The 144,179-nt window shown below is 44.1% G+C and overlaps 1 protein-coding gene and 1 long non-coding RNA gene across 2 annotated transcripts; one reads left to right on the top strand and one right to left on the bottom strand.

Annotated features, from left to right (window-relative positions):
* Positions 1–43,767: 43,767 nt before the first annotated feature.
* On the bottom strand, positions 43,768–44,960 carry LOC308327977. Its single transcript, XR_013965238.1, has 4 exons — positions 44,884–44,960; positions 44,190–44,367; positions 43,908–43,984; positions 43,768–43,812 (listed from the first exon to the last, which is right to left on the bottom strand). It is a non-coding gene; the product is annotated as an uncharacterized lncRNA (long non-coding RNA).
* Positions 44,961–67,507: 22,547 nt separating this feature from the next.
* On the top strand, positions 67,508–129,018 carry LOC308328063 (receptor-interacting serine/threonine-protein kinase 3-like). Its single transcript, XM_080781751.1, has 13 exons — positions 67,508–67,627; positions 78,730–78,899; positions 79,932–80,103; positions 82,748–82,903; positions 85,125–85,261; positions 88,906–88,934; positions 91,357–91,515; positions 96,221–96,303; positions 97,777–97,825; positions 98,666–98,944; positions 99,782–99,881; positions 122,397–122,562; positions 128,890–129,018. Exons 2-13 carry the CDS (start codon positions 78,736–78,738, stop codon positions 128,974–128,976), a joined length of 1,581 nt encoding a protein of 526 aa, XP_080637877.1. The 5' UTR covers positions 67,508–67,627; positions 78,730–78,735; the 3' UTR covers positions 128,977–129,018.
* Positions 129,019–144,179: the final 15,161 nt, after the last annotated feature.

The raw sequence follows: 144,179 nt of genomic DNA, 5'->3' as shown, positions 1-144,179 counted from the left end.
TGTGTGTGTGTGTGTGTGTGTGTGTGTGTGTAGCCGACTTATCCCATGCTTAAACTTTTATACGTTCTGTTATTTTTGGCAAGGCAAAACTGGCCAACCTTGTCTGTGTCCTGTATGGGTTCTGTATGGGCTAAGTGGGCCTGGGTTAGAACTGGTCACTCATGTCTGGGTCCTATATAGGTTATGTATGGGCTAAATGGGCATGGGTTAGAACTGGTCACTCATGTCTGGGTCCTATATAGGTTATGTATGGGCTAAGTGGGCATGGGTTAGAACTGGTCACTCATGTCTGGGTCCTATATAGGTTATGTATGGGCTAAGTGGGCATGGGTTAGAACTGGTCACTCATGTCTGGGTCCTATATAGGTTATGTATGGGCTAAGTGGGCATGGGTTAGAACTGGTCACTCATGTCTGGGTCCTATATAGGTTATGTATGGGCTAAATGGGCATGGGTTAGAACTGGTCACTCATGTCTGGGTCCTATATAGGTTATGTATGGGCTAAATGGGCATGGGTTAGAACTGGTCACTCATGTCTGGGTCCTATATAGGTTATGTATGGGCTAAGTGGGCATGGGTTAGAACTGGTCACTCATGTCTGGGTCCTATATAGGTTATGTATGGGCTAAGTGGGCCTGGGTTAGAACTGGTCACTCATGTCTGGGTCCTATATAGGTTATGTATGGGCTAAATGGGCATGGGTTAGAACTGGTCACTCATGTCTGGGTCCTATATAGGTTATGTATGGGCTAAATGGGCATGGGTTAGAACTGGTCACTCATGTCTGGGTCCTATATAGGTTATGTATGGGCTAAATGGGCATGGGTTAGAACTGGTCACTCATGTCTGGGTCCTATATAGGTTATGTATGGGCTAAGTGGGCATGGGTTAGAACTGGTCACTCATGTCTGGGTCCTATATAGGTTATGTATGGGCTAAATGGGCATGGGTTAGAACTGGTCACTCATGTCTGGGTCCTATATAGGTTATGTATGGGCTAATAATACATGGGTGACCAGTGCTAACCCATGCCCACTTAGCCCATTTAAACCCATAAGGGACCCAGGTTTCGTAAATGTTTCGTTATTTGTCTAACCTCTTTAACGCTTATAAGTCAAAAACCGTTCGATATTACGGGCCCATCTTTTAGTATGTTATATAGCTTGTCGGGACGAACAATCTGATATGTGGTTCGCCACACACGGTCGTGTGCTTTAGGAGCTTAGGGTTACACTTTGAAGCGCGATAGCTCCTCCCACAAAGGTCGTAAATAAAAGTTAGTTGCATCCACGCGTAGCTATCGATAAGACGAACGCCCTGATATGTGTCTCCTTGCTGGTACTCAATTTTAAATTTAGCATTTCAACCATAAACACACTCTTTGGTTCACTATGTCTATAAGGCTTCCAGACAGGTAACCCTAGGGTTACCTAGGGTTAGGGTTACGGGCTACGGGGGTCGCACGACAATGGCGGACATATCGGAGCGTAGATCTCGGAAAACTGAACACGCCCATGTCAATTACTTGGCTGACGGACGTATCGTTCTCGAGCTATCGCGCGTTGAAAACTAACCCTAGGGTCAGCCAATTAAGAGAACCGTAAGTCCCTGTGCTGGGAAACAGATATCAGCGTCTTCAGCTCGTCGTGCTGAGTCCGAAAATGGTCTCGGTTTTTTCCACAACATTTCGGGGGGCTGGGGACAGGAAGTTGGCGTTTACACCCACTTCCTGACGTCGTAGAGAGATAAGACCACCACCGTTGGAATCGGGGGGAAAAAGTAAGTGGGAATACATGCCCCTTCATTAGAAAAAATCACAGGAAATATGTTGTTTTTGGATGCAAAGGTGACATTTTTACAAACTTTGGCGCCCTTTTTCACCACTTTCCCCACAAGGGACCCAGGTGTGGATGCCCAGTTCTTACCCATGCACACTTAGCCCATACATAACCTATATAGGACCCAGACATGGGTGACCAGTTCTAACCCACGCACACTTAGCCCATATATATCCCACAAGACGCCCATATATGGATGACCAGTTCCAACCCACGCCCACTTAGCCCATATATATCCCACAAGGGACCCATACATGGGTGACCAGTTCTAACCCATGCCCACTAAGCCCATAAATAACATATATAGGACCCAGAAATGGGTGACCAGTTCTAACCCTTGCCCACTAAGCCCATAAATAACCTATATAGGACCCAGACATGGGTGACCAGTTCTAACCCACGCACACTTAGCCCATATATATCCCACAAGGGACCCAGGTGTGGATGTCCAGTTCTTACCAATGCACACTTAGCCCATACATAACCTATATAGGACCCAGACATGGGTGACCAGTTCTAACCCACGCACACTTAGCCCATATATATCCCACAAGGGATCCAGGTGTGGATGCCCAGTTCTTACCAATGCACACTTAGCCCATACATAACCTATGTAGGACCCAGAAATGGGTGACCAGTTCTAACCCTTGCCCACTAAGCCCATAAATAACCTATATAGGACCCATACATGGGTGACCAGTGCTAACCCATGCCCACTTAGCCCATATACACCCATAAGGGACCCAGGTGTTGGTGACCTGTTCTAACCCATGCCCACTTAGCCCATGAATAACCCACAAGGGACCCAGGTGTGGATGCCCAGTTCTTACCCATGCACACTTAGCCCATACATAACCTATATAGGACCCAGACATGGGTGACCAGTTCTAACCCATGCCCACTTAGCCCATACATAACCTATATAGGACCCAGACATGGGTGACCAGTTCTAACCCATGCCCACTTAGCCCATACATAACCTATATAGGACCCATACATGGGTGACCAGTGCTAACCCATGCCCACTTAGCCCATATAAACCCATAAGGGGCCCAGGTGTTGGTGACCTGTTCTAACCCATGCCCACTTAGCCCATGAATAACCCACAAGGGACCCAGGTGTGGATGCCCAGTTCTTACCCATGCACACTTAGCCCATACATAACCTATATAGGACCCAGACATGGGTGACCAGTTCTAACCCATGCCCACTTAGCCCATACATAACCTATATAGGACCCAGACATGGGTGACCAGTTCTAACCCATGCCCACTTAGCCCATACATAACCTATATAGGACCCATACATGGGTGACCAGTGCTAACCCATGCCCACTTAGCCCATATAAACCCATAAGGGGCCCAGGTGTTGGTGACCAGTTCTAACCCATGCCCACTTAGCCCATGAATAACCCACAAGGGACCCAGGTGTGGATGCCCAGTTCTTACCCATGCACACTTAGCCCATACATAACCTATATAGGACCCAGACATGGGTGACCAGTTCTAACCCATGCCCACTTAACCCATACGTAACCCATATGGGACACAGACATGCATGCCCAGTTCTAACCCATGCCCACTTAGCCCATATATATCCCACAAGGGACCCATACATGTTGACCAGTTCTAACCCATGCCCACTTGGCCCATTTGTAACCCATATCGAACCCACAATATTTGCCCAGTTCAAGCCCATGCCCACTTAGCCCACATAGAACCTACCTGGAACCCAGTATAATTGCCCAGTTCTAGCCCATGCCCACTTGGTACCCATAAACACACATACACCCCATATGGTGCCCACATGGACATGTTAGCTGGGATAGGTCTACACTGCAGTAGGCTATGGCAGACATAATCTAGTGTAACTATAGAACTATAGAACAAAACAATCACAATTTAAATTGTTATTTAGCACATCAAAATGCGCAAACAGTTAAAATTGCTTTTAGAGATTTACACTTCCCAAAGCAACTGCAGATGGGGGGGGGGGGGGGGGGGGCATTTACCAAAAAAAGAAAATAATAATAAAATGCAACGACATTGGATTTGATGCCTTGCAATCCTTGCTTTTAACTTTACTGCAGATGAGGCAGATTTTAATTTTATTTCTTGCAGTTCAACAACTTAAGGCTGCAGTCCTATACTATACTATACATACTGTACGATATTATAGTAGAATTGTTATTTCCTTACTCTCTGCTTCAGTGAGGGACCATTGTGAATGACTCCCCCGCTCTCGTAAGCAACGTTTTCAAAGGCAATGCTGCCCTTGAAGACTGTACCATGCTTAGCATGAGAGCCTCACACGTTGTATCAGTAAGACAGTAACACAAGTTGTCTGGGTCAGTCAACTTTAGTACACAGTAAAATCCAATATATCTCTGCAAGTGTACAGAGGGAAGCACCCTATGATCCGACGGACCATTGCTCCGAAGGAGCATTGGTCCGAGGTGCGCTGGGGGTCGGGAGAGGGTGGGTGGTTAGGTTTAGGTGTCTGCCCCGGGGGAGGTTAGGGTTAGGGTGAGGGTTTGAGGTAGGTTGTCGATCGGACCAATGGACCGTCGGCATATTGACGCGGACCCGTGTACAGATGGGACCCAAATGGGCCCATAGGGGTTCATTTGTACACTCGGTTATAATGATTTTACAATGTACACACACTTCCAAACAACATTAAGACTGGAGCTCTATAAAGCCAATATGTCAAATTCTCAGAGATTGTGATGCAACTTACTACCTGAGAGAATTTTGAGGGCCTGCGCTTTCAAAGAATGATTTAAATGTCAATGTCACATTGTTGCCGTATTTGCAGCAAAGGACAACACAAGTAGGATACTGTAAAACACATCCGACAACATACATACTTACATCATATTCCTAACACTGTACACAAACACTCATTAACATAACATTCAACAACACTGTCATACTTTTTGATATGGGTTCTGTGATTGCTAAAAACCGGTGTAGCCCAGTGGTTATTTCATGCCCTTAGCCTTATTCTTATATTCTAATACATAATACAAGTCATTCTAAAACAGTTGACTAAGTTAAAAATGTATGCCTTTAATCAAAAGTTGTCTGTTATAAATAGATCTCTAAATAAATAGGTTTTAGTACAGGACTTTTGTTGAAAAACGAAGCATGCCGTTCATAGCAGTTAATGGGTAAAATGCATAGGAGAGACTATGGAAAAAACCCAATAATGAGGTGCAACGTTAAACGTTGCACCTCGTTATTGGGTTATTGGGTATAGGTGTGTTCCAGGGTTAATGAGTTTACTGAGCCAAGAGTAAAGTCGACAGTTAACTAGGTACTGGAGTTCTTCATTCTGATTGGTGTGTGTTGGGTTATTGGGTATAGGTGTGTTCCAGGGTTAATGAGTTTACTGAGCCAAGAGTAAAGTAGACAGTTAACTAGGTACTGGAGTTCTTCATTCTGATTGGTGTGTGTGTGATCAGGTGATGTGTTCTGATTGGGGGTTTCTCAATTGGGTGAAGTGGGGAGGAGAGAGAATATGGATGGAGTGGAAAAGTACTACTCAAACAGTTTTGGAACAGAGAGTGGATGACCTGACAGAGGTTGACATGACACAGATTAAGTGAAGTGGAAGTTTTCTGATAGTTTGATGCACAGTGCATGATTCTTGCGTTTGTTTTGTTTGAGTGAATTATAAGAAGTTTTAAGTGAGTGGTAAAGTAACATGTGCTTGGACTGAGTGAAGAAAGCGTGTAGTTTCTCAACAAGGGGAGACTTTGGCTCATTCTAAAAGACTGTGTTTTGGAGTGTGTTCCTGACGAGGATTCGACGTTCCTGCAGTCTGCTCGGTTTCATCACATCTCACCATCTCACGAACTGTTCTACAGATCTGACAAAGAACTGTGAGTAGGACTTTTGCTGTTGCTCATCCGGAAGGACTGAGGAGTAACTCATCATCACCCCACCATCACCACGATCAGGCCTGCAACTTTAGGTTTGTGTGCGCGTGTGTATGAGTGTGGGCCCACTGTGTGTTTAGATTAGGGTTTTGTATTTTGTATCTGCTATTTAGGAATAGTAATCTGATTTTGGTTAAAGCCATGTATAAAAGGGAGTTTGTACAGATTTGTTTTACAGTCTTACAGGTTTTGAGAGTTGGTCAATTGTAACTTTTCAGTGTGAAGGTAATTTAAGGTAATTAAGGGACTCTACATCAGGTAGAGTTTATTTGTTTCAACTGGTTTAAAGGCTTGTGCCTATTTGGTTATATTACAAGGCCTATGTGTTGTATTGTCTACTGTATTGTATATTTCATGTTTTATTATTTTCTTTAACATTTAAAGGGTTCAACACATTTGTAAAAACAAATAACTTCATTAACCCTATCAGTAAATCTGATTTACATTTAAAGTGTGGTCTGGTATATTCTTTACAATAAGTATACTGAGCTTGTAGATCTGCTAGTTTGCAGTTAAAGTCAAGTTATTCAGCCTTGTGGTTTATTCTATAAATGCAGGGTTATACAGAGGTTAAGTTAACGAACTCAAACACACCCCGTTATTCCCTTTAAGACGGCACCGGGGTGCTACACAGTAAAATCCAATATATCTCTGCAAGTGTACAGATGGAACCCAAATGGGCCCATAAGGGTTCATTTGTACACTCGGTTATAATGATTTTACAATATACACACACTTCCAAACAACATTAAGACTGGAGCTCTTTAAAGCCAATATGTCAAATTCTCAGAGATTGTGATGCAACTTACTACCCGAGAGAATTTCGAGGGCCTGTGCTTTCAAAGAATGATTTAAATGTCAATGTGACATTGTTGCCGTATTTGCAGCAAAGGACAACACAAGTAGGATACTGTAAAACACATCCAACAACTCTGGCAACTACTCCATACATATTTATCATATTCATAACACTGTACACAAACACTCATTAACATAACATTCAACAACACTGTCATGCTTTTTGATATGGGTTCTGTGATTGCTAAAAACCAGTAAAGGAAAGCATAGGCTTACAAAGCACAATTTCATCAAACTTGTAGTTTTGCCACTGTAGAACAATGACAACGAAATTAATCTAGCTACCAGGCTGAGCTCCCGTAAACAATAAACATTTCTTTACAAATAAGTAGTAAATCAGCAGTCTAGTAGCTGTAAACCAACATGACATGGGCTTGTTTATTTCCACAAAATAATTAGAGATAAAACACAAAACCTAATCTCCAAATTTAGGCAAAGACTAGGATTGTCAACTGTATACTTTGCTGTTCTGAGTTGGTATATTTGTCATGGCAAAAAAAAAAAAAAAAAAATCAATTCTAGCCTTGGATCAAGAGGACTATCATAGATTTTGACTAGGGCTGCACGATTTTGCCTAAAAAAATAACCTCGATTATTTTCTCTGAAACCTCGATTTCGATTACAATTTCGATTTTTGGGTAAAATTGCAAAAAAGACAATAATTTATTTCAAATATGTTTTTATTTGATTTTTTTCCCCCCAACTAGGAATAAAGTGCTTCTTGAACAAAGAATGATTGCATTCCCAAATTTGGGATGAATAAAGTGCAAACTTAATTTCTTTCTTATTGAACAGTCAACTGTTTCTCAGATTGTAAACAATAGAACACAAAGTGCAAAACTTTCACCTTTTGAAAAATAAATATAGCAGGAAAACATTTACCAAAGAACACAAAATAATAACAGTTTTGCTAACAAAATGGAATTTGGAGGTAGGTGCTTAAATATAGCAGGAAAACATTTACCAAAGAACACAAAATAATAACAGTTTTGCAAACAAAATGGAATTTGGAGGTAGGTGCTTTGTCAGTCAGTCTCATTTTGTCAGTCAGTCACATCTTGTCAGTAAGATTCTTTCAACTGTCAAGTCAGTCAGTCAGTCAAATTAATTGTCAGTTTACTTGCAAGTTTTTTGAAAGGAACACAAGCTTGTCTACACTATCTGGCTTGAGGGATGCCCTGTGGCATGTAACAACGTTTCCTCCAGCACTAAAGAGCCTCTCTGACGGGGCACTCGTTGCAGGGATTGAGAGGTACTTTTCGGCTAGCTTGCCGAGCCTTGGAAAGCTGCATTCATGTTTCTCCCACCACTGAAGTGGATCAGCATCCTCCTTTAAATCAGGGGTCATCAGGTAGGTTGCCAGCTCAACTTCAATTTTTTCTCTCTCTGTCAGGGAGGAAGAGGCAGAGGCCGCATTCTTCTTCCGGAAGAAACTTGCCAAGCTCGTCCTCTTCTTCGGAGCCGGGTCAGGCTGAGCAGCAGCAGCAGCATGCTTCTGGTTCTTCCTCTTGAGGCTCCTGGCGTACCTGCACTGCTGGGCCAGGCTCTGGTGTGTCACTGAGCAGCTCATTGACAACTCTCTCTTTAATGTTCTCCAGATTGTCAGGGTCAATGTAGCTTGTGCGCCACCTGGGATCCAGAAGAGAGGCCATGTCTAAGAGTTCCTGTTGGACAGGGTCACTGTATTTGTCATCCATGTAACTCACAATTTTTGTTTTAATTCTTTTTGTGAGCTCAGTGTCCTCTTCTCCTGGCTTGAGGAGGTCGGTTCTGAACAGGTGGAGCGTAGGTTTGATGATAGAGACAGTCACATAACTCTCTCCGGACAGAGCGTCAGTGAATTCTTGCAGTGGTTTAATGGCTGCATTTATGGACTGTAAAACAGCAATGTCTTGCCATGTGGGCACAAGGTGTAAGCATTTCTTGTCTGCTGCTAGGACACGGGATATGGCTTTCTCTTGATCCAGGACACGTTCTATCATGGCTTGCCTCGATCCCCACCTGGTTTGGGACTCTGTGATGAGCTGGAGGTCGTCTAGGCCAAGATCTTTCTGAGCTACTGCCAGGTCTCTTCGTCTTTTCCAACTATATGAAAAAGAACTTACAATCTTCTTACAAAGGCCGATGGCACGATCAACCCCAGCCTGCCCAGGGTTCTCCTTCACACCATTCTCTGTATACAAAGAAATATAAAATAAATTAAACACTTGTGATGCAACATCACATGGACTTAATTCATATACAGACAAAGGCTAATTCAATGTTGATGCACTAACCCCTTTTGGTGTTAGCATTATGTTATGCTTTAGCATTATGTTATGCTTTAGCATTATGTTATGCTTTAGCTATTGAAAAATAGCAGATCTACAAGCTCATAGCGCGCCACCGAGTGGCGCGCTACGAGCTTGTAGGTCTGCTATTTTCAGGATATTTCAGGATGTAGAAGACATTTTTAGAATCTGATCGCAGGTCAAAATGGGTTAAGGACATGTGTGTGTGTGACACAGGCACATTTTCTTAAAGGACAAGGTGCTTTGTAGTTACAGTTAAAAAAGTGTGTTGTATATTTTGACTCATAATGGACATATAATTAAAATCACCTTTTCCATACTAAACCACGTTTAAGTAATTATGTTGATCATGTCCTCACAGTCACTGTAGTGCAGGGGTAACCAACCAGGGGTTCGCGTGCTACTGGTAGCTCGCGGGAAGCTTTCAGGTCGATCCCGAAGTGTCAGACCCATTGGAATGCAAATGCTTGCCTTTCAGGCTGCCTTTATATCCTACTCGTCTCTTTGAAAACGCTTCTGATTGTGATTGTGGGTGGGGGGGCGGACGGACGACGGGGACCAAACGGCGGTGAAAAGTTGACTTCACTGACTGATTTATAAACGGCTTCGAGTCAGTGTTACTTCCATGTTGCGTAGCACTGTCCAATCTTTGGTATCTTTGGCAGCAGCAGCTGTAGGCTATTTTGTCACGATCACGTTAATGAAACCAAACGCTACACGCGGTGCCGGTACAGGATTATTATTTCATGTGAATCATGTCAAAATGAAAAGATGATGATGTGGTTGGCACACAGCGCAGCAGCAGCGCAGCACAGCACAGCGGCCCGAGAACACAATAAGAAATATAACATTATTATTATTCTCCTCCTCCTCCTCCAACAACTCGATAACGTTCTCATTTTAGTTTGTTACTCATTTTCTGAGCCATGCAAATAAACAACAACCAGCACTGACCGGAGAGGTTCATGTGCCCTGCGCATAAAGCTTAGCCAGAAACAGGACAGTCACTGGGTCATCATGGCTGTAGCCTCGGAAACCCAGACGTTATATTTCCAGCACAGAGGTGAGGGGGATATCGTTTGGGGGTAACGTTTGCGGCTTCTATCTGTTACTTCTCTGACACAGCGCAGTTCAAACAGAATTCAGCCAGTCAATAGTGGGACGCCACGCGTTGAGAGCCACATACACAGCTGCATTTGGTTTTTAATTAAGGGCGCGTTCTGAATAGACCAGTCTGCAATGCAAACTAATAGGCGAGTGCACTCCGGTGCATATGCAAAGGGAAAGAATGACTTCTGTCCGTGACAATAATCAATGCTACAGTTTGAATTCTGTACACACGCACACATAGAGCAAAAAATATGATAAATATGAAAACTTGTTGAAGTACAACGCATGAGTCAAGTAGCTGCTTTTGTATCAAACCCTTTCCTCTTTACTAGCCTACTGTCATTGAACTGCTGTCCGATAAAATGCAGGATGTGTTTGCATTAACTTCAGATATTGAAATGGAGATTGGATTAGTAAGTGACTGTCACCTGCAGGTCAGAGCTAAAGAGAAGGAATTTTGGTCTCTTGTGAGCAGAGAAGTATCCGCTGATTGTGTCGTGTGCACTCAAACTGCATGCCTACTCTGGTTCCACGTACTTATGTGAAATGGCCTTTTCACAAATGAAAATAATAAAATCCAAGTTTAGAACTCGTATGACTGACTCACATCTTAGGTCGCATTCTCACCTAATACTTCGGTAGACTCGAATGCGTATGGGAGGAGAAATGGGATTCTTGCATATTTAATTGGCTACGGTTTGCCTTCACACTGTCATGATCCGCAGCAATTGGAAACGCAGCAGGGGGGACCTTTATCAATGTGTTACATTCATAAACTAGCCTACACAGTGAAATGATAAATCTATGGTGATAAAATTATACTCATAACGTGCATTATGTGTCGTGCCGACGGTCTGGGACTGCCCCCCCCTCTCTCGCTCTCTCACTATAAGCACGCAGCCACGCACTGTTCTTTTGGGCATGGAGGCACAGCGCTGAGCGCACTGATATATAACAGACAGCAGCGCAAAATGTTTACAAGTTTATCGAGATGAAAGTTCCTACTCCCCACTAGTCCCCACACAGTGACAGCACTCCATGTTTACGGCACGCACAGACAGACAGAATATTCTGTAGGCTATAATACTCTACACTGCACTGCAGTGTTTGTGTTTTCTTAAGCAATTGATTAATGTACTCGTCCTCATTTCGATCAGGGCTTCAGTCTCCACTCTCCTCATTCGACCACGTCTATCCACGGTAACGGGACATCTTTGCGCTGCGTAAAATATGCCTTCTCCGTCTCCAACTGTGTTCAGCTCCTCACCCGCCTGACGTATGTTTGCTTCATTTCCTGTATTTGCTGCGGATTGCATTCACACCTGCACCGAATCGTAGTCAAGCGCGATTGTAAGCGAAGCGAAACCCCCGTTTTTGCTCGGAGTAAAATGCGGTTCTTTGTTGCGCATTAGGATTCGAAAGAGCCTTCACACCTGCCAAACGAAGCGCACTTTCTGAAAATGCGCAGCAGGATTCGTTTTAATCGCAGCAAAGCTCTCTGGTGAGAATGCGACCTTAATGACACCCTCAGACTGGCAATCACTAAATATGAACCAGATTTCAAAACGCTTGCAGATAAAGTGCAGTCACAGCTCACAGCAGTCTCATTAAAGGTGGGCTGACCCTGAGAGTATGTCACCATATCTGTGCAAATATATATGGTCATGTTATGCCTATGTCATTTGAACATCTGCCAATGTGAATATTCATTGAAATGAGAAACAAAATATTTCTAATACTAATTATTTCTAATTTGTCTTAATATTATTTGACATTGATAATATAACTTACTATAAGTATTTATTCTAATTTAAGCTTTAGTCTTTGTGTGGATGTGTGCACATGCATTGCCTACTCTGATGATGATAAGAGAGAAATAGCAAAAAAACAAGTGTTTTTTCTAACACGTTTTAGTGGTAGATCTTGGCTTACAATTGAAGAATGGCCTCTGCGCTCATTCGGACGAGGGAGACCGAAGCCCACAAAACAAAGGGGTCAGGCCCGCAGGCAGACTGACTGGCAAGACGAGCAGAGAGAGAGGATGCTCGCTGACCGGCCGAATACAGGTCCCGAGAGACCTGACCTGTTGGAGGGGACAGGGTGGTGATCTTTTTTTTGTTAGGATCTCACCCCGCTCCTGCACACCAAAGAACTGAACAGAAAACAATTTTATACTTTGGCTATTCAAAAATAGCAGATATACAAGTTTATAGCGCGGCACTCGCTGCTGTGCTATGAGCTTGTAGATCTGCTTTTTTTTGAATAGCCAAATAAATCTAAAAATGACACAGATTATTTCCCGGTCTAAATGGGTTGCATGGCTTTTAAAAAGCAACATTTTTCTCAATAACATCTACTGGATTTAACACTAAAAACCCTGAGGTTATTTTTGCCGTTTTTGCATACTTAAAAATGCGCTGCGACAGTGCAGACTTGTTGTTGCTGTGGAAGGCCCTGTCGTTGCCGGGTAGGGGTGGAAGCCATGTAATGATGACTGGCTGTGGCTGCTGGGTTGAAGGGCAGCTAGAACTCGAGGCCAAGAGCATTCAGTGGCATCTAATGCGGCTGCAGAGGGAGATAAATGGGGGGGTCATAAAATGGTCATGTTTGTCAATGGAAGACAAAGGCTTCATTCAAGCTGAAGCTGTTATTAGCTGAGGGTATGTGTATCCACTGAGGTTGATACGGGATTAGTGAATAAATTGTAAACATGTTTTACTGTTATGATTACATGGATGGTGACATTTAAAACTGAACCTTTGATGAAACTATTGTTCAGACGGCATAGTGAAAACAAGACAACACACGGGGCAGTATGAATAGTGTTAAAATATGAATTGCATACCCCATAGCTGAGTGGTTACTGAGCCCGCCTGGGAAGCCAGAGCCCTTGGTTGACCCAGCTGTAGCGCCGTTACTGCTGTGAATATGCAGAGTTGTGCTGGATTGGAGCAGATATTCTTGGGGGAACCATGATGGACGTCGCTACTGCGTAGGATTCCAGGCCAGGCAATGTGTCGATGTGTGTTTCCTTGAGCAAGACTCTTAACCCCTAATTGCTCCTAGTTGTTCTAGGATGTGTAAAAAGAAGAGGATGAATTTCACCTTTGTGCATATATATATATATATATATATATATATATATGTAACAGTGTTAAGAAATACTTTCTTTATAGTTAAATTATGTTAAACTTGGGACACAGCCAGGCTAAATTATTTCGTTTTGTATGTAATACATTTTATCTTGAAGATGTTGTGTTGCATTGTGGGTACTCCTCAGTACAGAGGAACTCCATACTGAGGGTAAGATGGTCTCCTGTTTGCTCAGGCACAAACAAATTAATTACAAGCATCTATGCTTCATATAAGTGGCCAGATATGCACTCATGTTTACATAAAGTTATTCAGTAACACTCGTTTTTGTATTTCATGATATGACATTTCTTATTTCATTGTTTACAAAACGGTTAGCATGTTAGCTAGCTGTTAGCTGTGCTGTGTAACCTGTGTTACATGATAATTCACTGACATGGAGTATGTTGTGTCTGAACAGGAGATGACCAGATGTATTACTGTGTCTGAGCTATACCAGTATTCTATTCTATCTATGCGTGCAAGAGGGGAAACGTTGTTTTCGGGATGTTGAAGGAGAGTTGGCTCTTGTGTGTTCTTGGGCAGGCTCTCTGGACCAGGGGGTGACGTCATCGAGGTGCAGCCTGACCTGTGAAGTGTGTGGGTTTTGAAAAGGTGGAGCAAAACATTTGGAAAGTAGTTAACAAGGCTCTTTGATTCAGAATATGTACAGTATATATAAAACAGAACACTTTTCTTTTTTTTTTTACCACAACTTGTTCACGTTGGAAAACTGACAGTTGTAGTGTAAGTCATTTAATACTTACATGGGTGGAGGCCTTTGGTATAAATCTCTCTGGTATAAAGTTGGTTTTGAAAAGGTGGAGCGGGAGGGAGAGAAAAATAATTCTCAGTTTGCGGTGTTGTCTGTGTCCCACACTTATGTAGTCGGAAGTAAGTCTCTGAGTCTATGCTGTCATTGTTCAAATAGGGACACCCTTCCACTCCTTCAGCTTTGACCTCATCCAACCGCACACCTCGCTGTGCTTAGTTTTGCAAGCAGGTTTCTGTTGAACTTGGGGAAGGCTGTGAACTGTCTGCCTGGTTGGTTTTTGAACAGCTCGGCCTCTCTGAGAACCTCAACAAGTGCTAGAATGTCGTCAGTCTGGTCACGGGCATGATGGATGCCGCTGGACTTCGATACGTCCAGCTCAGTGTCTGTGATGTCCATCATGTCCTTCAGAACCCCAATGGACTTGCTGATCCTGTCTGCTGCTTTCTCAGTCTCATGTTTGGGCCTGTGCGCTTAAGGAACGATTTCAAGAAATTGTTAAGGTGTTCCAGATGCAAATCAAGAGAAATATTCTTGCCTTTCCCTCCGCTCCCATTCCAGAACCTGTTCCAGGTCAGACTGTGTGCTAGGCGAGGGGAGAGAGTGGCGTTGACCTGCACGGTCAGCAGGAGTGTACTGTAGGAGTATTGGGTATGACCATAGGCCTTGTAGAATAGCAATGCTACAGAGTACATCCTCAGTAACCTCTCTCCATCTCCCTCCTTCACTGCATCCTGCATGTTGGACAGCATGAAGCCAAAGCTGAGTCTTGCTTCTGTGTGCTGTCGTTTGTGGTCCACGGAACTAGGCATGACTGGATCTGGCACACTCATTGTAGGCACAGTTAAGCCGTGAATTTTATGCTCATGGTTCTCCCTGGCCTTGCTGTACTTGTAGGTTTTGGGACAACTTGGCATGCGGCATTGGAGCTCCTTCCCCAGTAGAGGACGATCACTGGCACATTGTCTGATACCGGTCACAGTGTCTGAGATGTCATTAAACATGACAAACCGGTCCACAATTTGGGTCACAGCTTTATGCAACCAGCTCCTTTTCACATCTGGTGACCCAGACCTGATGTCCTTGGGGATGAAGTCCTCTGGCACATCTGTTGAGAAATATTTAAGAACAAGAATGACTATAACGTAGTTGTGGAAGCAATATAAAAGTAAAAAGAGCCATGACATTTAAACTATAATTCAAAAAATAAATTGAGATGCCCAGGAAATTTGCATCAGCCAAGTGCTGGTGAAATGGGAAAGTTGACGATAGATTTCAAACACAAAAATTATAAAATCTTTTGTGAGTGTCTGGCGAATAGGAGTTTTATCGTATGACATGTGTCTGACAAAAGAATAGATATCCTTGTCAAACATTTTCACATTCATAATTGAAATGTTTTGAAATAATATATAACTAGAAACAAAATTTCAAGACATTTTACTGGGTGCCTGAAGCTCGCCAAGTCTGTGCAGCATTTGAGCCACGGACCACCATTTGATGACATTTAGCCTCTCAGAAGGATCCATTGTGTTACATGTGAGCCAGGTCTCTCCATTGACTTTCAATGGGGTAATTTGTCTAAGTTTATTGGGAATGTTAGCATTGCTAGCATTATAATGCTATCATGCTAATATGCTAACATGCTAATACTAACATGCTATCATGCTAATATGCTAATGCTAACATGCTAAGATGTCTGAGCTGTAAGGGTCCATTTGGTTTCGTTCAGGGGGGGCGTCCCGGTTTCGGCGAGCCGCCCCGCGTCTGAGACGGTTGAGAAATGACAAAGTTACGTGTTTCCCGGATATTCTCCATTGACTTTCAATGTGTGTGTGTGTGTTTGTGTGCACATGTGTGCATGTGCGTGCATGTGCGTTTGTGTGTGCGCGTGTGTGAGAGGTGGTCAACATGGAGCAAGTTTCAAGACTGTAGCATGTTGCAAACAAAAGTTATAGCTGTTTAAAGGCCAGCCAATAGGAATACAGAGGGGCGGGGCTTAAGCAATTAAGCCATTACAGCTTGTTCCTCTTGATGGTCTACGTCCATGTACCAAAGTTTGAGGCTGTAGCATGTTGTAAACAATAGTTAGAGCTGTGTAAAGGCCAGCCAATAGGACGACAGAGGGGCGGGGCTTAAGCAATTAAACATTTACAGCGTGCTCCTATTGGTGGTCCAAGTCCATGGAGCAAGTTTCAAGACTGTAGCATGTTGCAAACAAAAGTTATAGCTGTGCAAAGGCCAGCCAATAGGAATACAGAGGGGCGGGGCTTAAGCAATTAAGCCATTACAGCTTGTTCCTCTTGATGGTCTACGTCCATGTACCAAAGTTTGAGGCTGTAGCATGTTGTAAACAATAGTTAGAGCTGTGTAAAGGCCAGCCAATAGGAAGACAGAGGGGCGGGGCTTAAGCAATTAAACATTTACAGCGTGCTCCTATTGGTGGTCCAAGTCCATGGAGCAAGTTTCAAGACTGTAGCATGTTGCAAACAAAAGTTATAGCTGTGCAAAGGCCAGCCAATAGGAATACAGAGGGGCGGGGCTTAAGCAATTAAGCCATTACAGCTTGTTCCTCTTGATGGTCTACGTCCATGTACCAAAGTTTGAGGCTGTAGCATGTTGTAAACAATAGTTAGAGCTGTGTAAAGGCCAGCCAATAGGAAGACAGAGGGGCGGGGCTTAAGCAATTAAAAATTTACAGCGTGCTCCTATTGGTGGTCCAAATCCATGGAGCAAGTTTCAAGACTGTAGCATGTTGCAAACAAAAGTTATAGCTGTTTAAAGGCCAGCCAATAGGAATACAGAGGGGCGGGGCTTAAGCAATTAAGCCATTACAGCTTGTTACTCTTGATGGTCTACGTCCATGTACCAAAGTTTGAGGCTGTAGCATGTTGTAAACAATAGTTAGAGCTGTGTAAAGGCCAGCCAATAGGAAGACAGAGGGGCGGGGCTTAAGCAATTAAACATTTACAGCGTGCTCCTATTGGTGGTCCAAATCCATGGAGCAAGTTTCAAGACTGTAGCATGTTGCAAACAAAAGTTATAGCTGTTTAAAGGCCAGCCAATAGGAATACAGAGGGGCGGGGCTTAAGCAATTAAGCCATTACAGCTTGTTCCTCTTGATGGTCTACGTCCATGTACCAAAGTTTGAGGCTGTAGCATGTTGTAAACAATAGTTAGAGCTGTGTAAAGGCCAGCCAATAGGAAGACAGAGGGGCGGGGCTTAAGCAATTAAACATTTACAGCGTGCTCCTATTGGTGGTCCAAGTCCATGGAGCAAGTTTCAAGACTGTAGCATGTTGCAAACAAAAGTTATAGCTGTTTAAAGGCCAGCCAATAGGAATACAGAGGGGCGGGGCTTAAACAATTAAGCCATTACAGCGTGCTCCTATTGGTGGTCCAAGTCCATGGAGCAAGTTTCAAGACTGTAGCATGTTGCAAACAAAAGTTATAGCTGTGCAAAGGCCAGCCAATAGGAATACAGAGGGGCGGGGCTTAAGCCATTAAGCCATTACAGCTTGTTCCTCTTGATGGTCTACGTCCATGTACCAAAGTTTGAGGCTGTAGCATGTTGTAAACAATAGTTAGAGCTGTGCAAAGGCCAGCCAATAGGAAGACAGAGGGGCGGGGCTTAAGCAATTAAACATTTTCAGCGTGCTCCTATTGGTGGTCCAAGTCCATGGAGCAAGTTTCAAGACTGTAGCATGTTGCAAACAAAAGTTATAGCTGTGCAAAGGCCAGCCAATAGGAATACAGAGGGGCGGGGCTTAAGCAATTAAGCCATTACAGCTTGTTCCTCTTGATGGTCTACGTCCATGTACCAAAGTTTGAGGCTGTAGCATGTTGTAAACAATAGTTAGAGCTGTGTAAAGGCCAGCCAATAGGAAGACAGAGGGGCGGGGCTTAAGCAATTAAACATTTACAGCGTGCTCCTATTGGTGGTCCAAGTCCATTGAGCAAGTTTCAAGACTGTAGCATGTTGCAAACAAAAGTTATAGCTGTGTAAAGGCCAGCCAATAGGAATACAGAGGGGCGGGGCTTAAGCAATTAAGCCATTACAGCTTGTTCCTCTTGATGGTCTACGTCCATGTACCAAAGTTTGAGGCTGTAGCATGTTGTAAACAATAGTTAGAGCTGTGTAAAGGCCAGCCAATAGGAAGACAGAGGGGCGGGGCTTAAGCAATTAAACATTTACAGCGTGCTCCTATTGGTGGTCCAAGTCCATGGAGCAAGTTTCAAGACTGTAGCATGTTGCAAACAAAAGTTATAGCTGTTTAAAGGCCAGCCAATAGGAATACAGAGGGGCGGGGCTTAAGCAATTAAGCCATTACAGCTTGTTCCTCTTGATGGTATACGTCCATGTACCAAAGTTTGAGGCTGTAGCATGTTGTAAACAATAGTTAGAGCTGTGTAAAGGCCAGCCAATAGGAAGACAGAGGGGCGGGGCTTAAGCAATTAAACATTTACAGCGTGCTCCTATTGGTGGTCCAAGTCCATGGAGCAAGTTTCAAGACTGTAGCATGTTGCAAACAAAAGTTATAGCTGTGTAAAGGCCAGCCAATAGGAATACAGAGGGGCGGGGCTTAAGCAATTAAGCCATTACAGCTTGTTCCTCTTGATGGTCTACGTCCATGTACCAAAGTTTGAGGCTGTAGCATGTTGTAAACAATAATTAGAGCTGTGTAAAGGCCAGCCAATAGGAAGACAGAGGGGCGGGGCTTAAGCAATTAAACATTTACAGCGTGCTCCTATTGGTGGTCCAAGTCCATGGACCAAGTTTCAAGACTGTAGCATGCTGCAAGCAAAAGTTAAAGCTGTGTAAAGGCCAGCCAATAGGAAGAGAGGGTTTGTGTGTTGGTGTGTGTGTGTGTGTGTGTGTGTGTGTGTGTGTGTGTGTGTGTGTGTGTCCATTTGGTTTCGCTCAGGGGGGCGGCCCGGTTCCGGCGAGCCACCCCGCGTCTGAAACGGTTGAGAAATGACAGAGTTACGTGTTTCCCCGATTTTCTCTATTGACTTTCAATGTGTGTGTGAGTGCGTGCACATGTGTGCATGTGCGTGCATGTGCGTTCGTGTGTGCGCGTGTTTGAGTGGTGGTCAACTTGACCTTGAATCATTAACAAAGTATCAATTTCACCTGAGCTTGGGGCAGGGCTAGTCTATGCGAATGCAAACACTTGAAAGTCAGTACACTGACTCAATGAGAGAATTTGTTAAGACATACGGTCCGAACAAATTGCTCTAGCGCAAAAAGTAAAAGTCGAATGCGATTTTTGTTTTCGCCGTGAGTGACCCGAGACATTGAGGTACGCCGTGTGCGACCATGGTATTGGTACGATAAAAAACGTGGTTATAAGAGCGAGTTAAGAAATTGTGTTTGTGATGAAAAAATTGCTGACTCATTCAGGCAGTTAACATGGCGTTTCATGACACATTATGATGGTACACCTGTCGCTTTCAGGGCTGTAGTTCACATACCATATGAATCTGGGCTGTGGTTGTGACATTGGGTGAAAGAGGACGAGTGTGGCTACAGAATTACCGAAACCCATGCGTGTAAAGTTAATATTTTGGCCGTGAGAACGATTTTTTCGGAGAATTTCGCTACAGTTTTCACATTGGCCTCTCACTCTGACCCGCTCTCTCTCTGGGCGTGCGACACTCTAAGTCGAGATTTTTGCTCAGACCACACACACTTTGAACTGCGATAGCGGGCAAACCGTGCAACGTATTTCAATTCCGTCTGAACCACAACAAAGTTGACGGCCTCGTGTGCTGTTTGACGTTTAAATCGTGTGTCTACATAACAGTATGCCAGAGCAATGTGGCTCCAAAGTAACGTGTCGTTTTCTGTTTTTACCCGCGTTTCCCCATTGACTTTGAATGGGGATTTTTCGCGTTGTTTATTGCGAATTACGTCGGCATGGTAACGCGAATCGGAAAGAAAAGCACAAGCACACCATTCCCGGCCAAGCCGCACGTTTTGATGTATATATTGCGGGGCTTTGGTAAACTGTGCGGCCGGCCATAGCGGTCAAAGTTTTTGGAACATATACGATTATTAAGTATTGGTTTCGGATTTCAACCTGTGTTTCTGCCATTGCATGGCAGGCACCCAGAATAATAAAAAAGGCCTGAAAACCTTCCTGTTCCGGAAGGCCTTTTTATGCTGAACTGTTTTTTGCACTGTTCTTTGTTAAACCTGTTTTTAACCTTTTATGATATATGTTTTTAAACCTTGTAGCACTCTGAGATTCCTTGTGAATGAAAAGTGCATTATAAACTAGAAACAAAATTTCAAGAAATTTTACTGGGTGCCTGAAGCTTGCCAAGTCTGTGCAGCATTTGAGCCACGGACCACCATTTGATGACATTTAGCCTCAAGAAGGGTCCATTTGGTTACATGTGAGCCAGGTCTCCCCATTGACTTTCAATGGGGTATTTTGTCTTAGTTTATTGTGCATTACGTTGCCACCAACATTCTAATGCTAACATGCTATCATGCTAACATTTTAATGCTAACATGTTAATGCTAACATGTTAATGCTAATGCTAACATGCTAATGCTACATGCTAATCCTAACATGCTAATATGCTAACATGCTAATGCTAACATCTAATGCTAAGATGTCTGAGCTGTAAGGGTCCATTTGGTTTCGTTCAGAGGGGCGGACCGGTTCCGGCGAGCCGCCCTGCTTCTGAAACGGTCGAGAAATGACAGAGTTACGTGTTTCCCCGATTTTCTCCATTGACTTTCAATGAGTGTGTGTGTGTGTGCACATGTGTGCATGTGCGTGCATGTGCGTTCGTGTGTGCGCGGGTGTGAGAGGTGGTCAACTTGGTTTAAGTGCATGGAGCAAGTTTCAAGACTGTAGCATGTTGCAAACAAAAGTTATAGCTGTGTAAAGGCCAGCCAATAGGAATACAGAGGGGCGGGGCGTAAGCAATTAAGCCATTACAGCTTGTTCCTCTTGATGGTCTACGTCCATGTACCAAATTTAGAGGCTGTAGCATGTTGTAAACAATAGTTAGAGCTGTGTAAAGGCCAGCCAATAGGAAGACAGAGGGGCGGGGCTTAAGCAATTAAACATTTACAGCGTGCTCCTATTGGTGGTCCAAGTCCATTGAGCAAGTTTCAAGACTGTAGCATGTTGCAAACAAAAGTTATAGCTGTGTAAAGGCCAGCCAATAGGAATACAGAGGGGCGGGGCTTAAGCAATTAAGCCATTACAGCTTGTTCCTCTTGATGGTCTACGTCCATGTACCAAAGTTTGAGGCTGTAGCATGTTGTAAACAATAGTTAGAGCTGTGTAAAGGCCAGCCAATAGGAAGACAGAGGGGCGGGGCTTAAGCAATTAAACATTTACAGCGTGCTCCTATTGGTGGTCCAAGTCCATGGAGCAAGTTTCAAGACTGTAGCATGTTGCAAACAAAAGTTATAGCTGTTTAAAGGCCAGCCAATAGGAATACAGAGGGGCGGGGCTTAAGCAATTAAGCCATTACAGCTTGTTCCTCTTGATGGTATACGTCCATGTACCAAAGTTTGAGGCTGTAGCATGTTGTAAACAATAGTTAGAGCTGTGTAAAGGCCAGCCAATAGGAAGACAGAGGGGCGGGGCTTAAGCAATTAAACATTTACAGCGTGCTCCTATTGGTGGTCCAAGTCCATGGAGCAAGTTTCAAGACTGTAGCATGTTGCAAACAAAAGTTATAGCTGTGTAAAGGCCAGCCAATAGGAATACAGAGGGGCGGGGCTTAAGCAATTAAGCCATTACAGCTTGTTCCTCTTGATGGTCTACGTCCATGTACCAAAGTTTGAGGCTGTAGCATGTTGTAAACAATAATTAGAGCTGTGTAAAGGCCAGCCAATAGGAAGACAGAGGGGCGGGGCTTAAGCAATTAAACATTTACAGCGTGCTCCTATTGGTGGTCCAAGTCCATGGACCAAGTTTCAAGACTGTAGCATGCTGCAAGCAAAAGTTAAAGCTGTGTAAAGGCCAGCCAATAGGAAGAGAGGGTTTGTGTGTTGGTGTGTGTGTGTGTGTGTGTGTGTGTGTGTGTGTGTGTGTGTGTGTCCATTTGGTTTCGCTCAGGGGGGCGGCCCGGTTCCGGCGAGCCACCCCGCGTCTGAAACGGTTGAGAAATGACAGAGTTACGTGTTTCCCCGATTTTCTCTATTGACTTTCAATGTGTGTGTGAGTGCGTGCACATGTGTGCATGTGCGTGCATGTGCGTTCGTGTGTGCGCGTGTTTGAGTGGTGGTCAACTTGACCTTGAATCATTAACAAAGTATCAATTTCACCTGAGCTTGGGGCAGGGCTAGTCTATGCGAATGCAAACACTTGAAAGTCAGTACACTGACTCAATGAGAGAATTTGTTAAGACATACGGTCCGAACAAATTGCTCTAGCGCAAAAAGTAAAAGTCGAATGCGATTTTTGTTTTCGCCGTGAGTGACCCGAGACATTGAGGTACGCCGTGTGCGACCATGGTATTGGTACGATAAAAAACGTGGTTATAAGAGCGAGTTAAGAAATTGTGTTTGTGATGAAAAAATTGCTGACTCATTCAGGCAGTTAACATGGCGTTTCATGACACATTATGATGGTACACCTGTCGCTTTCAGGGCTGTAGTTCACATACCATATGAATCTGGGTTGTGGTTGTGACATTGGGTGAAAGAGGACGAGTGTGGCTACAGAATTACCGAAACCCATGCGTGTAAAGTTAATATTTTGGCCGTGAGAACGATTTTTTCGGAGAATTTCGCTACAGTTTTCACATTGGCCTCTCACTCTGACCCGCTCTCTCTCTGGGCGTGCGACACTCTAAGTCGAGATTTTTGCTCAGACCACACACACTTTGAACTGCGATAGCGGGCAAACCGTGCAACGTATTTCAATTCCGTCTGAACCACAACAAAGTCGACGGCCTCGTGTGCTGTTTGACGTTTAAATCGTGTGTCTACATAACAGTATGCCAGAGCAATGTGGCTCCAAAGTAACGTGTCGTTTTCTGTTTTTACCCGCGTTTCCCCATTGACTTTGAATGGGGATTTTTCGCGTTGTTTATTGCGAATTACGTCGGCATGGTAACGCGAATCGGAAAGAAAAGCACAAGCACACCATTCCCGGCCAAGCCGCACGTTTTGATGTATATATTGCGGGGCTTTGGTAAACTGTGCGGCCGGCCATAGCGGTCAAAGTTTTTGGAACATATACGATTATTAAGTATTGGTTTCGGATTTCAACCTGTGTTTCTGCCATTGCATGGCAGGCACCCAGAATAATAAAAAAGGCCTGAAAACCTTCCTGTTCCGGAAGGCCTTTTTATGCTGAACTGTTTTTTGCACTGTTCTTTGTTAAACCTGTTTTTAACCTTTTATGATATATGTTTTTAAACCTTGTAGCACTCTGAGATTCCTTGTGAATGAAAAGTGCATTATAAACTAGAAACAAAATTTCAAGAAATTTTACTGGGTGCCTGAAGCTTGCCAAGTCTGTGCAGCATTTGAGCCACGGACCACCATTTGATGACATTTAGCCTCAAGAAGGGTCCATTTGGTTACATGTGAGCCAGGTCTCCCCATTGACTTTCAATGGGGTATTTTGTCTTAGTTTATTGTGCATTACGTTGCCACCAACATTCTAATGCTAACATGCTATCATGCTAACATTTTAATGCTAACATGTTAATGCTAACATGTTAATGCTAATGCTAACATGCTAATGCTACATGCTAATCCTAACATGCTAATATGCTAACATGCTAATGCTAACATCTAATGCTAAGATGTCTGAGCTGTAAGGGTCCATTTGGTTTCGTTCAGAGGGGCGGACCGGTTCCGGCGAGCCGCCCTGCTTCTGAAACGGTCGAGAAATGACAGAGTTACGTGTTTCCCCGATTTTCTCCATTGACTTTCAATGAGTGTGTGTGTGTGTGCACATGTGTGCATGTGCGTGCATGTGCGTTCGTGTGTGCGCGGGTGTGAGAGGTGGTCAACTTGGTTTAAGTGCATGGAGCAAGTTTCAAGACTGTAGCATGTTGCAAACAAAAGTTATAGCTGTGTAAAGGCCAGCCAATAGGAATACAGAGGGGCGGGGCGTAAGCAATTAAGCCATTACAGCTTGTTCCTCTTGATGGTCTACGTCCATGTACCAAATTTAGAGGCTGTAGCATGTTGTAAACAATAGTTAGAGCTGTGTAAAGGCCAGCCAATAGGAAGACAGAGGGGCGGGGCTTAAGCAATTAAACATTTACAGCGTGCTCCTATTGGTGGTCCAAGTCCATGGAGCAAGTTTCAAGACTGTAGCATGTTGCAAACAAAAGTTATAGCTGTGTAAAGGCCAGCCAATAGGAATACAGAGGGGCGGGGCTTAAGCAATTAAGCCATTACAGCTTGTTCCTCTTGATGGTCTACGTCCATGTACCAAAGTTTGAGGCTGTAGCATGTTGTAAACAATAGTTAGAGCTGTGTAAAGGCCAGCCAATAGGAAGACAGAGGGGCGGGGCTTAAGCAATTAAACATTTACAGCGTGCTCCTATTGGTGGTCCAAGTCCATGGAGCAAGTTTCAAGACTGTAGCATGTTGCAAACAAAAGTTATAGCTGTTTAAAGGCCAGCCAATTGGAATACAGAGGGGCGGGGCTTAAGCAATTAAGCCATTACAGCTTGTTCCTCTTGATGGTATACGTCCATGTACCAAAGTTTGAGGCTGTAGCATGTTGTAAACAATAGTTAGAGCTGTGTAAAGGCCAGCCAATAGGAAGACAGAGGGGCGGGGCTTAAGCAATTAAACATTTACAGCGTGCTCCTATTGGTGGTCCAAGTCCATGGAGCAAGTTTCAAGACTGTAGCATGTTGCAAACAAAAGTTATAGCTGTGTAAAGGCCAGCCAATAGGAATACAGAGGGGCGGGGCTTAAGCAATTAAGCCATTACAGCTTGTTCCTCTTGATGGTCTACGTCCATGTACCAAAGTTTGAGGCTGTAGCATGTTGTAAACAATAATTAGAGCTGTGTAAAGGCCAGCCAATAGGAAGACAGAGGGGCGGGGCTTAAGCAATTAAACATTTACAGCGTGCTCCTATTGGTGGTCCAAGTCCATGGACCAAGTTTCAAGACTGTAGCATGCTGCAAGCAAAAGTTAAAGCTGTGTAAAGGCCAGCCAATAGGAAGAGAGGGTTTGTGTGTTGGTGTGTGTGTGTGTGTGTGTGTGTGTGTGTGTGTGTGTCCATTTGGTTTCGCTCAGGGGGGCGGCCCGGTTCCGGCGAGCCACCCCGCGTCTGAAACGGTTGAGAAATGACAGAGTTACGTGTTTCCCCGATTTTCTCTATTGACTTTCAATGTGTGTGTGAGTGCGTGCACATGTGTGCATGTGCGTGCATGTGCGTTCGTGTGTGCGCGTGTTTGAGTGGTGGTCAACTTGACCTTGAATCATTAACAAAGTATCAATTTCACCTGAGCTTGGGGCAGGGCTAGTCTATGCGAATGCAAACACTTGAAAGTCAGTACACTGACTCAATGAGAGAATTTGTTAAGACATACGGTCCGAACAAATTGCTCTAGCGCAAAAAGTAAAAGTCGAATGCGATTTTTGTTTTCGCCGTGAGTGACCCGAGACATTGAGGTACGCCGTGTGCGACCATGGTATTGGTACGATAAAAAACGTGGTTATAAGAGCGAGTTAAGAAATTGTGTTTGTGATGAAAAAATTGCTGACTCATTCAGGCAGTTAACATGGCGTTTCATGACACATTATGATGGTACACCTGTCGCTTTCAGGGCTGTAGTTCACATACCATATGAATCTGGGCTGTGGTTGTGACATTGGGTGAAAGAGGACGAGTGTGGCTACAGAATTACCGAAACCCATGCGTGTAAAGTTAATATTTTGGCCGTGAGAACGATTTTTTCGGAGAATTTCGCTACAGTTTTCACATTGGCCTCTCACTCTGACCCGCTCTCTCTCTGGGCGTGCGACACTCTAAGTCGAGATTTTTGCTCAGACCACACACACTTTGAACTGCGATAGCGGGCAAACCGTGCAACGTATTTCAATTCCGTCTGAACCACAACAAAGTCGACGGCCTCGTGTGCTGTTTGACGTTTAAATCGTGTGTCTACATAACAGTATGCCAGAGCAATGTGGCTCCAAAGTAACGTGTCGTTTTCTGTTTTTACCCGCGTTTCCCCATTGACTTTGAATGGGGATTTTTCGCGTTGTTTATTGCGAATTACGTCGGCATGGTAACGCGAATCGGAAAGAAAAGCACAAGCACACCATTCCCGGCCAAGCCGCACGTTTTGATGTATATATTGCGGGGCTTTGGTAAACTGTGCGGCCGGCCATAGCGGTCAAAGTTTTTGGAACATATACGATTATTAAGTATTGGTTTCGGATTTCAACCTGTGTTTCTGCCATTGCATGGCAGGCACCCAGAATAATAAAAAAGGCCTGAAAACCTTCCTGTTCCGGAAGGCCTTTTTATGCTGAACTGTTTTTTGCACTGTTCTTTGTTAAACCTGTTTTTAACCTTTTATGATATATGTTTTTAAACCTTGTAGCACTCTGAGATTCCTTGTGAATGAAAAGTGCATTATAAACTAGAAACAAAATTTCAAGAAATTTTACTGGGTGCCTGAAGCTTGCCAAGTCTGTGCAGCATTTGAGCCACGGACCACCATTTGATGACATTTAGCCTCAAGAAGGGTCCATTTGGTTACATGTGAGCCAGGTCTCCCCATTGACTTTCAATGGGGTATTTTGTCTTAGTTTATTGTGCATTACGTTGCCACCAACATTCTAATGCTAACATGCTATCATGCTAACATTTTAATGCTAACATGTTAATGCTAACATGTTAATGCTAATGCTAACATGCTAATGCTACATGCTAATCCTAACATGCTAATATGCTAACATGCTAATGCTAACATCTAATGCTAAGATGTCTGAGCTGTAAGGGTCCATTTGGTTTCGTTCAGAGGGGCGGACCGGTTCCGGCGAGCCGCCCTGCTTCTGAAACGGTCGAGAAATGACAGAGTTACGTGTTTCCCCGATTTTCTCCATTGACTTTCAATGAGTGTGTGTGTGTGTGCACATGTGTGCATGTGCGTGCATGTGCGTTCGTGTGTGCGCGGGTGTGAGAGGTGGTCAACTTGGTTTAAGTGCATGGAGCAAGTTTCAAGACTGTAGCATGTTGCAAACAAAAGTTATAGCTGTGTAAAGGCCAGCCAATAGGAATACAGAGGGGCGGGGCGTAAGCAATTAAGCCATTACAGCTTGTTCCTCTTGATGGTCTACGTCCATGTACCAAATTTAGAGGCTGTAGCATGTTGTAAACAATAGTTAGAGCTGTGTAAAGGCCAGCCAATAGGAAGACAGAGGGGCGGGGCTTAAGCAATTAAACATTTACAGCGTGCTCCTATTGGTGGTCCAAGTCCATGGAGCAAGTTTCAAGACTGTAGCATGTTGCAAACAAAAGTTATAGCTGTTTAAAGGCCAGCCAATAGGAATACAGAGGGGCGGGGCTTAAGCAAATAAGCCATTACAGCTTGTTCCTCTTGATGGTCTACGTCCATGTACCAAAGTTTGAGGCTGTAGCATGTTGTAAACAATAGTTAGAGCTGTGTAAAGGCCAGCCAATAGGAAGACAGAGGGGCGGGGCTTAAGCAATTAAACATTTACAGCGTGCTCCTATTGGTGGTCCAAGTCCATGGAGCAAGTTTCAAGACTGTAGCATGTTGCAAACAAAAGTTATAGCTGTTTAAAGGCCAGCCAATAGGAATACAGAGGGGCGGGGCTTAAGCAATTAAGCCATTACAGCTTGTTCCTCTTGATGGTCTACGTCCATGTACCAAAGTTTGAGGCTGTAGCATGTTGTAAACAATAGTTATAGCTGTGTAAAGGCCAGCCAATAGGAAGACAGAGGGGCGAGGCTTAAGCAATTAAACATTTACAGCGTGCTCCTATTGGTGGTCCAAGTCCATGGAGCAAGTTTCAAGACTGTAGCATGTTGCAAACAAAAGTTATAGCTGTTTAAAGGCCAGCCAATAGGAATACAGAGGGGCGGGGCTTAAGCAATTAAACATTTACAGCGTGCTCCTATTGGTGGTCCAAGTCCATGGAGCAAGTTTCAAGACTGTAGCATGTTGCAAACAAAAGTTATAGCTGTTTAAAGGCCAGCCAATAGGAATACAGAGGGGCGGGGCTTAAGCAATTAAGCCATTACAGCTTGTTCCTCTTGATGGTCTACGTCCATGTACCAAAGTTTGAGGCTGTAGCATGTTGTAAACAATAGTTAGAGCTGTGTAAAGGCCAGCCAATAGGAAGACAGAGGGGCGGGGCTTAAGCAATTAAACATTTACAGCGTGCTCCTATTGGTGGTCCAAGTCCATGGAGCAAGTTTCAAGACTGTAGCATGTTGCAAACAAAAGTTATAGCTGTTTAAAGGCCAGCCAATAGGAATACAGAGGGGCGGGGCTTAAGCAATTAAGCCATTACAGCTTGTTCCTCTTGATGGTCTACGTCCATGTACCAAAGTTTGAGGCTGTAGCATGTTGTAAACAATAGTTAGAGCTGTGTAAAGGCCAGCCAATAGGAAGACAGAGGGGCGGGGCTTAAGCAATTAAACATTTACAGCGTGCTCCTATTGGTGGTCCAAGTCCATGGAGCAAGTTTCAAGACTGTAGCATGTTGCAAACAAAAGTTATAGCTGTTTAAAGGCCAGCCAATAGGAATACAGAGGGGCGGGGCTTAAGCAATTAAGCCATTACAGCTTGTTCCTCTTGATGGTCTACGTCCATGTACCAAAGTTTGAGGCTGTAGCATGTTGTAAACAATAGTTAGAGCTGTGTAAAGGCCAGCCAATAGGAAGACAGAGGGGCGGGGCTTAAGCAATTAAACATTTACAGCGTGCTCCTATTGGTGGTCCAAGTCCATGGAGCAAGTTTCAAGACTGTAGCATGTTGCAAACAAAAGTTATAGCTGTTTAAAGGCCAGCCAATAGGAATACAGAGGGGCGGGGCTTAAGCAATTAAGCCATTACAGCTTGTTCCTCTTGATGGTCTACGTCCATGTACCAAAGTTTGAGGCTGTAGCATGTTGTAAACAATAGTTAGAGCTGTGTAAAGGCCAGCCAATAGGAAGACAGAGGGGCGGGGCTTAAGCAATTAAACATTTACAGCGTGCTCCTATTGGTGGTCCAAGTCCATGGAGCAAGTTTCAAGACTGTAGCATGTTGCAAACAAAAGTTATAGCTGTTTAAAGGCCAGCCAATAGGAATACAGAGGGGCGGGGCTTAAGCAATTAAGCCATTACAGCTTGTTCCTCTTGATGGTCTACGTCCATGTACCAAAGTTTGAGGCTGTAGCATGTTGTAAACAATAGTTAGAGCTGTGTAAAGGCCAGCCAATAGGAAGACAGAGGGGCGGGGCTTAAGCAATTAAACATTTACAGCGTGCTCCTATTGGTGGTCCAAGTCCATGGAGCAAGTTTCAAGACTGTAGCATGTTGCAAACAAAAGTTATAGCTGTTTAAAGGCCAGCCAATAGGAATACAGAGGGGCGGGGCTTAAGCAATTAAGCCATTACAGCTTGTTCCTCTTGATGGTCTACGTCCATGTACCAAAGTTTGAGGCTGTAGCATGTTGTAAACAATAGTTAGAGCTGTGTAAAGGCCAGCCAATAGGAAGACAGAGGGGCGGGGCTTAAGCAATTAAACATTTACAGCGTGCTCCTATTGGTGGTCCAAGTCCATGGAGCAAGTTTCAAGACTGTAGCATGTTGCAAACAAAAGTTATAGCTGTTTAAAGGCCAGCCAATAGGAATACAGAGGGGCGGGGCTTAAGCAATTAAGCCATTACAGCTTGTTCCTCTTGATGGTCTACGTCCATGTACCAAAGTTTGAGGCTGTAGCATGTTGTAAACAATAGTTAGAGCTGTGTAAAGGCCAGCCAATAGGAAGACAGAGGGGCGGGGCTTAAGCAATTAAACATTCACAGCGTGCTCCTATTGGTGGTCCAAGTCCATGGAGCAAGTTTCAAGACTGTAGCATGTTGCAAACAAAAGTTATAGCTGTTTAAAGGCCAGCCAATAGGAATACAGAGGGGCGGGGCTTAAGCAATTAAGCCATTACAGCTTGTTCCTCTTGATGGTCTACGTCCATGTACCAAAGTTTGAGGCTGTAGCATGTTGTAAACAATAGTTAGAGCTGTGTAAAGGCCAGCCAATAGGAAGACAGAGGGGCGGGGCTTAAGCAATTAAACATTTACAGCGTGCTCCTATTGGTGGTCCAAGTCCATGGAGCAAGTTTCAAGACTGTAGCATGTTGCAAACAAAAGTTATAGCTGTTTAAAGGCCAGCCAATAGGAATACAGAGGGGCGGGGCTTAAGCAATTAAGCCATTACAGCTTGTTCCTCTTGATGGTCTACGTCCATGTACCAAAGTTTGAGGCTGTAGCATGTTGTAAACAATAGTTAGAGCTGTGTAAAGGCCAGCCAATAGGAAGACAGAGGGGCGGGGCTTAAGCAATTAAACATTTACAGCGTGCTCCTATTGGTGGTCCAAGTCCATGGAGCAAGTTTCAAGACTGTAGCATGTTGCAAACAAAAGTTATAGCTGTTTAAAGGCCAGCCAATAGGAATACAGAGGGGCGGGGCTTAAGCAATTAAGCCATTACAGCTTGTTCCTCTTGATGGTCTACGTCCATGTACCAAAGTTTGAGGCTGTAGCATGTTGTAAACAATAGTTAGAGCTGTGTAAAGGCCAGCCAATAGGAAGACAGAGGGGCGGGGCTTAAGCAATTAAACATTCACAGCGTGCTCCTATTGGTGGTCCAAGTCCATGGAGCAAGTTTCAAGACTGTAGCATGTTGCAAACAAAAGTTATAGCTGTTTAAAGGCCAGCCAATAGGAATACAGAGGGGCGGGGCTTAAGCAATTAAGCCATTACAGCTTGTTCCTCTTGATGGTCTACGTCCATGTACCAAAGTTTGAGGCTGTAGCATGTTGTAAACAATAGTTAGAGCTGTGTAAAGGCCAGCCAATAGGAAGACAGAGGGGCGGGGCTTAAGCAATTAAACATTTACAGCGTGCTCCTATTGGTGGTCCAAGTCCATGGAGCAAGTTTCAAGACTGTAGCATGTTGCAAACAAAAGTTATAGCTGTTTAAAGGCCAGCCAATAGGAATACAGAGGGGCGGGGCTTAAGCAATTAAGCCATTACAGCTTGTTCCTCTTGATGGTCTACGTCCATGTACCAAAGTTTGAGGCTGTAGCATGTTGTAAACAATAGTTAGAGCTGTGTAAAGGCCAGCCAATAGGAAGACAGAGGGGCGGGGCTTAAGCAATTAAACATTTACAGCGTGCTCCTATTGGTGGTCCAAGTCCATGGAGCAAGTTTCAAGACTGTAGCATGTTGCAAACAAAAGTTATAGCTGTTTAAAGGCCAGCCAATAGGAATACAGAGGGGCGGGGCTTAAGCAATTAAGCCATTACAGCTTGTTCCTCTTGATGGTCTACGTCCATGTACCAAAGTTTGAGGCTGTAGCATGTTGTAAACAATAGTTAGAGCTGTGTAAAGGCCAGCCAATAGGAAGACAGAGGGGCGGGGCTTAAGCAATTAAACATTTACAGCGTGCTCCTATTGGTGGTCCAAGTCCATGGAGCAAGTTTCAAGACTGTAGCATGTTGCAAACAAAAGTTATAGCTGTTTAAAGGCCAGCCAATAGGAATACAGAGGGGCGGGGCTTAAGCAATTAAGCCATTACAGCTTGTTCCTCTTGATGGTCTACGTCCATGTACCAAAGTTTGAGGCTGTAGCATGTTGTAAACAATAGTTAGAGCTGTGTAAAGGCCAGCCAATAGGAAGACAGAGGGGCGGGGCTTAAGCAATTAAACATTTACAGCGTGCTCCTATTGGTGGTCCAAGTCCATGGAGCAAGTTTCAAGACTGTAGCATGTTGCAAACAAAAGTTATAGCTGTTTAAAGGCCAGCCAATAGGAATACAGAGGGGCGGGGCTTAAGCAATTAAGCCATTACAGCTTGTTCCTCTTGATGGTCTACGTCCATGTACCAAAGTTTGAGGCTGTAGCATGTTGTAAACAATAGTTAGAGCTGTGTAAAGGCCAGCCAATAGGAAGAGAGGGTTTGTGTGTTGGTGTGTGTGTGTGTGTGTGTGTGTGTGTGTGTGTGTGTGTGTGTGTGTGTGTGTGTGTGTGTGTGTGTGTGTGTGTGTGTGTGTGTGTGTGTGTGTGTCCCCATTTGGTTTCGCTCAGGGGGGCGGCCCGGTTCCGGCGAGCCACCCCGCATCTGAAACGGTTGAGAAATGACAGAGTTACGGGTTTCCCCGATTTTCTCTATTGACTTTCAATGTGTGTGTGTGTGCGTGCACATGTGTGCATGTGCGTGCATGTGCGTTCGTGTGTGCGCGTGTTTGAGGTGTGGTCAACTTGACCTTGAATCATTAACAAAGTATCAATTTCACCTGAGCTTGGGGCAGGGCTAGTCTATGCGAATGCAAACACTTGAAAGTCAGCACACTGACCAATGAGAGAATTTGTTAAGACATACGGTCCGAAAAAATTGCTCTAGCGCAAAAAGTAAAAGTCGAATGCGATTTTTGTTTTCGCCGTGAGTGACCCGAGACATTGAGGTACGCCGTGTGCGATCGTGGTATTGGTACGATAAAAAACGTGGTTATAAGAGCGAGTTAAGAAATTGTGTTTGTGATGAAAAAATTGCTGACTCATTCAGGCAGTCTTATGACACATTATGATGGTACACCTGTCGCTTTCAGGGCTGTAGTTCACGTACCGTATGAATCTGGGCTGTGGTTGTGACATTGGGTGAAAGAGGACGAGTGTGGCTACAGAATTACCGAAACCCATGCGTGTAAAGTTAATATTTTGGCCGTGAGGACGATTTGTTCGGAGAATTTCGCTACAGTTTTCACACTGGCCTCTCACTCTGACCCGCTCTCTCTCTGGGCGTGCGACACTCTAAGTCGAGATTTTTGCTCAGACCACACACACTTTGAACTGCGATAGCGGGCAAACCGTGCAACGTATTCGAATTCCGTCTGAACCACGACAAAGACGATTGCCTCGTGTGCTGTTTGACGTTTAAATCGTGTTTCTACGTAACAGTATGCCAGAGTAATGTGGCTCCAAAGTAACGTGTCATTTTCTGTTTTTACCCGCGTTTCCCCATTGACTTTGCATGGGGCATTTTTCGCGTCGTTTATTGCGAATTACGTCGGCACGGTAACTCGAAACGGAAAGAAAAGCACAAGCACACCATTCCCGGCCGAGCCGCACGTCTCGATGTATATATTGCGGGGCTTTGGTAAACCGTGCGGCCGGCCATAGCGGTCAAAGTTTCGTGTCTTGATGATTCTGGGTGCCTGCCATGCAATGGCAGAAACACAGGTTGAAATCCGCAACCAATACTTAACTAGAAACAAAATTTCAAGAAATTTTACTGGGTGCCTGAAGCTCGCCAAGTCTGTGCAGCATTTGAGCCACGGACCACCATTTGATGACATTTAGCCTCTCAGAAGGGTCCATTTGGTTACATGTGAGCCAGGTCTCCCCATTGACTTTCAATGGGGTATTTTGTCTAAGTTTATTGCGCATTATGTCGCCACCAACATTATAATGCTAACATGCTAATACTAACATGCTAACATGCTAGCATGCTAACATTTTAATGCTAACGCTAACCTGCTATCATGCTAACATGCTAATGCTAACATGCTAATGCTAACATGCTCATGCTATAATGCTAACATGCTAATGCTATCATGCTAACATGCTAACATGCTAATGCTAACATGCTAATGCTAAGATGTCTGAGCTGTAATGGTCCATTTGGTTTCGTTCAGGGGGGCGGCCCGGTTCCGGCGAGCCGCCCCACGTCGAAAACGGTTGAGAAATGACAAAGTTACGTGTTTTCCCGATATTCTCCATTGACTTTCAATGTGTGTATGTGTGCATGTGCGTGCATGTGCGTTCGTGTGTGTGTGTGTGAGAGGTGGTCAACTTGGTCTAAGTTCATGGAGCAAGTGTCAAGACTGTAGCATGTTGCAAACAAAAGTTATAGCTGTGTAAAGGCCAGCCAATAGGAAGACAGAGGGGCGGGGCTTAAGCAATTAAACATTTACAGCGTGCTCCTATTGGTGGTCCAAATCCATGGAGCAAGTTTCAAGACTGTAGCATGTTGCAAACAAAAGTTATAGCTGTGCAAGGGCCAGCCAATAGGAATACAGAGGGGCGGGGCTTAAGCAATTAAACATTTACAGCGTGCTCCTATTGGTGGTCCAAGTCCATGGAGCAAGTTTCAAGACTGTAGCATGTTGCAAACAAAAGTTATAGCTGTGTAAAGGCCAGCCAATAGGAATACAGAGGGGCGGGGCTTAAGCAATTAAGCCATTACAGCTTGTTCCTCTTGATGGTCTACGTCCATGTACCAAAGTTTGAGGCTGTAGCATGTTGTAAACAATAGTTAGAGCTGTGTAAAGGCCAGCCAATAGGAAGACAGAGGGGCGGGGCTTAAGCAATTAAACATTTACAGCGTGCTCCTATTGGTGGTCCAAGTCCATGGAGCAAGTTTCAAGACTGTAGCATGTTGCAAACAAAAGTTATAGCTGTGCAAAGGCCAGCCAATAGGAATACAGAGGGGCGGGGCTTAAGCAATTAAACATTTACAGCGTGCTCCTATTGGTGACCAAGTCCATGGAGCAACTTTCAAGACTGTAGCATGTTGCAAACAAAAGTTATAGCTGTGTAAAGGCCAGCCAATAGGAATACAGAGGGGCGGGGCTTAAGCAATTAAGCCATTACAGCTTGTTCCTCTTGATGGTCTACGTCCATGTACCAAAGTTTGAGGCTGTACCATGTTGTAAACAATAGTTAGAGCTGTGTAAAGGCCAGCCAATAGGAAGACAGAGGGGCGGGGATTAAGCAATTAAACATTTACAGCGTGCTCCTATTGGTGGTCCAAGTCCATGGAGCAAGTTTCAAGACTAGCATGTTGCAAACAAAAGTTATAGCTGTGTAAAGGCCAGCCAATAGGAATACAGAGGGGCGGGGCTTAAGCAATTAAGCCATTACAGCTTGTTCCTCTTGATGGTCTACGTCCATGTACCAAAGTTTGAGGCTGTAGCATGTTGTAAACAATAGTTAGAGCTGTGTAAAGGCCAGCCAATAGGGAGACAGAGGGGCGGGGCTTAAGCAATTAAACATTTCCAGCATGCTCCTATTGGTGGTCCAAGTCCATGGAGCAAGTTTCAAGACTGTAGCATGTTGCAAACAAAAGTTATAGCTGTGTAAAGGCCAGCCAATAGGAAGACAGAGGGGCGGGGCTTAAGCAATTAAGCCATTACAGCTTGTTCCTCTTGATGGCCTACGTCCATGTACCAAAGTTTGAGGCTGTAGCATGTTGTAAACAATAGTTAGAGCTGTGTAAAGGCCAGCCAATAGGAAGACAGAGGGGCGGGGCTTAAGCAATTAAACATTTACAGCGTGCTCCTATTGGTGGTCCAAGTCCATGGAGCAAGTTTCAAGACTGTAGCATTTTGCAAACAAAAGTTATAGCTGTGTTAAGGCCAGCCAATAGGAAGAGAGGGTTTGTGTGTGTGTGTGTGTGTGTGTGTGTGTGTGTGTGTGTGTGTGTGTGTGTGTGTGTGTGTGTGTGTGTGTGTGTGTGTGTGTGTGTGTGTGTGTGTGTGTGTCCATTTGGTTTCTCTCAGGGGGGCGGCCCGGTTCCGAAGAAATGACAGAGTTACGTGTTTCCCCAATTTTCTTCATTGACTTTCAATGTGTGTGTGTGTGCGTGCACATGTGTGCATGTGCGTCCGTGTGCGTTTGTGTGCGCGCGTGTGTGAAGGGTGAATCATTAACAATGTATCAATTTCAGCTGGGCTAGTCTATGCAAATGCCACCACTATTGAAAGTTAACCCATTCTGAACGGGAACTCCTTTTTTTTGTTATGCTGAATTTGTTCAGATATACGGTCCGAACAAATTGCTCTAGCGCAAAAAGTAAAAGTTGAATGCGATTTTTGTTTTCGCCGTGAGTGACCCGAGACATTGAGGTACGCCGTGTGCGATCGTGGTATTGGTACGATAAAAAACGTGGTTATAAGAGCGAGTTAAGAAATTGTGTTTGTGATGAAAAAAATGCTGACTCATTCAGGCAGTTAACATGGCGTTTCATGAAACATTATGATGGTACACCTGTCGCTTTCAGGGCTGTAGTTCGCGTACCATATGAATCTTGGGCTGTGGTTGTGACATTGGGTGAAAGAGGACGAGTGTGGCTACAAAATTACCGAAACCCATGCGTGTAAAGTTAATATTTTGGCCGTGAGAACGATTTGTTAGGAGAATTTCGCTACAGTTTTCACATTGGCCTCTCACTCTGACCCGCTCTCTCTCTGGGCGTGCGACACTCTAAGTCGAGATTTTTGCTCAGACCACACACACTTTGAACTGCGATAGCGGGCAAACCGTGCAACGTATTCGAATTCCGTCTCAACCAGGACAAAGTCGATGGCCTCCTGTGCTGTTTGACGTTTAAATCGTGTGTCTACGTAACAGTGTGCAAGAGCAATGTGGCTCCAAAGTAACGTGTCGTTTTCAGTTTTTACCCGCGTTTCCCCATTGACTTTGCATGGGGCATTTTTCGCGTCGTTTATTGCGAATTACGTCGGCACGGTAACTCGAATCGGAAAGAAAAGCACAAGCACACCATTCCCGGCCGAGCCGCACGTTTCGATGTATATATTGTGGGGCTTTGGTAAACCGTGCGGCCGGCCATAGACGTCAAAGTTTCGTGTCTTGAATACGACGATTATTAAGTATTGGTTGCGGATTTCAACCTGTGTTTCTGCCATTGCATGGCAGGCACCCAGAATAATCATCAAGACACGAAACTTTGACCGCTATGGCCGGCCGCACGGTTTACCAAAGCTCGGCCGGGAATGGTGTGCTTGTGCTTTTCTTTCCGATTCGAGTTACCGTGCCGACGTAATTCGCAATAAACGACGCGAAAAATGCCCCATGCAAAGTCAATGGGGAAACGCGGGTAAAAACAGAAAACGACACGTTACTTTGGAGCCACATTGCTCTTGCACACTGTTACGTAGACACACGATTTAAACGTCAAACAGCACAGGAGGCCATCGACTTTGTCCTGGTTGAGACGGAATTCGAATACGCTGCACGGTTTGCCCGCTATCGCAGTTCAAAGTGTGTGTGGTCTGAGCAAAAATCTCGACTTAGAGTGTCGCACGCCCAGAGAGAGACCGGGTCAGAGTGAGCAGCCAGTGTCAAAACTGTAGCGAAATTCTCCAAACAAATCGTCCTCACGGCCAAAATATTAACTTTACACACATGGGTTTCGGTAATTCTGTAGCCACACTCGTCCTCTTTCCCCCAATGTCACAACCACAGCCCAGATTCATACGGTACGTGAACTACAGCCCTGAAAGCGACATGTGTACCATCATAATGTGTGATAAGACGCCATGTTAACTGCCTGAATGAGTCAGCAATTTTTTCATCACAAACACAATTTCTTAACTCGCTCTTATAACCACGTTTTTTATCGTACCAATACCACGATCGCACACGGCGTACCTCAATGTCTCGGGTCACTCACGGCGAAAACAAAAATCGCATTCGACTTTTACTTTTTGCGCTAGAGCAATTTGTTCGGACCGTATATCTGAACAAATTCAGCATAACAAAAAAAAGGGGTTCCCGTTCAGAATGGGTTAACTTTCAATAGTGGTGGCATTTGCATAGACTAGCCCAGCTGAAATTGATACATTGTTAATGATTCACCCTTCACACACGCGCGCACACAAACGCACACGCACGCACATGCACACATGTGCACGCACACACACACACATTGAAAGTCAATGAAGAAAATTGGGGAAACACATAACTCTGTCATTTCTCAACCGTTTCAGATGCGGGGTGGCTCGCCGGAACCGGGCCGCCCCCCTGAGAGAAACCAAATGGACACACACACACACACACACACACACACACACACACACACACACACACACACACACACACACACACACACACACACACACACACACACACACACACACACACCAACACACAAACCCTCTCTTCCTATTGGCTGGCCTTAACACAGCTATAACTTTTGTTTGCAACATGCTACAGTCTTGAAACTTGCTCCATGGACTTGGACCACCAATAGGAGCACGCTGTAAATGTTTAATTGCTTAAGCCCCGCCCCTCTGTCTTCCTATTGGCTGGCCTTTACACAGCTCTAACTATTGTTTACAACATGCTACAGCCTCAAACTTTGGTACATGGACGTAGGCCATCAAGAGGAACAAGCTGTAATGGCTTAATTGCTTAAGCCCCGCCCCTCTGTATTCCTATTGGCTGGCCTTTGCACAGCTATAACTTTTGTTTGCAACATGCTACAGTCTTGAAACTTGCTCCATGGACTTGGACCACCAATAGGAGCACGCTGTAAATGTTTAATTGCTTAAGCCCCGCCCCTCTGTCTTCCTATTGGCTGGCCTTTACACAGCTCTAACTATTGTTTACAACATGCTACAGCCTCAAACTTTGGTACATGGACGTAGACCATCAAGAGGAACAAGCTGTAATGGCTTAATTGCTTAAGCCCCGCCCCTCTGTATTCCTATTGGCTGGCCTTTAAACAGCTATAACTTTTGTTTACAACATGCTACAGCCTCAAACTTTGGTACATGGACGTAGACCATCAAGAGGAACAAGCTGTAATGGCTTAATTGCTTAAGCCCCGCCCCTCTGTATTCCTATTGGCTGGCCTTTAAACAGCTATAACTTTTGTTTGCAACATGCTACAGTCTTGAAACTTGCTCCATGTTGACCACCTCTCACACACGCGCACACACAAACGCACATGCACGCACATGCACACATGTGCACACAAACACACACACACACACACATTGAAAGTCAATGGAGAATATCCGGGAAACACGTAACTTTGTCATTTCTCAACCGTCTCAGACGCGGGGCGGCTCGCCGAAACCGGGACGCCCCCCCCTGAACGAAACCAAATGGACCCTTACAGCTCAGACATCTTAGCATGTTAGCATTAGCATGTTAGCATATTAGCATGATAGCATGTTAGTATTAGCATGTTAGCATATTAGCATGATAGCATTAGCATGCTAGCAATGCTAACATTCCCAATAAACTTAGACAAATTACCCCATTGAAAGTCAATGGAGAGACCTGGCTCACATGTAACACAATGGATCCTTCTGAGAGGCTAAATGTCATCAAATGGTGTTCCGTGGCTCAAATGCTGCACAGACTTGGCGAGCTTCAGGCACCCAGTAAAATTTCTTGAAATTTTGTTTCTAGTTATTATTACGATTAAGTATTGGTTTCGGATTTCAACCTGTGTTTCTGCCATTGCATGGCAGGCACCCAGAATAAAATTCATTCTGGGTGCCTGCCATGCAATGGCAGAAACACAGGTTGAAATCCGAAACCAATACTTAATAATCGTATTCAAGACACGAAACTTTGACGTCTATGGCCGGCCGCACGGTTTACCAAAGCCCCACAATATATACATCGAAACGTGCGGCTCGGCCGGGAATGGTGTGCTTGTTGTTAGGAGATCTTTCCGATTCGAGTTACCGTGCCGACGTAATTCGCAATAAACAACGCGAAAAATGCCCCATGCAAAGTCAATGGGGAAACGCGGGTAAAAACAGAAAACGACACGTTACTTTGGAGCCACATTGCTCTTGCACACTGTTACGTAGACACACGATTTAAACGTCAAACAGCACAGGAGGCCATCGACTTTGTCCTGGTTGAGACGGAATTCGAATACGCTGCACGGTTTGCCCGCTATCGCAGTTCAAAGTGTGTGTGGTCTGAGCAAAAATCTCGACTTAGAGTGTCGCACGCCCAGAGAGAGACCGGGTCAGAGTGAGCAGCCAGTGTCAAAACTGTAGCGAAATTCTCCGAACAAATCGTCCTCACGGCCAAAATATTAACTTTACACACATGGGTTTCGGTAATTCTGTAGCCACACTCGTCCTCTTTCCCCCAATGTCACAACCACAGCCCAGATTCATACGGTACGTGAACTACAGCCCTGAAAGCGACAGGTGTACCATCATAATGTGTCATAAGACGCCATGTTAACTGCCTGAATGAGTCAGCAATTTTTTCATCACAAACACAATTTCTTAACTCGCTCTTATAACCACGTTTTTTATCGTACCAATACCACGATCGCACACGGCGTACCTCAATGTCTCGGGTCACTCACGGCGAAAACAAAAATCGCATTCGACTTTTACTTTTTGCGCTAGAGCAATTTGTTCGGACCGTATATCTGAACAAATTCTCTCATTGAGTCACTGTGCTGACTTTCAAGTGTTTGCGTTCGCATAGACTAGCCCTGCCCCAAGCTCAGGTGAAATTGATACTTTGTTAATGATTCAAGGTCAAGTTGACCACCCCTCAAACACGCGCACACACGAACGCAAATGCACGCACATGTGCACGCACACACACACACATTGAAAGTCAATCATCATCATACTAAAATTCAGCGAATGTCTGTCTGTCTGAATGTCCCTGACAGCGCTTTATCTCAACATTGGCTGGCCCAATCACTCCCACTTTTCACACAGGCATGGACCATAATTATATGGAGGTCTTAATGGAGCCCTTTTTCCAATTTGACACATTAATGATTTATAATGAATTTATTAGTGGATTAAAAAATGCAAAAATGGGTATTGTACTGTCAATATGACATGAATATGAATGCAAAGTAGCGGTCCATGTGTGGACAGGCTACCTGTCGCCGTTGTGCATGGTGAGATGTGTGCAAACCGTGTAGTTTATCAGGAGAAGAATACCAAAGGATGCAAGATTTATTAGTGAATTAAAAACGCTCCGGGCACAGTACCCCCCCACGGCCACAAGAGGGGGGCAAATATCTCACAACGGGTAAGGGCTAGTAGAGAAAATTGGGGAAACACGTAACTCTGTCATTTCTCAACCGTTTCAGACACGGGGTGGCTCGCCGGAACCGGGGCGCCCCCTGAGCGAAACCAAATGGACACACACACACACGTGCGCACACACACACACACACACACACACACACAAACCCTCTCTTCCTATTGGCTGGCCTTTACACAGCTCTAACTTTTGCTTGCAGCATGCTACAGTCTTGAAACTTGCTCCATGGATTTGGACCACCAATAGGAGCACGCTGTAAATGTTTAATTGCTTAAGCCCCGCCCCTCTGTCTTCCTATTGGCTGGCCTTTACAAAGCTCTAACTATTGTTTACAACATGCTACAGCCTCAAACTTTGGTACATGGACGTAGACCATCAAGAGGAACAAGCTGTAATGGCTTAATTGCTTAAGCCCCGCCCCTCTGTATTCCTATTGGCTGGCCTTTACACAGCTATAACTTTTGTTTGCAACATGCTACAGTCTTGAAACTTGCTCCATGGACTTGGACCACCAATAGGAGCACGCTGTAAATGTTTAATTGCTTAAGCCCCGCCCTCGACCATCAAGAGGAACAAGCTGTAATGGCTTAATTGCGTAAGCCCCGCCCCTCTGTATTCCTATTGGCTGGCCTTTACACAGCTATAACTTTTGTTTGCAACATGCTACAGTCTTGAAGCTTGCTCCATGGACTTGGACCACCAATAGGAGCACGCTGTAAATGTTGAATTGCTAAAGCCCCGCCCCTCTGTCGTCCTATTGGCTGGCCTTTACACAGCTCTAACTATTGTTTACAACATGCTACAGCCTCAAACTTTGGTACATGGACGTAGACCATCAAGAGGAACAAGCTGTAATGGCTTAATTGCTTAAGCCCCGCCCCTCTGTATTCCTATTGGCTGGCCTTTACACAGCTATAACTTTTGTTTGCAACATGCTACAGTCTTGAAGCTTGCTCCATGGATTTGGACCACCAATAGGAGCACGCTGTAAATGTTTAATTGCTTAAGCCCCGCCCCACTGTCTTCCTATTGGCTGGCCTTTACACAGCTCTAACTATTGTTTACAACATGCTACAGCCTCAAAATTTGGTACATGGAGGTAGACCATCAAGAGGAACAAGCTGTAATGGCTTAATTGCTTAAGCCCCGCCCCTCTGTATACTGGCCTTTAAACAGCTATAACATTTGTTTGTAACATGCTACAGTCTTGAAACTTGCTCCATGGACTTGGACCACCAATAGGAGCACGCTGTAAATGTTTAATTGCTTAAGCCCCGCCCCTCTGTCTTCCTATTGGCTGGCCTTTACACAGCTCTAACTATTGTTTACAACATGCTACAGCCTCAAACTTTGGTACATGGACGTAGACCATCAAGAGGAACAAGCTGTAATGGCTTAATTGCTTAAGCCCCGCCCCTCTGTATTCCTATTGGCTGGCCTTTAAACAGCTATAACTTTTGTTTGCAACGTGCTACAGTCTTGAAACTTGCTCCATGGACTTGGACCACCAATAGGAGCACGCTGTAAATGTTTAATTGCTTAAGCCCCGCCCCTCTGTCGTCCTATTGGCTGGCCTTTACACAGCTCTAACTATTGTTTACAACATGCTACAGCCTCAAACTTTGGTACATGGACGTAGACCATCAAGAGGAACAAGCTGTAATGGCTTAATTGCTTAAGCCCCGCCACTCTGTATTCCTAGTGGCTGGCCTTTAAACAGCTATAACTTTTGTTTGCAACATGCTACAGTCTTGAAACTTGCTTCATGCACTTAGACCAAGTTGTCCACCTCTCACACACGCGCACACACAAACGCACATGCACGCACATGCACACATGTGCACACAAACACACACACACATTGAAAGTCAATGGAGAATATCGGGGAAACACGTAACTTTGTCATTTCTCAACCGTTTCAGACGCGGGGCGGCTCGGCGAAACCGGGACGCCCCCCCCCCCCCCCCCCTGAACGAAACCAAATGGACCCTTACAGCTCAGACATCTTAGCATGTTAGCATTAGCATGTTAGCATGATAGCATGTTAGTATTAGCATGTTAGCATGTTAGCATGATAGCATGTTAGCATTAGCATGCTAGCAATGCTAACATTCCCAATAAACTTAGACAAAATACCCCACGGCTCACATGTAACAAAATGGACCCTTCTGAGAGGCTGAATGTCATCAAATGGTGGTCCGTGGCTCAAATGCTGCACAGACTTGGCGAGCTTCAGGCACCCAGTAAAATTTCTTGAAATTTTGTTTCTAGTTATTATTATTATTATTAACAAACAATGACAATATTAACAGAATTAACAACAATTAGTTAATTACTTGTATAGCGCTTTTCAATAATTCAAAGCCGCTACAAAGTACACTATAAGGAGACAATTTTAGTCAAACAAACAGTTGACAAAACATGAGACAGACAGACAGCAGTGGATGGGAAAGGAGTTAGACTTGGGGGTATAGAAAAGGCAAGTTTAGGTGGATCTGGGGGACTGGGAGGGTAAGATGGGTTAAAGGTTGTCAGTGAAGTCGGTATGGGGCTGTATAGTCGATTGAAAGGTTGAAATCACATGAACACAAACACACATAAATATATACAGATAATACAAACACAAACCGGGTCATCGCTCATGAAGTCAGAAATCATCAGTCGTCAGTCGTTAGTAGTCAGCCCCCCCTCCCCTCCCCTCAGCAGTACCAAGCCTGAATTCATGCTGGCTGGACTGGATTTCCCCAGGCGGTAAAGAGCACAGTAAGTCGTAATGATAAAGTACCAAGCCGTAATTCATGGTGGCTGGAGTTCATCACAAAGAACATCTCTGCAAAAGATTAGGAAAATAGTTAACAAGGCTCTTAGAATCAGAATATGTATATATAAAAACAGAACAGAACACTTTGAACATTTATTTTTTACCTCAACCTGTTCATATTTGAAAACAGTGTCCCATGATCTCTGGCTGAATCCTCCTTGTAAAAGACCAGATGATAGATCTAAAATCCAAATGATGTTGTAGTACAGTAAGCAAACAATTTCATTTAGGAGGAAATATTATTGTCATGATAATTAGCATGATAGCATAGATAAGTCAAGTTAGTCCAAACTTTTTTTTCAGGGGAAGTGGTACAGTAATTGGCTGCTAGTCCATACTGTTGTGAATAAACTGTTTGAGGTCAAACATTGAGTGAGTTCACCCACCTCAAACAGGTTCCGGATTGCATGCCAATCCTCAAACTTGAAGACAAGGCCTTCCAGTCTGTCTTCCCTGCTCTCTCCTTCGGCATAGGACAACTGGATGTTCCGACTGTTCCCCTCTGTCAGTCTGTCCCCACCTACAAAAACACTTTCCAGTCCATGTGGGGCCTTTGGCACATACCTACATGAAACATCAAGTAGACTTACTAGATTTATCAAAACCCTTCCCTTCAGATGCATATGTAAGTAAATTATATATTTTCCTTATTTCAAAACTTAATAAGGCATGTGGGGCACCTGCAGCATGTAATCAAGCCCCTGCACTCAACGATATTGGAATGGTAGAGATACATACAGGCTTTTTCCAATATATCATTATCAAATATCAAACATGTCCCACATTGTGCGATCTTTGATGACTATGGTCAGTAATGACATCAATGATGATGTTACAATGTCTGACATGTAAAGTTGGGCAATTGTGTGATGAGTGATGTAAATCCGGTAATGCCATGATGTGATTGAGATGATTAGTGGTAGAAAATCACTAATTTGGCAAGTTCAAGTGTCACTTTTTGATAAGCAATGGCCGCTGAAATGCACAAACACTGACTTTTTTTTTTACATGCCGTGGTATTGACAAACTGCACGAATACGAACATTGTGTTTCATAAATTCCAAGACAAGCCATACTTACTCATTCTGGATGTGCTGTAAAACGTCTACCAAGTCCCCAGTTTGGTTCTCATCTTTGAACAGAAGTCCAAGAGGATGCTATGAAGGAAGAATATATGGATTATAGTAGCATAACGTTTTTAGTTTAAATCCTATGCCAGTACACTAGTTGTTACTTGCTCAACTTAATGAAAAGTTAACTCAATGGTACAACTGACAGTTGTAGTGTAAGTCATTTAATACTTACGTGGGTGGAGGCCTTTGACATTGTGTTTGAATATTGGTGAGGGATGTGACTAGCCACTACAGCAGATAATGGCTTGAAAGCATCCAGGTACTGGGTCAGAATGCGGCTCCCTAGGACAACAAACTCTCGTCGCATATGGGCTTGGATCTCAGGACCAGGAAGGGAGTTCCCAATGTCATAGTCCATAATTGGCTGAGTTGGCTTGTCCCTGCTGAGATGGGTTATGGGCACTCTGTCTTCTACAGCCATGTGGTGAACCCAGTGGATGGATTTGTTTGCTTGGCTGGTAGACTGGTGGTGTGGGCGGATGAAGAAATCCAGATTGTCAAATATGATGGAATATGTGGGTGGTGGTGTTGGTTGTGATGGTCCTAGCGGCAAGACACTGCCGGCCAGATTTGTGCCATCGCCAGTCCCCTGATCAGTCTGTGAAGTGCCGCTGGGGAGAACAGCACCTCCCTGTGCAGCGATGGTGTTCTCCATGGTGCTTTGGGTGGTTTCATCTGTATAACACACACACACACACACACACACACACACAGAAAAAAAATGTGTTAACACATAAATGGACTCATAAGAATAAAGGATAAACACTTATGCAGCGACAAAATAAACAACGATCAACAAAAAGAATAGCCCTTCTAACCTGAGAAGACAGACAGATCAAAGCTGAGGATAGCTTCATCCAGGTCCCTTGCACTCGCTGTGTCACTCAGTGGGCTTGTTTCAGCAGACATAGCACCTCCGCCTTCAGCAGTGTCTGTGAAGCTGATTTGCTTCACTCTGTCTGCAGTGTCGGGGTTCCCGAAGATTTCACTTGCTACTTTCAGTAGGTGAAATTCCTGGCCGCAGGTCTTTGCCAATTCGGTGAGCTTTTTCACAGCGTTGGTGTGCGTTGTGGTTATACCCAGTTTGCTGAGCCTTTTAAAAACTGCCTTCTTTGCCCCTCCATACAGTAGAACACTGTCCACATAATATGCAAAGGCTGACAAGCGTGGTTCCCTTCCTCTCAGAGCTATTGCAGCAGCAGCACAGGTGACATGGGGAGACTGTTTGGTGATTTGATTAAATATAGAAAATATGAAAGGTGACGTAGACTGGATATCTGACAGCAACTGGGCGAATGAAAATGCCTTCAAATCATCTGCCGATGACCGCCACAACATACAACCCTGGGATGGACTACACAGTTTTTTGCTCTCATCCTCTATCAACTGTAGGAGATTGTTCTTAAGTTCTCCAAACAGTTCTTGGTGTCTGACAATCAGATTGGCTGCTGTTGTCCAATTCTCCAAGGTGAAGTGTTCGACAATCCCTGCCGTGTAGTTGTCACACACGGTTGTTCTACCCCTGATAGTAACCTGAAAGAAAAACCAAGGGGGTTATTATTAAATAATCATAACTGTGACTATGCATTTTTAAAGATAATGGGTGCCATTTTGAACGTCATATGATATGACATATAAGATTACAGTAATATGAGCTGGGGGCTTGAGGTATGTCATATTGCAATTTTAAGCATGTTAAGAAGCGCTTTCGACACCCCGTGGAGTGCGCAAAACGGCCTTGAATTAGTCATGGGAGTGTTTAAGGCGTGTTTGAGAGTTACCCAATCAACATGTCCGTACTATTTTCTTTACCAGTCAGCTGATGTGACATACGGAATGCGCACTTTGGGGATCGTTATATTACATTTCTTCAGGCTGGCACCATAGAAGACATGACATATGACTTTGTCACATTTGGGTTAATTATTCCTATTGCACTGCATGCTGTCACCTTTATGCCTCAAAATAAGTTGTTTCTATTGAGAAACACCAGTAAAATTATATTTAAATTAATTTAAATTATAATTATATTATATTTGAAATGAGTAATGAGTTGAATGCGTGGTGTATGCCCGTGATCGTATGGTCTTCGCTCGTAGCATTTTATTGAAGAAGACTTGGATTGAGTGTGATACAGCGTATGAAAGCACACTTCCCAAGGATTATGGCAATGTTTTTATTTATTTTTAAGGTTGAGAAATGAAATAATTATGGCCGTTTCTAATCTCAACATTTCAAAAATAAAAACCGTGGATGCGTCTTTTGCTGCGCTGTTGCCATGTCTCATAGAAACAAGTAAATAGGTCTATAAAAATAATCCCAAAATAAGCGCATATAACAGGGGTCTGTAACCTATTTTAAATTAAGTGCCATGTTTTTATTTTCTAGATAGTGAGTCTGCTATATCCAGATTAATTTTAATGACACCACATTAAAATAAAAAACATATTTTGATTGTCCACATATCACAAAGTTCTTCCATCTTTTTAAATATTTTCTTGTACATTGTTATAATGATCATTATATATCCGCCTGCAGTCAGAGTTCATAGTTTTAATGAATGAATGTGATTCATTGTGAGCTGGTAGATCTGCTATTTTCAAAAGTAAAATTTTAATTACATTTTTGTATTAGCCGTCCTTAGTTGGGCAAATGCATTCATCTGGGGATCCTTGACATGGGAATGTGCTGTGTGAGGATCACTGGTTTAAACAACATTAGGAGAAACCTTTAGAAACAAGAAAAGCAACCACAACTACCAATATTTACAAGCAACTTTACAGAAAAAGAAGCCGCTTATTCAGCAACGTCGTATTCCATATGTGTGTGCGTTCAACACGGGACGATAAGGCTTTCATAATACTATTGTGCGCAGAGCGAGGCCAATTTATGTATTACCACATGGTAAAACGCACCTTCAAAATCCAGCCCAATGGATCATGATCTGATTCATGATTATTGGCCTAATACGTGCTCACTTAAAAGGAATTATAATCATTTTTTTACTGTTACTCTCAATGCACTGAGACAGAAAACTGCTACAAACCATGACAACAAAGCTGAACAGAGGCCAACATAAATATTTGCTACTATGCACAGATATAGATATACAGTACAGTAACAGTATATAAAAATCCAGTATCAGTATATAAACTGTGCAAATAAGACAATATTGCAGCATGCAAAGATGCTGGAATAAATATGCAATTTATCCGTATTGGGGGGACAGCCCCCCCAGCCTGCTGTTATTTGAGACCCTTTCAAATCTCATGCCCTGAGCCAAGTGTGCTTATCAGATCAAAAGATGAGCAGTGGTTCTCAACCTGATTTTTTCAATCGACAGTGCAAGTGACAATAAAGAACTTTCAAGACCTTTTTAATATCTATTTTTGTTTTACCATTACTGCATCAAAAGTATTCAACAAACTATACTATACAAACTGGTCAAACATTGGCCAAATTGTCAAATGATATAAGAAAGAGGCAAAACATTGAAAATAGCCAAACTACAAGCTCACACGTTATGAGCTTGTAGATCAGCTATTTTCACAATATTTATCTAGGGTGTCCCTAGTTCAAATATGATTATTTTGGGGGGTCACGGCCTGAAAAGCAATGTTCAGTCATTAATGTTAAGATGGTTATATTTTTAAATGAACTGCTATATAATGAGCATATGTATACAATTGCAGCAGCGCAGCTGGATTAGCGCGAGTTGGCAGCATTAGGTTAGACACAATTAGAAATAGTTTCACAATATGAACTTACCTCCAATAGGCTTCGCCGTACGGGCATCCCAGTTGATGGTTTAGACAGTCTACGAGAAGGGGTTGTCGCCGTTGTCGGGGAGTCAGTCGACGTTGTAGGGGTGTGAGTGTGAGATGGAGTGCGAGGTTTTTTAATCCGCCGTGGTGTTTTAGAAAGCGTAGGCTCTCTGTAACGCTTATCTGTCCTCGCGGGTCCAGTTGCCTCAGGTGGCGTCCGTCTTTCTGCTGTAGCGGTAGCCGTTTCTGCTGTAGCGGTAGGCGTTTCTGGAGGTCTTATGTCTTTGTCCTCTTTTTGCCAGCGCCGGAAAATGGGATAAACGACTTCCATTCTTTGAAGCAATGTAATACATGGCTTACACATCCGAGACGATACGGCGGGGTCTTTAAACAGTGTTAAACCTAACGCTATGAGGCGTTCGTTAACACTTTTTACAGGCTTAGTACTAACAAATATATTCTTTGAATTCATAATAGTACCTTTTATGCGAAGATTGGCGTTACAAAAACGACAAAAATCTCCGACATCCATGATAACTCTTTTTAGCAACTAGTTGTTCTGTGAACAGTGGACTACATGTTTACATCCTGCTGTCGCACCTACCAAACGTCACGTAGACACGTCAATATGATTGGTTGTGTTTGCACGCCCACACGGTGATAGACAGACGGTCCCATCCAATCATCTACAAAGTATCTTGAAAAAAAGGAACAGCCCCGTCATCGAATTGGCTCCCGAGATCCCAGATCCAAATATGCTGTGAAACAAATATGTGTAGCAAGCTTTTTGGATCTGGCGGCGTCAGGTTAAATGCAAGCCCCCTCTCCCCAAAAAACTTGATCACAGCCACAACTCTTCTTAATACCTGCCTCCAATACTGCCTTTCTTCATCGATTTGATTGACAAGCTTTAGTCAATTCTACCCGCAGCCTTGGAGCGCTGGTGTAACGACAACATGCACTCTCTATGCTCTGTGCTCCCCTCGTGATCCTTAATGCACTTTGAATGTTTCCAGTCATCAAAACCAGCAGAAAAACGATTGGGCTTTTTGCTAAATATTTTGCAAGCAAAACAATAAACGCAGCCTGTCGATGGGGAATAAATTAACCAGTGTCTAGACACAGCTTGTCCATTCGACAAAGAACAACTCAGTAGCCCATTCGTAAAGCTCCTACAAACACCCTCCCCGTCATCACGTCCTCTCATTGAAGCTGGATATTTATCGCTTCTGTTTTGGAATGGAACTGCTCCTCTTAAAACAAGAACGGACTTGGCTTGGTCATTTATATTACTCGGCCACAATGAAGGGTCAGTGACCGTCTCACACCAGGAATCCGGATCATCATGGTCCCGCTGCTCTTCTTCATCCCAGTCCATGTCCACTTGTTGCGGGTCCAATCCACCTGGTTGGTTACTAGCCTGGGGCACTGGTTCTGTTGGCTCGGGGGCAGCCCCGCCCGGCTCCGCCGCCTGGAGCCCCTCCACTGAAACTTCTGAAAGTTGTAATTCTTCCTCATTTTCGGATGTTAAAATGGCGATATCCTCTTCTTCTTCTTCAGGGCCAGGCTCGTATTCTTCCTGCTCAGACTCTGAGGGATCTGAGGAGTTTTGCTTTTGGCCGCTAACATTTTCCACAACAACTTCACCACTTGCCTCGCCCTGGTTGACAACGTTAGCATTAGCATCAGTGCTACTGCTAGTCCCAGGAGCAGCAGCATCACCTGTCTCGTCGGACTCGCTGTCTGCGTCTTCATGTGGTTGTTTAAGAAAGAAGTTTGAAATCAATGGAACCTTTTTCAGTAATTTAGCAGTCTTCGCATCCTTAATCTTTTTAGCTTACCTCTTGGAAGAACAGCTCGCCGGAATATTGTCTTAATTTGTCTATGTCTCAAATCTCACAAAACAAACGTAAACCAAATTGAAAAACACCCGCCTCAATGCAGTCACAAATCTGATTGGACAAAACACAGCCGGATGCCGGATGCAGGGGTCACATGAGTTAGTGTAGACGGTAGTACTATAGGTAGCAGGCAGGTATATCAAAATAAAATGTGGTTAAAGTTAACCGTCCACAATTTATTAATAATATAAATTATCATCACATCACCTTTATTCTGTCCTCGCACTTGCGTGTCTGTGCAGGGCTAGACAGATAGCGTACAACTCCAATAATAAAGACATTTCTTGGGAAGAGTAATCTTTACTGTAGATTTATGGATATTTGTAAGACTGTAAAACATAAACAAACAAAGACATGGGTTTTAGAAAAACACTCAAAAGAAAACATGAAAACATGTACACATAGGTGATGCAATCACACTCCTGTAGCTAACTAAATTGACTAGTTCACATTACTCAACTGACACATTTTCTTTGACAGTTTGCATTATCACATTTGAGTTTACTTACTTACATATCTACACCAAAACACATAACGTTGGAGAGCTGTGGAGAACACTCTGCTGCATGCTTGCTTCTCATATGCCATGAGGGAATGAACTAAATTGCTTTCAATTTGCCCTGACAAACTTAAACAGGACCATACCATGAACTGGAACATACCATTCACACAAGAGGAAGAAATAACACAAACCAACCACAAGGTGGTGCATAGAGTCTAAACTAAAGAGGTCAGGTTCCAGAACACTCCCCGCCTGGTATAATAATTTGTATACCACTATTACTTTAACAGACTAAACAGAGTAAGTAACATTACTTTTCACCTGACAACAGAACAATCATTTCGGACACAGGTTGAAGGTACACTTCGCTTGTTTAACTATTTTAACATGAACCTTGTAAACACTCTTGTCATTACTGGCCTAATGAGCCCTCTACTGGCCACTCATTTTGCTATACCTGACAGTCTTTCAGAAGGACAAACTCCTGAATGTTGGGTTTGCCATCACAGTCTGGACCCGGGTCGAAGGATTTTGTCTCTATATTTTCCCCTATATCCTCCAGGTGCAGAAATGCCGGGCCTGAGAACCAGTTAGTCTGCTGTAGATGAGCTTCCATGACTGAGCTACTCTTGGATGCAAACTTGTGTAGCTTGAGATTGCTGGCTGATAACATCTGTTCGGTTCTCTGCAACAGGCTGACTACTTCAGCTTCCATAGATACAGAGGCATGTCCATCATCCATGTACACTTCTCTGTCCATATCCAGGAACATGCTATCCTCCATGGACAGAGCGGGTTCCTCTTTATCTGGAGTCCTAACAAACACACCATCTCCCAAGCTGTCTGTGTTAGGGGTGACAGTCTCTAGACAGCACTGGGACGTTTTGTGCGGCTGTGGTGCATCGGGACTGAATCTCTCCTTTACTTGAATTCCGTTCTTGCAAGGACTGAGCAAAGATGTGCGTCTGTCATGTAGCACATTTGTTTTGAAGATGCTTACATCTGCTGGTGTGTGAGCTCCACCCAAGCATACTTCTCCTACTATAACCCAACCCAAATCTAGCCGTTGTGCATAAGGTGTGTTGTGGGGCCCATTAAACTGGTCACGTACCTTGTGTACACTTAAAATATCTCTGCCTAAGAGAAGGATGATTTCAGCACTAGGGTCTAGTGCTGGGATCTGGTTTGCTGCTTGTTTCAGGTGGGGGAAATATTGGGCAATGTCAGGTGTAGGAATTTCTGATTTGTCATCCGGCATCATGTCGCATTCAATTAGAGTGGGAAGTTTTACCTGCGTTTTCCCATCAATGGACTGGACAGTGAAATTGGATACTCTCCTCCCTGTTGTCTCCATAATGCCTGAGCATGTTCTCAGAGTGTAAGGGGTTGAGTCACCGCTAATGCCAAAAAGATCAAAGAATTCAGATTTCACTAATGACCGATTACTTTGGTCATCCAACACTGCATACATTTTCTTTGCTTTGTCAGGACAGCCAGAGGGAAAAAACAGACACTAAACAGATTTTGGAGCATGATCTGGGTTTTGATGCTATTTCACATATCTCTGTGCACATCGATGTGACTGAAGCAGATGAGGCAGTCTCCTCTGACTCCCCACCTTGCTCCATCACAGTTGTAGGTGCCCCTTCCATCCAGGGAGCTGGACCAGGATGCAGAGCTGAGGTGTGCCTATCACTGTTGCATTCTTTGCATTTGACATTGACATCACAGTATTTTGCAATGTGATTAGTGGATGCACAACATTTAAAGCAAATCCACTTTTCTTTCAGGTAAGCCTTACGCTCATCTATGTGCTTACTTCTGAACTCCCGGCACTTGGACAGTGGATGTGGCTTGTTGTGGATTGGACACTGAATGTCTGGTTCCTGAGAGTCTGCTGTTGTAGCTGACACTTCAGTCCTTTTAACAGATACATTACTTATACCTAGCTTGTCTGTTTTTGCAGGGCTATGGTGACTAGTTCTAGAGAACGCAAAGCTAGGATCGTTCCTAATCCTTGCTTGGTCAACAATAAATTTGGTGAAAAAGCTGAATGGCGGAAAGGAGACTCTGTAGTTCTCCTTGTACTTGGAACCACAGGAGATCCATCTATCTTGCAAACGGAATGAAAGCTTTTCAATAATTGGATTAATTCCACGATGTGTGTTAAGATAAGATAACCCTGTTAAGTAGCCACCTGCCATAGCTGCATCAATTTCCAATAGAATGTCACCAAGTTCTCTTAACTGTATGTTGTCCGTGTCTGAGATTCTAGGGAAGTCATCTAGTTTTTTTCAACAGGGCATTCTCTATCACCTCTGGGCAACCATAACTTTCCTCTAATCTCTTCCAAATCATCTTGACCCCTGCGGCTGGATTGTTAATGTGCACTGACCTGAGTCTCTTGGCCAGCTGAGATGACTCTGGGCCGAGCCACTTTGTGAGCAGATCTAGCTCTTCTCTGTCTGATAAATTAAGATCGCTCATAACACTTTGGAAAGAGAACTTCCACGCCCAGTAATTCTCAGGACAATCATCAAATGTCAGTAACCCAGAACTAACAACCTCTCTACGTATCATATGTTTTGCTAGGTCATCAGTCTCTGGCGGATAGAGAGAGTAGGTGTGGGACTTTGCAGGGTATGCTCTGTGCTTTTGAGCACTTTCCGGCATTGCATATTCTTCTTCTTTTATGAACACTCCTGGCATAGAGGCACTGTGTGTGTTGAGATGGAAGGGGGGAGTGTCTCTTGCCATAGGGGCATTGTTTATGTTGGTGCGGCAGGGGGGAATGTCTCTTGCCATAGGGGTATTGTTTATGTTGGTGCGGCAGGGGGGAATGTCTGTGTTATGAGAGCGAGAGACGTGGTGTGGAACTGGGGTGGATCTTATGTGCATAGAGTCTGGTACTGCTTGCTGAGCACCAGGTGTTATAGACTGGGTTTGATATTGTGTCATGTCTTCTGCCACTGCGTGGTTCTGTACATACTCACTGGTTCTTTGCACTGGATCTTGAGTGGCCAATTCAGTGAAGTCTCTATTGGGCTCACCTTCCAGTTCAGCTTCAGCTGCAGCCTCATAGACATCTGCCTCTGCTGAAGCTACCACTGCTGCTTTCTGTACCTTCAACACATGAAGGTTGGCCTCTACTTCTGCTATACGTCGTGCATTTTCAGCTTCCACCTCTGCTCTCTGACGAGTTGTCTCAGCTTCGAGTCCTGCTTTCTCTCTCATTATGTTTGCCTCTTTTTCTGCAAAGGAGATCTCTGCCTGTGCTGCCTGTGCCCTGGCTCTGGCTTTGGTGGCTGCAGCACTGGCTGTTGATCTGTTGGATCGTCCTGAAGCCTGGCTGGAGTGTACTGACACTGGGCCGGAGTGTTCTGACTTCTTGCTGGAGTGTACTGATGCTGGGCCGGAGTGCTCTGACTTCTTGCTGGAGTGTACTGACGCTGGGCCGGAGTGCTCTGACTTCTTGCTGGAATGCACCGAAGCCTTTCCGGAGTGGAATGAAGAATTGCTGGAGTGCTTTGAACCATTGGAGCCAGAAACGTGTGATCTGGTCGCAAAAGTCTCATCCATTTTCTCTGGAAGAGACATACTGGCTACTTGCTTAGCCACTTCAAGTTAATGTTAGGCATGCAGTGTTAATCTGTAGACAGCCCCCAATTGTCTTTGTCCGCTGTGTGGTTGTCTTCTTACTATTCTGTCCTCGCACTTGCGTGTCTGTGCAGGGCTAGACAGATAGCGTACAACTCCAATAATAAAGACATTTCTTGGGAAGAGTAATCTTTACTGTAGATTTATGGATATTTGTAAGACTGTAAAACATAAACAAACAAAGACATGGGTTTTAGAAAAACACTCAAAAGAAAACATGAAAACATGTACACATAGGTGATGCAATCACACTCCTGTAGCTAACTAAATTGACTAGTTCACATTACTCAACTGACACATTTTCTTTGACAGTTTGCATTATCACATTTGAGTTTACTTACAGACATATCTACACCAAAACACATAACGTTGGAGAGCTGTGGAGAACACTCTGCTGCATGCTTGCTTCTCATATGCCATGAGGGAATTAACTAAATTGCTTTCAATTTGCCCTGACAAACTTAAACTGGACCATACCATGAACTGGAATATACCATTCACACAAGAGGAAGAAATAACACAAACCAACCACAAGGTGGTGCATAGAGTCTAAACTAAAGAGGTCAGGTTCCAGAACAACCTTAGTATGTCAAGCTTAACAGCTTGATTTTGAGCTTCTACTGCATTAATGATAACAAATAATTTTATTCATTTCACTAAGGCCCAAGGCCAATAAGGGTAACAAAATACAAATACAAAATATGTAATTTTCTCAACAATTATGACAACATTTATTTAAAGTAATACGTGATGATAGCCTATAAAGTTTTTGGTGCTGCACACCAAAAACAATATTTAATTATTCATAATACATTTGATCATTTTGAGGCAACAACATATTAATATTTGCAAATCTGCCTGAAACAAGTAATCAACATAATAATCCATTATATTTCTATAGCTTCAGGAAGGAGCTAGCTTGAACTGTGATATTATTGTTAGGTTAGGTGGCTCTATTCAGAAATATATATATATATATATATATACCTATAACTCCTGGTGGTCAGGGACAGGGTGGGAGTGACTCCCATTAACTTACAGCCTTCAAGGCCCCCGGCGGCCTGTGGCCCCTCCTCAATGGGACCTCCAAAGTGGGCCCCACTTTGGACCACTGCTTCACAGTATGGTGGAGCAGTGGTCTGCAAAGGGCCCACTTTGACGCCCAGCCTGTAGGGCCCCATCCCCCAGGAGCCTGCGCTGCGTTTCAGGCTCCCCTGTGGCCCCTCCTCAATGGGACCTCTCAAAGTGGGCCCCTTGAGGACCACTGCTTCACAGTGCGGTGGAGCAGTGGGCCGCAAAGGGCCCACTTTGACGCCCAGCCTGTAGGGCCCCACCCCTCAGGAGCCTGCGCTGCGTTTGAGGCTCAGACCGAGGGAGAATACAGAGCAGAGGAGGGGCCCACACACATTTGAAATTGGTCCTCAAAGGGCCCACTTTAAGGGGTCCCCAATAGGGGACCTCCATTCTGGGGGGTGGTAGAGGCCGGGCTCCAGGGGCCCTTGTCGAGAAGCGTCTGACTGCAGGGCAGGATTGATTGATCAGGAAGTCTCTGCGAGGGCGGGGGCATTGATCACATGATTGATCAGGAAGTAGTTATGTCCGCATGCCATGTCCGCTTATTATAAGCGACTTGTATTATTATCGTTATTTGTATTATTATTAATATTATTATTAATTTAATATGCTGCTATGCTTCTAGCTCTGCTATTTTCAAACAGTTGATGAACATTAGATTTAAATTAGCTAATCTGTTGCAATTTGTTGAGTGGCTTCTTTTCAACATTTCTGTTGCAAAATCTGGCACCACTTACAGCCTGTTTGCTGCAGTTCTTTCCACTTTCCAGACGCTTCTTGTTCTTTCTCCTCTCTCATCGAAGCAAGGTACGTAAAACCAGCAAGACAATATTAATATTATAAGTATAACTTAATATAAATGTAAACGTTCTGCAGTGCAAACTATAGCCTTATGAACAGGAGTTAATGAGTTCGTTTTTATTTTCTTTCTTGCCTGCTCGAGTAGCTTAGCCTCTTACTAACACAACAAGCAATATTCCGATTCTAACTTATGAAGCTAAACTACCATTAATACCATAAATATGAAATAAATGCTTAAACATGTAGCCAAAGTGTTAGGTTATTCAGCAACAGCTAGCATGGCTGCATACAACATACATCCCCGCTTCTGGTGACATATTATTTTAATTTGTGAGGTCTGTTAAATGATGGATCATTTTTATTAGTTTAATACTTTAAAAAGATTACTGTTATTGTTACAGCATAGGCAAATTGACAGATCTATGGCCTTTATGCCTGTCTACAGATGTAGATTATCTGCTCTGCAAATTCAGTGTAATTGTTAAAGCGGGACTGACACGCCCCTCGGGAAGCTATTGAGGCTATTAACGCTAGCATCTAGATTGTGACGTCAAGTCGGGCCAGCTCAATTTGACCAATGAAATTGATCTTGTATCTGGTCTAAATGTCAGAGCGGCTCTGGGCTCTGCGAGTTAGCGTTCCTGGTGGCTATCAACTCATGCTAGTGGTTTTGAGGTCACTTTTAGCTTCATAGCTGGGTTAAAGTTTGGTGGAAAAAATATTTTTTTATTATTTATTATTCGTTAGAATGATATTGAGTTGACGTGTAAATTTTAGCGTAAACTGTTGCATAATCGCAATTTCGCGTGACTTGTTCCATCGTACCTATCTTGTCTATCTGTCTCCCCCCCGCTGACACGCCCTCAGCCGGCTAAGTGCTGAACAGGGCTCACGGAGCCCTGGAGCTTCACGTAACGTTACCACTGCCTGTGACTACTCTAGAAAAACTGCACCGGCCTAACCTGAGTCCACCCCTCTCTCTCTCTCTCCCACACACACACACACACACAAACACTCTCTCTCTCTCTCTCTCTCTCTCTCTCTCTCTCTCTCTCTCTCTCTCTCTCTCACACACACACACCAAGTTGATTCTATCGGTATGTTTTAGCCTGTGTGTATAGCTGTTGTGAACGCGAAGAGTTGTGTTTATTATTTACCAAGAAGAGCATCGGCTCTATCCGTCATCCATTGCAACTGCAAGACGGTGAGACGCGGTGTGTGTGTGTGTGTGTGTGTGTGTGAGAGAGAGAGAGAGAGAGAGAGAGAGAGAGAGAGACTAGCTGGGCAGGCAGTGAAGGTTCCTTCCTTCCTTGTGTTTGCAACATGGGGCTGCATGAATGAATGAGTGACAGCTCGTTACGTCTAATGCTCTACTGAATGAAGTGGAGGCTTTCCCAGCTATAGCCCTACCAAGCAGTTTTAGAGAAAATATTTTTATTTTTAAGACTGTGACCGCGGGTGACTATACCATTAAAAAACAACCGCTGTTCTGGTAGGGCAGACTAGCCTGCTAGCTGCGCCCTCTCCCTCTGCTCATTCTGGAGCTACAGAATGAGCGGAGGGAGAGGGCACATATGGGACATATGCATACCTGCATGAATGGGACATGGGGATCCGTAATCATCATGAATTGGGGCCGACACGGTTACTTACAGTGACTCATAATACCCAATTACGGATTACCCATACAATGTTTTTCACTCGTGAATTCTGTAGACAGTCTTGCCTACGTCAATTCCAAGGACAGGGCAGAGAGCGATCGGCTCGACTGAATAAATTGGACAGAGCAGCAGTAATTGGAATAAATAAATGCATGTTGTCTTGTGTTCTTATCTTCTCGGGGCTATTGTTAATGCATGTTCAAAATCAATCAGCAATTTGTCCTAAATATTCCCATTTCATATTTATATTATGGCGACGAGTAGTCACTCATGACGGACAATCTTGTTTATTTTTATTAACAGATGCATCGTTCCATATTGACCACCAATGAGTCTGTACAGCTCAAACAATGTACAACCTGCTGTACACTGTACCACTGCTCATATTAAAACTGCAATCGCTTTTGAAGGTATGTATAAGCTTGTTTTTTATTTTTAGGATGTATGTCTGGATGTACTGTAGAGAGGAGGCATTTTCATTATCTTTCAAATTGACATTGGGACTTATTCAGACTGTTGCCTTGGCCAGGCAGGGTGTGTTATTCATGCACTCATTTCACCCAGGTTCCATCTCTGCAACGCATGCAATTTGTGTGTTCAGTGAGTCAGTCTAGTGACTGCCAGTGGTCTATGAAGGATGGATTTCCCCTTAAGTACATTTGAAATGTAAGAACGCTTCATGAGTTGGTGCTGTGTGTGTAGGCCTATATTATATACTGTGTATTAATTTGTCATATTGTATGTCTCCCCTCCCTCTAGATCTGCGCATCATTAGATGCTGTCTTAACTGCAGATCAGACACATCTCAGGCACACTATCATTGTCCCTGCAGTGTAAGAACACCCTTTTAAGGGCTGATGCGATGAGAAAACACCTGCCGAAGTGCAAACTCTATTCAGGTCAGCTGTCCAGCCCTCCTCAGTCTGCCAGCCCTGCGATGCACAGTGGTCAGTCTGCCAGCCCCGCGATGCACAGTGTTCAGGCGCCCAGCCCTTCTGAGCCCTCTACCCATTCCAGATGCCCGCACTGCTCTAAAGTCATGTACCGGAAGAATCTCCGTCTTCACATTGCACGCGCACATTCAGAAACGAACAAGGACATAACTGCCATAAGCCACCTTGCAGGTGTATGTGTAGATGCTAAGAATGGCATTTCAGCTGTCCAGAGAACTGGCCATGGCTTTTCTACACCGATACATGTCCAACGGAAATGCTGGGGAGAAAAACAGAGAACACGGTGTGAATTGGATGAATGCCTGAGCTACCTGCAGTTGGCACAACGGAGTGGTCTTCCTTATGATCAGTGTGAACACATCCGTTCACTAGATTACTGTGATCGCATAGTTACTGAGGAACCTCTGGACATGTCAATCCTGGACAAAATGGTTGCTTGTCAATTCTTTGGAGCGGTTGTGAATATGTATTTCAATTTCTGTTAAAAAAAGGACATTTTGTTTTAGTTGAGTTGCACACTATGTTGATTCATTTTCTTTTCCTACTTTCCACCACAGTATTGTTAACGAGTAAGACGCGCAAACGCGGGAAGCGAACGCAGCTCGTACATATTTGGGTTTTGGACGTATAGCTCCATATATGGGCACAAAAGGGGCCAGGTCCACAACAAACAAATCACTGGCCCCTTTTGTGCCCATATATGGAGCTGAGTGATTGCTGATGCAACACACTCCATATTTGGATAGCGGGACAGACAGACAGACATGATCTGCTAGGTCTCATAGTAAGTGCTCACTGCATTCGCAACTAGCTAGCTACACCTTACAGAATCTGACTATTTTTGACTTATAGAACCAAAGACATAGGACAGACTAGTGCCTAATGTATGCTCCGTCGCACGCAAAAATAACAGACCTTCAAACTCACAATGCATATCAAATTGAGGTGTTGTGAGCTTGTAGGTTCGCTATTGTAGTAGTAAAGTATGAATGAGGCATAACACCCTGAGGTAGTGATTTTCTGAGGTGTAGGAGCTATGTGATGCTTGGCTGCAGAGTGCATCCAAGCAAATGTACACAATGTTAAGGATGTTTACTTTGTAAAATGCTTTGTTATCTGGGCTGAATTTGTTCTTTTGCCCACATCTGGTGTATTATCAAACATTTGCAATGCGACTGTGTGGTAAACCCTTAATATAAACATAGATAACGTGGTTGTAATTGATACACATTCATTTGATTACAAAGTTGTATTCTTTAAGCAATAAAGAAAAGGATAAAAGGTTTTCACTATGTTGTGGCTCTATTGTTGTTTCCAAACACATGCAGTGTTGCAGGCTTTCTGCTTGTTTTATTGAATTGCCACTTCTCCCAGGTCCATGTACTGCTCTGGAAGTCCATGTTGGTACCTCCCAGGTGGGTGGATGCTGCTATGACACGTGTAATATGATACCATGAACTATGATAAGTGTAATAGTATAGTGTAGTGTAACGGTGTAGTAAGTGTTTATGAAGATGTAGAAACCATTTAGACGTTACTTTTAATCACAAAATATGTATTGTATACAGAGTTTCCATAATTGTGCCCACAGATTAAAGCACTGTCACACTATTCATTGGTTTATACAAGTGTTATAGTCTGACATCCAGGAGTGATCAAATGTGATAGCAGTTGCCAGTTTCAGAAGAGAAGCAGAGTGATACTGTTTTGGGGTAATAGTCTGAATATGCAAAACCACAATACCACAGTGTCGTAGGGTTAGTGGGTTATAGCCGGGTTTTAATAGGTAACAATTATTGAAAAGAAAAATATGTTAATAATATACTGTACCACCATGTACCATAGATGGATGGACATGACCAACATAATACACCAACAGACAGCCGGAATTGTCCTGGTCCCCATAGGCCTACTGAGTTTAGGAGGACGTAGAAACCAATTTTGACATGACCCCAGAAGAGCAGTTAAACATCTAAGTTAACCATCTAACCTCCCCGAAAAGGCCTGTCTGTCCTGAACTCTTATCCATATTTATACATTATGGATAATTAGTATGGACTTATGTTGACCATGTTTCTGTGGTCAAAGAAATGTACTGTCATCTACTGTACATGAGCCGTACCGGCCATCTCTGCTGTCGCTTACGGCCATACCACCCTGAACACGCCCGATCTCGTCCGATCTCGGAAGCTAAGCAGGGTAGGGCCTGGTCAGTACTTGGATGGGAGACTGCCTGGTAATACCAGGTGCTGTAAGCTTTTTCATGAAATACATTGGCCAAAGCCATCTGCTGTGTACATAAGCCGTGCTGGCCACCTCTGCTGTCGCTTACGGCCATACAACCCTGAACACGCCCGATCTCGTCTGATCTCGGAAGCTAAGCAGGATAGGGCCTGGTCAGTACTTGGATGGGAGACTGCCTGGGAATACCAGGTGCTGTAAGTGTTTTCATGTCGGCAGACTGAATGACAAAAAACTAGATCATGTGCAGCACTAACTTGTTGCCCCCCCCCCCCCCAAAGCGTATAGGCCGCACCCACATCATTAAACTAGTGTCGAAATGTACAAGCAACACACTCTTACTGTTGTTGTGTGACCCGCTGGACCCTCCTCTTAACATGACGGAGGACAGCGCGGACGCCGGTACATGTCCTCCGTCTTGCCGCTCATCAGAGTGAAAACCAGTGGGACCACCCGGCCCAGGTATAGGCCGTGGATGGTCACGAATTAGTAATAGGGCCGTGGGCAGGTCCTGAATGTCCCGTCCATGTAGATCTAAAATAAAATGATAATTTTATTCATGGGACTACTGATAGAAGTTAGTATATATTATGTGGATACCCCTTATTCAAAATTTTGACCACAGCACCTTTTCAAGCATTGATAATATTATTTAAATTATGTGCAGGAAGAGGGATTCTAACCTGGTCACACTGGCTGAGTTTGGACACATTGGGCCTGATTCATTAAAAAGAAATACGCCACCGTTACACTGTGGCGGAAACAGATATCGTATTTATCCGTCCGATCAAGCTACGTTGAGATGACGTGTTATTCAGAGAGCGGTGTGTACCACAGGTGCGCTGGCGTATCGCAGGTGTATGTCATACTGAATGCAGTGGGTGCAAAGTGATCGGAAAAGCACCCGACAACCTCATTTGCATTGATCCACGCCCCATATCGCACCATAAAAGGCTTCAAGCATGACTCAGCAGACAGCAGTTTGGTCTGTCAAAAAAAGAAAAAAGGCTTTGCAGCCGGTGCGTGCTCCGCTGCTGAAGCAATATCATTATAATTTATTTAATTAAGTTCGGGACCAAGGCGGGTGCTGCACTCACACCTTTGCAGTCAGAGGTAAAATATAGGCTATCCGATATTTAAAATATCGGATATATGTCAATGCAAAAGTCGTCTTTTGAGAGAGAGAGAGAGAGAGAGAGAGAGAGAGGGGAGAGAGGGAGGGGGGCATGGCTTGCGCGATAAAGAACAGTACAAGCATATACATTCATAAGTGAATAATTGGGATCCTCTTGTCTGAAGAATTTAAGAAATTATAATCCAGTGAGTTTATCCAGTGAGTTAAACTATTCTGTGTGTGGCATCCATGCATGTGATCAATATCAATACATGATATTAATTTGTACTGTTCACCACACGACCAAATGCTATATTACAACTCGGCAATGATAAGCCCTTATAGGCTACTGATGAATGCACCTGAGGGTTATAAAAAAAGAAACAACACTCGCCTGCAGAAGTAAAATAGATATCCGATGTATCAGATGTAAATTAATTTCATGATGTCGTCATATTGAAATGATTCGCGGGACACGGCAAACTCATGATGAGATCAATGTAGTAGCCTACAGCATATAGCCTACACAGCTACAACGTTGCCCATATTATAATTAATTAAGGTGAGCTGGCTTAAAACTGACTGGCCAAATTGCACGCTGTGGATTTATAGCCCTCGTCGTGACTGCTGTCTGTCTGTCAGACCGGCATGTCTGTCAGTCTGTGAACCATAGAATGCCATAGATAGACCATATAACAGTCGGGCCAGGCCGTGTTCTGTCCTTGCCGGGCTCACCGCGCCGTTATATTAATTTTCCAATGTAAATTTCACCCAGATTGGACTCGGTTCAGCGGCCGCATGCTGCTGTCCGCCCCCCCCACACACACACACACACACACACACACACACACCGACAGTCAGAGAACTGACTCACTAAACAACACTAACACACACTAAACAACGTTGGATTCGTACAGTACAGAATGCAGATAAGTGTAGGCCTATGTTCTTATTATAATTGTGAGTTTGTTTTTTAACATGCAGCGCGAGTCCACGGGAGCCGATCTACAAGCTCACAACGCACTGCGAGTAGCCTAGAGAAGGCTGTCAAGTGAGCAGCGCAATCGCGCATGCTATAGAATATCCTAATAAATAAATAAAAAGGTGTCGCTTGCAGGGGCAGTTTCCTTATGGGACTTGACTCTAGAATGCATGCATAGGCATACAAGTGCAAGTGCACTCGGCTTTTATATATCATTTTTTTATGTGCTGAACAATGTTAGGGTCGGGACACATGCCTACATATTTTATCTGCGATTTGGGAACTATTTATTGATTCAGCATGAAGACTAAAGCCTTCTGAATATATCCGTAAATTCGTCCGCCACCTAAAGAGGTCCCGTGGGATTTTACGGAGTTTCCGACCAACCTACGTGAGCGTCAAGTTCACGGCCATTTCCATGAATTCCAAATTAATGTGGGAAATCCACGTAAATGCCTTTCCGCTAGCTTCACGTCATTATATCAGCGTAAACGCGTTGAAGAATCAGGCCCATTGTCATCTGTCCCAAACACGAGCAACCCGTGCTGGAGGTTGTGCCTTGTGAGGAACTCGTCCCCTCCCCAGGTCTGGGCCCACTCGCCTTCCACGGCGACCTCCTGCAGGTTTTGCGGGGTGGGAGGCATCAGGCCCGCCCGCCGTCTCTCCAGCCTGCTCTTCACGGCATGGAAGGGAGGGATGTGGTGCTGTGCTGCTGCTGCAGTTTGCGCCACCACGTGGTCATAGACCCGCTTGACGGGCAGGGTGGGATCCGCAGTGACCTGCAATTTAGAATTACAATTTACAATTTAGGCATTTACTCACAGTAAGCAAGAACAAACACATGTTAATGGTAATACATCAAATTCATAAAAGAGATTCATCAAGAATCATAAGAACCTAACAATCCTGGTCAAGCATTTGCTCAATTAGAGCTGTGGAGGCCACAAGGTCATCCTCCGGTGGGTGGGCATGGTCTCCTGGAGGCCTCAGCACGACGATAGCTGGATCATCGGCCTCAAGATCCAGCCACCCTGTGTGCAGAAAAACACCGCACCCACGGCGGGCACATCGCCAATAAATCTTGTCTGGCTTCGATTTATTACGAAGATATCGAAAATTCTCCACGATGAGGGCTTTCCCTCCGCGACTGTTGGCTATGGTGCTGCCATGGCTTGACTTTTTTTTAGGAAAAGATAATTTATTTCCGGTGGGACGCTAATTTATAGACGTAAACTTGAATGATTATCACCTGTTTCCAATACATTGGATGACCGCCCCAAACTCATTGGCCGTGGCAAATGGAATTCTTTAATTGCAAGATGTAAAACCAATTTTAATGATGAGCGGTCTATCTGTGATCAGGAACTGTCCGTGGTGCTGAACTGTCTGTATTTAGTGTTGAGGGCCGCGCAGGCTTATGCCTGTTGCAACGTAGCCTCTAAGGTGTATCAGCGGTACAAAATCGTTAAAGATTTTTTATTGCTGATACACCTTAGAGGCTTATGCTGCATAATAAAACAAAGGACTACAGTGTGGCACATATAGGACTTCACAGAGCGCTTCCGCTTTTCACCGTCTTTGGTCATCCTTTTCTTCGTTTCCCTTCTGGTGCGCAAGTCAAATTTACTATAGGCCTACCTATGTTGCAATGACCTGGTTTCGTGGGCACAAGAAGAGAGACACACACACACACACAGTCACACACGCAACAAATATGTCCAGCATGTAATTATGCATACAAGTTCAGTTTTGCTAAGAAGCAAAGACTTACAGCCAATTCAGATTTTTTAATTGTGTATGAGACACAGCCAATTCAGATTTTTTAATTGTGTATGAGACAACACTAAATGATAGAGCCTACACTGTTCAAAGATAAAATTGACATGCAGCCTACAGTGGGAAATTAAGTGGGCTGTCCTATCAAAGTAACAATCATAGAAGAAGGCACTTTCCCGGAATAATAATAATAATCCAATGCTTTCCCAACCATCTAGCCGCAGACTTTTAATTGCACCTAATGTTATTCAGCTTCTCTCTCTCTCTCTCTCTCTCGCTCGCTCTCTCTCTCTCGCTCGCTCTCTCGCTGTGCGCAAGGCAGCACCCTTTATATAATTACATTCCCCACCGGTTCCGGAAAAAAAACGGAATCTCTCTATTCTAGATGGCAGACAAAGCAAGAATAACAGGCGAGACAGATGTACATCATGTATACGTTTATTTGTATTTAATAAAAGGATAGAAATATGACCTGTATTAAAAAAATAAAAAATAAATAAACTTCTGACTTTGACACACACATGCACACATGTACGCACGAGCAAATGGAGTGAACGCCCGGAGGGTGCGGGTGTCCTGCAGTGCTGGACGCCTGGACTCATTATAGCCTACCGTATGCAGTCAATTATTATTATTTTCTCTCTCGTGCGCTGTCATGTCACATGTCATCCTGACCGTGCCGTTTGCTTTCATGGACAGATCATCAGCCGAGACAGATCTTTATTTAATGTAATAAAATGGTCGGATTATTGACGATTAATAGGCCTATGCTTCGACAAAGGTGAGAATTGACAGGTCAGTGATCACAGTTTCAGAGATGTGCACGGTCTCGTTGTCCGCTCCTTTCCACTCTAAAGAGACACCAGTCCAGTTACTGATCGTTCAGATCAGGCCAGTCAGAGTTTACACCGAAACCAGTTGCGTTGGTATCCAATTTACCACTGGGCTTCTTTTTGAACCCGAGGAAGCTGGGGGCGTCTCTTGTTTTGGGGACCTTGCGTCGCTCCAGATCGAGAATTAGCGAGGCTCTGGCGAGCTCTCTGACTACCCGATCGTCACTGTTAAGCATGTTTAATAGGTGGGAAAGGCGTGTGGATATATATGTCCATTCAATGTTCGGTATCCTGAGCCCTCCCTCCCGTTTACTGTGGAATATGAAGTCCCGGGGTGCTCAGGCCAAACCATTCTCTCACTCGCTGTACAGTTTTGTTGTTCAAGTCATACAGTACCACACACACACACACGCGCCTTTGCCTGTGCGTTGAATGGCGGTGTTTAAATTCTGGGGGGGGGGGGTTGATTGTGTAGCCTGTTTCGGACGCCGTTTCGGAGGGTGTGTGGGCCACTGTGGGGTGCTTGGTGGGGGCTGGGAGAGGCGGGGTTGTGTGTTGGGTCGGAATGGGGGTGCGTCGGAATGGGGGTGCGTCGGAATGGGGGGGTGTCGAAATGGGGAGGAGTCGGAACGGGGATGCGTCGGAATGCCGGTGTGTAACCCTTGAGAGAGCCCAGATGCAGGCAGGAGGAGGGAACTTGTGAACTGGCATAGTCAGGTTATGTGTCCTCCTCTGCCCTTTGGGCCCGGCCCTGTGTTCAGGAATCCAGTAGAACAGGAGTGCGCACACTTTTTTGAAACACGATGTTTAGTGTTCTAGGGTTGACAATGTTGAGTCTAGAGTTGAAACACCAACCATTGACAGCACATACATCCACACAGAAAAGTCCTATAATCTGATTAAATGTCAAACTCACAAACATTGCAGCTGTACGAAAAGCTTGAATTATCCTATTTCTATCAAAGTGTTTGTTTCATTAACAGAACATGTTATGAGCTACGTCCTGTCAGGTAATTTTGTGCAGGTGATATTTTTTGTGTTGGACTTTGGAAGCGATCGTTTTCAACTACGTAACATCCTTCTGAAGAGTTATATTGACGATATTCAGACCGCGGCCATCTTGCCAACAAGGTGCTAACAAGGTGCAACTTCCCATAGACAACCCATTCGTCATACTGGGCATGCTCAAATATGTTCACCCAGAGGGTGACAGTCCCTCCTCTGCCTCCTGGCTCCCGGCCAGCCCTGTGTTCAGGAATCCAGTGGAACAGGAGTGTCCCCCCCCCCCCCCCCCCCACACACACACACACACACACACACACACACACACACACACATACACACTGCATAATTAGCTGCTTGCTTCATTATACCTGCATGAGACTGTACGTGTGACTGCAGAGGAGAGAGGGTCATCAGGAGCGTACATCAGGTAAGAAGCCCAGTTACTGATAGTGTACCATTTTGGAGATTTGGCTTCTTGAGGCGTGTCATGGATGTATTATTGGCTGTTGTGTAATGTGACGATGTTACGATGTATAGCATCGAGGTATAATTGTATTTATGCCTCTTGGCCAGTTGCCACTTGTAAAATAGACTCAGTCTCAATGTGTTTTACTGGTTAAATAAAGGTTAAAAAAGAGAACTAGCAGGAAAACACACAATTAATACAACTAGTTGTATTTGAAACACATGGCAACACATAAAGAACACAAAACACTAGGGCTGTATTTTGCGTGTCTTAAGTACCAGGTCTTATTCCCCAACTTGAGTAAACTAAAGACCTGGAGGCGTGATCAATACCATTTGGCTATTCTGAGTGTTGCTGATGTCTGAGGTGGGTGGGTCTTTCAGTACCTTCATGATGCTCAGTGACATCATAATGATGCTGATGTCTGGGAAATTCCATCCTGTCAGGTGAAAAGAAGCAGCTTGGACTCCTCATGCATAGAAGGGCGCATGAGGTCAGTCCGCTGCATCCCCCCAGGTTGGCAGACGAAGTGTGCCAACCAGGATTACATTAGATAATTGACAGTGTGAAAAAGAATGGGTTGCAAAATCGTGGGATAAAAATTATAGATAGGAGGGGCCACTGACATCGAGTTACGCCCCTGGTACACTGGCGGAACACACGATCGGGCCTCGCCGAACCTGACTCACGAAGCCCCCCCCCCCCCCGATGCCATATATCGACGGTAGTGTTGTAGTCGAGACCACCTAAAGCGAGACCAAGACAAGACCAAGACCTAGGAGGGTCGAGACCAAGACCAAGACCAATAGCGATGTGAGCCTATGGGGCCGAGACCAAGACCAAGACCAAGACCTGGAGGGTCGAGACCAAGACCAAGACCGCTGCTAGCCTAGGGGGCCGAGACCAAGACCAAGACCAAGACCTGGAGGGTCGAGACCGAGACCAAGACCAATAGCGATGCGAGCCTATGGGGCCGAGACCAAGACCAAGACCAAGACCTGGAGGGTCGAGACCAAGACCAATACCAAGACCGATGCGAGCCTAGGGGGCAGAGACCAAGACCTAGGAGGGTCGAGACCGAGACCAAGACTGCCGCGAGGCGAGACCGAGTCAAGACCAAGACTATTTTTCCCTCTTATTTGATAGGTAGTATTATTAGGTACAGATAACAATCTTGATCTGAAACACATTTTACTTTGGAACAGCTCAAAATTAGGTATACTTGTCTACACAGCATGATTCATTCAAATATTTATGCTTGCACTTTGCACTGTGCTTTTTCCCCCCATTATCCTTGCAAATGTAATTTTTGTGTTCCACAAAGCCAAACCTTATAACAGCTGAATTAGCCGACATCTTATTGACCAGTACATTTGTTGTGCATTGCGCATGCACTGAATTAACCTGTGAACTGTGACCTCACCTGTCACACTGTCCGTCACTGTCAGTTTGTCAGTTTCCGACCAAAACCTTTCAGATTAATGGCTATGGGCTATGGCTCACCTTCAAATTAAAACAATAGTTTATTAGTTGGTTTTGGTTGCTGCTGTTTGAGCCTTTTAGTAAATAAATCGGTAGTGAACCAACAATGTCAATGAGGCATGCATGCACGTTATACAACAAAGGATTTGCACATGATCGTTTTTATTATAGCCTGACAAGACAAGACATGATCACATAAGGTGGACCGTGGACGATGGATGGATTTTAGTTTACTTTAGGTATAGATGTAACGTCAGGTAGGTGGTGGTTCTTTACTCTTCTCATGATGAAACTAAACCGAGGCGATGCTTCATAGTTCATACATATGTCGCGGTCGCGCTGCACGGCTGCAGTGCAACGCGTTGTGATAGTTGTAGATTGGCTATTTTCAGATCAGTATTCAGATCACCGCTCAACCTCGTTTATTAAAACGACTACAGGCTACAAGTTACAACTTACAACATAAAAAGAAAGCTTGCAGTCTTGCACTGTTGGTAGAATATATTGAAATGAAAATGCCAGGCTGTATGCCGGGCGCTGCATGCGTATTGCCGTCAATGCCGTGCGTAACTCTCCGCCTCCCGGCCGACACTTTATTTATTTAAGCCCATTGCCTGAGGCTGATATAATTTCATGATAGAATGATCATAATAACATCAACATGTGCTCTTCTTTGGACCTGTATGAACGTCATGCAGCGCTGTTCTCCTTAACAGCTGTCTTTAATTCATTAATGTGAATGGGCTCCTCTCACTCTCTCAGTCCTTGCGATTGGGTTGATATAATAGAACGTTTTGCATCTCGTCTCGAGTGGTCTCGGTGGGGGAAGAGACCCGAGACAATAAGTCCGAGACCAAGACAAGACCAAGACAAATGAGGCGCGAGACCGAGACGAGACCACAAGACAAAAAAGGCGAGAAGCGCGAGACCGAGACAAGACCAAGACAAATGAGAGGCGAGACCGAGACGAGACCACAAGAGAAAAAAGACGAGAAGCGCGAGACCGAGACAAGACCAAGACAAATGAGAGGCGAGACCGAGACGAGACCACAAGACAAAAAAAGGCGAGAAGCGCGAGACCGAGACAAGACCGAGACCACGAAAATTTGGTCTCGAGACCGGTCTCGAGACGAGACCATGTCTCGAGAACTACAACACTAATCGACGGTGACGCTTAACGTCGCGTAACATCACTTTTAAACAAACATATCCCAGCAACTGCCGATAAGTTGCTCTCTCAACTTGATTAAGGTGTCAGCCAATTAAGCTACAAATCGTAGTTCTTTGTATGCTTGCTGCATTTGTGCAAGCACCAGACCGCGGAGCTGCAGGTAAAAGGTGGACGCACTTCTGAACTAAAATGAATATGGCACGGCGGCCAAGTCGGGCCAACAGTTCCAAGTACATCCTTGCAGGCAGTGACAGTACAGTGGGTACTGTAGCCTGCCTGCCTACCTGTTAACCCATTCTGACCTGAGATCAGATTCATACGAGGTTTCCACTGGACACACACTGGTCTGATTAACCCATTCTGACCTGAGATCAGATTCTAAAAATGTCAGTCGTTCTTCGATTTTTCAAAAACAGCAGACCTACAAGCTCGTAGCGCGCCACTCGGTGGCGCTCTATGAGCTTGTAGATCTGCTATTTTTCAATAGCTAAAGCATAACATGATGCTAACACCAAAATGGGTGCCCGGTCAGAATGGGTTAATGTTTTGGGCAGCTGCCGCTGGTGATTTTACCAGCGTGATACTTTTACAATTAATTAATTACTCACCTAATGCTGGCAGCAGCAGTAGCTCGATATAGGACCCACCACTTCCACCATGTTTAACGTATATTCCAAAGTGTGTACAAATTGTTTAAGTCAAAGATGCGCAGCATCATGGCTTTCATATGGTAATATAAACTTTGGCTAAAAGCAATCCACCACCACCATCACTTCTAATCAATGTTTACAGTCTGTCAGTTCCCTCCCTCCCGGCAATATTATGATCTGGAAAAACAACTGTCTGTCATGGAAGTAGGCTACAGCCGAAACAGACTTCCTCTTCCTCTTCAAAATAAGAGCTATACTTGTAATGATTAGTGAACAATAGTTCACAGGATGTGTATATATATATTTGTAGCGCCCTGAGAGATAATGCTTTAAATGGGTATCTGTCATGAGTGACTGTGTAACGCTGTGTGGTCGTCGATCGATCATCTGACAGCCCCGGGCCCCCTGGAGTCACGGGCCAGGGGGAAACTACACCCCCCCCCCCCCCCCCCGGTAGTTCCGCGCCTGCCCTGGTAGGTAGAACATATTAGTAAGCCCGTGACATGTTCAAAATATAGACATGAATGAACAAAGTCGGGATCGGGATGTATTATTGAGAATTCCACTCTTCAAAATCGGCGCTCGTTGCCTCGTAAAGGCAGTGACGTCCTTAAAGTGACAGGTTCTCTGTCTGCCGTCTCCCCTCTGCTCTGTTAACATTATGTGTAACTCATTCAAGTGGTAAGTTAAATGTGAAATAGATCCTCTATTGAGAAAACAACAATATATGTTGACAAAGACACTTCATACATTTGGAAACATATTTCTATTCAAATCAATATAGTCTTCAGTTCATTTCGTATACTTTTTAAAGTAGGTTAACTACAGTTGAATTTCCATGGACTTCTATGGGCTGGCCTGCTGTACACAGTTCTAACGGAACAGAAGTGGGGCCGCTGTCTCATTTGGGGGCGTGACATTTGTAGTCCCTGTGTGTCTCTATTGACAGTCCATTCATCCAAACAGAAAAGTCCTATCTGATTGTATTAAACAACATCAAACTCGCCAACATTGCAGCTGTGCGAAAAACTTGAATTATCCTCTTTATATCTGCAAAGTGTTTGTATTATAAAAATCCACTGTAGACATCCAAAAATCCACTGTATGAGCTACTTCCTGTCAAGGAAGTAACTGCTACACTGTAGCAGTTATTGTGCCCACACTTTTTGAGTGGTGCTAGCCACTCCTAGACAGCAATGTGTGGCCCTATGTGTACGTGTCTGTCCCTCCAAGCATGGACATAGGTTTTTTTTTTTAATAGTTTGTTGACCACCAAGTGTCACTATTTTTTATTACTTGAGAGCTACTTTCAAAATGACCAGCTCAACATCATCTACCCACCAACAAATATATTATACGATTGCTGAAAACAGTTTAACCCATTTTGGACCAGATTCTACAAAGTGTCTTCTAAATCCTGACAACTTTCTGAAAAAGCTATGTTTCTATGTCAGTGATTATCAAACTATTTCATGTCAAGAACCCCGAATGTTTTATGTAATTGGCTGTAATATGTTGTTCCGGGACCCCACCGGAAGCAAACATATGAGTTAAAAACTTTTGCTGTGAAAGAATATATAAGAATTGCACACATTTCCTCCTCCACGCAAATTGTTTTCAATATCTAAAGTATAACATAAACACCAAAGGTGGTTCCCGTCCTGAATGGGTTAAATACGTGAGGGGGCTTTGGGATAGCGGAGATGGCATTATATGTAAGACAAATGCACTTGGAATGGGAAATAGAATAGGTCGTTTATTTTATCTTTTTAAATTTGTAATGCTACCAACGTTTTTGTGCACAGCAACACAAAAATAATTGCATTGAGAGTTTGAGCTGACATGCCCTTTTGATGTCAATCAATCAAGTGACCTTAATTCAAGTGGCAGCTGGCAGCCTTTGTGATCTACTGGTAGATCGCAATCTCCTTTTTGGCCACCCTTGCTTGGATTGTGTGACTGTGTGTATTTTGTCTTGGGCAGAGGGGCTATTTTGTCCATAGCCCCTCTGCACTGTAGTTCACTCCCACTTATACTCTCCTAGACCAGGAAATGTATCACGTTCCCCCAGGCGTTTTTTGAGCTGAACACAAACGAAAATAAAAGCCTGGGTATACCGAGGCTATTGGGCACCCCTGCTTGGATTGTGTGACTGTGTATTTTGTATTACATAGTGCAGGCCATTCTATAATGTGTAGGCCTATACTGCCATATACTATTGTTCATTCTGAGGATGTTTCTTGTGTGAATGTTATGCTATAAACTATAAAGCTTGCTTAAAAATGGTGCCCGGCTGTTACCGAGTCAGTAACGATGGAAGTTGGAGATCCATGCCCCACCCGGCTATGGAATACCCGTTGTACCCGTGTCAGAATACCCATTACAATTTACAATTTACAATTTAGGCATTTAGCAGACGCTCTTAATCCAGAGCGACATTAAGCAAGAACAAAAAAGCATGGGAATACATCACATAAAAACATTTATCATGAAACATGCGTAAGCTAAGAAAGTAACAGTGGAATATCTATAATGAAACTATACATATAAGCTATACATCTATACTACTATGCTATATGTACTATGACGTGCTATGACAATAGCACATACAATGCACTTATGCTGTCTACATAACATGCTATAAGTCTATCAAATGCTATCTAAGTCTACAGAATTGCTATCTAAGGGGGTGGGGTAAGTGCTATGGGCCATGATGGAGTCTGAAAAGGTGGGTTTTCAGACTACGGCGGAAGATTGGGAGTGATGCTGCAGTTCTGACTGCAATGGGAAGTGCATTCCACAGTTTTGGAGCCAGAAGGGAGAAGAGTTTGGGACGTGTGGAGTGTTTTTGGCGTTTTTAGTGAGGGTACTTCCAGCTTCCCTGCGTTGGCTGATCTGAGTGAGCGGGAGGGTTTGTAGGGTTCGATCATACTTGCAAGATATGGGGGAGCCATACCTTTGGTTGCTTTGAATGCCAGCATCAGAGTTTTGTATTCTGTGCGGGCAGCGACCGGGAGCCAGTGGAAGGAGCGGAGCAGGGGGGAGACATGTGATAATTTTGGCTGGTTGAAGACCAAGCGAGCTGCGGCATTTTGGATCAGCTGGAGAGGCTTAAGTGCACATGCTGGTAGGCCAGTAAGGAGGGAGTTACAATAGTCAAGTTTTGACAAGACTGTTGTCTGGATTAAGAGCTGGGCTGATTCCTGGGTGAGGAACGGTCTAATTCGTCGTATGTTATAGAGTGTTGTGATGCCCCACACACATTAGACACACAGTATGTGTAGTGGTGCACCTGCCTAATTGTCTCCCTGTAGGTGAGCCTCGGTGGGGCACTTCTTGATTGCTCATTGGAGAGCACCTGGGCCCGGTGCCTCCAGTGAGCTATAACAGCAAGGTCCCTGCCATTCACTACCAGAGATCCAGAGGAGGCAGACCTGCTGTCTGTGCATCCATTCCCTGCATGCTTGCCTCCATGTTCTGCTGATATTATGTCCACCTTATTCTTTCCATCCACACACACACCACACCATGTTCCACACATCCATCACCACCACACCACTGATTACTGACTCCACACCTTATAGGATTTGTTGCCGGATTGTGTTATGAACCAGTTCAGTTTAAGTTAATGCCCAAGCCTATGTTTCAATAAACCTATATTGTTCAACTTTCGACAGTCTCCTGCTCCTCATCTTTGTCATGGCAAGAGCCAGCCATGACAGTGTGAACCTACAGGATCGAGTGACAGCTGTGATGTGAGTTTTGAACGAGAGCTGACTGTCCAGGACAACACCAAGATTCCTGGCTGTTGGGACAGACGTTACCAGGGCGTTGTCTACGGAGATAGTTAGCTCCCGCATAGGGCAGGACTTAGCTGGGAAGAAGAGAAGCTCAGTCTTGTCTGGGTTCAGTTTGAGGTGGTTGGAGGACATCCACTGTGAGATGTCAGCCAGGCATGCGGTGATGTGCTCTTCCACCTGAGTGGCAGAGGGGGGGGGGGGGGAATCTCTCTGTGTCCCTTTTATGCCCATGGAGATTTCTGTATCTGTCTCTCTGTGTCCCTTTATTCATATATATGGAGTTCTGTGTCAGGCATGCCCAAATATGGAGTGGTGTGGTGTCAGAACAGCCTAGGCCAGTTTCATATATGGAGCCTGGGCTTGGGCTCTGTCCAGAACCCGGGAAGAGGCCTTTTGTGGTGCTTCTGGACAGCCGTGGGTCCGATGTACTCGACACCAGGCACTTGTACACTCCTTGTGGGTGCATTTGTGGAACGTGTATGTCGAACGGTTCTCAAGTTACATGCATTATAGACGTACACACAGACCGACAGACAGACGCACAGATACATGGTGCATTTATGCAAAAAGAAAACGTCTAGACACCCTATTTGTTAATTTAAGTGCAATATTGTCTGAGATATAGTGAATTATTTTTTTGATAATGGCGGCACTCATTTGCTTACAAATGGTAGATGGGGCACTTTGGCAACCTTTAAAAATAACTCATTCAAGTAAGAAATATTCCATAATGTGGATACAGTTCAAACTCAGTCATTCATTCATTTATTCCAAATGTATAGCTGATACTGGCTGAATATACACTTTTCACCGATTTGAGGTACATAGTTCAGAATGTTGGCTACATGAAGAGTAATTTTCAAGATAGAAAGGTCATCTTGGGACATGGGAGGTTTTCTCTATACAAGTGATATTCACCATAATGTGCTGAAAAATGCTTTGTAACTTGTTATTAATCAAGCAGACAGTGTATTTGTCTGTGTTTCTGGGGATGATGTATGTCATATTTATAAATACAATGGTAGCAAGCCCCAGAATCCTATGTGTCAGGATACTCCATGACACATTTCAGACTACCATCTCTATTTATGTAATTTTAGCGAATTAATATTTTCCTTTATGCAATTTCTCCACAGAGCCATATACCAAAAAGAGGGGTTTGAAGTGGGTGGGGACATTTTGACAACTTTTTAACATAGCTCATGATCTTCAGCACCTTTTTTTTCATTGAGAAAACACTGATTAGAAGTATATTTCCGGGGGGTGCATGATAACCCGTTCCTCCCTCTATAATCCAGAGCATTTGCTGTCAGAATTAACACTGAGATAGGCCCTGTTTACACTGGCAGCCAAACCTAGCTTTAATCTAGCATGAATCACATCTGAGCCACATCCAGATTGGAGTCATATTTGTATAAATCTAATGCAGACAGGTCACATTATCACATACAAGTCACATGGAATCTGATTTTTTTTCTCCAATGTGACCACATTCAGAGGTGGTTTAAAATTTGATTCAAATCTGATTTGAGGCGATCCGTCTCATTCTGAATGCAACAACCTGATCTAAATCAGATTTCATGTGACTTGTATGCGACTTGTTTGACTTTAGACTTATTTAAACAAATGATATAATCTGGATAATGCACAGATCTGATTCAGGCTAGATTTGGCTGATACTGCAGTCTGAACACACAGATCAGATCACAAGAATCTTCAAGGTGTTTTTGTTGACCAGTGAGGAGATCCTGTATAGGAATCCTAATCCTCCTTACACTCCCCCCTATCCATTGAACAATGGCACAGTCCAGCTCGGACGTTTTCTGCTGTCGGCCAGCATACTTTCCGGGTTTTTAGACAGCTGGTGGATGGAAAAGAAGCGTGGGGGAAAGCGTTCACCAGGAATCTGGCCGTCGTGGCAGTCAGCCACGTGGGTGGAGCTTAATTTCCGTCTAAAAACCCGGAAAAGAAGCCGGGAGACAGCAGAAAACGTCCGTGGCTGTCGTCAGGGCCGGTTGGGCCCTAGGTGGCGCTATAAGCGAGATCTGTAGAGTGCGCACATGCGGAGGGAGGGCAGAATCCACGGGCTGGCCGGTGCGATAGGTCGGCCGGTCTGTGGGTCGGCCGGCCGGTCGCTTTTTTACCATTTGGGGGTCCCTGGGGGTCCCCGAACCTTGAGACCCCCAAAGACGCCCCCAGGGGGGGCGACACGATTCAAATGAGCCCACCCCCGTCCAAAACGGTAGAGGAATGACACAGTTACTATTTGGGGGTTCCTGGGGGTCCCCAAACCTTGAGACCACCAAAGACGCCCCCGGGGGGGCGACACGATTCAAATGAGCCCACCCCCGTCCAAAACGGTAGAGGAATGACAGAGTTACCATTTGGGGGTTCCTGGGGGTCCCCGAACCTTGAGACCCCCAAAGACGCCCCCGGGTGGGCGACACGATTCCAACGAGCCCACCCCCGTCCAAAACGGTAGAGGAATGACAGAGTTACCATTTGGGGGTTCCTGGGGGTCCCCAAACCTTGAGACCCCCAAAGACGCCCCCAGGGGGGCGACACGATTCAAATGAGCCCACCCCCGTCCAAAACGGTAGAGGAATGACATAGTTACCATTTGGGGGTCCCTGGGGGTCCCCAAACCTTGAGACCCCCAAAGACGCCCCCGGGTGGGCGACACGATTCCAACGAGTCCACCCCCATCCAAAACGGTTGAGAAATGGCCGAATGGCCGACATATCCACGGACCGGCCGACATATCAAACGACCGGCCGACCTATCCACGGACCGGCCAACATATCAAACGACCGGCCGACCCACAGACCGGCCGACCTATCGCACCCCCAGGCCCGTTTGCCGGTACAAATGGATTCTGCCCTTGCTGGACATGCGCACGCACGTGCGTGTAACTTTTTTTTCCGGGTATATGCGGTTATATGTCGAATTTGAGGACATCTGGCGTGGTTTTGGTACGGTTCTACACCCATCTATCCTCGTGGATGATGGGTGATGCTTGGAGTTGAAGTCATGACTGGTAAATATATATGCACTGTCTGCAGAATTAAAAAGTAAAAAGCCATGCTGGATGCAGATCGCCACCGACTGACTAATTTAATTAATTCCACCCGGCATCTTGAAAATACTTTGTGTAAAACGCGCTCATGATAACTTGTGGTCCGTTGAAAAAAAGCTTGTTTTGACGGACAAAGGGAAAAAAGGAGCCTTAAGTTTACTTGGGAAATCAAATATATATTTTTTGTTGTTTATTTTTTCTTTGTCCTTCCGTTTGAACCCGGGCCGAAAGGGTTGGCTGTTAACCTGTCTCCTAGGCAACGCGCAGCATAGACGATTCATTTTTAGAAGGTGGCGACTACCCCCCTATTTGTCACCTCACCCAATGTGAATGTGTGGGTTGCCAGTTGCCCGACCGATATCCCCCCACTTAAAGCAGAAACCAGAGCAGAAAAATGTATAAAATTGGAGGGCTTAAGTGGCGCCCCTAAGAGGTGGCACTCGAAGTGGCCGCTTCGTCGGCCTGTAGATCACAGCGTTTCCGTTTCCAGACCTGGGCAGACAGGCACGGCCGTTTTCCCGCATTTTCCCGATTCCTGGAGGAAATGCTTGTCCCCGCGTGGGTGGAGCTTCTTTTCCATCCACCAACTGTCTAAAAACCCGGAAGACAGCTGAAAATGGCCGCGCCTGTCTGCCCAGGTCTGGAAACACTGTAACCCTTAGGGCCGATTCATACTCCTATTTTACCGCTGTTTCGGCGCTGTAGTGCCGAAATGATTTCGGCTCGTCAGAAAATTTCAGTAGCACCGAAGAGCCGACTTTAGGACGGTACCCGCCCCCCGAACCTCAAATGACGTCAAATTGTAGGCTCTACAGCGCCGAACCGACTTTTATTCGGCTCTAAAATAGGAGTATGAATCGGCCCTTACTCTCCCCCCTATCCAGTGAACAATGGCACAGTCCAGCCCCCCTGTAGCTCTAGCAGTGATTGGTGAGAGGAGTCTGGATCAGAGCTGGAAGGTGATTGGTGCAGGAGGATTTGGTCAAGTCTTCAAGACCAGACATCTTCAGTGGAGATGGGATGTGGCCGTTAAACTCATATGTCTGGATAACGGGTAAGTGGAGAAAGTTACTGAGCAGTGAGCACTGATGACGATTCAGAGGATACATATTCATATTTAATTATTATTACAAATGGACCCTTACCCACCTGTACCCTCTGGTTTGAACCGTGTAAAGTTCAGAAGTAGACCATGAGCCAGACCTGTGTATGCCTATATTAAATTGTTTATAGGATCAATATAAATGAATTAATATATGATAACCTTTCGCTTTTTTTTCATATTTATCACACATTTTGTTCACCTACAGTAGGCCTATATGTGGTAGGTGAATAGGTAAAAATATAATTAATCAATCAATCAATCAATCAAAACTGTATTTGTATAGCACATTTCATACAGCAAGTGCAACCCAAACTGCACTCTGCCGAGTGCCTACTTGCTTGTTGCAAACAGAGCGCGCAAGTACTGTCGACCGCTACAAACTGTCAAATCTCAGCTTCTCTGTGAAGGAACGTTTGAAATGTTGAATTATTAGGATTAGCTATTTGCTACCTACCTACTTTATGCATGTAAAAAGTAGTATTATGAAGTATGGTACAAGTTTCTATCTATAACATTTCTCAAAGAAAAGTAAATCATCGATATCCGATGAAAATTAAAGGTATAAACTGAAATATAATTATGTTATCATGTATACAGTATAATTATTGAATTATTTATTTTAAATGGTCAATTGCTTTAAATTGACTTAATCTTGGACTATAGTGATATTAATACTAAATGCCTCTTTGTATATGTAATTTGTAAGTTGATTAGCGGTATATTGTGGTTACTTTGCCATATATCTATATATTTGACATATATCTCATGTTGTCATGTTCAGATCATTCTCAGATAATGTGACATATGTCATGTTATGTTCAGATAATGTGACATATATCTCATGTTCAGATAAAGTGACATATATATCTCATGTTGTCATGTTCAGATATTCTCAGATAATGTGACATATATGTCATGTTATGTTCAGATAAAGTGACATTGTATATTTCATGTTATGAAATGTTTCATTGTCATGTTCAGATCATTCTCAGATGAGGATTTGCTTGGTGAGGCTGAGATGATGCAACGGGCAGCGAGCCCCTATGTCATCAGGGTCCTGGGGGTCTTCAGGGGCTGTAGACCCACTAACAACCTCATAAGTGTGGGTCTAGTCATGGAGCTGATGGAGAGAGGATCCCTCGACTCCTTGCAGGTCAGCTTTTTTGAGTGGCCCCCTCCATTGAAGATTAGGTAATACCAGGGACGTGCATAGAATGTTAGAGAGGCAGGGGCTGAAATCCTGTAAGAGAGACGCGTTGAGAGCTTGTAGATCAGCTATTTTCGGGGCGCAACCCAGCACTTGAGTGGAGATGTGGTGTACGACAGGGATTTCTAAACACATTTGTTCAACACAAAATGCTGTGTTCAAGTTCAGGAGACTTGAAACAATTCTCCTGAATGCTGCCTTCTGCAGGTGGAGCGAGATCAATTCGTGGCGGTGACGACTCGCCACGACCTATTTTTTTACGCCATGACGTATTCTTCATTATCCGCCATGGCAGAACAAAATCCGCCGTGGCGAGTACAGAATCCGCCATGGCGGCGACTCGCCACGACCTATTTTTTTACGCCATGACGTATTCTTCATTATCCGCCATGGCAGAACAGAATCCGTGGCGAGTACAGAATCCGCCATTGTTTATTTTTTTTTTGCGTGCCGTGGTGCAGGTTTTATTGTCCTAGTATTACTATTCTCGGAATTATTTCATCCTCTTGTAGCGTAACGGTTAGCGCTCTCGCCCCTATAGTCAAGGCACTGTGCCGGGCCAGGTTCGATTCTTGCAAAAAACAAACTTTTTTTTTTAAAGTTATTTTTTTACCCGTACATACAGTGTGTGTGCGTGCGTGCGTATACAGTGTGCGTGCGTGTATGCGTGCGTGCGTATACAGTGTGTGTGTGTGTGTGTGTGTGTGTGCGTGCGTGCTTCATCGTATTTATTATTATTATTATTATTATTAATATGCAGGTAATAATAATAAATACGATGAAGCACGCACGCACGCATATACAGTGTGTGTGCGTGCGTGCGTATACAGTGTGCGTGCGTGTATGCGTGCGTATACAGTGTGTGTGTGCGTGCGTGCGTGCGTGCTTCATCATATTTATTATTATTACCTGCATATTAATAATAATAATAATAAATACGATGAAGCACGCACGCACACACACTGTATACGCACGCACACACACACACTGTATATGCGTGCGTGCGTGCTTCATCGTATTTATTATTATTATTATTATTATTAATATGCAGGTAATAATAATAAATACGATGAAGCACGCACGCACGCACGCACACACACACTGTATACGCACGCATACACGCACGCACACTGTATACGCACGCACGCACACACACTGTATATGCGTGCGTGCGTGCTTCATCGTATTTATTATTATTACCTGCATATTAATAATAATAATAATAATAATAAATACGATGAAGCACGCACGCACACACACACACACACACACACTGTATACGCACGCACGCATACACGCACGCACACTGTATACGCACGCACGCACACACACTGTATGTACGGGTAAAAAAATAACTTTAAAAAAAAAAAGTTTGTTTTTTGCAAGAATCGAACCTGGCCCGGCACAGTGCCTTGACTATAGGGGCGAGAGCGCTAACCGTTACGCTACAAGAGGATGAAATAATTCCGAGAATAGTAATACTAGGACAATAAAACCTGCACCACGGCACGCAAAAAAAAAAAAAAACAATGGCGGATTCTGTACTCGCCACGGATTCTGTTCTGCCATGGCGGATAATGAAGAATACGTCATGGCGTAAAAAAATAGGTCGTGGCGAGTCGCCGCCATGGCGGATTCTGTACTCGCCACGGCGGATTTTGTTCTGCCATGGCGGATAATGAAGAATACGTCATGGCGTAAAAAAATAGGTCGTGGCGAGTCGTCACCGCCACGAATTGATCTCGCTGTCTCTCGCCTTCTGGCATGGCATGGAAATGAGTGGCATTTTCATTTCTTTCACCATAGTAAATGCTGCATTTGTGGTCTTAACTGGAAAGGGCAGTTGTTTTACAGACGGGTAAAAGGGCAGGGGCTGAAGCCCCTTTTGATGGCTATGTCTGCACCAAAGTGTAGAGTAGGAGAGTAGCGACACGCTTTGATCTTGCCGGAAACTTGGGGCATATGGGCTATAGTTCCAAACATTGCTCCTATGGCTGGAACTATACATTGAGATAGAATGAGCACTTTCGCATTCCATTGTTACAATGGGAGTCAACGCTATAGTGTCGCCCCTCTCTTACTATATTACTCTGGTCTGCACGTCCCTGCATGATATGGTGGCCAAGTCTATGGAATTGTTAACCCTAGAACACTAAACATATTTTTTGTTACACCATCACTAAACACGGGTATATTTTACCCAATATAAAATATTCCATCAAAAATATTTCTCATCAAAATATATGTATTGCAGTACAGCAATACATGGCAACTTAAGATAGTCTTCTTTAATATTCCATCATGACTTTTCACAAAAAAACTAAAAATAGATTTCAGAAATTAAGTTGGGAACTTCTCCTTTGGTCCACCCATTCCTAAAACATGTGAGAATGGTCCAGTGAAGAAAAAAATAAAAGGTCCATTGTGGGTGTATTGGATTTTTCTCTATCACACTATCACTAAACACGGGTGAAATTCCTAAAACAGGGATGTGGGCAGGGAAACAAACCTACTGCACTAAGACGGTTAAAATAGCCTGTATGTGTATGTGTGATTGTGAATGAAATGTTTGACCCGCTCCCCACACCAGAACAAACTAAAGGACCTGCCACCCTGGTCCCTGGTGTTTCGGCTGGTTCACCAAGTGGCTCTGGGCATGAACTACCTTCACAGTCTGACTCCTCCCATGATCCACCGTGACCTGAAGCCTGCCAATGTGCTGCTGGACTCAGGTCTGAATATCAAGGTGAGTCTACACCTGTTGGACTGAATATCAAGGTGAGTCTACACCTGTTACACTGAATATCAAGGTGAGTCTACACCTGTTGGACTGAATGTCAAGGTGACTCTATACCTGTTGGTGTGAACGTCAAGGTGACTCTACACCTGTTGGTGTGAACGTCAAGGTGACTCTAGGGGCAGTGGTGGCCGAACGGTTGGCAGAGCGGTCTTGATATCGGAAGGTCGCTAGTTCGTATCCCCGGACCGGCACGTTAAAATTACCACCGCTGAAGTGCCCTTGGACAAGGCATTGAACCCCTACCATGAAATGTTCTATGAGCAGGGCCTGGCTGTAAACAAGTTATTGAGTTTAGTACAGTTACCCTGAGTAAACATAGTACCTTTCCTTCCCTTTCCTCTACACCTGTTGGTGTGAACGTCAAGGTGACTACACCTGTTGTACTGAATGTCAAGGTGAGTCTACACCTGTTGGTGTGACCGTCAAGGTGAGGGTGAGTCTACACTTGTTGGTCTGAATGTCAACGTGACTCTACACCTACCTGTTGGTCTGAATGTCAAGGTGAGTCTTCACCTGTTGGTGTGAACATCAAGGTGACTCTACACCTGTTGGACTGAATGTCAAGGTGACTACACCTGTTGGTCTGAATGTCAAGGTGACTCTCTCTACAGTGTAGAGAGAGTCACCTTGACATTCAGACCAACAGGTCACCTTGACGTTCACACCAATAGGTGTAGAGTCTACACCTATTGGTGTGGACGTCAAGGTGAGGGTGAGTCTACACCTGTTGTTGTGAACGTCAAGGTGACTCTACACCTGTTGGTCTGAATGTCAAGGTGACTCTACACATGTTGGTCTGAATGTCAAGGTGACTCTACACATGTTGGTGTGAACGTCAAGGTGAGGGTGAGTGTACACCTGTTGGACTGAATGTCAAGGTGACTCTACACCTGTTGGTCTGAATGTCAAGGTGACTCTACACCTGTTGGTGTGAACGTCAAGGTGACTACACTTGTTGGTGTGAACGTCAAGGTGACTCTACACCTGTTGGTCTTAATGGCAAGGTGAGTCTACACCTGTTGGTGTGAACATCAAGGTGACTCTACACCTATTGGTTTGATTGTCAAGGTGAGGGTGAGTCTACCCCTGTTGGACTGAATGTCAAGGTGACTCTACACCTGTTGATCTGAATGTCAAGGTGACTATACACCTATTGGTGTGAACAGAGTGGTGCAACCCCCCCCCCATATCTCTCTCTCTCTCTCTCTCTCTCTCTCTCTCTCTCTCTCTCTCTCTCTCTCTCTCTCTCTCTCTCTCTCTCTCTCTCTCATTAGCAGGGAGCAGGCACATCACTATATCTCTTTGTTTATGGCGCCCCCTACTGGTACCAATAAGTCACATACTTGTGCCGGCCACTGATACATAGATACGCACGGACATTGTTGGTTGTAGGAGTGGTTGCACCACTCAAAAACAGTACTTGCACTCTGCTCACACAAGTAATGATAATAAAAGAGAGCAAAAGCCTTACAAAAAAAACATTAAAATAATAACAAAAAGTTCAAGCATGTCATTCCTTTAATTGGTAGGGGGGTTGTCCCAATTGGATCGGGTGATCGCTCCGATCACATGATTTTCAAAAGATCGGAATAGGGGAGAAAATATCAGATTTTTTATTGTCTTAATGTAAATCTCAAAGAAAGATGTATAAGCAATAAGATTTTGTAAAAACTGTTGTGTTTATGATAGTTGTTTTCCTTCTGGTACCAGTCAGAGATCATCAAACAAAGACTAGTCACACTCAGAGGCGTTCAATACACCTATGATGAAAACAAAGGAAATGCAACTCCCGCTATATGCATGATAGCATATGTGTCTGTAGTACTCTCTCTGAATGAGAGAGATACTTTAAGAGCTTTAACTTGACTTCAGTTCTATAAGCTGTAGAACTGTATTCACTCTAATTAACCAATACATCATTATTTTGATATGATTCCATGCTTTCATAGAAAGAAAACAAACCCCACAATTTTGAAAGGCAACACAACAGACTAGACTAGAGTGACATATATTAGGATATCTGCTATTGTGATATGGCATAAAGATCGGATCGGGAAAGATCAGTATGTCTCAAAATCAGATGATCAGAATCGGATCGGGAGCTTTCCGGTTTATGCAGTAGAATTGAACATCTCTCTCTCTCTCTCTCTCTCTCTCTCTCATCCAGATCACTGACTTTGGCCTCGCCAAGTTTGTCACCAACGTGACGGCGACTCGTATCAAGGGGGCGGGGACAGCGTTCTTCATGCCTCCAGAGGCCTTCTCCACGTCCTACACATCTGCATGCTCCTTTGATGTCTACAGGTATCCATCATTCCCTGTGTGGCTGGAATTCAACCTCACAGCGCTCGCAATTCACTTTGAAAAGCTTCATTAAGACTCTTCAGCTCAGACTGACCATTGACCATTGCAAAGCTATTTCATTTAGTATGACGGTGTGGCTCTGCTCATGTGATATCACAGATTATCTGTGCACCGAGACACAGCTCTGATATCATATCACATGTGATATCACAGATTATCAGGAGCATGTCTTGAGCGTATACAGGGTTTGATGAGGTCAGATCAACATATGGAATGTCAGAACATCTATGGAGATCTAAGGGTGGTATAGCGGGGACATTCTCTTGAGTGTACAGGGTTTGATGAAGGCCCAGGTAGGGCCGGGCCTTAATTACCGGTCCTGTTGAGAACTCTAGTTTTCACCGGCTGCCGGGCGTGGCTGCACTAATAACTTTGGGGCAGGCCCGTCTATAGTTTGAATGGACAGGTAGGCTATAAGTCAACAGGGAGTCATCGAAGGATGGATGGGGAAGGATCAACATATGGAATTTCAGAACAGGTTCTGACATATATCCATATATGGAGATCTAAGGGTTTGAGGTTTGAGGTCATTATGTAGAGTTGCTGGCCAATATTGATGAGTGATGACATCAGGGATCTCCATATATGGGCTTAACGCGACAGCAGGTCACATTTACTATGACATCAGGGATCTCCATCCTGGATGGTATCACGTGAGGGCTTTTCCATGTATGGGGATTTTGAGTGATACACTGACTGGCTGATGGACAAAAATGTACGATTTCATAGTAAATGCAACTTGAGGTCACAATAAAGCCATGACTTCAACATCCTAACTTTCAATGCATTCCATAATGCCACATACATATCACATGATCATAATACAATCCATAAAACACTTATAATCACAGATACCATAACTGAACTAGATACCACATAATCACAGTGTAATCCATAAATCACAGTTATAATCACAGAATCACCCATTACAGAACTAAGTGCCACAGGGAGGAGGTCGGGGAGGTGGAGGGAATTTGAACGCTTATCTTAACAACTGAGTCAGCTTGGCATGTAGAGTGAAGACAGACTGCTTAAAAGGACCACCTTATTGAATGTGGGCGTGAGTGAGTTAGCTGGCAGCCAATGAGAGTGAAGGTCTCAAATAACTATCATTGCGCTGGGTGCTATCTTTACACGAGAAAGGTGTTCATAGAAAACGGAAAAAATAAAGTATTGTTTGCAGGGGTCTGTTGACAGCGTTTTGGGTAATTGAAAATGCAAGTGTAAATTCCTTCCAGAGTGGAGATCATTCAAAGCCCGAAATTAACCAGGTCTTCAACACCCCACCCCCCCCCCCCCCGCGCCACACACACACACACACACACACACACACACACAATGGCAACAGCGTTACATAACAACAACCTGTCATATGTTCTAACTTCTTATACAACACGAAAGCACACAAAAAATAAGTGGAACTGAACCACACTCAGACTCTCTGTCACACATCCCAGCCAAGCTGCACCAGAACAGGAACACCGGCGGGGACTATAGTAAACACACACAGCGTGCACACACACGCACGCACGCACGCACTCATGCATGCACGCACACACTCGCGCAGAAACTTTTAAACACCAGTTCTCTTTTGTCATCAGGCAAGTCCACGGCCAGCATAGAAGGCCTTGCTGGACCTGCACCACTGCATTAACCCACCTTTTGAATAATAGTATGATGAATCTGGACCTGCTGGCTCTGTGTGCATGCAGGTGACAGCAGCAGGAGGACAACGGTGGACCCACTCTCTCAATCAGTCAGGCAGAGAAGTTTCCGTTCAGTCTTAGAGTTGTATCACCGTTTTATTGATACAGACAAACTCAGCTTACAAGGCCGTAGGATCAAAGGCCCACAAATATGGAGACATATACAAGCATAGTCCAACTCAAATTCAACTATCGTTCCTATATGTCACAACGTTTAACAAAAGTGTATAGCCTTTATAGGCCTACTGTGAAACTTGGAACTCCCTCCTCACGGGAGGTGTCAGTATTTTACTGACCAATCAGTGACTATGGCTATTCTGAGTGACCCTCAGAATGCCTGACCAAATAGCTAATGAAACATTTAACCATATGTATATTACCAAATAAGAATGAAATATATGTACCATATCAAATATACAAGACATTGTTTACCACCTGTAATGAAATAATTAGACTGTCTTCTTATAGATGCATATTTGGCGAGGATATGTTGTACTTCATGACAGACAACCTAGAACATGAGTTGACTCAGAGGAGCTCTGAGTCTTGAGATTGCCTGAGTGTAAGAGTTCACAGACCCAGTGGGGTTTAATTGCTCCCCTAATAAAGGCTCTGTTTTCTCAGGTAGCCTCATAAATAACCCTAGTATCTTTACTGTGAGCAAGTTAACCAAATTAGCAATAGTCTGTATTTAGTAACAGCTGTCTCTGTAGTCCTATTTGTGACCTCTTATTCAGGTTTCTCTGCGTGAACCACATAGGCTGAAAACCTATGTGTACAATTATGACATGTTATTAGGCATAAGCTATCAAAATATACATCATAGTATTTAACAAAATGAGTAAAAGAGTTGCACCAGGTGAAGAGATGCTCAGTCTCCTATTGGTCACCTTCTCCATGTGTGCCTATGTCTCCTATTAAATATCCATATTGGTTTACATAAAAGTCAGACTTTTAAAAATGTATTCTGATAAGACAAGACTACATCACAAATTAATCACCCATCACCTCAGTGGAACATTGCCTGCCTGCCTGCCTTCCTGCCTGCCTGCCTGCCTGCCTGCCTGCCTTGAGCTTGTAGCAGCAGTTTTCGGGGCGCAACCCAGCACTCTTTATCTACTGGACATGCCGTGTATACGACATGGATTTTGAAACAAATTTGTCCAACGTTCCAAGTTCACTAGACTTCGGAAAAAAGCTATTCTCCTGAATGCTGCCCTCCGGTATGGCATGGAAAGTAGTGGAATTTGCATTTCTTCCACCATAGTAAATGCTGCATTTGTGGTCTGGAGAGGGCAGCTGTTTTACAGATGGGTAAAAGGGCAGGGGCTGAAGCCCCCTTTGATGTATATGTGTGCACGTCCCTGGAACCATTGTCTTTTAACTTGAACAAATCATCCTTGTTTATAACGAAAAATATGTCCGTCTATGATTTTACTGCCCTGAAGGTGGAAGATTGTCTTTGTCTTTGGGAAAGGCCAGGGGTCACTGCATAGCCTTGTGAAACTCGAGCGTAAGCTTTGACTGTAATTCTCTGTGTGGGTACTGCATAGCCTTGTGAAACTCCAACGTAAGCTTTGACTGTAATTCTCTGTGTGTCACTGCATAGCCTTGTGAAACTCCCAACGTAAGCTTTGACTGCTGCTTAGCTGTATAGTTCAATAGTCATGATGATGCATGTAGCTTCTTATGTGCAAATGCACACTGACGACACAGACAACCAAAACAACTGCTTGGTTTCATCCAGGTAATTTAGTTAGTGCTTTTATTTGGCAAACTATCAAATTGATCACGCTGAGAATGAGTAGCTTAATGCAATCTGTTCCATGTGTGATGATATGCAAAGTAATGACTGATGAATGTCTCTATTTATTGTAGTTATGCCATGCTGCTGTGGAGCCTTTTAAGTGAGTAATTATCTCTTTTTTCATCTTTGTTTTAGTTTTTTGGGTAACGCTTTAAAGGTCAGGTCTATATACGCACGGCACAATTGATTGCCGTCAATCCTGCTGCTTTATTAAACGGCTAAAATAAATATATTGACCCAAAAGTAACAACAAAACAAAGTATTTCCGTACTTATGGTAGTGAATATATTCCATTAATTTATGCAATGTTTTCTAAAACATTGTTGAGAACAACTTTTAGCTGTAAATGACATTGTGTTTGTTTGCATGGCTGTCATGTTGGATAGTTTTATAACAAGCGCTATAATGCCTTATAAGTGCATTATAATGCATCAAATCTAACACCTAGACCCGACCTTTAAGTAAAGTGTTACACACTCATTGTTGGTTCAGCCTCACAGAGTCCACTGTTTATTCAACAATAAGAATAAAATCACTTGTATTATTCCTAAGGTTTCTCTTGTCTTCTAATATCAATCAATCAATCAACTTTTATTTGTTCAGACTCAAGGTCCAATAACAACAGACAACATAAAACACTACATACAGAGAGAAACACCCCTAACCCATAAAAACATAATTGTACAATAAACATTCATACCAGTGCTTCCAAAAAGCAGACCGGTACCTGGTGCTACTGAAGCTGGGGTTACATAGCAGCATAATTATACAGTTTTTAGACTCATTGAGCCGACACATAAATTTGTACATCAGGTTTCTCAGTAGGGCATGAAAGGTGTAAACTCCCACACTACAGAACAACTCACTAGCACTGCTCCACCTCGGTTTGTTCAATAGCATACGCATGCAATCGTTATAGGCAACCTGCAGTTTATACATACTTGCTTTCTTATATTTTACCCACAAGGGGGCGGTATAGAGGGGAGTACAGTATGCTCTGAAGAGATTAACCTTCACCTCAGGTGAACATGAGCGGAATTTCCTCCCCAGCATGTTTGCCTGAGCATACAGTATACGGCGCTGCCTATACAGATCCTCATCATCAGACAGTTGGTCAGTTATCACATGTCCCAGATACTTAGCTTTACTGCAAATGGATACCACCTGATCTGATAAATAAAAGGAGGGAAAGGAGAGGTCTTTATCCCCTTTCGTTCTGCAGAACATTACTACGCTTTTGTTGGCATTATATTTAACATCATACGCTACCCCATATTCGGAGCATACATTTAGCAGCTGTTGAAAGCCAGCACTACTGGGAGAGAGTATTGCCAAATCATCAGCGTACATCAGATTGTTAACCAGGGAGTTTCCAATCATGCACCCTGTGCTACAGTTATTCAGCTGAACAGAGAGATCATTCATATAAAGATTAAATAGGGCTGGGGAGAGTAACCCCCCCTGCCGGACCCCATTACCTACAGTAAAAGGAGCCGAGACCCCACTTCCCCATCTAACCTGCATACTCTGGTTAGCATACCAGTATGCCAGGATTCTTATGATGCTGTCAGGCACCCCCCTTTCCCTCAGTTTTAGGAACAGCTTCTGATGACAGACCCTGTCAAAGGCACGGGAAGCATCAATAAAACCAACTATAACGGATGAGTTAAGGCTTTTGTAGTTATCAACCATCTCTTTTAGAGCATAAATGCAGAGGTCAGTACCATGTTTAGCCTTAAACCCAAACTGATTGTCAGTGGTATTAAAAAAGGAGCCTAATCGATCTAATAGGATCCTTTCAAGGACCTTGGACAATACACTGGGAAGAGCAATAGGCCTATAATTATCCAAGCTCCCCACTTTTCCTGCCTTGTCCTTGATAACTGGTACCAAAGTGACAGACAACATAGAGTGTGGCAGTAATCCATGTGTCATGAGACCAGTGAAACATATGGCAAGTAGAACCGCAACCTTAGGACTGGCATGTTTAAGATGCTCTGCAGTTATTTGGTCTGAGCCGCTAGCTTTGTTGTCAGATAGCTGCGTTATAGCTTGGAGAACCTCATTGGCTGTGACACAAAAAGCATCACTGTCATGCATAATTCCCACTTCATAGGGGTCACTCTTAACACAATTGAATATAGCAGAGTAGTGCTGCCTCCACACCTCTGCAATATTGTCCACACCAGAGACACCCTCCATGCTGCATGGCAAAGGAGTGTTATTTCTGTTCAGAGCTCTCACCTCCTTCCAGAACCCTGTAGCATTATGGTCAAGGAGCTTTTCAGCCATAGAGTCCGCTCTCATCGTCGCTTCCTGCTTGCTAACGAAGCGTATTGCATATTTATACCTGGCATTAGTTTGCTTTTTATGGTCCAGGAGAGGTCCCTGTCTGGGCCGACCTGCTAAGACCTAAGCCTTATATATATCAAGCCTGACGACATTTATCACAGGGTCCAAGTTTTTGCGCCACAATATAGCCACTCCTCTTGCAATCCTTCTAATAAATGTAAATTCCTCAGACACTGGAAACCACAGCGTTCCAGAGTTTGATGTCCAGCGGGGAGGAAGACCACCGCTAGACGTTGCTAAAAGAATGAAGGCTCCAGGACTGGAGGAGCTGATCAAACTCATGGAGAGCTGCTGGCACCAAATCCCTCGCCGAAGACCCACTTTTTCAGGTTTGAATATTTGTCTGTTTGTTTGTTTGTTTGTTTGTTTATTTTCACATACAAAAATATTTCGGAAATGATACAAGACAATAAAAGACAATAAAACCGCTATAGGAGAATATTGCGTACACCAGGTTAATTTAGCAGACCGTATGGGAAGTACTTGGTGGTTAATGTTGTGAAGACAAATATCCTTCGGGACAATAAAGATTATTATTATTATTAGGAGAAGTGATTTTAGAACCTTCTTGAATTGAGGAAAAGACAATTGCCCATAGATGTAAAGGTAGGGAGTTCCATATTTTAGACCCTCTGAAGCCTATATTAAATTTTGGCATTTGGCATTTGGAGGTCTGAGGTGACTGAGGGACGACAGGACACAAACTATAGTGAAAATAGCAGATCTACAAGCTTTTGGAACATAGTTGGCGATCTAATACTTGTATGTGGTGCGGTGTGGTTTAGAAACACTACCCAAGCTGAGAGGAAATTGATGCAACGAGTTGTCAAAAGTGCGGAGAGAATGATTGGATTAAATCTCCAGTGCCGTATCCAGGGAATAATCAGCAGGGGGGGCATTCATATTTCCAACGGGGGCACTTGATTTTTCAAGTTCACACCCATATTAGCAAGCAAGCTCTCACATAGGCCTATACAATAAAACAACACAAAAGGCTTGGAGAAAGGCTACAAGTAGGTTCCAATTATACACCAGAACAAATAATATAGCCTGATTATTGTAGCCAAAAGAACAAACAACACAATGAACACAATGAGCATCTCCACGGCGGGAGGAAAGTAGAAAAAAAGACTGCTATATGCACCAACCATTAATCACCAACAAATAGTTGAGCATTTAGGCCTAGTGTCTTTTATATTTCGCCATCTCAACGGCGGGAGGAATATGAGTAAAAAATGCTCTTTAGAGAGCGCATGCTTATTTAAGCCTTTGTTTGATTCTGTTTCCAATTACGAAATCCTTTCAACGTGAAAGTAGTGTCAACATTGCCATTACATATTGCACGGAATTTCCTGCATGGGAAACAAAATGCAACATCTGTCTCCAGCAAGTCCCTGCCCTGAAACCATGCACTCATAAACGAGCGTTTTTTTGCCATTATAAAGGCTACTTGGGTATTTGTCCCGTTTTACCTGATTCGGTGTGCCAGAACCAAGAACCTCTGGTGGAGAAGCATGCGGTGGTGGTGGAGGTCCGAAAGTTGAGCTGCTGCGACCGGCTGTGGAAGTTGCTGCAGCAGCAACGAAATTTGGTCGTCGGATCACATTACTGGGGGTTCGCGACACTCGCGAACCGCCAGTAATGTGACCGAATTTCGTTGCGCATTTAGTAGTGCTCGGACAACTCCTCGCAATATTAACAACAGGCGACGTGGCGGTGGTTTCAGTATCGTCATCAGTCTGCCTTTCTGAAGGTGCTGGTGGGTTAGAGTTTGGTGTTTTGGCTTTGAGCAGCCCAGTTCCTAATATCCACGATTAAATTTTACCGGTTTGGGTTTGTTTTCACTGCTGTGACTGAAGAAAAACATGAAAAGAACACATTATATATATTTTAAACCTGTAAAACATTAAAAATAATGGTGGGGTATGGTTCTGGAATCTGGACTGGGGGGGCACCAAGTCTATCTGGGGGGGCAGTGCCCCCCCCCCCCCCCCCCGTTGAAACGGCGCTGTAAATCTCCCTGCCATGGACACAATCTACACACAGCGCTGTAGGAGGAGAGCACATCCTGCACACCCTCTGTTCATGTGGAGGGACTCAGGACACAACCTGAGACACCACCGGCCAGAGAGCATCTCCACCCACACAACACGATTCTCTAACAGTGTTTTCCCTGCTACTGCGCGACTGGTAGCCGAGGACATTAGGGACGGAAATCAATATGATAGATGAACTGAATCATGAAAGATTAACTGAATTATGCACTGTTTTAGGCGGATTATGAAGCACTTTACCTATCTACACTGATAGATTCACTGAATATGCTTGTTTTTCAATCAACAAAAAAATCAACAAGATCGTGCACTTGGTGACAAATTTTAGATTTTTGGTATGGTGTTAGGTATGGTTATAACGTTTTCAAAAACCATCGCAAACGAGTTGGGCTCGCCCCCTAGTGGTCTGTTTGCAATGAATCGAATCAGCATATGGTTAAAAACCAAAATAATTGATAAAATATATTTTCCAATGGATTCTATTAGTATTGGGTATGCTAAATAACATTTTGGGTGAAAATAACTTCTGGAAAGGTATAATTTTCAAGATGGTGTCCACGTTGGCCTCAGTGAGCTTAAAATGCCTATAAACTGGGATTTAATACATAAAAAATCATAACAATTATGCACTTGACAAGTTTTTGATTTTTGGCATGGTGTTAGTTATGGGCATAAGGTTTTCAAAAACCATCGCAAACGATCCAATGTTAAATAGGCCAGCATTAGATGCATTGCAAACAGACCACTAGGGGGCGAGCCCATCTCGTTTGCGATGGTTTTTGAAAACCTTATGCCCATCCCTAACACCATACCAAAATTCAAGAACTTGTCTCTAAGTGCATAATTGTTATGATTCTTTATGTATTAAATCCCAGTTTATAGGCATGTTAAGTTCACAGCAGCCATCGTGGATGCCAGGGCTCCAGATTAACGGCGTCCCGACGTCCCGGGGACTGTAAAATATCTATTTGGGACGTAAATGTATCTCATCCGGGACGGTTTCGGGACGAGAGGAGTTTTTACACTGAAAATGCGCATGCACTCCCGTCAACCAATGCTCTGTCGGACCAAAGTATGCCTCCCGTTGACAACAACAACAACGCACACACTACATTCACCCAACGGAATCATAGGAATTATATTGCTTTTGCCCCGTGGATGAGACATTTAGATTGAAAAACTATCGGTTGGAAGCGTGGATCAGACCATGGTTGTGTGCCACAGAAAGGTTCCATATGGACATGGGGCTACACTACACCAACGTTTAACGTTAGCTTCCATGCTAGGCTTGCTAGCTGGCGTCGACATTAAATAATATGTTGGTATATAATCATCTGAAGCAACAGATGTTTTCTAATGCTCAGATTGTTCTGGAATTGCTGCCCCAACACTGTGGAATGCACACACCAAAACGCTCTCATTCCACAGTTTTTATTGATTGTATTTATTATTATTATTTATTGATCCTTCGTCTTAGTATTCCCCCTAATAAAGTAGTTATTTGTTTTCTCATGCCAACCATGTAATAGACATTTGAGTATTCATATACCTGCATTGCTGCACGTTATCTGTTTGTCTTGATCAAGTAGCCTACACCAAAATAACAAAATCCATTTGAAAATAAAAGTCACTGTTCTCAGGTCGAATATGCGATTAAAATGTGATTAATTTAGATTAATTAATTACACAGCCTCTGATTAATTCGATTAACATTTTTAACCAAGCCCTATTTTTCATCTGGGAGCATTTTGACTAAATCAGTGTATCTACAGAAGAAACATGAAGCCAAACAATTAATGTACTGCATGTATTCAATACATGCAGTACATTATTTGTTTGGCTTAATTGTATTTCTATTACAATAGGAATACAGTTATTAATTTCACAATTTGAGTGGTGCTTTTTGTACATTTTTTTCCCGGGACGGTATACATTTACTTCGGGACGGTTCAAATTGTATTTTGGGACGGTTCCGGGACAGTGGTGAAAAAAGTAAATCTGGAGCCCTGGTGGATGCCATCTTGAAAAGTATGCCTTTCCAGAAGTTTTTTTCCCTACATTTTGAATATGTTATTTAGCATACCCAATACTAATAGAATCCATTGAATTGTTTTCTTTTATCCATTATTATGGTTTTTAATACTGGCCCATTTCATATTAGATTCATTGCAAACGGAGCACTAGGGGGCAAGCCCAACTCGTTTGTGATGCTTTTTGAAAACCTTATAACCATACCTAACACCATGTCAAGTGCACGATTATAACGAATTTGGACCCAGCTATAGGTAGACTATGAAGCACTTCATTTATTCTAGGATTGTATTCTGTTTATTTTCTCACCTGTCCCTCCCTTTGTCCCTCCCTTTTGTGTGTGTGTGTGTGTGTGTGTGTGTGTGTGTGTGTGTGTGTGTGTGTGTGTGTGTGTGTGATTTGATTTGTATATGGACACTTGTTTTACATCCAAACTTATGAAATATCAGCTTCTGGTGGAACGTATTATGGCCTTGGGATATAACTGTCAACTTATTGTCCTTGTATTTGGAAGTCTGGGCCATGTCCATAAACTTGTGCTCAGGGGTTTGCAATTGGGTGGATTGCTAAAAACAAAAAAAGCTGGCTAAATACTGTTCTGTCTCAGCTGCTATGGGCAGTCTGTCTGTCTGGAGAAGGCGTTGTTTCATTTATCCCTAGGAGGCTTAAAAAACCCAAAACAAACATCCTGTCTAGTAGTATCAAGTAGTATGTCAACAATGTGCTATATATATATATATATATTTTTTTTTTTTAAATATATACTTTCTCTTCTTTTCCCTCTGTGTGTTAAGCGCATGTGCAGCAGCTTGGTTGGACCATGTAATGTATAACCTTATTCTGACCAGTGTTTGGGTCTATTCTGTATACGCCTCTTGTGCAGATCCAAATAAAATAATTCAAATGTGTGTGTGCGTGCGTGCGTGCGTGTGTGGTTCCCACTTCCCAGACTGCACTGCTGTGACAGAAGGCCTGTATGGGAAGCACCAGCGTGGGATCAATGACGCCGTCTATCAAGTGCAGAAGAAACAGGTAATGATCAGTGTTGATTTCGTCGACTAACCTTTTCCACCGACGGAAACTAAAATGGAATCTAAATGAATACTGTGATGACTAAAACGAACTAAATATTGACAATTTCGTCAACAAATAAAAACTACTAGTGGACAAGAGATCCAGTATAAGTAATTTTACTTGGTTGCATGCTGAAAATAGCAGATCTACAAGCTCACATCTGCGACACGTTGTGAGCTTGTAGATGGGCTATTTTCAGCAAGTGTAAAAACCGTCATTACGACGGCATCCGGGCTGGGAAATATACACTTTAGTAAGTCGACTAAATCTACAGTATATTGAAGTCGACTAAAACTAGACTAACACTAACACATTCCAGGTGACTAAAATGTGACTAAAACTAAATGAACTAAACTATTCAAAAGTATTGAATAGTTTAAAGTAAACTATTCTAAATTTGCTGCCAAAAACAACACTGGTAATGATTGCATGTAACTAAATATTTTTACTTTACTGTCCTGTAGAAGAAACAGGTAATGATTGCGTGTAACTAAATAATTTCTCCGTCTAATCATTCAACACAGCTGAGCTGTCAAAGCCGGCCCGGGGAGATAATATGCGTCGTCGTATGACCGTGTCACGTTACCCAAATAACTGATGTACAAGCAAGCTTACAACTCGTCGCGACGCGTTGTGAAACTATAATCCATTTCTGAACGGGGTGCTGGATGTTTGAATTTCCCTCTAGTAGGACTAGGCTAGTAAAGGCTACGAGGTGCGCGAAAGGTGCAGAGTGATTTATTCAATGTGATTAGGCCCAGGGCTAGGTGGTGAATGGTGTTGGTTTGATCCACGGCTAGAAGGCTGTTTCAACCAATCAGATTGCTTCCTCTTAACAACCTGTAGAATGTGCATTTTACAACAGGTCGTTTCGAGGAAGCAATCTGATTGGTTGAAACAGCCTTCCAGCCGTGGTTCAAACGAGCACCACTCCACACCTAATCAAAACAAAGAATTCACCTGCTCTGTTTTACCAGAGTGCAGCAAACTTGGTGACTAGGCTAGCTAGTTTCCTGGGACATTTGTGGTCGTAGTGACTACATCTGTCATTAAAAAATGTTTTTTCAGCGATTTTCTTAGTTTTAAGGGTAACTGTTGTATAATTGCAATATTACACTTGAGGGTGTGGTTTAAGGTGATTATTACCACGACAGTGACAGTCAAGCATCTCTCTCGTGTAATATTGCTTAAATCAACTATTCATCCACTAGATGGCAGCAGTGACAGATTAGGTTAGAAACTGTACTGGCACAAGCACCACTTTATTTTTGTCATGAGTTGAGATGTAATTATGACTGTATAAGAGTTTCACACTATTACATCTATAATTGAAGTGATGTCCCTTAATTTACTGTTGTAACACAGCATGCAAAATGCAATATAGAACCCGCAGTTCCTGACTTATTTTCCTACCACTGTATTATTCACCAGGATCAGCTCTGCTGCAAGCTGAGCGGTGGTGAACTGAAAACAACAATGGGTAAAGTAGTGAAAGTTTTTTATTTGATTTTATTACAATATGTTGTTCACATTGGTGTGAATGAAGCCTGTTTCTAGATTTGGAATCTTATAATTTTATATCCAGAGAGCCTGAAAGCGAAAAAAAAGTTTGAGTCCAAAATATTATTTAGGTGGCACATGTATTGTTTTTACCAGTTCAAGAGAGTGTGATATGGTTTGTTCTCTTCACTTTTGTGAATAAAGCCTAATTTTGTAACTTAATTTCCTCATTAATCATTCCATGAGTCATGACTATCTTTTTGTTCAAAGAGGTTTGGCCGTTTTCTGTGTGTTTCCTTAATTTGTAGACTTGTCATAATAGTGTGTTACAAAATAATTGTCTAACGTCCAAAATAGTACTGTCATTGTGGCCCTTCAACCATCTTAAGTTGAGTAGCCCTGGTTTATCACATCCTTCTGCCAGCTGCAGAAAACGGAATAAATGGGCCCTTCAAAAAAACAGGACAAAATATTCGGTGGCAGTGTGCAACCGTGACATAACGTGAGGTCGATTTTATTTTATACTCGCTCCGTTATTTGGCCGAAAAAAACGCACCAGTCTACAAGGACCTTTACAATCGGAAGCAGTGGGTTGAAACCTCAGGTCAGATTAAATGTTTTTGCTCAGGAATGCTTTTAATGTTTTTTTTTTGTTTTTTTTTATCAAATGGACTGGCTTCGCCAGGAATTGTACGTTAATATTAGAATAATTATGTTTAATGGTTTAATTGATGCAGATTTATTAATGCATATAATTGCATTTTGCTTGCTTCCCTTCCTGCTTCTATCTTTCTTCTTTATTTATCATTGTGGGATTAAGAGAATAACAAGATGATTGACACCCTGAAGGAGGTGGGGAGCATCCGCTCCAAACCGGTGGAAAAGGCGTTTCGGGAAGTCGACAGGGCTGACTACTGTGTGGACGAGTTCAGGGACAGCGCCTACAACATGGAAGCCTTGCGTCATGGTCACATACACCTGTCAGCTCCAAACATCTACACTGAGGTGATGGAAGCTTTGGACCTCCATGCCGGCCTCTCCTTCCTCAACCTGGGCAGCGGGACTGGCTACCTCAACACCCTGGTCGGCCTCATACTGGGTGAGTGTTCCACCCAGACCATCCTCCTATGGAATGGAAAGAGTAGAATGGATATTTGCTTTGGCTTCACCATGGGATCAGCATAGCCAATCAGGGACTTAGTTGGGGTGTCAGTGGCTCAGTCAGTGGTAGATTGGCCTCATGGTAGGCCTACTTGCTGCCGGTGTTGCTGTTCTTGCTAGAAGGAGTAGATATCAGCGCAACACTGCATTGCTTTATTGGTTCCTTCTTGGAACCGAATTCTGAGCTATTGAATTATATAACAGAGTTTTTGCATTAACAATGATCCCTTCAAGGGCATGAGTTAATATACAGATTAACATACAATCCACAGAAACAAACATTTAAATATTGAGCTCTTCAAAAGTTAAGATATAATAGATATACAGTAGATACCAAAGGAGGATACTGGGGAGGAGACTGTATAATACAGACATCTGCAGTGTGAGGCTGAGCGTGTACACCTCCTACCTTCTGTGCTGAACTATACTATAGGGTCAGTTAGCCCTATAGTATTTTTGAGTGGTGCAACCACTCCTAGACAGCTATGTTTGTCCCTGGGTCCCTGCCTGGGTGTGTCTGTCTGAGCACAAAATAGCATTTGGTTGGTTATCATAACCACACAGCCTCACACACACACACACACACACACACACACACACACACACACACACGTGTTACAGTACAGTACAATAGAGGGACCCCCACACAGTAACTTTCGGACGCGGGTCGGCTCGCCGGAACCGGGACGCCCCCCTGGGCACGTTCTTGTGGGACCCCCACATGGAGTTGCACCACTCACTTCACATGGGTGTGATTTTTCATTCTATTTTGCAGGTCCAATGGGTGTGAACCATGGAGTTGAGCTGTATGCTGACGTGGTGGATTTCGCACAAACAAAACTGGACATCTTCGTCACTAAATGTGACTTGAACAGGTATCAGGTTATTTCATAGATTAAATTATACTAGCCCTTACCCGTTGTGAGATATTTTCCCCCCTCTTGTGGCCGTGGGGGGTACTGCGCCCGGGCGCATTGCCTATCGTGTGGTGATGTAAAAACAATATTTGTACAGTAAATATGACAGTTGCGTCTGTAAAAAGTAGCCTAGCCGGTTTCTGGGAGCGTGCAGGGTTTTTTTTTGGCATGGAGAGACGGATAAACGGCTGTAAACGGCTGTTTTTATTCACTAATAAATTCATTATTAATCGTTAATGTGTCAAATCGAAAAAAGGGCTCTGTTAAGACCTCCATATTCATATGGTCAATGCCTGTGTGAAAAGTGGGAGTGAATCGTGCAGTCAATGATGAGATAACACGCTGTCAGTGACATTCAGACAGACATTCAGAGATTCACTGAATTATAGTATGATGATAGTATGATGATGATGATGATGATGATGATGATATACTAGAATTCCGCGGCCCGATGGGCCGCTCATCCCAGAGTTACGTTGCAGCGCAATATGGGAAGAAGGAAATTGCGGGAGTTGACAGACTCCACATTAGGCATGCCACGGTATGAGATTTTACAGTACGGTACGGTGCCGGTATTGATAATCTATACCTCGGTATTCCACGGTATTAAAAAGAGAAACCCCCCCCCCCCCCACCTATGTCTAGAGACTACCCCCATCTCCTTATAAGCCCTTCTTTGTTCCCCAACCTGCAGGCCTACATATCTTATTTTTTTTATTTTTACCTTTTATGATAATTTTAATTTTGTTATGATTATGAATTGATTGAAAGTCCTTGCTGTCTTGTTTCCATTCGTTCCTGGGCCAGGGCCGAATGGAACAAGACAGCAAGGACTTTTTTTCAGTGATCCCTTTGTAATGTGTTTGACTGTACCCTATACTGATTACATTTCTGCCAATAAAGTATTCAATCAATGAATCAATAGATATTCCCCACTGTATTTCACTGTACTATGGCTCCCCCTAATGGACGTTTTAATGGCGTACCCTGTACGCTGTAGCAGAGGTAGTGCAATCTGCCATGCTCACAACTGTCACTGTGTGCCTCCGTGTTGACACTAGTTCACTCTTATAGTACATATGGAAATATGGAATATACAATTGGATCTGGGTGTCTTTCAGCAACACTAACTCAAAGGTAGGAAGCAACTTTTCAATCTGCTGCAGCTGTGTGTTGAAAATAAATGTTTTGCCTTAGTGTGCGAGTGGAGTTGCATTGCATATGCTCAGCATGCGCCGCCCGCCGACGCTGGGCGACTGGTAGTGCCGCAGCAGCGAGATTGGACATTGAGGGGTTGGAAATCATCCCGGTCGCGTGGTTCATGTAATGCGTGTGTCACTGTGAAGGACTGTCCCCATGAAGTGAACGGAGTTGGCGTAAGTTGGCAAAGTGATGCCGATTTTGACGTAACAGTGTGTTTGACAAAAGTAATATTTGTACAGTAAATATGACAGTTGCGTGGATGCAGGGCTCCAGACTAACTTTTTCACAGGTAGCACTGGTGCCACCTACCTTTTCAGTTGGTAGCGCCACCACAAATTAGGTAGCACCAACTTTTTCTTCATAGCGCCACAGCGCGGTATTAATGGCTAGCAAAGGTTTTCTTGGCTGAAGCATAAATGCCTTAAATTAAGCACATAACATGGAATATTTCTCACTCACACACATTCTATAGGAAATTATTATAATTAATTAACCTATAGTGCATTTTTCCGTTATTATCATTTGGCTATATGAAACAGAAATGAGACACACCCCTTACCTTCTGTATGGGCATGTTCAACGAACCTAAATGGCCAATAAGGATATTTAACACTGAGGTGCCCACGTGCCCACTCTTCCTGCACCATTTTGCAATGTGAAATGCCACCGAATTCATAATCCTTGCCCACTTTCCTCCTGTCTTTTCTTTATATGGAATGAACATGTGAAAGCTGATGTGCTTTTATTGTGAAGGGGAAAGTTTCTAAACGCCTCTCAGCATGTGCTGAAACTAGCTGATCTACAAGCTCACAACGGTGATGCAACGCGTTGTGAGCTCGCAAATCTGCTATTTTCATCATGCAACACCACGTCGTACGACGAAGAATATACGAGCGAGAATAAAGTAATATTTTATTATCGCGCTAATGTCCGTGTTTCATGGTTGAGGCTGGGAGTGAAAGCAATAAGTAGCACCGGTGCGACCTCGTTCAAATTTAACTTGCACATTAAGAAATTAAGTAGCATGCAACTTAATAGGTTGCACGCTGGAGCCCTGCATGGATGCAATGTAGTGCAGCTGGATTCTGTGAGCATGTAGATTTTTTTTTTTGCATTGAGAGATGTGTGCCAACAGTGTGGTTTGGTAGGAGAAGGACCACGGATAAAGGCGGAAAAACGGCCATGTGCTTGTGTACCCTCTGCATGTCTATTAGGGTAGAAGGATATATATATATATATATATATATATATATATATATATATATATATATATATATTGTGGGCGCCACTGAACAACGACAGGCAGGAGACACAGCAAGTTTTGCCTACTCGGGCATTTATTGAGGAAATTGTTAAGTTCAAGTTCAAGGTCAAATTAAATCCAGTACACACAGTTGGTTAAACTTAGGTTCTTCCTATTTCCATGGCAAAACAGTCTATATTTCCTCTCACTCCTATTCCTTCAGGAGTGGTATTTCCATCTGGGTTACTCTTCAGGATTCCTCCATCCCGGGGTTGCCTGTGTAATGAGAGACACTATTAGCACAGAGTCTGAACAAGTGGCAACAGTGAGGGGATGTGTTGCATAAGGAGAAGAGACTGGAGCAGCACGGACATTTAGAGCCTTTTATTTAGGTGCTAAGTATACAAACGACTAACGTTTCGACCTTGCAGTCTTCATCAGAGTCATAGGGTGGTAGCATTTGGGCATGTCTTAAATACAGGCTGATGAGCCAATGACAAGATACCATGAAACATGTAATAACCAGTTACTCCCAGCAGTCTAGACAGTTAAGAGGGTGGCTATGGAAAAAACGCTGTTGAACAGTAAAATAAATAAAGTGAAACAGTGATTTAACCATAAAAAAGCCATCAAGATTAACAAACTATATTTAGGAACAACAGTGCACATACATAGTTAAGGGCCTTGTGGCCAAATATATAGAAAAAATAAAATACAGAGGTACATCAGAAACAAGACAATAAAACACCCTCAGGGCAAAAACAGAAGACTTCAGGGACCGTCTAAAAAGGGGCATGTCTATAAAAAACATGAAAGGCTCAGTTCTTCATTGAGGCCATTTAGTACAGCGGCTAACAGCCATATTATGAGAGAATCTTTCACAAGGTGATACAAGCGTGAAATTTGGCATGAACATGCCTCTGGCTCATCTCTTTAACTTTTTAAACGAGCCAACGAAAAATCCAATATGGCGGTTTTCAAGAATGAAAAAGGCCTTTTGTGGCGGTTCTGGACAACCGTGGGTCCGACCGGCACTCCCTGTGCGTGTGTGGAACGTGTGTGCCGAATTTGAAGTCGGTGGGGCGAACGGTTCTCGAGTTACATAGATTACAGTATACAGAATAACAATAAAGAATAAAAACAATATATAATAAAAAAACGTAAAAGAACACAAAACAAACAAAAAATAAAAATGATAAATCTATCTATCTATCTATCTATAATGGTGAAATATTTCCTAAAATTTGTAAGAAATGTAGATATAGGCTAACATTTAGATGTGGCTGCAATCTTGAAATATCACTGGAAGTGTGTGTATCCACTGTGCTTCTCTGCGGAGCAATTTGTTGATTATATCACCTCCCCGTGGCGGGGCTGTGATTTGTTCTATTCCCCGGAATTTAAGGGAAGCTGGTGACCCATGATTAGCCTCTTTATAATGCCTGTCCATGGCATAATCAAGGTTTTGGGTTCGAATGGCGGTTAGCACCTAAATAAAAGGCTCTAAATGTCTGTGCTGCTCCAGTCTCTTCTCCTTATGCAACTAATGATGTCCTTGCACCTGTGAAGCACCGGATCAGCCGTTTCAGGCTTGAGGCGCGTTGGTAGACTCCCTTTGTAGTGAGGGGATATGTGTTTGTGGAGACCTACCGCCAGATTGCCACGTCAGTGCTCCCTCTGTGAGTCAGTGGAGAATGAGGCGGAGCGTACATCTGTGCCCTACCTTACAAACATTACACGCGCAGCGCGGCACCGTCGCCGGTCGGCAGCACGTTGTACTGAAATAGCCCTTCAGGCGTTGCGAAGGCTGTCTTGGGCTTGGCCCGGTTGGTGAGGGGGACCTGCCAGTAGCCCTTAGTCAGGTCCAGGGTGCTGACAAACTGTGTGTAAATCCATTACACACAGTTGGTTAAACTTAGGTTCTTCCTATTTCCAGGGCAAAACAGTCTATATTTCCTCTAACTCCTATTCCTTCAGGAGTGGTATTTACATCTGGGTTCCTCTTCAGGATTCCTCCATCCCGGGGTTGCCTGTGTGATGAGAGACACTATTAGCACAGAGTCTGAACAAGTGACAACAGTGAGGGGATGTGTGTTTGTGGAGACCTACCGCCAGATTGCCATGTCAGTGCTCCCTCCGTGAGTCAGTGGAGAATGAGGCGGAGCGTTCATCTGTTTCCTACCTTTCAAACATTACGCGCACAGCGTGGCTGTTGTGTAATTACTCTGATTGAGGAGGAAGACGGTTAGGTACGTGTGGTCAATCACGTGACCCAGGGCGGGTCCCTGTCTTCTGAGCTGTGCTCCGCGTCTGACGCTCCACTGACTCTCGTTGGGGTGGCGCTCTGACGGCCCGCTGTCATGCGACATCCCACAATATATATATATATATTGTGGGAGGTCGGGTGGGAAATACAACTCAGAGTGCAGTTTCAGGGGTTAGACACACGATGGCGCCCCTTGCTTTATTTCTCCAACAGGTTCAAACCAAGTCAGTTTTCACAAACAGAACTCAGACAGTAATATTCTTTGCATGAGGTCCCGGCTCCGAGGCGGGAGTCGTCACTGCAGAGGATGAGAGGGGATGTTAGCATACGGTCAGAGCACAAGGTAAGTACAAAGTTGGGGCCTGAGACACCCGGTCTAGGCAGTCTACCAACTGGACCTTTGTATAACTCTTTCTCTTCTTCTTTTCCAGGTTCCAGAGGAGGCCAGGAGGCTCCCCCGGAGGTAGGTAAGGGGGTGCGTATCTTTCTCTATCCACAAGGCACAGAAGAGTACTTTAGAGTAGAAGTACTCGGATACGGGGTGGTGAGTAATTAGAGTAAAAGTACTTGGTATGGTACCGGGCGGGGATGGTACGGAGGGCCCCTTAGGCTCGGCCAACCGGAAGATACACAAGCATTTATATTCTTATTTCTCTCTATCTACTGGGTGGCCGTGTCGGTACGACAACGGCAGTCAGGGGGTTAACACAAAGTAAGCGCTCTAGTTTCTAACGGTCTTCTTTCACCGGGCCTGGCGGCGCAAGCCAACTTAAAGTCTCTTCAAGGGTGAAATAAACATAACACGGGCCTGTCTTCTTTCACAGGGTGTACGTGACACTTTATCTAGAGCCTGCTAGCTTCCATTAGTCTCTACGGGGTTATCTTCATTCAACAATCTTCAGTGTACAACACCACGGTGACACTCTTCATTCACAGTCTTCATTTAGCATCGACAGGGTGACTTCCTTCATTCACAATCTTCGTTATTATCCTTAGCTGCTCATTTGCCACTATGAGTGCCTCTTCTTAATAACACGGGTGATAGATAGTGAACGGTTTGTCTTACTGCGACCTTATGGAGCTGTGGGGCTGCCGTTTCCATACGGGGGTCCCGTCTTCCGCACTCGTCCCCGATACGAGCCAGGTGGGTCTCCAGTATGCATGCGGCTCTCCGTGTATACTTGTCTATGGGGGGCACACGCTCCTGCGTGTGCTTCCAGCCCCACTCCTACAAGCCTGGTGATGTGAGAATATAAGAGAGCAATTGAGTGGTGATACAAACAATCAAACAATAAACATAGTCCATACGTGAGAGTCCATAAGTGAGAGGAGTGTGGACTTACCATCCAACGCCGAGTGGACGGCATATGCTGCGCGAGCGTCTGTGTGTAGCAGGGATCTGATACTGCTAGGTGCGCAGGCTGTTTATAAAGGGCGCGGCTGACAGGCTGCGGCTGTCCTTAATTGCTAACCAGGGCGGCGGCCGGAATGAGGCGCAGCTGATTTAGAATTGCTCTGGGATAATACACTGAGTCTATGACCCGGCCATGGGCGTGCCTGGTTGTCATGGTAACTCGCCCCTCCCCCTGAGGTGAGACCTGACAGACTCCACACACTCCCCCCCTAAGTTTCTTGCTACCGCAAGGAGCTTGACTACTTCCCTCGTCTTCGTACAGTCTTGAGAGCGCGTCCGCGTGTTTCATCTTGGTCCCGGGCTCTATCTCGAACTTGTAGCTCTGGAGCTCGACGAACCAGCGGGTGACACGGTCGTTGCGGTCTTTGTTCGCCGCCATCCACTTGAGTGGCGCGTGGTCGGTCACGAGGGTGAACTGTCTGCCCCATAAGTAGTACCGGAGGTGATGGATGGCCCATTTCACGGCCAGGCACTCCTTCTCGACAGTGGAGTAGTTACGCTCGTGCTTCAGCAGCTTCCTGCTGATGTACAGTACGGGATGCTCATCTCCGTCTAGCGGCTGGGACAGGACAGCGCCGACCCCGGTGTTGGACGCATCCGTGGCGAGGATGAAGGGCCTTGTGAAGTCCGGCGCCACGAGCACCGGCTCGCTGCACAGGGCGGTCTTCAACGTGCGGAAGGCTTCGTCCGCCTCGTCCGTCCACTGGACGTGGTGGGGAAGGTTCTTCTTGGTCAAGTCGTGGAGGGGGGCCGCGATCGTGGCGAAGTTCTGGACGAACTTCTGGTAATAGGCGATCAGGCCGAGGAAGGACTTGACCTGCTTCTTGGTCACCGGGCGTGGCCAGGTCTGGATCTTCTCCACCTTCCTCGTCTGTGGTCGGATGCACCCTCGGCCGATGGTGTAGCCGAGGTAGTCCGTCTCGGTCCAACCAATGCGGCACTTCTTTGCGTTGGCGGTCAGGCCGGCCGCCCGTAGGGTGGCTAGGACTGTGTCGACCCGCTCCAGGTGCTGTCCCCAGGTGGCGCTGTGGATGATTACATCGTCCAGGTAGGCCGCCGCGAAGGCCTGGTGGGGTCGCAGTATCCGGTCCATCAGCCGTTGGAACGTGGCGGGGGCCCCGTGTACTCCGAAGGGCATCACTCGGTACTGGAAGAGTCCATCGGGAGTGATGAAGGCCGTCTTCTGCTTGGCTCTCTCCGTGAGGGGAACCTGCCAGTACCCTTTAGTCAGGTCGAGGGTACTGATGAACCGGGCGGGCCCCAGCCGGTCAATCAGCTCATCGACGCGGGCCATGGGATACGCGTCGAACACGGAGATCTCATTTAACTTCCGGAAATCATTGCAGAAGCGGAGTGTGCCGTCGGGTTTGGGGACAATCACGATCGGGCTCGACCAGGCACTGTGGGACTCCTCGATGACCCCCAGCTCGAGCATCTTCTGGACCTCTTCTCTGATTGCCTTCCTTCGTGCCTCCGGGATCCGGTACGGCCGTAGTCTCACTACCTGGCCGTTAGGGGTGTCGATGTCATGCTTTAGCACGGAGGTGTGGCCCGGTAACTCTGAGAATACGTCGCGGTTCCGATCGAGTAGCTCCCGCAAGTCCTGTGTCTGCTGGGGCGTCAGATCCTCACCAAGGGCCACGGCCGGGGCCTGCGGGGAGACAAAGGTTACTAAAGCGGGTAGGGGCACTTCCTCCGGCGTATGCCACCGTTTCAGTATGTTCACGTGGTAGATCTGGTGTCCGCGTCTTCTACCTGGCTGACTCACCCGGTAGTTCACGTCTCCTTTCCTCTCTACGACTTCATATGGGCCCTTCCATCGGGCCAGGAACTTACATTCGCTGGTGGGGACCAACACCAGCACTTTATCGCCGGGGGCGAACTCTCGGATCTTGGCACCCTTATTGTAGGTGCGCGCCTGGGCCGTCTGGGCTGCGGCCATGTGCTCTCTTACGATGGGCCAGATGCGTTTGGCGCGCTCCTGGAGCGCGTCGACGTGTTCGATGACGCTGCGGAGGGGGGACGGCTGGCTCTCCCAGGCTTCTTTAGCCAGGTCGAGGAGGCCACGCGGTTTCCTCCCGTACAGGAGCTCAAAGGGCGAAAACCCGGTTGACGCTTGGGGTACTTCGCGAATGGCGAAGAGTACAAACGGGATGAGGCGGTCCCAGTCTTTGGCGTCCTCTTCCGTGACGCGTTTTAACATTTTCTTTAGCGTTTGGTTGAACCGTTCGACCAAACCATCCGTCTCAGGGTGGTAGGCGGAGGTCCGTATACGCTTGACCTTCAGCCATTTATACAGGGATGCTAGGACTCTGGACATGAAGCACGTGCCCTGGTCGGTCAGGATTTCGTCCGCTATGCCGACGTGGCTGAATAGCATCAGCAGCTCGTGGGCGATGGCCCGGGCGTTGGCGGTGCGGAGGGGGATGGCCTCCGGATAGCGCGTCGCATAATCCATGATGACTAGGATGTACCGGTGGCCCCGGGCGGACTTAGGGAGGGGTCCGACAATATCCATGGCGATACGGGAGAACGGTACATCGATAATTGGCATTGGAATTAGGGGGCTATGGGGCACGCCGCGGGGGGCGGTTAGCTGACACTCGGCACAGGAGCGGCAAAACTCCTCAATGGCCTTCTTAACGCCTGGCCAATAGAAGCGGGCGGCGACCCGGTCGTAAGTCTTTTGTACGGCCAGGTGGGCCCCTAACTGGTGGGAGTGGGCGAGATACATTACTCGGGACACATACGGTTTGGGGACGAGTAATTGTTCGACGACCTCCCCAGCGGGGTCCTTGCAAGCGCGGTACAGCAAGTCGTGTTGGACGAAGAAGTGTGGGAAAGGTTTCTCACTCACCCCCGGGTTCAGCTTCCCGTCGACGGCCACGACGTTCCGCCTGGCGCCAGCCAGGTTGGGGTCGGCCCACTGAGCGGTGGCGAACGATCCTTGCCGCCGGGGGGGCGGCGCGTCTATTCTGGGGAACTCTAGGAAGGGGTCTTCACCGAGGGCCGGCGTGTCGTCTGCGTCGGAGGCCTCCGCTTCTTCCGGCCCGGGTTCTGGCTGGGGACTTCCTCGGCCGCTGCTGGTGGACGAGGTCCCGTCTTCGCGGAGGGCGGGGCAGGCGACGAGGGGTACGCTACTTTGGCGGCGTCGGCGGCGCCGCGTCCTGGGGGGCCCTCGTCGTCCCGGGTTCCAGTATTTCTCGAACAGCGGACAGTCCGTTCCGATCAAGAGGGGGACGGGGAGTTCGGGGACCACTCCGGCGGCGACCAACGCGGAGCCACGGGGGGTCTGTACGGTCACGTGGGCGACGGGGGTACCGCCGGACATCTCCGTGGACACACGTGACCGGGATGGTGGGTCCATTGGTGGCGGAGGCGAGGTCACCCCGGACCAGCGTCACCACGCTGCCTGAGTCCAGCAAGGCATGGGTGTCGGTCCCATCAACCCGGGCGGGGAGGGTGGTCTGTCGTCGGCTCTCACTTCCGGTGTGGAGGCAGGGGCGGGGCCCTCTCATGCTGTCCGCGGAGGGCATGGAGACATCGGGGCCGGGGGGCCGCTCTGGGCAGGCCCAGGACAGGTGGTCCTCCCGATTACAGACGTAGCACCTGCGGATCCGCGGGCTGCGGTCGGGGGGGCCGGAGGCACGGGGCCGGACCGGGGCCGGCGGGGTCGGCGGGGCTGGTCGGCGTCGGTCTCGGCGGTCGTCTGTCTTGGGGACGGCGTCGCTCTTGGTCTGGCGGAGCATATCCGAGCAGACGTGGTGGTTCTCCAGGAGGGCGATCAGGGCGTCCACGGATGTGGGGCTGACTCGGGCAACATATTTCTTGGCGTCGGATGGCAGGGCACGGACACACCGGTCTATGACTAATCTCTCAATCCACGGGGTCTCTCCGCCCGTGGTCAGCCAGCTCTGCGTCAGGCGGTAGAGGTCGGCGACCTGAGCGCGAGGGGGCTGGGCCTGCTGATAGGCCCACATGTGGTACCGCTGGGCCCGGGCGGGCAGGCTGTAGCCGAGGGTGGACAAGATGGCGGCCTTCAGCGTCTCGTAGTCTCGAGCGTCTCTGGCGGGAAGGTCCCGACATGCGCGTTGAGCCTCTCCCGAGAGGTAGGGCGCCAGTATGCCGGCCCAGTCGGCGGCGGGCCACTGCTCGCGGTCGGCGGTGCGTTCGAAGAGTTCGAGGTACGCCTCGATGTCATCCTCGGGGGTCTGCTTGGAGAGGACGGCGTTGGGGGTCCTATGGACATCACCGTGTCGGTCTAGCCTGCGGACAACTTCACGCACAGCGTTCTGTAGTTCAGTCTGACTTCGGAGAAGGGCGGCCAATTCGGGGCTGGCCATGTTTAGGCGGTGGTTGAGATCAGATGAATACCCACATTCTCCACCATATGTGGGAGGTCGGGTGGGAAATACAACTCAGAGTGCAGTTTCAGGGGTTAGACACACGATGGCGCCCCTTGCTTTATTTCTCCAACAGGTTCAAACCAAGTCAGTTTTCACAAACAGAACTCAGACAGTAATATTCTTTGCATGAGGTCCCGGCTCCGAGGCGGGAGTCGTCACTGCAGAGGATGAGAGGGGATGTTAGCATACGGTCAGAGCACAAGGTAAGTACAAAGTTGGGGCCTGAGACACCCGGTCTAGGCAGTCTACCAACTGGACCTTTGTATAACTCTTTCTCTTCTTCTTTTCCAGGTTCCAGAGGAGGCCAGGAGGCTCCCCCGGAGGTAGGTAAGGGGGTGCGTATCTTTCTCTATCCACAAGGCACAGAAGAGTACTTTAGAGTAGAAGTACTCGGATACGGGGTGGTGAGTAATTAGAGTAAAAGTACTTGGTATGGTACCGGGCGGGGATGGTACGGAGGGCCCCTTAGGCTCGGCCAACCGGAAGATACACAAGCATTTATATTCTTATTTCTCTCTATCTACTGGGTGGCCGTGTCGGTACGACAACGGCAGTCAGGGGGTTAACACAAAGTAAGCGCTCTAGTTTCTAACGGTCTTCTTTCACCGGGCCTGGCGGCGCAAGCCAACTTAAAGTCTCTTCAAGGGTGAAATAAACATAACACGGGCCTGTCTTCTTTCACAGGGTGTACGTGACACTTTATCTAGAGCCTGCTAGCTTCCATTAGTCTCTACGGGGTTATCTTCATTCAACAATCTTCAGTGTACAACACCACGGTGACACTCTTCATTCACAGTCTTCATTTAGCATCGACAGGGTGACTTCCTTCATTCACAATCTTCGTTATTATCCTTAGCTGCTCATTTGCCACTATGAGTGCCTCTTCTTAATAACACGGGTGATAGATAGTGAACGGTTTGTCTTACTGCGACCTTATGGAGCTGTGGGGCTGCCGTTTCCATACGGGGGTCCCGTCTTCCGCACTCGTCCCCGATACGAGCCAGGTGGGTCTCCAGTATGCATGCGGCTCTCCGTGTATACTTGTCTATGGGGGGCACACGCTCCTGCGTGTGCTTCCAGCCCCACTCCTACAAGCCTGGTGATGTGAGAATATAAGAGAGCAATTGAGTGGTGATACAAACAATCAAACAATAAACATAGTCCATACGTGAGAGTCCATAAGTGAGAGGAGTGTGGACTTACCATCCAACGCCGAGTGGACGGCATATGCTGCGCGAGCGTCTGTGTGTAGCAGGGATCTGATACTGCTAGGTGCGCAGGCTGTTTATAAAGGGCGCGGCTGACAGGCTGCGGCTGTCCTTAATTGCTAACCAGGGCGGCGGCCGGAATGAGGCGCAGCTGATTTAGAATTGCTCTGGGATAATACACTGAGTCTATGACCCGGCCATGGGCGTGCCTGGTTGTCATGGTAACTCGCCCCTCCCCCTGAGGTGAGACCTGACAGACTCCACAATATATAAAAAAGAGAAAAACCTTCCAAGGAAGGGACTGCATCCGTCTCTGTTCCCTGGAGTGTGCAGTCCCTTCCTTGGAAGGTTTTTCTCTTTTTGATGTCTATGCCTGCTAACTAGACTTGCACCTCCTACGGGTCTTTTTGGATGTGCAGGAGTCCCTTTTTTTGTCTATACTAGTCCTTACCCGTTGTATGGACAATTTCCCCCCATAAATATAGTTAATTGCTCTTCATACCTGTTTAATATATTTGTATACACACAGATGTAACAAATATACGTGGAGACATTTGAAAGGTGAAGATGCCTGTGGAGCCCCCCATTGAAGGGCATTTGTATGTCTGTTAAATGTGAGAGTGTAAATGGGTCAATTTTATACGCTGTCTCTGAGTTACATGAGACCCCCATTACTATTGTAAAAGCAATGTTAATTGAACTGTGAGAGTGTAAATTAGTTAATTTGGTGTGGTTCCATTGGGTTCTAAATTATAATGTAGCTGGGGACATGGGGGAACTCCCCCCATGCATTATCGTGAACTATGATGTATCTCATTCTCCACACACACACACGCACACACACACACACACACACACACACACACACACACACATGCTTAGACACACGTGCGTTGTGAAAGTAGCGAAACACACACACGCGCATGGCGAAAGTACACACACACACACACGTGCGTTGCGAAAGTAGCGAGACAAACACACACACACATGTGCGTTGCGAAAGTAGCGAGACACGCACACACACACACACACGCGTGGTGAAAGTACACACACACGTGCGTTGCGAAAGTATAGCTGCGTGCATGTAGCTCATGTGTACGGCACGGCGAAGGAGGTGGTAGAGGAGGGAGCAGACAGTGTGGTGTCGAAACAGATGTTGCGCGGAAAACTGTGTCCCAGTATTAATCAGTGTCCGTCCCAACTTGTGACACTGGTGACACGTGATTTCCGGGGAGAGGAGTTTTGCCGCCCTGTGGCCGCTGCGTTTTCGCATTTTTTATTCACTAATAAATTCATTATTAATCACACACAGACAGACATTGGCTGATATGATGATGATATATATATATATTTGTAGACACAGGGGGAATTGAAAGTGACCGTTATTGAAACACACTATGTAATGTCACATGAAGCTCGACCAAGCGTATCACTCTAGGCAAATAAATAATTCTGATAATAAAGGATGACTCTGTCATATCAACCAGAAAAGGCTGATCCCAATATGTAATATAAATAGACAACCACTCTTGCAATGTTCCAATAAAAACGTTCTAGTTCTTATTGTTTTGTTAACCCTCTAAAGCTCCGTTCACACTGAAGAAGCAGAAGCCAGCTTTAGCTTCGTGGTCCCATGTTATCTCTATGCAGAACAGCTTCTGCGTTTAAAAGCTGGAGTGGGGGGCGCTCTTGAGCAACGCATGGAGTAAGACGTGTTTTTGCAGAGCTCCCACAGAGCGTGATTAAATACTATTTTTAAGCGAGTTTTTGGCAGTATAACTTGCTGTATTGTTCACTGAGAGTTTGAATCACAGGTAGAGACAAAGATAAATACTATGGATGGCGTCATACGATCTAAGAAAGTATAAGTTCAAGCCGACAAGTTCAGGGCCTGCAACCACAGACACCTCCTCGAGCCCGAGTGCAGACGCTGCCCTCTCACCGAACGCAGACAGCCCAGCGGAAAGCCTGGAAATGGATACTACGGTGCTAAAGGCGGAAATCATCGCATCCTTGAGGACAGATATCGCCACGATACTACGAGAAGAATTAAAGACTGCACTGAGTGCTGATTTCGAAAAACTGGGAAACGACATGCAGGCAATTAGATCTGAAATTGCTAGCAGCAATAGCATGTTCCGCTCAGAACTAGATGCAGTCAAATCTACAATCAACGCCGTGGAAGGCGGCCTATCGACGTGGTCAGATGAAGTCACTACTCTCCAAGCCACTGTGGATGTGCTTGGAAAACAAGTAGAGACTTTACACAAGAAGAATTTGGACATAGAATCGAGGATGAGGAGAGGAAATGTGAGAATTGCATCGATTGACGAGACGCCAGGCTCGAGTACACCCGTGGCAGTCTCTAAACTCCTAAAGGAACTTTTTCAACTGGACAGAGACGTCGGGGTAGACAGATCGCATCGCAGCCTGACAAAGAGAAAACCAGGAGACAGACCAAGGATTATCATCGCCAAACTACGCAACGAAGGAGACGCCGAGGACATCCTGAGAATGGCACGCGACGGTAGAAAACTTCAATACAAAGGCAAGCCTGTGGCTGTATTCCCTGACTTCCCAGAGAGCATCGCCAAGGCCAGAAGTGCTTTTACACCCGCCCGCCTGCTGTTAAAGAATCGCAGAGATGTACGCTACGGGATCAAATTCCCATCTACTTTCGTCGTCACCTACAACAATGTGGAAAAGGAATTCTTGGACGCTGTTGCAGCCTTGGCATATGCCAAATCCATAACAGGACTGTCCGAGCCAACCGACACGCCTGAGATCCAACCTACTCCATAACTGTATGTATCTTGATTCCTCACCAAAGGTGTAAAGTTGACGCACATACATACCTTTAGTAGTGTGCTGCCTCTGTGCGGCCAAAAAATAATAATGATCCCTTTGCCACTTAATCCTTAATAGTCCATAAAGCGGTTAAGTGTACTCTCCAACTTAACTTTTTATTTATTTTTCTTGCCTGTGTTGTCAATAACGTCCTATCCGTAACATGTGAATAATTTCCTGCGACCTGTGTAGCTTTACTGTTTTCTTTACTTTCTCTTTCATAAGTGCCGTCACTGTTTCTCTTTTTTTTTCTCTCCCGGGGGGTGGGTGTGTGTGTGCGTGTGTGTGTGCGTGTGTGTGTGTGTGTGTGTGTGTGTGTGTTTGTGTGTTTGTGTGTGTGTGTTTGTGTTTGAGTGTGCGCGCGCATCAGTCCGTTAGTATGCTTCGTCTTGACTCCACTGTATTCCCTTCGTTAGATTATGTTTGGGTACAGCCTAGGGACGGAAGGGTGCAAGCACACCCTATATTATGTTTGTGACGTAGTGTAGCGGTACCAACCGCCAGAATACACAGGGGGGTGCTGTTACCCTGCCTTAGAGTGGAGAGGGCTTGTATGTGGTCTGACTGGTCTAGCCTTTGCTGGCTGGTCATGCCCAGATTGTTACATCCTGCTCGATTTCTTTGCTTCTATTTTCTTTTCTCCAAATAAGTATTATAAGTACTACTGATATTAGTGTTAATCACTTTAATTACAAACCTTCTACATTATTTCTTTTCCTATTCCTCTTAATGGACAATTAATATCTTGTTTCTTTTTAGCATTACAATATTTTCCATTCCTATTTTTGCCTATTTAGTAATATAGTAATATAGTTAATACGGTATAGTCCCATCAGCATCCCCCTCTTATGCCACTCACTTCCCCTAACTGTATTTTAATTTTTTAATGTTTCACTGTATTTGTACATATCATTTATTCTTAAGGACTGGCCTATGAGCATTTTTTCTTTTGTTAGACTGTATAGCTACAACCTTCGCTTCTGCTAATTCTAAAATTACTACTAGCTCTGTGGGAGCCCGGTGGCTCTCTTTTCGTTCTCCCACTTGGGTTTTTTTGAAGCCCCCCGAACTTGTGTTCGTTAGCTGCTAGCTTTGTCCTGCAGCCTGGGACTAGGTCCCAGGGATTGTTCATTTCTAGATGCCTTTTGTATCTGGTGTTTATTTTCTATTTTTTCCAGTTTTGTTTGTTCAATCCCCCCTACTCCGAGGGGTTATTACTGTAATGTTTTCGGCAACAGCAACTTCATGTCTTTACTTTATTGTTTTCTATGAATATTTTTATGATTTTGACACGTAAATACCTCTCTTACAGCTCAGCTGTGTTGCTACTTCTACGACTATGTTTCTATGCATATGACTATATCTTAGCCTATCCTTTGATTATCAACGCTCTTTTGATGCCTCTCACCTCTCCAACCACGACCACATATTTTATCAGACTATATTCAAATGCGGTCCTTCCCATGTGTGCTCCACCTAAATCCCATTCACCTCTACGAAGCCTCTCAGCAGTGTCTATTTCAAATATTCTCAATTTAACACGACTAAATGATAGGTTTAATTAAGGTATTGAGCTATAACGTCAAGGGTCTTCATAACCCAGTGAAAAGAAAGAAAATCCTAAACCAGTTAAAACAATATAAATGCCAGATAGCACTTCTACAGGAAACACATTTGTCAGACGCTGAGCATGAAAAATTAAAAAAATCTTGGGCAGACAAAGTGTTTTTCTCCTCACATAAATCAGGAAAGAAAAGAGGGGTGGCAATTCTCATACATAGACAGGTCAATTTTAAGCTAGATTCACTTCATAAAGACTCAGAGGGAAGATACATTTTATTAAATGGCACAATAGATGGCATACAAATTTCACTTATGAATGTTTATGCTCCCAATGAAGATGACCCTGAATTTATCAGAACAATATTTAATATGACGTTACAATATAGTTCTGGCATCCTGCTGAAAGGTGGTGACTATAATTGTGTGATGTCACAGTTTAAAGATAAACATCCTATACCCAAAACTCCTCCCTCTAGAATGAGCAAAATGCTGAAACATTTATCTACAGAGACAGGAATAGTAGACATTTGGAGAAGTAAATTTCCTGGAGCTAAAGACTTTACTTTTTTTTCAAATAGACATTTGTCGTATTCAAGATTGGACTACTTTTTCACTCCCAAATCAGAAATACATAGGATAATCGATACAACCATATTTCCAATCACTATCTCGGATCATGCACCTATCTCGGTGGACTGGGATATAGGACATAGACCTACAACAAGACAGTGGAGGCTTAATGCCTCCCTTCTGAATGATGAGGACTTCATTACACTGGTAAATTCCGAGTTAAAGAAATACCTTGAAACAAACATGTCAGATGACACATCGCCTCTTATTCTATGGGACTGTGCTAAGGCTTACTTAAGGGGCTGTATTATCTCGTATGCTAGTGCGAGGAAGAAGAGGAGAGAGGCAAAGCGAAAGGAATTAGAGGATAAAATAAGAGATCTTGAACAACAGCATAAAAGAACATCCAACCTGAACCTATTAAATGCGCTCAAACAAACAAGAAGAGACCTTAATAACCACCTTTCTGAAAAGATCGAGGGAAACCTTAGATTCACTAATCAAAAGTACTATGAGTTTGGAAACAGAGCTAGTAGGCTACTGGCTCTGAGACTCAAAAAACAACAATCTTCTAATATTGTACAGAAATTGAAGTCAGATAGTTTAACACTTACAAGGCCAGACGAGATCTCAAAGTCATTTGCAGAATTTTATAAAACATTATATAAAAATACAGACACATGCACAGACAATGAAGAACTGAAACATTTTTTGGAGAACATAAAACTGACAGAGTTATCAGAAACTGCTTCAAAAGAATTAGACCGTCCAATTACTGCAGAGGAAGTGCTAGAAGTAATCTCCACATTAAAAAACAATAAGAGTCCAGGGCCGGATGGGTACATTAATGAGTTCTATAAAACCTTTAAGGCAATCGTCTCTCCTTTATTATTAAAAGCCTATCATCACGCACTAAAGTGCGGCAATATGGCTCCTTCATGGAGAGAAGCGACGATAATTGTAATACACAAAGAGGGTAAGGACCCTACTAAATGCCAGTCTTACAGACCCATCTCATTATTGAATACGGATATGCGCATATTAACAGCCATTCTGGCCAGAAGAGTAAACAAAATAATCATCAACATCATCCACCCCGACCAGACTGGGTTTATTACAGGAAGATATTATGGAGACAACATACGCAGACTACTGAACATAATGACTCACCCTATAGTGAAGGAACAGGAAGTGATGTTGTTATCTCTGGATGCGCAGAAAGCATTTGATAGGGTCTCTTGGCAATACTTACTTCAAACGTTAAAGAAATTCAAATTCGGCCCCAACTTCATAAAGTGGATACAAACTCTATATTCTGGCCCACAGGCGGCGGTCAAGGTCAATGGCTTCCTCTCTGATAGATTCACACTGGAACGTGGTTGCAGACAAGGATGCTCGCTATCACCCCTGCTGTTTGCAATCAGTATTGAGCCGCTCGCGCAGTTGATTAGAGATGATAACAATATAAAGGGAGTAACAATCGACGGGGAACAGCACAAACTATCGTTATACGCTGATGATGTGCTACTGTATCTGTTAGAACCGGCAACAACAATCCCATATCTAAAATCGTTAATTTCCGAATATGGGTATTACTCGGGCTACAAAATAAATGTGGACAAAACAATGGCTATGGACATAAGCAGTAAAATACCACAAACAGTTAAAATCCAGAGTGAGTTTAGATGGCCTGAGGAGGGTATTAAATACCTAGGGATTTTTATTCCCCTATCTTTAGACAAATTATATGAGACCAACTACGAAAAATTAATTCTGACTATTAGTGAAGACTTAAACCGATGGTCGGCACTTCCCCTCTCTCTATTGGGTCGAATTGAGAGTATACGTATGAATATTCTCCCCAGGCTACTCTATCCTTTCCAGATGCTACCTGTAGATATTCCTAAAATCATATTTGACAAATTGGACAGACTTATTTCTAAATTTATATGGCAGGGGAAACGACCGAGAGTGAGGCTAAAAACGTTACAGTTATCTAAGGAGGTTGGAGGACTAAAACTCCCAAATCTGAGACACTATTTTTGGGCGGCACAGCTGAAACCATTAACAATTTGGCTCCAGGAAACTGAGGATACTAGATGGTTAAATATTGAAAAAAGCCTCTGTTCGCAACCACTCCACGTTGTGCCCTTCCTAGATACCTCACTGAAAGAGATCCAAATGAGCGAGTGGACTAGAGTTACTTTAAAAATATGGAGAAAAATAAAAACTTCATTTGGACTGCCTAAACAGATCTCCTCGCTAACACATATTGGTTACATAAAGGAGTTCATACCAGCTCAACTGGATGTAGGATTCAGGAATTGGACAGAATTCGGCCTAACCAGCATACACCAATTAGTTAATAAGGATGGTCTTAAATCATTCGAACAGATACGGACTGAATTCGGGCTCCCAAGGACAAATTTTTTCAGATATTTGCAACTGAGAGACTTTCTAACAAAACATAAGGACTGGGAGAGGGCCATGAAACCCACTCCTATTGAGGAGCTGTTGCTCAAATTTGAATTTGGCGATGGCAAGGTAATCAAGGAATTCTACCAAGTCTTCTTGGACCTCTGCCCAAATAATACACTGTATATAAAAGAGAAATGGGAGGCTGAATTAGGTATAGAAGTAACAACGGATACGTGGGGAGAGGTATGTAGTGAAGCGCACCTGGTAACCAACTCGAATACTTGGAGAGAATTTAAATGGAAAGTAATATCTAGATTTTTCAGGACGCCTCAAATAGTGGCCAAAATGGGTCCAGATCATTCAAATAGATGCTGGAGGGACTGTGGAGCACATATCGGGAATCACACTCATATATTTTGGACATGCCCCAAATTGAGACCATTCTGGAGAGAGGTGTCTGAAGCACTAGAAGAAGTTTTTGGTCAAAACATCCCAGAGGATCCCACAGTAATGTTGTTGGGAGTGGTACCGGAAGGTCTGGAGAGTAGAGCCAAAATATATTTACTGCATGTGCTGCTTACAGCGGCCATCAAATGTATTACAATTAAATGGCTGAAACCAGCCCCACCAACATACAGTATGTGGTTGGAAAAAATATGGGACATCTACCAGATGGAACAAATTACTTATGCCCTGAGGCTTCAACCAAACATATTTAGTAAAAGATGGAGTCCTGTACTGCCTCTACTGTCGAGGTAGCAGGCTTTCGGAATCTTGAGTAACCAATTACACTTCTCTTCAGACCTTCTGGTGTACCCATACACCTTCCTCCATCTCCAGTATGTCTGTTCCCAGTATTGTTTACCTCCCATTGTTGCCGTCGCTCTGTCGTTTTTGTCTCGCTGTATACCTGTATTTTTTGTTGTTTTGTTTTCTTGTTTGTGAGTACTTGTAAATGTATGCGAAGTTGTTTGTGTATATGAGTGTATCATTTATACATCCTGTGAAAGTATGCAGCTGAGGTTGTGAAAAAAAAAAAAAAGAAAAAAAAGATCAGTTGTAAGAAAAATGTATACCTGTAATTCTGTGAAGTTGCCTAAACTGAAATAAAAACAAAGTTAAAAAAAAAAAAAGCTGGAGTGTATAGCTTTTTTTGTTTTTGCGTTTTTTTTCTCTCACCGAACCTGAACTTTAAAGCAGCTTTTAAAAGCTGGAGCTTTAAAAATCTGCGTGTAGCCAATCAGAGCACAGCGTGGTTTGAGGAGGCGGAGTTGAGCTCATTTTACAAAACCAAAACCCTCTGGAAAAGCTGTCCGACCCAATTGTCCGCATTAAAAAATAAACTTTTTAAATATGGGCTGTATATGAAATATGAATGGATATTTGGCAAGACCATAGCATATTTATCGATAGAAATTAAAGTTTATATGAGAAACAAGTTGTCGAAGCGGTGAAAACAGGTTGTGTTCCGTGTTCCGTCGCGAGTGGCACGTTTCTGGGGACAAGTGATCGTGCATTCAACCCCCCCCCCCCCCCCCTCCGGTTCTCATCGAAGCTATGGATGGACTACTGAACTGAACTCTCCGGAACGCTATCCGTCGCTGACGCTGATTGTGGACTAAACAGTGTACACACACACGGTTGATAAATTAGCAGATATAGATAGATAGACAAACAACTAAACAATATAGTTGTGTCGGCAGTTTTCCCCAAAACCTTCCCCGAGAAGAGGGGAGGAGCAGCCCGCTCTCAGCGCGTTTCTGTGCCGTTTCCTCGTGTGTCTCTCGGTAGTATGTTGAAGCTTTTGCACCGTCAATCATACCTTTAAAATAAATAATTAATAGCCTTTATATCAGTTGTATGTACCCCCTCTATTTACCCCCCCCCACACACACACACACACAGTACGTAGTGCAGTAGTCCCGACTCCCTAGTACTGGAACGCCGAGGAGAGCTGTGCTCGGAGACGATTTGCTGGACGTTTCCTCGCACTAAAATTAATTGCCCTTGTCGCGGGACCTCGCCCTGAGCACAGGGTGTTGACCACTGGTGTACGCTCCTCGACACCCAGTCTCAACTTAGGGGGTCCTCCGCGGGCCGGGCCACAGGGTCCAGAAGTCGGTCCACTTTCGCTCGGGGACCTATAGGTTCAATTGGTTTATTGCGTTCATGTATGTAGACCTATCGGCTATCGATGAACCTCATAGCATGATATTGATTATTAATTAAGTAATTAAAGTATGCCTAGCCTACTAGCACAATGTTTCACATCATCTGCTAATTAAAAGCAAACTTTAAATGTGCTGATGCTGTAGTGAGGGTCCGGGGGGTGGAGGAGCGGTCTCCTACTGCCACATACCGGTAGCCAGCCGAGGAGGGTCAGTGACAGACTGAATGTCCGGAAATCACACGTAAACATAAGCTGTTTTAATTGCTTTTACGACGTGCTGGATATATACAATTGTATTTCTACGGTATGCTCTTTCTAAATCAACATTAACATTACATACAGAGCCGCCATTTAAAAAAATGCCAGGAGGGTTTCGCTCGTGGCCTAGGGGGGAGAGGAGAGCGGAGTGGGGGGAGAGACATGAGCACTGAAGACGGGGAGGATTGAGATCCCGTCCGTTCGGTTATTTACACACAAGTTTACCAAGATTATATTATTTATTCATCGATACATAGGCTATGATGTAACTAAATATATAATTATGTCTCCTCTACAGTCGCTATTTTACATTTTAGACTTTCAAATGCGCATCTGCTCAAACTGCCTGTCTCTCGTCTCAAAGCCAGACAGCCAGTCCAGGCAGCTTGAGTGACAGGTACCTTGTACACGCCCACTTTCTCAAAATAAAGCTGCGTTTTCCAGAGTTTTGCTTTTGCTTTTTAAAGCAGCTTCTTCGGTCTGAACGGGGCTTAAGACCAGCATTAATTTCTACTTGCAAAAAATTGATTTCAACCGTACTACTACTTTGTACTACTAGGACTAAGACTAAAAAATATGTTAAAATATATAAATAAATAAAGTTTGTTGAAAATAAAATAATATTACTATCATATGTGTCTCAGCCTTAATATGTCAACTTGGTATTAAGTCCTTCTAAATCCAAATTAAATAAGAAATAATGTATATCACCTTTCTAGTGGCCAAACCATGTCACCTGTCACTTCTATGCTAATGATGATACATTTAAAAATAAACCAAACAGGCTAATCCATTCAAACTTTAAAAAAATAATAGTATATTTCTGTGTGTGTGTGTGTGTGTGTGTGTGTGTGTGTGTGTGTGTGTGTGTGTGCGTGCTTGTGTGCACGCGCACTTGCATTTATAGGTTTTGCAAGCCTTGCTTTGTGAGGTGCAACGGTCTGCAGGCTGTCCCGTTTAGCATCAAGTATGACAGGGTGTATGCTGGTGCCGCTGTGCAGCCTGCGTACAAGTCCTACATGATGAACCTGGTTAAGAGGGGAGGAATCCTGGTTATGCCACTGGAGAACAAGGTATTTACAGGCAGGGACGTGCACGCATAGACATATACAGTAGGGGGCCTTTTTTGTTTTTATTATAATTTTGATCCCACGATTTTGTAACCCATTTTTCACCCCTGTGTCAATTATCTAATGTGATCCTGGGCTCTACACACCCTCCGCCAACCTAGTCCCCATATATGGGGGACATGGGGAGAGCAACGGACTTGAACTCATGCTTCCTTCATGCCTGAGTGTCCAAGTTGCTCCTTTACACCTGACAGGGGGAAGTTGCCCTGGTTGGACGTAGCGCGTGGAAGGAACACGTTATTCCAACCAGTGCCTTTCCCCTCCATTCACCCTAAGGGGACACGGGGAAAACATGCAAACTCCACACAGCCCCTGCCCTTTTACCCGTCTGTAAAACAACTGCCCTCTCCAGACCACGAATGCAGCATATGGTGAATTAAATGCAAATGCCACTCCTTTCCATGCCATGCCGGAAGGCAGCATTCAGGAGAATTGCTTTTTTTCCCGAAGTCTCCTGAACTTGAACACAGTATTTTGCGTTGAACAAATTTGTTTAGAAATCCATGTCCTACACAGCATCTCCACTAGCTAAAGGGTACTGGGTTGCGCCCCGAAAATAGCTGATCTACAAGCTCTCAACGCGTCGCAGAGTGACACGTTGTGAGCTTGTATATCTGCTATTTTCGCTATTTTCGTCCATAAGTGCCCTCTTAGCGATGTCAGCCCCTGGCCCTCTAACACTCTCTGCACGTCCCTGGGCACATGCAAAATCAGAATTACTTTTATTGTCACACCACAGGTTTACAGGTGGAAAATTGTTCCATCGTTTGTTCCATCGTTCGTATTCTATCAACAATATAGTCAATAATTAACTCTGAGGGCATTTACCCAGGGGGCAAACCACCCTTTTTTTAGGAAACCTGCATTTGCCATGACCTCAAAGGTTGTCCACCAGAAATAATATCTATGACCCCATAGGAAACCCGGATTTTTTTTTATTCATCACCCATTCTTGAGATAAGGGACAAAACTTTTTTCAAACTGGATTTTTTTTTTTTTTAAGATACATTCAAATCAAATAGATGTATTTGTAGACACAGGTCTCAACTACCAATCTTGAGAAGGAACAGGTTTTTCGCATAACATTTCTTTCTAAAATGGGACATTTATGCACTTAATACCTGATTCATGTCAACTCCGTCAGACACACTAAAATCCCTTTTAATTGAATTTTATCATTTCAACAATAATATAAAGTCCTCAGTTATCTTATAATGGCTTTCAGTAATCAAGTTAAGTAATACAAATCTTTTAATATTATTTTGTTCCAATATCACACTATTATGAAATATCCAATTTCTCAAAACCGTCATTTCAACCTTTATTTTCAATATTATAACATGAAAACCATGTAAAAAAAAAAAAAATCATCATTACGTATCATTTCAGTTGGTGTTTCAATACATAAGCACAAAAGATTTGACAGCTAATTTTCTATTTCTTTGGAAATTAACAAAAACATCACGGGACGAACGTCTGACGGAGTTGACGAACATCTGACAGAGTTGACAAGTTTAACTGATTTAGGTTCTAGACCACCTAGGATCTTGATTTTGGTGACTAATCCCACATTTTCAAGGATGAGGAATACAGTGGTACTATTTAGATTTGCCCTGTGAACATGGCAGCCATTTTTCAAAATGGCCGCCAACTTTCTGTTATTTCCCAATAACTCAAGTTCTACACCACCTAGGATCTTGATTCTGGTGACTAATCATACATTTTCAAGGATGTGGGATACATTGGTACTATTTAGATTTGTCCTGTGACCATGGTAGACATTTTTCAAAATGGCCGCCAACTTTCTGTTATATACACCACCTAGGATCTTGATTCTGGTGACTAATCATACATTTTCAAGGGTGAGGAATACAGTTGTACTATTTAGATTTATCCTGTGACCATGGATGGTAGACATTTTCAAAAATGGTGGACCTGCTATTATTTTACCAATTTACTCAGGGAATATTATCAGAATAATATAAAATCTGTGAATACATTTCTTACCAAGAATTTTCTTCACCAATGTTTGTAAAGGTGTCTACTAACATATCCCACATTGGTTTATATTTGACCACCCTAGGGGCATGTTTGACAGCTGCTGAAAGTTGGGTACCATCAACAACCAATATAAGGCTAAATGTTCTAAATTTCATTATGCTTTAAGTAGCATGTGGCATGTCAAACTAGGGGCTTTTCATGATTCTGGATCCATTCCAAGCATTAGTTTTGCACAAAAAACACTGTTGGCTAAAAACGGCCATAGCCATCATCACAGATGTGATGAGGTCGGCACATGTCGGCACATTTGGGCAAGTGGCTATGGCCAAACTAGGGCGTCTATGGCCAAACTACGGGTCAAACTCCTTGGGCTAAATTCGGTGAGGTGAACAGTGAACAGTGAGCGAAAGACTGAAGACAGAAGATTTGGCTTCAGGACCATCAGGCAGGATGTACAGACACTGAAGGCATCAGTGTCTTTCTCTGTGTCCCCAGCATGTCAACCAAAGCAATGTTACCAAATCAAAGGAGCCTTCACCTCATGTCACCTGGGGCTGGGTGAGCCAATCGTATCCTGTATCTAAACTCACAACTAAATACAGACACTTGGCCAGACTGCCGTTTGAAAGGGTCAAACCCCTCATCCTGATTGGGGAAGACCACCCCACCTAATCACACCAACCGAACAAGTGAGGTTGGGGCCTCCAGGTGGGCCAGCAGCCATCTGCACAAGACTGGGCTGGACCCTGCAGGAAAGCAATCTCCAGCCAAGACAATGTAAGTTGACTATAACAGAGCCCCAGAACACAGAGCTCAGGAGAAGGATGGAGAAACACTGGCAGGAGGCCACCAAGATACAATGCCCCAGAGACCCAGAGTGTGCCACCACTGGCAGTAAGGAGATCAACTGCTGCAGCAAAGATGTCATGAAAGGCAAGTCTCCACCAAAAAAAACCCTGAACCTAATCGGGGTGTCAAGAGACCAAAGTTTCTCCCCCACAGTTCCCTGCAGTGGCCAGTGAAGTCAAACTGTGCATCTGTACCTGAAAGGGACAAGTCAAAGGCCAGAAAGCCCACCTCCTTTTAATGTCCTGTCAGTAGAAACTCAACCTGCACCTGAAATAAGCCCTTACCTCTCCCAGAGAAAGTTCATCCTTGAAAATGTAATGATTAGTCGCCAGAATCAAGATCCTTGGTGGTCTAAAACTTGAGTTATTGGTAAAATAACAGCAGGTTGGTGGTCATTTTGAAAAACAATGGCTGCCATGGTCACAGGACAAATCTAAATAGTACCACTGTATTTCTCATCTTTTAAAATGTATGATTAGTCGCCAAAATCAAGATCCTAGGTGGTCTAAAACTTGAGTTATTGTAAAATAACAGCAGGTGGCGGCCATTTTGAAAAAAAAATGGCTGCTATGGTCACAGGACAAATCTAAATATTACCAATGTACCCCACATCCTTGAAAATGTATGATTAGTCACCAGAATCAAGATCCTAGGTGGTGTAGAACTTGAGTTATTGTAAAATAACATCAGGTGGCGGCTCTTTTGTAATATGGCTGCCATGGTCACCACGAGACAAATCTGTGATGGCCCCATAGCCAAAAATGTTCCTTAAGGCATGCTCTAACTGTGTGCCAAATTAGAATACTGCCCATTATTCAAAAACAATAATTTTATTGTTTTAGGAACACTTTTGTCAACTCCGTCAGATACACGTCAACTCCGTCAGACACAAGATCTGACGGAGTTGACGTCTGACGGAGTTGACAAAATGGCATTTGTTTTCATCTTAACCCTCTTTAGTACAATGTAGCCATTTTGTTTTTGCTTAATTTTGTTAGCTAAACCTAAACCCTAAACTAAAATAATAAACATTATTTTGGAATTCTTAACAAAGATCATAATAATGTCCTGACGGAGTTGACATGTAAAAGCTGTGACCACATGGTTATCAACATTGTTTGTTTAAAATATCAAACAATTGAATGCTTGTCAGACCAGGTACTCCACTGTTGCAACAAATATAAATGGGACTTGGAAAAGGAGTCTTCAGGCTAAATCTGTCGACAATATTTTCTGATTAATTTAAGACTTTTAAAAAAACCTGACGGAGTTGACGGAGACATGGGACGAACATTTGATATGAGATATTTAATAGAAAATATAAATTAAAATGAACTGTGTATATTATTTGCTATGTTGTTGACAATCTACTTTAATTTAGTATGTATATTTATGTGATTGTGACAGTATTAGACACTTTTTTGGCAGTTTGAAATTGTGGCCACTTGCTGGGGACAGGCTAAATACAGGCCTTTTTGGGTACAGGGCCTGCTTTTAACTAATTCAGATGGAATATGAAAACAATTATAATGAAATTAAGGGCATAATAATACACAACTGTATTACACTTAACTTTGCAAGTGCTTTTATTTTTATGAATTAATTTATTTTTTACATAAAATAAGGCTCTTATGTGTGGGACATGTTTTTTCCACTTTTGTCCCTCATCTCAAGAATGAGTGTCATATTTACAAGATTGTGGCTACCCGGAATAGTGCTTTACCATGATTTATACCATGATTGTTGACTGTTTTGGCAAACACAAGCAATATTAATCCATTGGCAAAGATTCATTGCACAGAAGGGACATAATATTCTTGAGCTTGCATATTGTCAAAATGGCTGCAAACGTGAAAAAGAAAAGAGACTTTACTTTTCCTGTTAGATCCTATTACCCAGGGGGCAAACCACCTCTTTTTTATACCTGCATTTGCCATAACATCAAAGGTTGTCCACCAGAAATATCTATGACCCAATAGAATCACCACCTATATGGACACACCGGTCAATTTATTTTCTGGAAATCCAATATGGCCACCACAATATTAGCCCCCATTAGCCTATAATGCAGGTGAATAGGGCAACATTTTTAACTGAGGGATTTTCCACGAAACTTCACAGGTTGATCAATATCATATTTTTTTTGTATTGGAAGTTTCCATTATATCCAATAAGGCCACCACAATACTAGCACCCAGAAAATTGGTTTGGCTCTAGATGAGCTAGAAATACAAAATCATGGTTTCTAACCACGGAAGATATTATTGTTTTTGGGGTGTTTCTTTGCAGAAAGACATCCCTCTGGCTGTATTTTGGTTTTGTTGCTGTTTATGTTGACAATCATCCAAGGCAAGTGAACCGTCCATATTAATAACAAAGTGTGTCAATCATTGCCAACCCCTTGACGATATCCTTCATCATCTTCATTTCTTTCATAGTTAAATCAAGTGCTAAGTGGTCTATTGTCTAAAAAAAAACACACACACACACACACACACACACACACACACACACAAGCAACAGTAGACTACATCTATTCATTATTTATTTCAAATCAAAATACAATGTAATGCACCACTGTCAGGCGGACATACAACTCGTCTCGAAGTTCGCACGCACGCATGCGACACACACACACACACACACACACACACACACACACACACACACACACACACACTGGACATGCTCAATGAACATATACTGTATATGTTCCGGTGAAGGTGATAGAGAGAGAGAGAGAGAGAGAGAGAGAGAGAGAGAGCACAGTAGAATAGTGGAATTCTCAGACAAATAAAGGATACAGAAACATAAGATATACAGATTCGGATGTCTCTCTCTCTCTCTCACTCACTCACTCACTCACTCAAAGCATCGCGGGTTGCGCAAAAAGTTGAGCTTGCAGACCAGCTATTTTCGCTATTTGCGAATCTCTCTCTCGCTCTCTCTCTCTCTCTAAGCGCTGTGCGCCTTTCTGACATGACAGTAGAAACGGCGTTGCGCTTGTTGGGGTGAAAAGGGGTGAAAAAGGGGGAATTTATTTGGTCGGAATATTGGATTGTCGGAATAATGACGTGTCGGACTATTGGCTGTCGGACTATTGGTTGTCGGACTCCCGGTATGTCGGAAAAAATAGTGGTTTGCCCCCTGGGTATGATTGTATTTACTCTGTGGAAGGTATCGAAGATATTTGGGACATTTCTGATTATTATTAACATTGCTCAGATGGAACTGCCATTGCAAAGTTCAGAGCCTCTCTCGCACACACGCAAAGCTCTCTCTCTTCAGCTATTCAGGTTTGTTGCCAGTTTCATTTAACAGAGGAGAGTACCCAATTTGTCTGCTCACTTATTTGTGTCATCACTTCTTATATTATCTCACTTGTGTATCCTGTATTGTTTTTCTTTGCTCTCTTCTCAGTTGATAAAGCTCACACAAATTGGCTCCAACGACTGGACTTCGGAGAACCTCCTTAATGTACGCTTTGCCGGCCTGGTGCTTCCCTGAAATTGAAGTCTTAAAAGGGGAATTTTGCCCAAAATCCCTTCTTACCTTGAACTTGAACACAGTATTTTGCGTTGAACACATTTGGGTAACACTTTATATTAAGGTCTTTATAATGCATTATAATGTGCTTATAAGGCATTATAACACTTGTTATAAAGGTTTGTAATCATGTATAACAACTTATAACCACGTTTATGACATATTATAAGTGCTGGTCATAATGCATTATTATGCTTAGTGGAACAGCACATTATACGTATTATAACTTAGGTGGTTATAAAGGCACATAGAGAAGTGCTGTAATGTCTGTGTCATAATGCATTATAACCAATGTGTATTCAATGGAATAATGTCTTATAAACATAATGGTCATTAGCAGTTGTATCATTTTATAATACCCTATAGCATGACTTTGTGACCTTTAAGTAAAGACATTATTCAATTTAATAAACACATTGGTTATAATGCATTATTACACATACATTACAGCACTTCTCTATGTGCCTATATAACCACCTAAGTTATTATAGTTATAATGTGCTGTTCCACTGAGCATAATAATGCATATGTCCAGCACTTATGTTATAAACGTGATTATAAGTTGTTATACATGATTACAAACATTTATAACGAGTGTTATGTCTTATAAGCACATTATAATGCATTATAAATGAGCTTATAATGCTCGTAATATAAAGTGTTACCCAAATGGGTTTAGAAATCCATGTTGTACGCCGCATCTCCACTAGCTAAAGAGTGCTGGGTTGTTTGTACCCCGAAAATAGTTGATTTACAAGCTCTCAAAGCTTGTAGATCTGCTAATTTTGCTATTTTTGTCCAATAGTGCCCCTTTTTCAGCCCCTGCCTCTCTAACACTCTCTGCACGTCCCTGTCTGTAGTGATCATTTAAAGGTCAACTTTAGGTTTTTTTTTAACCACGGTTCATTATTTTAGGTTGTTATTAGAGAAAGTAAAAGATCAGTGTTTTTTTTTTCATTTTATGCTTTCTTTCGTTTTAGCGATTTTAGCTATTTTTGACACGGGGCATTCGAACATGGGGATATTTGTTTACAACGTTTTATAGCCATTTTTTTAAATGTATTATAGTCCTACTAGACCCCATGAAATTACATCTGGCCACAAAAGATCACAGGATGTGAAGGGGGGTACTATAGGGGGCTGCCATACTGTGTTTTAGGCTCAATATGTCAGTTTGTCACCTCCCCCTTTACACAGTGACGGATCAACCCCTCCCAAGGCCCTGGCGCTTCACCAAATCAAAAGGCCCTACAGATTCAGCCAATTAATTAATTAATTAACATGCATGCATTTAGCACATATCCACTACTGCCTGCGCTGCCCGCTGACACAGCAGGCACTGCCGTACTGGGCCCAGCCTTTCCAACTTCAGTCTCTGCTAAACTATTATGTAAGGACTAGGAGATTACTTTATCGTTATTAATACAGTCATTAACAAGAAACATGCATGATGAGATGGGGAAAAAACAATGCTGTTTCATGTATTTTCTTATAGCCTACTGTATTCAACAGCCAAACAGCTGATTGATGGACCACGCATATATACCTTCCTGAAAAAAGCTATTCAGGTCCTGTGGGTGCAACGTCACTGAAAACTTTCATAATAGCTGGATGTAAGAAGGATGTAAGAACACACTTTTGTTGCATTAGAGCAGGGTAAATATGAAGTTTTGCGCCACGGTCTTGTGTTTATATTCCTCTTACATACCGGTAGGCTGTATGTTATTGTCGCAACAACACACGTTGTGTGTCTGAGTGAGGGGGCCTTCCTGAGCGAGGGGGCTTCTGACGGCGTCGCTTACTCGCTTCCCCTCTGTCAGAGGAGCTAAGCGCAGCTGTCGGGAACTCCCCCAAACCGACTGCTCCCCCGCCCTCCCGAAAACTGCTACAGAAACTCAGACGAGAAGACCAAAAACACTACCTGCTGTGTTGCGTTACATTTTTCGAAAGAAGCAACAGCCAGGCCAGTCTCGTACCAGACCCTGCAAGCTTCGGGCCCTGGCGCTTAAACTCCACCTAGTTACATTGTTAATCCGGCTCTTCCTTCACATTCAGTAGATCATGTGATCTTTTGTGTCCAGATGTAATTTCCTGTGGTCTAGTAGGACTATAGTAAATAATAATAAAAATAAATCGCTATAAAATTGTGTAAAAGGAAATACATATGTAGCCCCATGTTTGAATGCCCCCGCCCCCCTGTAAAAAATAGCTAAATCGTTAAAATGAAAGAAAGCAGCAAATGAAAAAGAAATTCCACTCACCTTTTACTTTCTCCAATAACAACCTATAACATGAACCTTGGTTGAAAAAAACTAAAGTTTTCCTTTAACTTAGCTGCCTGTACTCCCCGAAATGCGTGTTGTTATGCATGTACAGGATCCTTTGGGATATATTGGGGTATATTGTATTCTAATGTATACTTGAGTTATTACGTATAGTAAATACATACCATTAACCAGAAGGATAAATTTGATCTTTTAATTAAAATATATGGATGTGTACTACACTATTGTATGCTGTGAGAATAAATAATGCTTGAACTGTTGATTGTGCTTGCTGTGGATTATTTGAATTATTTTATGGTCAACTATCTCAACTAAGGTCTCCGTTAAACCAGTTTTTAATAAGTTGAATGAAGAGGCGTGTGTGTGTGTGTGTGTGTGTGTGTGTGTGTGTGTGTGTGTGTGTGTGCGTGCGTGTGTGTGTGAGAGGGGGGGGGGGGGGGAGGTTTATTTAAGGTAAGAATTGAGCTGTAACTATTCAACTGCTGTTAAAAAAACCTAGCCTAGACCCATTAGTCCACAGCAACTATCGACCAATCTCGAAACTCCCGTTCATCTCCAAGGTTTTAGAAAAGGAATTGTCTGTAACCAATTATTGCACTTTCTCAACCAAAATAATTTATTTGACAAGTTTCAGTCTGGCTTCCGCCAAAAACATATTACTGAAACTGCACTCCTTAGAGTCTCTAGCGATATCATCATGAAAGCTGATATCGGAGAATGTTCAGTGCTGCTACTGCTGGATCTTAGTGCAGCATTCGACACGATTGATCATGCCCATACTCTTAAACCGGCTCCAACAGTGGGTGGGGTTATGTGAACTGGCCCTGAAGTGGTTCTCCTCTCACTTGTCAGGGAGAAGCGTTGCTGTTGCCGTCGATAGCTTTGTCTCCTCCTCTGCTCCTTTGACATGTGGGGTCCCCCAGGGGTCCATCTTAGGTCAAATCCTATTTTCAATTTATATGTTACTCCTTGGTGCCCTCATAAATACCTTTGATGGTGTCTCATACCATTGTTATGCCGATGACACTCGGCTATATATTTCCTTCAAGCACACAGATATTAGCAAACTCACTGTATTGCATGACTGTTTAACAGCTATTAATAATTGGATGGCTCAAAAAATGCTGCAGCTTAGCCCTAGTAAAACAGAGATCCTCATCATCGGCCCCGAAAGCATCGCTAATTCCATTCGGCTATCCCTGGGCCCTTTGGCTTCTAATATTAAAGTTTATCAAACACAGGATAAGATGTAAATTCCTTTGTGCAAGCACATACCTAAGAGTGTCATCGTGATGAATGGTAGAATGTCTTGATGTCATCCTGCCGTCTTGGTGATTAGTGGTGGTGAATGGTGGGAGCTGGATACGCATCATCAGTAGTGTATCCTTGGATCTTGGGATGTTTCGGCCCTAACACTATACACCCTCCCCAAGGTGGCCAGCTACAGGCTGATCAGACCAGAGCTTGCGTTAATCCAGACTCGTCACGAGAAAGAGAGCCATGCATGGCAAACTTCTCGTGGGATTATGCATGGCAGGGGCGTCTTATTCCCTGAGTCAAGCCAAAGCTGACCGCATACCTCCTGGCTTGCTACTTCAGTGCCCAGCAGGGGTCTTTCCTCCTCATGAAAAGCCACTGGCTGCTTCTTTCGGCTGCCTCCGATAAAGCTTTGATGGCTGAGCGCTGGTTCTGGCCTCTGACTCCCAGGTCTGAAAACAGTCTGGTAGTAGATCTTGCCACAAACCCTCTGCATCCCACCTCTACTGGGCGGACCTCAGCGTTCCAGCCGCGGTGTTGTGATTCAGCAGCGAGCTCGGCATAACGGAGGTGTTTTCCCTTATAAGCCTCATCCACTCTGTCCTCCCAGGGTACTGAGTTCGATGATGTACACCTTTTTTAGAGAAGGGGACCAGAGCACCAGGTCAGGTCTCAGGGTGGTTGTAGTAATCTCTCGAGGAAAAACCAGCTGTCGGCCAATATCAGCCAGAATCTTCCAGTCACGGCTAAGCGTATAGCTGGCCTCGCTCAGATGGTGTGGAGCAGCTCCTGGTCACCTTAGCCCCCTCCCGGACAAAGGTAGTTGTCCGTTGTTGGTTGGATGCTGGTGGTGGTAGAGAGTTGGTGGCAGCTCGTTTGTCCTCCAGGGTGGATGCAAGGACCTTTAGGACTTGGTTGTGACGCCATGTATAACGTCCTTGGGTGAGACTGGTTTTACACCCTGTGAGAATGTGCCTGAGGGTGGCTGGCGTGGAACATAGGGCACACGCCGGGTCTTCACCTAACCACTGGTGAAGGTTAACTAGAAAATTGGGTGTCTTCTTTGATAGCCACATGAATTTTAAGTTTCATGTAAAGAAGGTCACCCAGTCCTGTTTTTTCCACCTACGTAACATTATAAAGTGCTTTATAAATAAAATGTACTTACTTTTTTGATTGATTGATTGAAATCTTTATTAACAGTTTGCAGAATTACAGTACATTTCAAGCACAAACTCAATACAAAGACTGTTAACTGTGAGTGGACGACCCAATTAAGCCTTACACTTGTTTACAACAGGGTCCACATTGTTCAATTCATCAAAACATTTAGAGACAAACAAATAGACACTTCTATGTAGTTAAAGAACAGAACAGGAATTCATCATATAGGAAGCAAAAAGGGAAAAAAATATATATACAGTGAGGGGAACAGGGGGATAAAAGAAAAGAAAACGAAAGACAGAGTGTAGGGTGCCTGCACACAACACCATGCGTTGATGCCATGTGTGCATATGTGCAGGCACCCAACACCACGTCCATACAAAAACATAGTACAATCCATAGTACAAAGACAGAGTGTAGGGCGCCTGCACACAACACCATGCGTTGATGCCATGTGTGCATATGTGCAGGCACCCAACACCACGTCCATACAAAAACATAGTACAATCCATAGTACAAAGACAGAGTGTAGGGCGCCTGCACACAACACCATGCGTTGATGCCATGTGTGCATATGTGCAGGCACCCAACACCACGTCCATACAAAAACATAGTACAATCCAGATAAACATTCAGCTTTTACAGAGGCCAGTTTCGAATTGCAGCCATCCGTAGGTGCCCTTTGAGAGCAGTTTTGAAGGAGCCAAGGGATTCACATGTCTTAATGACTGTTGGTAGGGCGTTCCACATTTTGGTCGCATAGGAGCGAAAAGAATTTAGTCCCTTGTTTGTGCCGAATCTGGGTTGTACATGGTTTGTTGCACTCCCTCTGGTGTTGTGGGTGTGGACTTCGTTTACATTAAGGAAGTATTTAGACAGGTACATGGGTATCTTGGTGGTGTATCTAATCTTACTTACTTACTTACTTACTGTAGGCCTAGAGAAAACAAAAGCTGGGCAGCTGCAACGTTCCTCTGACAAACACACATACAAATACGAAACTACAACTGAACCTAACAAGCAAGAGCTACACAGAACTAAACGGGACAAAACTAGCACTCCTTCCCGAAGGGAGTAAAACTAAGGGTAAACAGAACGAAAACACAAACTAACGAAATTAGGCAGACATGACGGAGGAGGGAAGACCAACGCTAAGCGGTGTTTCCTCGTCGAAGCGCTGACAGAGAGTGAGGTATGTACCAGGTAGCCGAGTCTCTGAGCTGCCACAGAGGCCTGTATAATTATATGTTACGGCCCAATAAGTCTAGGGTCAAATGTGCTCTCAATATATAAAACGGACAGGAACCCAACTGCAGATTCGAAAATGCTTTTACTTGAACTTGTAGAAAAAGGTTACAAAGTTACAAAAGTTTTTGTTTCAGTACAAATGGCTCAATAAATACATGATGGAAGTTAATAGACTTTCAAGTACATGGCTATCATTTATGATAAGAGTAATAAGTAGTATAAGTTACAGAGAAAGATATTAGAGCAGACTATTTACGAGCACTTACAGACGTTGTAGACATTTCATACAGTTGTCCAAAACACATTTGCCATAATTGTCATAAATAGTTCATTATAATTGACTTTTAGACTTTAGCAACATAAATAATGTACATATTGTATACAGGCCGGCGATCCTGATTGTAAACACATCTCCACTTTCCCACCACTGTGCTGGGAATGTGACTGTCAGCAGTGACTGCCTGACTCACACACTCAATGTCCCAGGGGGGGTGAAACAATGTCAGAGAAGATTAGGCAGTGGCACAGACAATGATTGGATGACTGCGTGTGTGCGAGTGATGTCATGGCCACATAACCTGACGCTGCCAGATGAGGGCGGTATTGCGGAAACATATTCCCCAACACAACACTCATCTGGGATCTCTGACAGAGTTGAGCCCTGAGTCAGATCTGCTTCGCACCGAACCAATCAGCGTGAGCTAAAGGCGGGATGCGGATGTGACGGTATATAGACACGTCGATATGATTGGTTGTGTTTGCACGCCCACACGGTGATAGACAGACGCTCCCATCCAATCATCTACCATGTATCTTGAAAAAAAGGAACAGCCCCGTCATCGAATTTGCTTCCGCGATCCCAGATCCAAATAAGCTGTGAAACAAATTTGTGTAGCAAGCTTTTTGGATCTGGCAGCGTCAGGTTAATGGCCACACGCAACACCCCCACCATATGCAAAGCAAAGTTAGCAAAGTTACTATGTTTACCCAGGGTAACTGGACTAAGCTCAATAACTTGTTTACAGCCAGGCCCTGCTCAGGTTCAATGCCTTGCTCAAGTGCACTTCAGTGGTGGTAATTTTAACGTGCCGGTCCGGGGGTACGAACTAGTAGCGACCTTCCGATATCATGACCGCTCCGCAAACCGTTCGGCCACCGCTGCCCCATGATGGTGAATACCGGGAGTGCAACATGAGGTCATTCACTCATCAGAAAAAGAGCGTGACAATGTGTCGGCCAGGACATTATCCTTGCCATGGACATGCCTGACCTCCACATTGAAATACTGCGTGAAAATAGACCACCTCATTAACCTTCGATTTGTGTTCCGCATCTGGTTCAGGAAAACGAGGGGGTTGTGATCAGTATAGACGAGGGTAGGCTCACTGGATGAACCCACGTAAACTTAGAAATGTTTTGGGGCCAAAATAAGCGCTAGCGCTTCTTTTTCCACTGTGGAATACAGACATTGATGCCGATTACATTTTTTGGAGTAATACAATCCCATTGTATTACAAAGTAATACAATCCAGAGTCCTGCAACGGGTCGGATATCCGTGATTCCCCGCGGGTACCCGTGTTTCCAGGAAGGGCAGAATCCATTTGGACCGGCCATCCCGTCGGCCGGTAAACAGCGTCGGCCGGTCATTTTAAGGGTCGTTTGGCCGGGAAAAAAAATACCGTGGAATACCGAGGTATAGATTATCAATACAAAAATTGGATCAGTTGTACTGTTCTTGTTCTTGTTACAATATTGATGTATACAATTATTATTATTATTATTATATACCTTTATTGAAAGGATAAGCCCCTTGAGATGTCGCATCTCATTTTAGAGGGGGTCCTCAACACAGATACATTGTACAATACAGTTCACAAAGCCATACAACAATACAACCATACACACAGACAGGACAAAACAAACAAGACAGAACAAAAGCTCTCCCAAAGATAGCTCCCACCCACTGTTTCAACCCTAACTATAGCAGAGTTCATATGGGGGAAAAAATATATATATATATATATATATATATATATATATATATATATATATATATATATACCCTTTGCACAATAAGACCATGTTATTAGGCAAAAACGAAACAAAAGCAAACAAGCAGTTCCATCATGCATAATGTGATAATAATGAGCAGCAGCATCGAGCCAGCAGGGAACACATATGAAGGTGCATACAGATCGGTCGGTATGTTAAATTTATGGAAGACAAGGACAACTGCCAGTATGTTAGTTTAGAAGCATGAGCACGGCGTTAGAAGGTGTGTGAAAATGGATTCCTTAAATACGTTGAGGGAAGTGATTGATCTGAGTGGACTTGGTAGGTCATTCCAATCAGATGGAGCTTTATATTTGAAGGCACGGCGCCCACTTAACTTTTTTATCCTTGTGGGGACTGTAAAGTAGGGATGGTCCGTGTGTCTTAAATTGTAGTGTGGTGTGTATGGGACAAGAAATTGTTTTAGGTACTGTGGATAAGGAAAGAAAGAAAGTACATTTAAAAATAAATTGTAGCCAATGTGAGTGTCTTCGTGATTTAGGTGATAGCCAGTTTAAAGACTCATACATGGAGCAATGGTGAGTTCTATATGGGCATCTCAGTATGAATCTACATAGGTTATTATAGGTGACATTGAGGGGGTAGAGGTTTGTATTGGTGGTGTTCTGATATATGACATCCGCATAGTCTATTATGGGTAGTAGCAGCTGTGAAACTTTTTCTAATCTGAAGGGTAAAACTATTGATGGATCGATATAGAGTTTTCAAACTGAAATTTATTTTCTGAACAATAGAGTTAATATGGTTCTTAAAGGAGAGTTGAGGATCCAGCCAGAGTCCTAGGTACTTAAACTCCTCCACTTTCTCCAATGCTGCCCCATCGGAAAAGTTAAGGACTAGAGGATGAGGGTTTGGGCTTTGAGTGAACAGCATGCTGACAGATTTTCTTTTGTTCAACAGCAGTTTGTTAGAGTGAAACCATTTTTGAACGAAGTCAAAATCAGCCTGTAAAGTACGCTCAATTTCAGAGATAATTAAATTAGATGAATAAATAACTGTGTCATCAGCATATAGTTGAATATGACTGTTGGAGCAGATTGAGGGCAGATCGTTGATAAAAAATTGAGAAGAGCAGTGGACCCAAGGAAGAACCTTGGGGTACGCCCTTTTCCATGATCGTGGAGTCTGACTGAGAACCCTGATAAGATACACTTTGACGTCTGTGATGGAGATATGAATTGAACCATAGTAAGGATTGTCTTGAGAGACCAATTGCATACAGCTTATCGAGTAGTAAGTAGTGGTCCACCATGTCAAAAGCCTTGGAGAGGTCTATAAATATTGCTCCTGTGGGCATTCTGTTACCAAATGCGGAAAATACATCATTTGTAAGTTTCATAAGTGTGGTTGTTGTTGAGAAATTTGGCCTGAAACCTGATTGGAAAGGTGATAGGATATTGAAATTATTGAGATACTTAGACAGTTGGTGAAAAATCAGTTTCTCAAAGATCTTCACTACACTATTTATAATTGAGATAGGCCTGTAGTTATTTAGATCATGGGAATCACCTCCTTTATGTAGTGGCATGACTCTGGCACATTTCCAGCTAGATGGAACTATTCCTGTTGAGAGAGATAAATTAAATAAATCCGCTAGTGGATATGCCAGAATATGAGGTTCAATTTTGAAGAACTTGATGTCCAGACCATCTGGCCCAGCACTGCTTCCTGATTTTAGGTCACGGATAGTACGTTCAACATCGGATGGGTAAATGTTTTTGAGGGAGAAAGAGTTGACACGTTCAGGGTTATTTGGAGGGGCATGGAAGTAAGGTGGGTCTGATGGCTGAGATCTGCAAATTGAGGAGAAATGCTGGCTGAATGAGTTACATATTATGGAGGGATCGTCGGTTAAATTATTATTTATTCTGATGCGGTTTGGGTTTTTGTTTCCTTTATTTAATATATTATTCATTTTATTCCAGAATTGTTTGGGATTATTATAGTCACTCGTCAAACAGTTTTTAAAGTAATCGGCTTCGGCGTTTCTTGTATTTGTTTTGCATGTGTTTCTTAGATGTTTATAAATAATCCAATCAGCAGGGTCATTTGTCGAGCGGCACTTTCGCCAAGCCTTATCTCTTTGTTTAAAGAGGCGTATGAGCTCACCACTGATCCAGGGCAAATGTCTGCCTTTTACTTTTATTGTTATCAACGGGGCATGCCTGTCAATAATTAGTCAGTTCGGTGTAAAAGAAATTCCAGGCATCCTCTACAGATGGTATCAGTTGGAACCTATTCCAGTTTATGTCGATCACGTCACGAATGAAAAGATCAGAGTTTATGTTTTTGTGTTTTCGCACTTTAATAAATCTTGGTGGAAGTCTGGGAAGTTTAATCTTCCAAACGCAGGAGATGATGGAATGGTCACTAAAACAGTCCGGTAATACTTCGGATGACACGATCCTGTCGGGATGAGTGACAAGGATCCAGTCTAATAGAGACTTTGTTTTGTGTACCGGGTCGGTTCTGGTGGGCTCTTTTATAAGTTGAGTGAGGTTTGCACTGCTAAGGAGGTTACGTTCTTTGGAACAGGACCGGTCTGTCCAGTTCCTGTTAAAATCACCACAGATAATGGCCTCATTTGAGTGATCCAGGGACTTAATGGTGGACAAATTGCAGTTAATTGATTCCGCAGGGGCATTCGGAGGCCTATAGATGTTTCCTATAGTCAAATGTTTATTATCATGGAAACGAATTTTAATAAATAAGGATTCAAAATGCAAAGGATTCTCCTTCGGTGTAACAGGCTCTGAGGCCAGATTGGAGGAAACATATGTAGCCACTCCTCCTCCTGCCCCTGTTCTCCTATCAGCTCTATATAAGGAATAGTTGTCAAGATGAATAGCATTGTCAGGGATCTTACTAGTTAGCCATGTTTCGGAAATTGTGATTACATTAGGTTTGTTATAGACCACCCAGGCTTTTAATAAATTAATTTTAAGGAATAGGCTTCTGATATTCACATGTATAATATGTAGACCTTTCATTAATTATACATAGGTGAGTAAAGTGCTACATGGGTGTGCACCATGAGTAAATATAGATGGAAGAAACATTGTATAGGGTGGAGGTGGAGAGAGCAGCGTCCAGGGGAGCAGAGGAGCAACAACACACATACACACAAGAACAGGATCAAACAACAAAAACGAGAAACAAATAAACAGAAAAACAAAAGAACAAAACAAAAAACATGGCAGACATGCCGTGTGTCACTGACACATGGCGGCAGAGTTACCGGGCAGCTATCCATTAATAGCGATAGCAGTAACTTTGCGGTGGGCGTTCGAGAGACTGGGTGTGTTGGTTTTATTTATCCGTCTGAATGCAGAGGTATAGTGTGGCGATGGGTAGAGACAGGACAAGGAAGCGTGAGTGATAAGCGGAGGCACCAATACCACCCAAGCCCCAAGCAGCACGGGAGGCCACAGCGGACAGACGGCGCATTAGAGGTACATTCGGCAAGGGACGAATCCCCTCACCCCCCTCCCCCTCGGTTTGAGGTGGCATCCATGGGACCCATTGGGATTCTGGCGTGAGCCACTCCCAGACCCTGGGGAGGGCGTCAGCCCACGGCATCCTCCCAACTAGGCCCCACAGTTTTGTTTGATGATGAACTTACCAGATGCAGTTCAGTTAGTTTATACTATTATAGATTTTTAATTTGTTTTGTTTTGTTTTTGTTTGTTTATTTGAGTATTTTTCGGTTAGGGGAGGGGGGAGAGGGGAGGAGAGAGAGAAGACCCCCCCACCAAACCCCACACCGTCAGCCACAGCCAGGCCTCGACCATGCCACAGGAGGACCAGGAGCACTAACTGCCCGCCGGCCCCTCACGCCCAGCCCAGCCCCCAGCACCATCACCATCACCACATCTCTTTCAAGTCAAATAGTTAAATTACATTTTAAATTACATTTAAACAAACTTTGTCCAAACCTGGAAACCATAGCAGACAAGCAACAAGAATAATCAAAATCCATAGTAGTGTTATCACAACCACAGCAGGGCATAAATATATGTGTATATTTGTTGTTATTTTTAGATATATATTTTTTATTTTCTTTTTATAGCTATTTCGTGTGTGGAGCTGGTGGGGTCATTTAAGTTATTGTTCATATACTATAGTTCTGATTTGGAGTGTGTGTGTGTGTATGTGTGTGTGTGTGTGTGTGTGTGTGTGTGTGTGTGTGTGTGTATGTGTGTGTGTGTGTGTGTGTGTGTGTGTGTGTGTGTGTGTGTGTGTGCATGCGCGCACACCCGTACAACGCAGCAGTGAGTTTTCCGACCGTAAGTTACGGTCCGTAACTATGGTTAGGAGTCTCTGTTTTAGGCAGTCTTTTTTCGTCATCCAAGAATTGGGTTCGTATGCTTTGCGCTTTAGCAATGTCTCTTGGAGAGGTATAGATCATCGTCATCACGGAAAGTTTTTTAGTTAGTTTAATAGCAGTTGTTTTTGTTGGGTGGGGCGGGCGGGCTGTGTGTGTGTGTGACTGTGTATGATCAAAGTGAGAGCGCGATAGGTGGATGGATTGATATGGATGGATCATGGATGGATGGATGGTAGATAGATAGATAGATAGATAGATAGATAGATAGATAGATAGATAGAATCAGTATAGCCATGGTGTCTTCTGTCCCTGTACAGTTGACCATCGACATATAGTCTATCAACTGAGATGACAGCCTTCTTGTTTTCCGACATGAATTCTTTCCTTATGGGGAACAGAATTTTGCGCCTATCCATAATTTCCCTCGGGAACTGGTCGTTCATCCCGAAGTGTGTTCCTTTCAGCTCCTTCCCGTTTTTCTTAACCTGCTCTTTGTGTTTAAAGTGTTCAAACATAACAATAATGGATCGGGGTCGAACAGGATTCTTTAGTAGCGCACCGAGGCGATGAGCTCGGTGGAAAGTGATCCGGTTTACAGTTTCGGACGGCATTTTAAGCTGGGTGGTCATAAAGTCCCTAACAGCATGTTCAGGGTCGGGTGTATCGCCGCTGGGCTGCTCGGGGATTCCGGAGAAAATCAGGTTGTCCCGCATGGAGCGTGATTGTAGGTCTAATATAGATTCTTTCATGGTTTTATTTTCTTTTGAGACGGATGCCATTTGAAGTGTGAGGCTGTTGACGGACTTTTTGAGCTGTGTGTTTTCCTGTGTTAAGGTGAGAATTTGGGCTTGGCTGAATTCCAGACTTTTTTGTATGCAGTTGAACTCTTTGTGTAGAAGTTCAATGAGAGCGATCCGTGCGTCGAGGGAAGAGAGTTTATTGTCGATTGCTATGAGTGTATCACTGACCTTGGAGAGTGAGCAGTTGGTTTGTGCAGGAGACAGTGGAGAGTCCTGGGATCCTGGTCGTTGGCGTTTATTTGCATTTGTTGGTGTGATTGTTGCCATGGAAACGAAGCCGCCGCTGGCGTTGTTTCCCTTTTTTGATGCCATATCCCGTTGTTGTTGGTGGCTGTAGTGGTGGTCTATGAAGTGTTCCAAGTCCTCCAGTTTTCCGGTTTGATGTAGTAAGATTGATAAGTTGAAATGTGGTTGTAAAGTTTGTTTAAATTCGTTCAGTTTGTGTGAAAGCTAGCAGCAGGGCGCCGCCATGTTTCAGTCTCACACCGAGTCTTGTCGAACGTGAATCACGGCGTCATCCCGCGAGACTCCTCATGCCTCCTTGTAAATTGTAAATGTCTAGCATTCATAAAGTACATTAGCGTTCATAAAGTACATTGTAAATGTCTAGCGTTCATAAGCAGCTACACATATTATATTCCTAATGCTCTGGAAGCATTTCTGAAACTATAACATCAAATAAATGGTTATTGATGATAGAAGTGTCTGGATTGATTTCTATGTAGTTTTGGGTGAGTTTGTCAAGGTGCACTGAGGTGGTACCGGGGACCCCCAGGGGTCCTCCAGGGGGTTCCAAGGGGGTCCGGGGACCCCCAGGGGTCCTCCAGGGGGTTCCAGGGGGGTCCGGGGACCCCCAGGGGTCCTCCAGGGGTTTCCAGGTTCTAAGTGTAAAGAAATTATTTCTCTTTTCTGAATGACAGTTTAGTGGTAAGAGTTTAAGGGAATTCCCTCTCAACTCATACCTGCTGTCCCAGAAATGGACAACAGGCTCAGCTGTAAAGTCATATATCTGGTGAACAAATGTATAGACCTCGATCATATCTCCTCTGTGCCTGTAAGTGTCTTAACCTTTCTTCATATGACACTTCTTTCAACCCTGGTATTAGTTTAGTATTTACGTTAATTTAAAAAGGTTCTTCTAATTATCGCCAACATGGAGTTTGCCTTTTTTTTTACTTTTTCAGAGATGTGCATTCCAAATTCTAGTGAATTATCAACCACCACGCCTATATCCTTTTCTTCCTCAACAGAAAACCCAGATAGACAAGATTTCTCCTTCCGGTGGAAAAAAAAATCCCTTTCTGGCCAAAAAGGGCATATACTATAGGCTTTCTATTAACACAAGCCGCCTTTGTATTGGTGACTATAGAAAAAACGATGTGTGTGTGCGTGCACACTCACTGAGCTGAGGTCTTATGTATTACAGACACAGCCTTATGTCTGTGCTCACACGGTGCTTACATTATGCCATTATGTCTGTGCTCACAGACATAATGGCAGTGGTGGCCGAACGGATTGCGGAGCGGTCTTGATACCGGAAGGTCGCCAGTTTGAATCAGCGGTCCGACACGTTAAGAATTACCACCGCTGAAGTGCCCTTGGACAAGGCATTGAACCACTACCATGAAATGTTCTATGAAATAAGCAGGGCCTGGCTGTAAACAAGTATAGATATGCTTAGTCCAGTTACCCTGCATGGGTAAACATAGTACCTGATGTCTTTTAATCAGGCTTTGGTTTTGTTTCCAAGCATAGCTATATAAATTGTACACAGGGTCGAGGTACCCCCTCCCCCCTCTACCCCTCTTCTATTTTTGATTACTAGTGAAGGGTTTTGACACTCAGTGGGTACGAAGTGGGAATGGGCTTGAACTGGGCAAATTATGAGGGTCCCACGTGGTCTACACGTGGGCTAACTGGGCATGGGTTGGAAGTGGGCAAGCCCATGTAGGTCCCACAAGGTCTACATGCAGGCTAACTTGCATGGGTTGGAAGTGGGAAAGCCCATG

The sequence above is a fragment of the Protomyctophum bolini genome (assembly GCF_963924005.1).
Source record: "Protomyctophum bolini genome assembly, chromosome: 14".
In the NCBI taxonomy this organism is placed as follows: Eukaryota; Metazoa; Chordata; class Actinopteri; order Myctophiformes; family Myctophidae; genus Protomyctophum; species Protomyctophum bolini.
Note: the sequence above shows the minus strand (reverse complement) of the source record. Positions and strands in the feature narration are given on the sequence as shown.

Bases quoted from the DNA above. Each gene is read 5' to 3' on its own strand.
- LOC308328063 (XM_080781751.1), top strand. From the start codon at position 78,736: ATGGCACAGTCCAGCCCCCCTGTAGCTCTAGCAGTGATTGGTGAGAGG. The intron at 91,516-96,220 runs GTTTGAATATTT...CCCACTTCCCAG, and splicing joins CCGAAGACCCACTTTTTCAG to ACTGCACTGCTGTGACAGAA. The intron at 97,826-98,665 runs GTAAAGTAGTGA...TGTGGGATTAAG, and splicing joins TGAACTGAAAACAACAATGG to AGAATAACAAGATGATTGAC.